The sequence below is a fragment of the Hordeum vulgare genome, chromosome 7H (genome assembly GCF_904849725.1).
Source record: "Hordeum vulgare subsp. vulgare chromosome 7H, MorexV3_pseudomolecules_assembly, whole genome shotgun sequence".
NCBI lineage: Eukaryota > Viridiplantae > Streptophyta > Magnoliopsida > Poales > Poaceae > Hordeum > Hordeum vulgare.
The window spans coordinates 288,265,528-288,409,706 of record NC_058524.1 but is presented as its reverse complement, the minus strand read 5'-3'; positions in this window follow the sequence as shown (position 1 = coordinate 288,409,706).

The window sequence follows — 144,179 nt, the reverse complement described above, 5'->3', positions numbered from 1 at the left end:
GCAGGTTCTGTAAGTGCGCTGATGCAAAAAAGAATGAGGGACAACCCACCTAAAGCCTGAGGCTAGGAGCTCCTGAGCCTTGTGCCCGGGGTATCCGACACCTCAGTAATCGACGCCCGTGACACTCTCACGTAATAATGAGTTTGGGGTTGTACATCCCCCAGAGCCTCCAAAAGTGGAAGCCCAAGACAGGCCATGTCATGGCCTCGTGAGGGGGCTCCTGTCCACGCCCAAGTGGAAGTCCCCATGCTCTGCACCCCATCCCTGTGGTGGCCGACCCTAAGGTCGCCACCCAAGAGCTTGACAGCCATCGCCAGCAGCTGCTCCATGAGGCGGAGGCGTTGGAGGCTACCCAGCGTGAGTTCAAAGCCACTCGACGTGAGTTCAACGCAGCCCACGGCCTCATGCCGGCTGCCCCCAGGCGCAGCCGGCTGGCGGACGTGCGATGCCGTGTCGGAGCCATCGACGAGGACCTGGCCGGCGGCCGCCCCATCTACGACACCCCCGTAAAGAACATGGGAGCTGCGCAGGTGGACCTCAGCGAGCTGGAAGGGCTCGTGGGATCGGCCCGCAACGCGCAACAAGAGCGTATCTGCATCCTCGTGGAGGCTGCCAACGTGCAGCAGGCCCAGCCGGCACAGTTGTACCATGAACCGGTTGGCTCCCGCTCAAGGATCTTCGCCTGCCAATGCCCACCATCGTCGTGCCAACCGAAAGACGGGCAGCCATGGCCGACAGGACCACAACCCGTCTGTTTGCAATAGCCGTGCGAGGGAGCCGGCTGGCCAGGGCGACCGCCAGCCGGCAAGAAGCAGTTGGCACAAGGAGCGTGATCGGTCGGTGGCACCACCGCCACCCCGTGCACCGGCGTCCGAACGTATCGCCACACGTCAGCTTGACGACTAGGACGCCCGTTTCCGCGTGGAGTGCCTCGCAAAATCCCGAGCCGCCGAGGAAGAGAGCACTCTCGGCCCGCTGTGCTTCGGGCCGCGCATCCTCAAAGAGCCTTCCCCCAAGGGCTTCACCTTGGTGGGCAACACCCCCAAGTATAACGGCTCCAACAAGCCCGAGGATTGGTTGACCGACTACACCACCACCGCCGGCATCACCAGTGGCAACAAGCGTGCGACAGTATGCTATGTGCCCCTCAAGCTGCTCGGCTCGGCCTGGACCTAGCTTAACACCCTACCGGCTGGCAGCATCAATGGCTGGCTGGACTTACAGGAGGCCTTTGTGCGAAACTTCACCGGCACGTACAAGCATCCCAGACGGCCCCGACAACTCGCCCTGTGCGTGCTGGGGCCAACCAACCCACTCCGTGACTACCTCACACGGTGGACCGAGCTCCGTAACTCCTGCGAGGGCGTCCATGAAGTACAAGCGATTCAGTACTTCATCGACGACTGCCGAGACGGCACCCTCCTCAATCACAAGCTCATGCGTCGAGAACCATCAACCCTCGCCCAACTGATGGGTGTCGTCGACCAGTACACGGTGGCCGGGTCTTCCATGAAGCTCCCGGTACTCATCGACGCGGTTGGCAAGCCAACTATTGCCAAGACGACTGCTGCCCCGGTAGCCGGACGATCCCAGTCGGATCAAGGCAAGCGCAAGGTCGACCAGTAGGACCCCTGCCAGGACGCCCGGAAGGTCGCGACCGTCGAGGACGGGCGCATGGCCGACGGCCAAGGCTCCAGCCGGCGCCAGCACACCAACGATGGCCAAGCATCCGTGGCAGGCCAAGTACACCTTCTAAGCCCTGCTCAATGGGCCCTGCAAGATTCCACAGCAGGGCCAAGCCAGCAATGCACAAGGCGCACCAGTGTAGCTGGTTCACCAAGATCGCGCGTGGTGATGCTCTACCGCCCGTCTCACCACTGCCACCGTCGCCGCCACCCGCACCGGGAGCCGGCAGTGCCCGCGACAACTACCCCCAACAAGACGCAACCTACGTCATCGTGACCAGTGAGGATGAAGACAAGCATAGCCAACGCAAGCGTGCGTTGGAGGTCAACGCCATGATCCCGCCGATCCAACAGTACATGCACTCTTCAGACAAGCCAATCACGTGGGCACACGAGGATCAATCGGCTGTAATGCCGATGCGAAGATGCTATGCACTAGTCCTCGACCCCACCTTCATCTCTCGGTGGTACACATGCCGCTTCATGAGGGTGCTCGTCAAAGGCGGTAGCAGCATCAACATCCTCTACCGCGGCACCGTGGAGAAGCACGACATTCTGGAGTCCGAGCTACAATTGACTTGGATGGTGTTTCGTGGCATCGTCCTCGGTCACTCCTGCTCTCCGATCGGCAAGGTCCGGCTAGACGTGATGTTCGTATCACCAAAGAACTTCCGTCGCGAGCCGATCTGGTTCGAGGTCGTCAACCTCACCAGCTCCTACCAGGCCATCTTGGGCAAGCCGGCCCTAGACAAGTTCATGGCGGTCCCACACTATGCCTACTAGAAGATGAAGTTGTTGGGCCTGCACGGGATCATAACCATAGTCGCCAATTACAAGGAATCGTCTGAGTGGGCTCTAGCCAGCTCCGAGATGGCTGAGTCACTCGTCATTTCCAAGGAGCAGGGATAGATCGGCCGGCTCGTGGCTCTTGCACGTGAGCGAGTGGCCATGCCCGAGCCCAAGCTGAAGCAGTCGGCTGTGGAGGCCCAGTTCCAGCCGGCCACCAGCAAGGATAACAAGAGGGTCCCCTGGACCAGGCTGACCCCACCGGCAAGTACGTCGTGGTGGGGGGGGGGGGGGGCTCAAGAACAAATAGGAAAGCGAGCTCATCGACTTCCTCCATGACAATCGAGATATCTTTGCATGGACCCCAAAGGACATGCCGGGAGTCCCAAGGAAGTTCATAGAGCACTTCCTTCACATCTGGCAGGACGCAAAGCCGGTCAGGGAACCCCCATGCCGCTTCTCCGAGGAGAAGCGGAAGACCATCGGTGAAGAAATCGCCCGTCTGTTAGCAATCGGTTTCATCATCGAAGTCTTCCACCCAGACTAGTTGGCGAACCCGGTCCTGGTGCTGAGGAGGAACGAGACTTGGCACATGGGTATCGATTACATGAGCATAAACAAGGCATGCCCCAAGGATCCATTCGCTCTGCCCCATATTGATCAAGTGATCGACTCGACAACGGGCTGCGAGCTGTCGTCCTTCTTGGATGCCTATTCAGGCTACCACCGGATTAGGCTAAATCCGGCTGACCAGCACAAGACAGTGTTCAGAACACCCTTCCGGTCATTTTGCTATATCACGATGATGTTCGGGCTTAAAAACACCAGCGCCACGTTCCAGCGCTGCATGCAGCGATGCCTCTACATGCAGCTTGGCCGCAACGTACACATCTATGTAGACGACATTGTGGTCAAGACTAAAGACCCTCCTGAACAATCTCAAAGAGACGTTTGCTACTCTGTGCGAGTTTGAGATACGGTTGGACCCGGAAATGTGCGTGTTCAGCGTACCAGCCACCAGCTCCTCGATTTACTCATTTTTGAGCGGGCCATCGAGGCCAACCTGGAGAAAATTTGGTCCATCGAGTTGATGGCCCAGCCGACTAACCTGGCCGGCATCTAGAAGGTCACTGGCTGCCTCGCATCGCTCAGCCGCTTCATCAGCCGGCTCGGAGAAAAGGCCCTCCCACTCTACCGCCTGCTCTTGAAGGCGGGCGGTTTCATGTGGAGCGACGAAGCCGACGAGGCCATGCGTGACCTCAAGCGTGCGCTAACCACCATGCCGATGATGGCCGCGCCGGTAGGCAAATAGCCAATGTTGCTCTACATCATGGCAACCGGCCACATCATTGGCATCGTCATGTCCATCAAGTGCTCGGAGCCTGGTCGAGCCCTGCCGATCCAATGACCTGACTACTACCTGAGCGAGGTGTTGTCCGCCTCCAAGAAAAACTACCCGCACTACTAGAACATGTGCTGTAGCGTGTTCCAAGCGGCCCGGAAGCTCAAGCCTTACTTCCTGGACACCCGGTCAAGGTGGTAAGCACCGCTCCCCTTGGGGAGATCATGGGAAACTGGGACGCGGCTGGCTACATCGCCAAGTGGGCTCTCCAGCTGGCCGACAACGCACGTACGAGTCCCACACCATCGTCAAGTCACTAGCCTTGGCGGACTTCCTCGTCGACTGAGCAAAAATGGAGTACCTACCGCCGCCTCTTGACTCCACCCATTGGCGCATGCACTTCGATGGCTCGAAGATGTGCACCGGCCTCGGAGCCGGCATCGTTCTCTCCTCCCCCATGGGGAACCGGCTGTAGTATGTCCTTCAGATCCACTTTGCCGCATAGAACAACATGGCGGAGTACGAAGCGCTCACCCATGGCCATCAGTTGGCCATGGAATTTGGCGTCCGATGCATCCTCTCCTTCAGCGACTCCGACCTGGTGGTGCAGCAAGTCACTAACCAATGGGACGCCAGAGATAAAAAACATGGCCAGCTACCGTTTCCTAGTCCAGAACCTGACCGGCGGTTTCGAAGGCTGCGAGTTCCACCACATCATTTGAACCATCAACGAGGCCGCCGACACACTGGCAAAAATTGGCTCCACCCGACAGCCCATCCCAGTCGGCCTATCCTTGGAGCAGCTGCGCAAGCCCTCCATCACACCTTCTCTAAATACCGAGTCCATCTTCATCCCGGCAGACCCGGGGGCTACGCCGCCAGTCCCGAGGGTTGCGCCACCATACCTGGGGAGTACCAACCCCGACTCAGGAACTGCCGCCACCCCATCGGCTGCGGATCCATCCGGCATGCCGACTGCTCCAGACGGCTCGGGGAACTGCCGGCCCTCCCTCGTGGTCCCTCCCACCCGAATCGGGGATTGCGGCAGACGGCCAACCGCCTGCTGCTCCTGCCCCAACAAACCCAACCACGACGGCTATCCTAAGGTGGTCACGGTCCCGTCATGGGCATAACCTTTCCTCGAATACCTCGAGAATGACACCCTGCCTGCCAACGAGATCAAGGCCCAACAAATCCAAAGGCGTTCCACCGCCTACACCATCATCAACAGTGAGCTCTTCAAGCGTAGCATGCATGGAGTATTCCAGAGTTTCGTCGAGGAGGACAAGGGGCGCGAGATCCTCCTCGACATCCACCAGGGCAAGTGCGGTCACCACACCGCCTTGCGCTCCCTAGTGGCCAGGGCATTCCGCCACGGGTTCTACTGGTCGCCTGCCCTGAAAGATGCCAAGGAGCAGGTCACGAGCGCTTCAAGGCGTGCAGCTACCAGCTGGCTGCGGCCCTGCAAACCATCCCCCTCACATGGCCATTTTCCGTGTGGGGCATGGACATGGTGGGTCCATTCAAAACCGCCGAGGCGGCATAGCACATCCCCTCATAGCCGTCGACAAATTCATGAAATGGATCGAGGCCAGATCAATCAAGAAGCTTGACGGCCCGACGGTCGTCACATTCATCAAGGACATCATCGTCCACTTTGTTCTCCCCAACAACATCATCACCAACAATGGCACCAACTTCGCCAAGGGTGCACTCGCCTACTAGTACAACGAGCAAGGAATCCGGTTGGACCTCGCATCCGTGGCCAACCCGCAGTCAAACGGCAGGAGGAGTGAGCATGAATATTTGAGAATATCTTGCACCCAAAACATCACATGGGGCCCTCTAGGTGTCCACTAGATACAAGGGCGCGCCACCCCCTCCAGGCGCGCCCGGTTGGGTAGTGGGCTCCCCGTGGGTCCCCTCACTTATCCCTTCATCTCACTTCATCACCTACCTCCAGAAAAAAAAATTGTATCTCTCTCTCCCGTGGTCTTGTTCTCAAACCCGCGGATTTCGATCTCTTTGCTCGAAACTCTGTTTCTGAAACTATTTTGGGGGGTTTCTCCTTGGCATGTAACTCCCCTACTGTCGTGAAATTTCCGCGACAGATGCCAGGGGGTGGCTTAGATCGTGGTTTGGGGCCGACGGGCGTCGGCGGCGTGTGGGAACGGGTGTAGCCACAAGACACATGACGCCGATCTACCCACGTTCAGGGCCCTCCGATGAGGAAAACCCCTAGTCCTACCAGTGTGACTATAGGCTATCACAGTACAATGGTGCTCCTCGAGCTGTTCGTGAGGGAGGAGACAGAGCTCTCGCTACCGGCCACGCTGCCTTTATGGTGTGCCATGTTGGTGGTTATGTGGATCGAGTGTTCTCTAGCCCCTTTTTCGGGGGCTGGGGCTTGGCTTTATAGTCTAGCCGGAAGGGTATAGTAGTGGGAAAAGGATGGGGGCGGGGCCCGGCTGTCAGCTTCTCCGGCTGGCCAAAGGGCTCCCCGACTGTCGGGTCTTGTCCACCACGGGGACCGTCGGTGGAGTGCGACAGTGGTTGGCACGCCGGCCGTCAGGGAGTAGGTAGGGGTAAGCATGGCTATAGGGCCGCTTCGCCCGGTCAGCCTCGACAGCGGCGGGTGGCCCTGTAGCCTCGCTAACCCTCGCATCATTACACTCATGGCCACACCGAGCCTGTCAGTGCGTACAATGGACATGAGCGCCTCTGCATGAAGCGTCGGGTCTTATCATCGTATGCCGGTACGGTTGGATGGGACGGGGGCTGACCCACCGGCCGCCATCGGGCCAGCTGGACGGGCCGGCTGTCATCGGTCGGCTGGCACCATGATAACCGGACGGGCCGGCTGCTGCCAGCCGGCCCCAAATGGCTTGGAGTCAGGCTTCCTCCGCTTTGGGATACCCAGGGGCCATTACCCCTCATCGATTCCTCCACTTAGTTTTTTCTTTAGTGGTCTATCTCAGAAGTAATTAGCCACTCTAAGTGTTGTTGTTTATGAGCTTGCATGTTGAATTCTTGAAGTTCCAAGTTGTTTGAATGCTTGTTTTAGGCTTTAGGCATACTTATGAGTAGTTCCTATCATTCTTGTTAACTTTTGTTAACTTTGTATTGTGACCCAAAAAAATTCAGAAATTTGTACGTAGGAATAATGAGTTGGTTCAAGAGGAGTTATTCGAGGAAGAAGTCCTCGGAGGAATCATCGAGTGAGGCTCCGATACGACGGTCTTATGCTGAGCCAAGTGAAATCTCGATGCGAGAAGCCCACACCAAAGTGTGCCTTTGGTGAAGTGATGACTTCATGTTGGGTGCAGGCATTAAGGAAGAGTTTGAGAAATACATTCATATTACTGAGCTCGCACCTTTCATCGCACATAAGTGTGCGTAACATTATCATCTTACTGAAACTTTCACTAAGGGGTTTAAATTTTATCCTCGAGAATTTGGAGTCTCCTTTAACCTCTACGATAATGTCTTCACCATGTCTCTAGATGATTTCTCTGATGCATGTAAAATTCCATGTTGAGGTTTGCGAGACAAACCTCCAAAATCTAAATATGAGGCATTTTTAACTAGTCTTTGCTTTGGTGAAGATAGGGGAGTAACTCAAGGTAGAATAAATAGCATACATTCTCCTCAATTCGTTACCTTGCACTCTTTAATGGAAAATGCATTGTGGACAAGCAAGATTGTGGTACCTTATGTGCCCCAGTCTTGAGTCTCCTACATACTATGTTAACTGGAATTAAATGTTATAATCTTGGAGCAATCATAGCACACAGGTTGCAATGCAACTCTGACTGTGGCCATTTTTATGCCGGGATTTATGCCTCCCGTTTAGCTAAGAACTGTACCATGTCACCGCGGTCTAGTGACCCTATTCTTCCTACTCAGTACTAAGATTTTGATGCCATGAAGCACCAAAGTTCATAAAGGCCACAACTAATGATTATAATTACAACCTAATGTTTAAGAAGAAATCTATTATGCGTGTTATTTGGCCTGCACCTTCCATCTTTGATTATCAGGGAAAAGGAAGATATTACGTCTATGAGAGGGAGGCGCATGAGTACAATGTGGCAGTGGAGGCTGCTCGTTAGGTCGGGGAGACTGCACGAAGGGCTTCTATGAGTTATCATACTGACTATTATCCACACCATTACGGGTGGTGATTACCAAGCTAGGCCAAAAGCCTAAGCTTGGGGAGTACGTATTTCCACCGACTTTACAATCATGCTCACATATTGTAGTTGTCGGTGTTCACACTTTTGCATTGTATTATCCATGTTAGATATATTTTTCTTCCCTTCTTCTCGTATGTTTGAAAAACTTGCGGAAAACCCAAAAAGATTTATGTTTTCTTCTTTTGCTTGTTGGGAGCTTTCCCGTGTAAAATATAGTTTTTCCCTTTTTAAGTTTTCCCTTCTTTGATTTCCTTTCTTCTAATAAAAATACTAAAAACTCCAAAAATATTTAGTGTGCTTATCTAAATTTCTTTTCCCTTTATTGAGTTGTACCCAAGGGGGAGACCTTGATGAAATATTTGAGTGACTCTCACATGCATTGTTATTGATATAATAAAGAGCCCATATTACTTTGTATTCTCCTTTTGAATAAAATGTTGCAGATTCAGCTTAGTCCATGAAACTTTTGCAGTCTTTTTATTTCATACCGTTCGTTTCTGCAAGTGAAAGGCAATAATGACGACATTTGATGAAGTAACTGTGGCAGAGAGAAGCGGGTATGAACTCAACTTGTTTTTGTTTTTGTAAATATGTTTAGACCAATATCCATGATTTAGCGTGTTATGGCCAAACATGTTTGCAATGAAAATTAGAGATTATAGTTGCTCATGACATGCTTAAGTAGCTAGGAGTGGATAATAATTTATCTTGGATGTAAACATGCATTAAAATGATTCTGATGTAGTATGATGATATGGTATCATCCTCTAAATGTTCAAGTGGCTTGACTTGGCACATGTTCATGCATGTAGTTGAATCAAAACCAAAATAGCCTCCACGATATTTATGTTCATGGTGTTTATATCCTACTCATGCTAGTATGCAACGATAATTATTCATAAGCATGTTCATGACCGTCTTCGCTCTCTAGCTGGTTGCTTCCCAACCTATTTGCTAGCCTTCGCCTCTACTAAGCGGGAATACTGCTTGTACATCAAAGTCCTTGAAACAATGTTATTCCAGATGAGTCCACTATATCTACCTATATGCGGTATTACCCTACCGTTCCAAGTAAATTTGCATGTGCCACCTCTAATATTTCAAATAAGCTTATGTTTTGTGAGCCTGGACTGCTCATGGAGCAACAAGGGGCGGTCAGTATCTTCCATGCTAAGCGGGTTATTCTCATGATGAGTGTCTAATCATTCGTCCTTGCACGAGATGGTCTTGTAAAAAGGGATTCCCAGTCCTGAAATAATAAATCGCAAATAATTAAACAAAACTCCCCTGGATTGTTTTTGGTATGGACGACACCCGTGGATTCGACTAGCCGTGGAGTGTGTTTTTTGGTGGAGGGGGAGTAAATCTTTACTTTTACTATTTGGGAACCGCCTCTAATTTGTTTAGCATGGAAGATACCAATAACTGTTGGTCGTAACATTGACAGGAAGGGTGTACCTCCCAAAAAAATCTATCTCTGCTTCCCTCTGCGAAGGGACTTTCTATTTACTTTCATGTTGTTTTATTTTTACATTGAGTCATCACCTTCTCAAATAAGTACCAGAACTAAGAGCACTGCTATCATCCTCGTGCTTTATGTCCAGTTAAACATTGTTTGCAGCATGACTCGATCTCCTCTACCATTAATTACAATGTCTAGTCGCTGCTTGAACTTTGGAGGTGCTCTGCATTTATGTTTTGCAGTCTCACAAAGGGCTAGAGAGATACCAGTATTGTCAGAATATATCATGATTGTTTTGATAAAGTGTTAGCATTTGAGTTATTTTATTATTGCTCGCTAGTTGATTATGCCATTTGTCCTGGTTTTGTCATGGCAGATTTCCTTGTGAAAGGACTTAGTGCTGAAGCCATCGCAACTATGTGGCGACTCAAAGGGGTTGATCGGGAAACGGGAGACGAGTTTACCCAGTTTCGGCCCCTCAGATTGAGGTAAAAGCCTAGATCCTGTTGTGTGTATATTGTTGTGGAAATCGATTACAAGGGTGTGGATTCGCCTGACCTAGCTCTCGATTGATGTTAAGTTAGCCCTATCAACCATAGAGACTCGCCTTTATATACAAGTCGAGGCTCTAGGTTTACAAGAGTCTGGGTCATATTACAATTCATGAACCGATACGTCTCTAACTCGCCTTGTCCCCTATGCAAGGAAAGTCCAGGCGACTCTTTTCCCATATGGGTCGTAAGTCGCCTTCTTCGTGTCTTGGGCTGCACCCGGCTCAAACAATATACGCCTTGTGTCTTCCGCTGCATAAGTCATGGCCCATCTTGAACATGGAATACCGAGCCGCCATTATCCTGATCCGCCCCCCTAGGGCAGGTCTCACGAACGGATAATATCCCCAACATTAGGGCCCAAATTGACTTGAGCTTTATTCATGTCAATAAACATTCCTTATATGTTTGGAGGCTCAATCAAAACCTCAACCTGCTCCCAACGGAGGACTTGTCGGATTATAAGCTTCTCTTGATTTCCTACTGCAAAGATTAATGATGTCAACCATTCCGAAATTTCAGGAATTTTCATGACATCATCCCAACGACTCTTTTGGTATATCTTTCTGGCCTGATAATCGAGGCACCATCAATCCCAAAATTTATGGCGTCCCCTAAATTCCCGCGCCCGACGTTTCCATTCCCCCCTTGGTCTTTAAATACCGACAGGGGAATCTCTTTTTACTTTTACCCTAGCTACTCTTCTTCTTCTACCTTGAGTCTTTAGTCCATGACGCGTCGCTGCTGCGCCTTCCTCCGGCAAACACACCGACGCAAGGATTTCGCCGCGGGACGTCTTCTGCACCGTGCCGCAACCTTCTTCCACCTCCGTCGACGCCATCGGGTACATCTTCATCTCGTGTAGTAGATCTATTTAGATCGCTCTCCATGGCTCACATGAGCTCTTAGGGTTCTTCGCGCCGTCATTAACAACACGAGTTCATCTGATTCTTTTAGCAAAATACCCCTCGTCGATAAGTTGCAGAACGGACATGAAATCAATTTCGCACAAACTTCATAGATATTTCTGCGAGAACCTTGTTGTCATTAGCTATTGCCACCACCATTCTTCAATGTTATCTGAGCCATTGATTTTTATTTTTCGTGTTGTTGGCAGATCCATCTTTCTCTGTGCTTTGATAGAAAACCTTTTATCCAACACTTAGTAGAATCCAACATCATAGTTTCCTCGTGATCCAGTATTACCTTCTCATAAGCCGGTATAAATATTTTTGTAACTCGCTAGCTTGGTGAGCCGCCTTGTAGTCAGGTGACTCGGGTATAATGAATTTATTTATTGCCTATTTCTTGAATTCCTCGCTTCTCCCAGAGATTTTTATTTTGTTAGAATAACCCCCCAATCATGCTTATGCAGCTTGCCTCTTTCCGATCCTGAAAATCATGTCGAAACCATCAAAGTGTGATTGGGTACCTTATGACATTGATGTAGCCGCCTTGCAATGATTCGTGTCAGTGGGGACCTTGTCTTCTAAAGAAATAATTGGATGAAGAGCTGCTACTGGAGAAGTGCAACCTCAACCTGCTGAAGGGGAAGTAGTGGTTTCCGCAGACCATCTAGAACGAGGCTTCTCTCCTCCCGGTTCAAAATTCTTTGGGGATGCCCTCAACTTTTTTAACCTTCACCCCAAGATCTAGGTTCCAATTCCATCAGCAACCTACGTCAGTTTCAGGTCTTTTGTGAAGCATATCTAGGAATAGAACCCACTGTTCCCTTATTTAGGGAATTCTTCTACTTAAACCACCAAACGGAATGGGGTGACGGTCCCAACTTAGAACTCGGTGGAGTCACAATCCAGAGGCGATGTGAAATTGGCTTTCCTGCTGCCGCCTTACCCAGCCATCCCGAAGGCTGGGGAAAAACCTGGTTTTATTGCAAGAATATTGGATCGACTCAGGAAAATCCTTTTCCAGGTTACAAAGAAGAGCGTCTTCCAATGGACTTCCAACTCCCCGAGGCTCTGACCCAGGAAGAACGAGCCGCCCACAAATTTGTTTGGCCACAGCTGAGAGCTTTGAATGCTAATGGTTTGGCTGGGATTGATTTAATCCGATGTTGGGTGGAATGGCGCATCATGCCCCGAAGTCACCGAGATGGGCTGATGTGTCATTCTGACGGTGATTTAAACAATGCTTGGCGTTTCACCAACGTAATGCTTGACTCTGAAGAAGTCAACAGTGTTATGAAGAAATTATGTGGTGAACCCAAAGAAGCTTGTTCCAAAATTGGTTTGAAACCATTCTGCATCGCGAACCCGGATCCTAAGGTAAATAAATTCATCCTTTACATGTCTTATTTGGTATTTCCCTTTGCTCTCTTTTAGGACTAACTTCCCCTGTTGTATAAAAACACGCCCTTGTGGAAACTTAGGATAGTAAAGCCACCCGTAAAAAGGGTCAAGACTCTCAGCAAGAAGAAGAAAGCCATGACAGGTGCGAGCGAGTCCTCTGTCATGGGCGAGTCACAAAATGTTGAAGAATTGTCTGAGGTAAATGTCTAGGTTGTCCCTTTGTTGTATCATTGTAATGCCCCAGATGTAACCTTGCCATATTTCAAAACCTTTCATGTTTGGATCCATGTGGTCATGCTATATGAGGGTGTCATTTCATGTGGTCATTCTTGTCTTCACTTTTGCATCATACCATTCTTTGCATTCTTGTCTTTTCCTTTGTGTTGATTGTTGTGGTTGATCCATGATGAGTGCACGTGGTATGTGGTGGGATGATGTGGGGATTGCAAAGCTTGGGTTTCAAACAATGATGTTTTCAAAACAAGGTTTCAACAATTTTGTGTGTTATCTTGTGATTGAGGGGCATTATTTTGGGTTTTTAAAACTATAGATAAGTGGGGTTTATTTTCAAAACTGCAGTGGAAATCTCTGTTTTGGATTTAATTTAAATCCTCCAAAATTCTGTCTTGTATTTTATTTAGATAGGGCCTAATTCCCTTATGCCCTATGTGCCTTAGTTTTATTTTTCCAAGCCCTCTGGAGCACTGGACATTTTGATTTCTGTCTGGTTTAATTTAAATAGGTAAAACCCTTTGTTTTAAGAACAGAGACGCACCTCGGCTGGCTCCCTCCTTCCCCGACCCATCTATGTGGCTTTCCCTCGCGTGAAGCCCATCTCGGCGTCCCTCCCTTCTTCCTGACGGCGTTGTCTTCCTCCCCTGCTTTCCGTCAGGCCCCGAGAGAGAGAGAGAGCGTGCGCGCCGTCCCCTCACGGACGTCGAGGCTTCCCTCCTCCCTCCTATAAAACGGGCCTCGGCGTGCGTGCCTAATAGGTCTCCAACGTATCTACTTTTCCAAACTCTTTTGCCCTTGTTTTGGACTATAATTTGCATGATTTGAATGGAACTAACCTGGACTGACGCTGATTTCAGTAGAATTGCCTTGGTGTTATTTTTGTGCAGAAATCAAAGTTCTCCAAACGTCCTAAAAATTTACGGGGAGCTGTTTTGGAAAATATCAAAAATATATGCGCCAAGTTCCACCTCAGGGGGTGGGCCATTGGGCCACAAGCCCCTGCTCCGCCACCACCCCCTGGTGGCGGTGGGCAGGCTTGTGGGGCCCACAGGCACCTGCCGCCCCCAACTCTAGCTCTATAAGTTGCCTTTCGTCCCAGAAAAAATAAAGAGAGAAGTTTTCGTCGCGTTTTCGATACGGAGGCGGCGCCACCTCTTGTTCTACATCTGGAGGGCAGATCTGTAGTCCGTTTTGGGCTCCGGAGAGGGGAAATAGTCGCCATCGTCATCATCAATCTTCTTCCCTCTCCAATTCCATGAAGCTCTTCGTCGTTTGTGAGTAATCTATTCGTAGGCTTGCTGGGCGGTGATGACTAGGATGAGATCTATCATGTAATCGAGTTAGTTTTGATGGGGATTGATCCCTAGTATCCACTATGTTCTGAGATTTGATGTTGCTACTACTTTGGCATGCTTAATGCTTGTCACTAGGGCCCGAGTGCCATGATTTCAGATCTGAAATTGTTATGTTGTCACCAATATTTGTGTGTTTTAGATCCGATCTTGCAAGTTGTAGTTACCTACTATGTGTTATGATCTGGCAACCCCGGACTGACAATAACCGGAACCACTCCCGGTGATGACTATAGTTTGAGAAGTTCATGTGTTCACCAAGTGCTAATGCGTTGGTCCGGTTCTTTATTAAAAGGAGAACCTTAATATCCCGTAGTTTCCTTTTGGACCCCGCTGCCACGGGAGGGATGGACAATAGATGTCATGCAAGTTCTTTTCCCTAAGCACGTATGACGACACACGGAATGCATGCCTACATCACATTGATGAACGGGAGCTAGCCACATATCTCTCCGTGTTATAGCTGTTGCATGATGAATATCATCCAAACAAATCACCGACCCATTGTTTATGAGTTTGTCCTAGTGTTGCTACTGCTGTTACTTGTTTTGCTCTGCTGCTGTTGCTACTACTGTTGCTACTGTTGTTACTTGTGTTGCTCTGCTGCTACTACTGTTGCTACTGCTGTTACTTGTATTGCTGTGCTACTACTGTTACTACTTGCTACTGATGTCACTACTGTTATTCCTTGCCACTGCTATTGCTCGTTACACTGCCATTACTCGCTACTTTGTTGTTACTGCCGTGCTTGCAGATACTAATCTTTCAGGTGTGGTTGAATCTGACAAATTCAGCTGCTAATACTTGAGAGTATACTCTCACCTCCCGTCGTGCAAACCAACAAATTGGGTCGAATACTCTACCCTCGAAAACTGCTGCGAACCCACGCGTTGGTGGGCCATCAACAACATTCTTCTAGTCTCATTACTGGGGAGTGCTTTCAGCATTCTTCTGGTGCCGTTGCAGGAGAAGGTTTGTTTTCATAAGCATTTGTCTAGCTAACACTAGATATTGCAGGATCAACACTTTTCTGGTACCATTGCGAGGGAAGCACAGCTGACGTCAGTGCCTAGGGTCCCTCCTCGCCCACTGCCAACCCCGTTCCTCTCCCCTCTTTCTCCCCCTCGACAGGTAAGATCTAGAGCGAGGTTGAGAGAGTTCAGTGAGAGTCGTCATCGATCCGCGTCCTCCTCGTCGCCAGCAGCTGGACCCGTGGTGTCCGAGGCGTCCACGAGAATGGGGCTTCTCGCCGCATTCCATTCCCGTAGCTAGGGGGGCTGCTTCCCCTTCCCGGCGCCTCCTCCGTGACGACATCGCCGGAGCGGAGCTTCGGGTCATCGCGGGCGTCTTCCCCTTCTTCCTCTTCTCGGTAGCAAGCCCTTCCCCGAGCATGCCAGGGTGAGCAGCTCCTCCTCCTTCTTCCTCTTCCCCTCGCGTAGATTCTCGAGGTGAGCGTAGCATCTCCGTAGCTCTCTACTGTCGCCGCCGTCGCCGGAAGTAGGTGCTCGTGGAGCCGCACATGTAGTGCGCCTCCCGGTGAGCTCCGGCCAGGAATGGAACCCTGGTGGTTCCCTCTTCCTCCCAACAAGTTCCCTTTGTTCAATTTGGCCCGTAGCAACACCGATGACCTTCTCCTGTTCCGGCGCCGTCGAGCTGCAGTATGAGCAGAGGGGGGTGCTCAAAAGGGCAACGCCCCCCTCTCTGTTAAGTATCGTACGCATACCAGAGTGGTAGTGGATGGTTTTGGCGCATGGGTGGTCGTGGGTTCGAGACCCCGAAGGCCCCCTTTTTATTTTGTGATTTCGTGGTACGGTAGCTCGCCAGGGAGGCTTAACCTGCACACTTCCCCTTATCTGTCGAACGCAAGGCAGTAGCCCGGTGGTGTGGTGTGCTATGTGGCACTAGGGGGTCCTGGTTCGATCCGAGTGGCTCCCCTTTTATTTTTTGCTGTTGTGTATTTTATTTTTTCTTCCTATTCCTCGCTTGGGTAGCAAGTAGGCCTTGGGTTTAGCTAAATGAGTGGCATGTTGTGTATGTGTGTTCCCTAGTGTGTGTATGTGTGCTCCCTTGTTGATGGTGTGTGTAGATGGATATGTGTGTGTATGTGTGTGTGTAACACACACATACTTGTGCAAGTTTGCACAAACACACGAGTGTGTGATTGTGTGTAGGTATGTGGGAACAAGAGTGCATGAGTATGTGTATATATGAGTGTGTGTATGTGTGTAGTGTTGTGTGTGTGTGCACATGAGAAGAGGTGCACATTTGTGAGTGTGTGTGTATGTGCATATCGTTGCACATGCATATGTGTAAGAGGGCAGCCCCTCTTGATGCACCTCTTGATGGTGTGTGTGTGTGAGCACACATATGTAGGTGTAGTTCTGTATGTGTTCATGCATGTCTGTGTGTGTGCATGTGTAGGTGTAGGTGTTGCTACATATGATTCCTACACATGTGATAATGTCTTATATAAGCATATAGGATTCTATGTTGTTTTTCGAGCTAGCTTTGTGCCTATATGTTCCATGCAAGTACCCATGTATTATATATTATTTTGGGGTAGAATCATCCCAGGAATCCACTGGTGGAATCATATTTCACTTTAGAGCAACTTCATAAACTGTCATTTTTCTGTCTTGATGCCATGTTTAGAGCTTAGTACCATGTAGTGCTTTGACCCTATGAGGATGAATCCTTGATGTGGCAGTAGTGGGTGAACCCCTCTAGAGCATGGGGACTTTGTTTTGTTCATAAGAGTTTGTATGTACTTGTTGCGCCTTGTCAAAGTTGACACTTGGCTGAAATTGACAGCTTTGTGAAAATCTGTGATTTTCACTAAGTCTGGGAATGTGCTGTTATTTTCTTCCCTTGTTGATTTGGTTGCACAAGCTCATGTGTTGGGAATCAGCCCATGCAACAAACTAAGGGTTGTGAGCTTTTGTGTTTGTCTAGCTCTCTGTTAAATTTCATGCTCTTTCACTTCCTGTAGATATCATTTTGGAGGATGCCAAAATGCTTCAGAGCATAAGCAACTGGTGAAAATCTAAGATTTTCACCAAGTCCCAGAATCTGTTATTTTGTCCAAGTTTGTGTCCATAGATCTTCTCATGTGTGATGCCTTTGCAGTAGCTTCTTGCTCAGGCTTGTAGAGCTTTTGAATGGCTTTTGTCTCATATCTTGTTTGGCTCATTTGGGTGGTTGTAGGTACTTTGAATGTTGTGGACAAACTGCTATGATGCTGTTTAGAACAGATTGCATGTTTTAGTTGTTTTGAAGCTTGTGTGGGTATTGTTGATGGTGTGGTGTGTTCCCATGCACCACACCACTTATATTTGTTTGTTTGATCATGTGGCAACTTGGGAACACCAGAGGAGTGCCATTGGAGTGTGCTTGTGGATAATTTGACTCGTAGGACTCCATATCTTGTTTCGTAGTTTTCGTTGATCCGTAGCTCCTTTCTCTATGTTCTTTGTATGTTTTTGCATCATTTTCTCGCGATGCACCTGATCATGCCATCCTCATGCATGTCAAGATAGCTTAGTGTGAAGTTATGTCCAGAAGTTTATCAACTCATCTCATGCATAGGAAAGTGACTAGAATAGTGATGCATGCTTCCTTCTCACCTCATGCATCTATTGTTTGTTGCATCATGTTGTGTTGGTGTTGATTGGCTGTTATGTTTATCTTGGGTAGCACCGGGATCGGAGAGCGAGTACGTGGATTCCAGAGAGTGCGTGCAGGAGGATCACGAGCAGTTCCAAGCTGAAGACATCACAGGCAAGATGACCGTTACCTTGATACCGTATCTAGCTTTGTTATTCTTAGAATCACATTTCCTTCAATATATGCTCGATGCCTACCACTTGATAAAAATGCCACATGTCATTACCATGAAACCCAAACACCTTCCCCTCCTAGCTAATGTTGTTTGGCTAAGTAGGCTTGCTCAACTTCTAATGAATAGCTTTGCTAGTTGCAGGTGCCAGCTGTCTCATGTGATAACATGAGTAATTTTGATATCATTACATTTAAACTACTATTTTAATAAATGCACCAATATACTTGGTAAATGACGGAAGGCCTAGCCTTTTGCCGGGTGGTTTGTTCCGTTATTGTCGCCTTAGTTTCGGTTACCGATGTTTGATTCCATAACTGATCGCTCTTAACACATTCGGGGTTGTTATAGGGACCCCCTTGATAAATCGTGTAGTGTTAAGGCTTGTCCGGCAGGACCCAACATTGGTTTTAAATTTGCTAATCAGCTAATAATAATTTGCATAGGGAATAGCTACCCCGAGGATTTAATCAACAACCCGAACCAGTGCTCCTCATGAGTGTTGGTCCCACGTGAGCGATGTCCGGGGCCCCCCTGGTCACCCAGCGGTTTAGCCAACCTGACGTCTAGCTCATCCGTCGTGTCCTGAGACTGAGACACGCGGCTCTTATCAGGGTCGTCGACACGACGGGATGTCCTGCTAGGTTCGTCTTACCTTAGCGATATATCTTGCGTATAGGAATCCCGGTGAAACTTTGGGTCTCCTCAAAGTTGAGGTTTTCCTCTAACGAATCCGATGAGATCACGAGATTCGTGATAGAGGGTTACTTTTCGGCCCGTGGCAGTTTGTGATGGACTAGTTGGAGCACCCCTGCAGGGTTTAATCTTTCGGAAAGCCGTGCCCGCGGTTATGTGGCAAACATGGATAATTTGTTAACATCCGGTTCTAGATAACGTGAATTAACTCTAATAAGACTGCCAATTGTGTGCGTAACTGTGACTGTCCCCTTCGAAGACCTCTCTTCGATCGGGCACACGGTGGGGTTATGTTTGACGGAAGTAGGTGTTCAGGATCACTTAGTGATCATCTAGTCTTCGACCGCTCGCGTAGACCACAATATCAAATACTCTGATCGTCGTAAGTTAGCCACCAAATAAGCTTAGGTTGCTGCAACCTATACACTAAACCTTCCTCACCTAATAACTTGACTAGTTTCGATACCAAGGTCATCCGATTGCTGAGTCCTCGTGGCTCACAGTTTACTACAACCCCCCAACAGGTACAGGTACGCCCGGCGAGGGAGATCCTGAGGGCACCCAGCTGGCGTGGAAGTACGATGAGGAGACTGACCGACTGTACGTGAACTATCCGTAGGACTGAGGCCGTGGTCGTGATCGTGGGCCAGCATGCTGGATATCATAGTCTTTTCCTTGTTTCTTGTTGTCCGTAGCGGGACTAACTTGTCTGAATAATCGTGGATGTAACCTTATGTTATACTATGTCAGATGGCAAGTGTATGCCCTACTTGTCATTCTTCGATTATGTAATGTTATGATTATCTCGCTTGCGAAACGTTTAGATGCGTCTCTTTCCCTTTTGGGGTATCGCCACCAAAATAGGAAAGGGCCGCATCTTAGTCGTTACAAGTTGGTAATCAGAGCCTTAGGACCATAGGAGCCTTTGTGTGGTCGAACTTGGCCGAATCGAGTCTAGTAAAATGTTTTGAGTCTAGTTATATCGGAGAGTAGGTTTCTTTTTTCTCCTCTTCTATGCTCTGGTGAGGTTCTCGACTTAGGAAATCTTAATTCTACTCCTCTTCTCGCTCAAAAAAAATTTAGGATCACGCGGGTATTTTGAAATCTATATGATATCGATGTGACGGAGTTCTGTCTTGGTGCCTCCTGTCTGACTTGATTTCTTCCGGGGAGTTGAGCTCCAGGGGATTCTTGTGCACATCGCCATCATTCAGATTTTTTAGTATCTTAGGACGAAGGATGTTCAAAATTGCTTCAATACTTGTAGTGGCGAGATAACCCCGATGTTCCCAGTACTGGTGCAGGTTGTTCGGGAGTATTGTCATACTTGTATCATTGTGATTACGAGGGTCTATAGTAGATGAAGGTCCGAGATTCTGGTTATGTGTTGAAGGATGTGCTACACTGGACGGGTTAGTATAGGAGTTGTGTGAAATATTACTCCTTGTATCCATATACCAGATTGCATGACCATATATTTCGGGAATTCTTAGGTGTAATATCAAGTAGTGACTTATAGGACAATCTTCCTGCAAATGCATGATGTGAGGTTGGGATTCGACATTCAGTGGGTACATTTGTTCACGATCGTCTTACAGTGGTTCTCGTTGTGTCTTAAAGAGTCCTTGTAGCTTGCTACGACGCGGGGATGCTTCCTAAGTCGTGTGCACTGCCTTGCATAGGATGGCTACTGTAAATTCGAGCCCGTGCGATCATATCCACGAAGATATCAGATGAAATCTCGATCATACGTTTGTTCTGAGCAGTTCTAGCTCATACTTGGTATGCAAATGGTGTTTAATCAGATTTTGTCGACAGTCACTTTGAGGAAGCATTCTTACTATTTTGTTCGAGTGCAATTGCTAATATTCCTTTTCAGATATCTCTGCCTTTTGATTCATCTTTACTTTCAATATTATTCTCTAGGCTAATGTGTTGTCCGTCTTTAGGATGGCTCCACCAACTCGTCAGAATCCGGGTCGTGAGGGTGCTGAGATGCCGCCACCACCCCCTCCACCTCCTCCTCCGCCGCCGCCTCCTTGTGACAACCTGAGACCGACGCTCTAGAAGATTCCCCTTCTATTCCGTTTTCATAGTGTGTTTATTTTTATTTGTCGCATCATCATCACATCATGCGCATCATCAGCATTGCATCGGTATCCCGTCGCCACCAGTTTTCAAAACTTGCATCCGTTGTTAGTTGTCGGTTCTCGTCGTTGTCCGTTCTGAGTCCGATCACACACGCACGCGACCACGACATCGATAATATTTTTTTTAAAAGGTGTCCGTAAAATATTCTCTGATTGGGTTAAGACTTGGCATGCGGTCTTATTTTAATATGCGTAGGCCGCCTGCCAATTTTCGTCGCAATCGAAGTCCGTCTCGTACCCGAACGGTCGACCGTAGCGGCACCGTCTTCGCTTATTCGTCGGACGTGTTTTGGTGTTTAAAAATTCGTTGCCGGGTTGCCTGTTTTCCCTCTCATCCCGCCCAGCCCCTCTGCACAGTGCACTAACCCTACGCACAGCCTGTCCTGAAAACCTCCCGGAACCCAAACCCGGCGATCGTGAGCGTTGGATCCAGATCAACCCCGTTATACCGCAAACCGTCATCGGTTTGTCCATTAGACCCTAACCTATTTAACCACGACCGTTCAATTACGATCGTAGGGTCGAGTTGAGTCTATACCTAGTCCACTAACTATATATATAGATCACTTAACCTAAACCTAGCTAGCCCAACCCTAAATTCTAGGAGAGTTGTCCCATCCGCCGCTAGCCTCTCTCTCGGGATCGCTCCCGATCCAAAATCCACCAAGCCAGCCTCCTCCTGATCCATTCATCCCTCTCCTCGTTTTCACCCACCAGCCAACCGCATCCGTCCTCCCATCCCCTCACCAAGCAGGACAAGCCCCGCAGTCACACCTTCATGAGGAGAGCCTGAGCGCTCCATCCACTCGCGACGGACGCGTCCAGTGCCCGAAGCCAACGTGCGTGGAGGTTCCTCGCATCCAGGCGCCGCAGCCGTGCCCGCTGATAGCTCCTCGCCCGCGCGCCTTTGTCAGCTCTTGCAGGAGCCCGCAAGCAGTAGCAGCTCCGCCTCAGCTCTTGTCCCCGAGCTCCACGACCTCCCTCTCTTTGTCTCTTCTCCCCCTCACCCATCTCTCTTCTCTCCCTCCTACAGGTCATCCTTGCCTTGGATGTGCATGAGAAGCTCGTGCCGCGCCTTGAGCTCGCCGGGAACGAATGGATCCGGGCAGCCCTGCCCCAGATCCGGCGTCCCCGCCTCTGGATCGCCACGCCGGGCGTTTTGCCGACGCCGTTGACCCGCTGCGTCGTCGTACTGCCCGTGGCTTGCATCCCCGCCGGCCCTTTTGCCCGCTGTAAGGAAGTGCCCGATCTAAAGTCTATTTGTTTTTCCAGATCCATTCGGCCTGTCCAAGTTATTCAGTTCAACCACCACTCTTGAGCATGATTACAACGATAGCTGAGCTGGCTAGCGCAACAAGGTTACTAAATTGGAGGTCCCGAGCTCGAGTCCTGGGCAGCCCAATTTACCTTGTGCCTGCTATTTTTATTTTTGCACGCACATACAGTTCTTGGGCCGATTTCAGCCTGGGCCACTGCAGCATGGTGCAATTCGGTCCATTGTTGTTTTTTTAACGTGGTGTGATTTTCCAATTTCCAGGGATTTTGCTAATTTCAGAAAAAGCATCAATTTTCAAACACCCGTAGCTTTTAGACCGTGCACCGGATCGAGACAAGTTATATATGAAACTTGACTAGAATTTCGCGTAGATTAACAATTTCCAACTCTGATGCATGTTTAAGGCAGTTAGCGTGTTGTCTGTGTCAGTTTGCGTGCTGACGTGTTAAAAACGGTTTAGGTTGTAGTTATTTAACCGTAGCTCCATTGGAGATGATCTATATATGTAAATCGAGTAGAATGACGTGTAGAATCTCATGCTCCACTTTGTTTCTTTTTTAACAAACATAAAATGTGATTAGGACAAATCTGGACAGAATTAGAATTTAACGCGTGGGGACATTTCAGAGATGCTATAAGTTGTTTCCGGCCTCATTTAAAATGCCTAGATAAGTAGATTAATTTGTGCTTCACCCCTTGCCATGTTAAAAACATTTAATATTGCCGTCTACCTAATCAAGAGGGAACTAAATAGTTCATATGTGGAGTTTCGTCAATATGCAACTCGTTGTTGCATATTGAGCTTCAATTAATGTGTAGTGGTTGCGTGATGTGATTTGCCATGCCATGCCATGTCTTGCATATATTCATCCATTCATGCATCATATGTGTTGTGCATCGTGTGGTGAATATTGTGTGTTGATTCTTGTTTCCGGTTTGCTTCGTCTCAATAGAGTTCCGCAAGTGTGTCGGATTGTGAGGACCCGTTCGACTACGTCGGTTCGTCTGCTTCACGAAGTCATTCTTCTTCCAAGCGGGATCTCAGGCAAGATGACCATTTCCCCAGATACCATTACTATCATTGCCATGGTAGTTTTATCGCTTCTATCGTTATGTCTTGTTGCCTACCACCTGTTATATATCAGCCTCCCGACATTGTCATGTAAACCTTCAACCTGTTCATAACCAGCAAACCACTGATTGGCTATATGACTGCTTGCTTGACCATGAGTTAGCGTTGCTAGTTGGAGGTGTAGTTTCTTCCATGTGATAACATGGGTTCCTTCTTATATCACCATATCAATGGTATTTAATTTAATGCACCTATATACTTGGTAAAAGGTGGAAGGCTCGGCCTTTCTAGCCTGGTGTTTTGTTCCACCTTTGCCCCCTTAGTTTGGGCTACCGGTGTTATGTTCCGTAATTGGGCGCTCCTAATACGATCGGGGTTGTTATGGGGACCCCCTTGATAATTTGTTTTAGATTAAAGCTGGTCTGGCAAGGCCCAACATTGGTTCTACATTTGCCCAACATAATAATTTTGTTAATACTCAAAGCATAGGGCGTCATGAACCCAAGGAGTAATTTTACATAAGACACGGAGGGCCAGTGCTGATGGTGCTGCTCCAAAACAGAGCACTATGCGGGGCCAGCCAGGGCAACTAGGGATATTTCTATCAGGCCACCATACGCGTCGCTCATCCGTCATGTCCTGAGAACGAGATACGCGGCTCCTATCGGGATTGTCGACACACCGGGAGGCCTTGCTGGATTAGTTTTACCTTTGATGAGCTATCTTGTGCATCGGGATTCCGGTGATGCTTTGGGTAATCTCAGAGTTGAGTTTTTCCACTAAGAAATCCGACGAGATCGCCAGTGTCGTGATTGAGGATTTCTATGTGGCTTGTGGTAATTTGTGATGGACTAGTTGGAGCACCCCTGCAGGGTTAAATCTTTTCGGAAAGTCGTGCCTACGGTTATGTGGAAACGTGGAAACTTTGTTTAACACTGGTTCTAGATAGCTTAAAGTTAACTTAATTAAAACATGCCAACTGAGTGCCTAACCGTGACTATCTCTTTCGTCAGTTCCTTCTCCGATCGAGGACACGGTGGGGTTATGTCTGACGTAAGTAGGTGTTCAGGATCATTCATTTGATCATCAGTAGCTCACATCCGCTATGCATAGATCTTCCCCGTCTTTATTCTTGTACTCGTAAGTTAGCCACCAAATAAATGCTTAGTCACTGCTGTAGCCTCACCACTTAACCATACCTCACCCATTAAGCTTTGCTAGTCTTGATACCTTTGGAAATGAGATTGCTGAGTCCCCTTTGGCTCACATATTACTACAACACCAGTTGCAGGTACATGTAAAGGTTACTTGACGCGAGCGCGTTGATTGTTCATTTGGAGTTGCTTCTTCTTCTTCATCATCGATCTAGGATGGGTTCCAGGCCGGCAACCTGGGATAGCAAGGATGGATGTCGTTTTCTTTTCTCGTTTGTTTTCGTCCGTACTCGGACCCTGCTCTTCTTCCTGTTATTATGTATTGTATTGATGTGACTCTGATGTAGCTTGTGGCGAGTGTAAGCCAACTCTATATATCTCATCTTTTCAGTACATGTACTTGTAACGATATCCATTCTTGCGAAACGATGAGATGCGCTTCTATCCCTGACGAGGCCCTCGTGCCAAATTTAGGATAGGATCGCATCTTGGGCGTTAGACTCCTCATGCAGAGGCTTGGCAAGCGGTGATGGCTGCAACAAATGCTAACACTCAGATGTTAATCCAGCTATTGCAAGAGAGGACTAATCAGCAGCAGGGCAATTTCAACCATGGTGGTAATCAGTTTGCTACTCTGAGTCAATTCCTAGCAAACCAGCCGAAGACCTTCACGTCATGTGATCAGTCGTTTGACGCCGAGGACTAGATTTGGGACATGAACAAACACTTTGAGTGCAACAATGTCTGTCCAGAGGACTTCGTCAAATTTGCAACATTCCAGCTCAAGGGGCAGGAAGCAGTTTGGTGGCAGCAGTTGAAGGACTCCAGGGGTGCCAGAGTGATCACTTGGGATGAGTTCTACAAAGATTTCAGGTCCCACTATATCCCGTCTAGCTTTGTGGAAGAGATGCGTGAGAAGTTCAGGCGCTTGAACCAAGGTGGTTCCTCCGTGTACAAGTACAACGTCGAGTTCCACGAGCTAGCCCGTTATGCCTTACAGGACATTCTATATCAGAAGAGTAAGATCTATCAATTCAAACGTGGTATGAAAGAGGATTTGCAGCCGGCCCTCGCCTTGCATGATCCTGATGAGTTTGAGAAGTTCTATAACTTGGCTCTCACGGCTGAGGCAGCTTTGCTTATGGTGGAGAATTCGAATAAGCGTTTCAGAGATTCCAGCTCGTCGTCCTCTACTCAGGTGGTTCAGAAGCAACAGAAATATTGGGTGGCTCCTCCTCCTCCTCGGCACACTCAGCAGTTCAAGCAAGCAGGTGGTCGTGGTTCTTCCCACCCACCCAACCCAGCGTTCCAGCAGAGGTTTCAGCAGCAGAAGCAAGGGAATCCTCGGACGCAGTTCCGTCAGCCGGCAGATGTTACTTGTCACAAGTGTGGGCAGAAGGGTCACTATGCCAACAAGTGCACCTCTCAGTTGCGTCTTCTGCCTCCTCCTCCAGGCAAGCCTCCAAGCAATGCTATAGTGAAGTTCAACCCCAGGTCTACGAGAGTCAATATGGTGAATGCAGCTGAAGCATAGAACTCCTCAAACGTGATTTTGGGTAATCTCTTGGTTAATGATATTCCTCCAAAGGTTTTGTTTGAATCTGGTGCTTCACATTAGTTCCTCTCCATTCCATTTGCATCCAAGCATAATTTTCATGTAGAGGAGCTTCCTAGACCGTTGTCAGTAGTATCTCCGGGCAAGTTCACGCATGCTAGTACTCGAGCCCCAGATGTCTCTGTCAAGATGGTTAATTATGCTTTTCTGGCTTCTCCTATTGTCCTTGGCAAGTCTGATATTGATTTGATCCTTGGGATGGATTGGTTGGCTATGAACAAGGCATCTATTGATCGTGAAGCTAATGAAGTGAAGCTAACTCATTCTTCGAAGGACGTGATTATCTTCGCAGCGGGTGATGACACGGTCCGTCTGTGTTCCTTGAATTAAAAGGGTGAGATCTCTCCAATTTCGCAAGTCCTAGTGGTCTACGAATATGAAGATGTTTTTCCGGAAGAACTGACAGGAATGGCTCCGCACGGAGCAGTTGAGTTCGTAATTGAGCTTGAACCGGGTACTTAGCGTGTGTGCAAACGTCCGTACAAACTGGGTCGAGAAGAGCTGAAGGAGCTAAAGAAACAACTTGATGAGCAAGAACGTATGGGTCTGATTAGACCAAGCTCATCTCCTTGGGGATGTGGAGTTCTTTTCGTCAAGAAGAAGGATGGTACGGAACGACTCTCTGTCGATTACCGCCCATTGAATAAGAAGACGATTAAAAACAAGTATCCACTTCCTAACATCAATGAGTTGTTCGAGCAATTGAAAGGCCTAAGATCTTCTCGAAGCTTGATCTCAGAATGGGTTATCATCAGATTCGCATTCGCGAAGAGGACATTCCAAAGACTGCTTTTAGAACAAGCTTTGGCTCATATGAGTATACAGTGATGTATTTTGGTCTCGCAAATGCTCCACCGACCTTCTGTCGAATGATGAATTATATCTTCTCCCCATTCAAGAATGAATTTGTCGTGTTGTATCTTGATGATATTCTGAACTTTTTGGAAACTAAGGAAGAGCATGAAGAACATCTCAGACTGGTGCTTGATAATCTAAGAGAGCATAAGTTCTATGCTAAGTTTTCCAAATGTGAGTTCTGGTTGAAAGAAGTTGTCTACCTTGGGCACATCATCTCTGTCGAGGGCATCAAAGTTGATCCATCAAAGGTGCAGACCATTGTTCAGTGGGAGCCTCCGCAAAATGTGAAGCAACTTCGAAGCTTTCTCTGGCTTGCAAGCTATTGTAGAAGATTCGTTGAGAATTTCTCCAGGATTGCTAAGCCTCTCTCAAGTCTTCTTCAGAAGGGTGTGAAGTATGTCTGGTCTCCAGAGTGTAAGTTGGCTTTCGACACACTCAAAGAGAAGCTCACTTCTACTCCAGTCTTGGTTCCTCCTGATGACTCGAAACCTTATCAAGTGTTCTGCGACGCCTCTCTTCAAGGTCTTGGTGCAGTGTTGATGCAAGACAAGAAAGTGGGAGCTTATACCTCGAGTCAGTTGAAGCCAAGTGAGAAGAATTACCCCACTCATGATCTTGAGTTGGCGGCAGTGGCACATGCTTTGTTGACTTGGAGACACCTCTTGTTGGAACGAAAGGTTGAAGTGTTCACCGATCACAAGAGTCTCAAGTACATCTTCACCCAGCCTAACCACAATCTTCGGCAAACTCGTTGGGTGGAAATGCTCCAAGATTTTAATCCGAGCGTTGAGTACACTCCAGGCAAAGCTAATGTCGTGGTAGATGCTTTGAGTAGGAAGGCTTACTGCAACAGCCTCATTCTGAAGCCTCTCCAGCCTGACCTTTGTGAATCTTTCAGAAAGCTTAACCTTCAGTTAGTACCTCAGGGATTTCTTGCAAATCTTCAGATATCTCCTACCTTGGAAGACTAGGTCCCACAAGCTCAAATTCTTGACGCAATGGTGAAGAAAGTTAAGATTGGCTTGACAAAGGGAGTTCCCAAATTTAAGTGCTTCGGTGTTGATGCCAGAGATACATTATTGTTTGAGGATCGTCTTGTCATCCAAAAGGGGATCTCAGAAAGGTTATCATGGAAGAAGCTCATAACTCTCTTCTCTCCATACATCCAGGAAGTTCCAAGATGTATCAGGATTTGAAAGAGACCTTTTGGTGGACTCACACGAAGCGTGAAATTGCTCAGTTCGTAAATAAATTTGATGTATGTCGAAGGGTGAAAGCAGAGCATCAATGTCCAGCAGGTCTTCTGCATCCATTGCCCGAGTGGCAGTTCGACCATATTGAGATGGATTTCGTCATCGGGTTTTCGAAGTCCAAGAAGGGTAACGACGCCATCTTCGTCGTCATCAACAAGTTGAGCAAAGTAGCTCATTTCCTTCCTGTTAAGGAGTCCATCTCGGCAGCTCAGCTTGCAGAGTTGTACACTTCGAGGATAGTCTCTTTGCACGGCGTGCCAATGCTAATTTCTTCAGATCGTGGAAGCATCTTCCCTTCCAAGTTCTGGGACTCATTTCAGTCTGCGATGGGTACTAAGATTCGATTCAGCACAGCCTTTCATCCTCAGACTAGTGGGCAAGTGGAGAGAGTCAATCAGGTCCTCGAGGATATGCTAAGAGCCTGTGTCATTTCCTTTGTCATGAAGTGGGAAGACTGCCTACCTTTTGCTGAGTTCTCTTATAACAACAGCTATCAGGCAAGTTCAGGCAAAGCTCTGTTAGAGATTCTCTATGGCAGGAAGTGTCGTACCCCGCTCAACTGGTCAGAGACTGGCGAGCGTCAGATTCTTAGGAACGACTTGATCGAAGAAGCAGAAGAAATGTGTCGGGTCATTCAGGATAATCTCAGAGCAACGCAATCCCGTCAGAAGAGCTACTATGATAGCAAGTATCGTTACATGTCTTATGAGCTCGATGACTTCGTCTATCTCAAAGTGTCTCCTATGAAGGGCACTCAACGTTTTGGCATCAAAGGCAAGCTTGCTCCTCGTTTTGTTGGGCCTTTTAGAATTGTTGGCAAGAGAGGTGACCTTGCTTATCAACTTGAGCTCCTTTCAAATTTCGCAAATGTGCATGACGTCTTCCATGTCTCTCAGCTCCGGAGATGCTTCAAGACTCCCGAGCGCACAATTGATCTTCAGGATATCGATCTTCAACCCGACCTATCCTATCGTGAGCATCCAGTTGCAGTTCTTGAGACGACGGAGCGCAAGACCCGCAAAAAGTCAATCAAGTTTCTCAAGGTGTAGTGGTCACATCATTCCGATAAAGAGGCCACTTGGGAGCGCGAGGATCACCTCTGTTTGGAATTTCTAGATTTCTTTCAGTCCTAGATCTCGGGACGAGATCTTCTTGTAGTGTGGGAGAGTTTGTAATGCCCCAGATGTAACCTTGCCATATTTGGAAACCTTTCAGGTTTGGATCCATGTGGTCATGCTATATGAGGGTGTCATTTCATGTGGTCATTCTTGTCTTCACTTTTGCATCATACCATTCTTTTCATTCTTGTCTTTTCCTTTGTGTTGATTGTTGTGGTTGATCCATGATGAGTGCATGTGGTATGTGGTGTGATGATGTGGGGATTGCAATGCTTGGGTTTCAAACAATGATGTTTTGAAAAGTAGGTTTCAACAAAACCCCTTCTTCTCTATTTATTTCAGCTCAGGTTTAACTTGCTCAAAACCTGTTTTAAAAATGTTGTTATTTTTGTGTGTTATCTTGTGATTGAGGGGCATGGTTTTGGAGTTTTTAAAACTATAGATAAGTGGGGTTTATTTTCAAAATAGCAGTGGAAATCTTTGTTTTGGATTTAATTTAAATCCTCCAAAATTGTGTTTTGTATTTTATTTAAATAGGGCATAATTCCCTTATGCTCTATGTGCCTTAGTTTTATTTTTCCAAGCCCTGTGGAGCACTGGGCATTTTGATTTCTGTGTGGTTTAATTTAAATAGGCAAAACCCCTTTTTTTAAACAGAGCTGCACCTGGGCTGGCTCTCTCCTTCCCCGGCCCATCTTTGTGGCTTTACAGCCCATCTCGGCGTTCCTCCCTTCTTCCTGACGGTGTTGTCTTCCTCCCCTGCTTTCCGTCAGGCCCGACAGAGAGAGAGCGCGCCGTCCCCTCACGGACGTCGAGGCGTCCCTCCTCCCTCCTATAAAACGGGCCTCGACGTGCATGCCTAGAGTTCCTCCTCGCCCGCCGCCAGCCCCGGCCCTCTCCCCTCTTTCTTCCCCTCGACAAGTAAGATCTAGAGCAAGGTTCAGAGAGTTCAGTGAGCGCCGCCGTCGATCTGCGTCCTCCTCGTCGCCGGCAGCCGTCCCCGTGGTGTCCGAGACGTCCATGAGGATGGGGCTTCTCCCCCCATTCCATTGCCATCGCTAGGGGGGCTGCTTCCCCTTCCCGGCGCCTCCTCCACGATGACATCGCCGGAGCAGAGCTTCGGGTCGTCGCGGGCGTCTTCACCTTCTTCCTCTTCTCGGTAGCAAGTCCTTCCCCGAGCACGCCAGGGTGAGCAACTCCTCACCCTTCTTCCTCTTCCCCTCGCGTAGGGTATCCAGCTGCGCGTAGCATCGCCGTAGCTCTCGGCTGTCGCCGCCGTCGTCGGAAGGAGGTGCTCGTGGAGCCGTAGTTGTAGTGCGCCTGCCGGTGAGCTCCGACCAGGAATGGAACCCTGGTGGTTCCCTCTTCCTCCCAACAAGTTCCCTCCGTTCAATTTGGCCCGTAGCAACTCCGATGACCTTCCCCTGTTCCAGCACCGTCGAGCTGCAGTATGAGCAGAGGGGGATGCCCAAAAGAGCAACGCCCCCCTCTCTATTAAGTATCGTACGCATAGCAGAGTGGTAGTGGATGGTTTTGGCGCATGGGTGGTCGTGGGTTCGAGAACCCGAAGGCCCCCTTTTTATTTGGTGATTTCGTGGTACAGTAGCTCGCCAGGGAGGCTTTACCTGCACACTTCCCCTTATCTATCGAACGCAAGGCAGTAGCCCAGTGGTGTGGTGCGCTGTGTGGCACCAGGGGGTCCTGGGTTCGATCCCAGTGGCTCCCCTTTTATTTTTTGTTGTTGTGTATTTTATATTTTCTTCCTATTCCTTGCTTGGGAAGAAAGTAGGCCTTGGGTTTAGCAAAACTAGTGGCATGTTGTGTATGTATGTTCCCTAGTGTGTGTATGTGTGTTCCCTTGTTGATGGTGTGTGTAGATGGATATATGTGTGTGTATGTTTGTGTGTGTAACACCCACATACTTGTGCAAGTTTGCACAAACACATGAGTGTGTGATTGTGTGTAGGTATGTGGGCACATGAGTGCATGAGTATGTGTATATATGAGTGTGTGTATGTCTGTAGTGTTGCGTGTGTGCACATGAGAAGAGGTGCACATTTGTGAGTGTGTGTGTGTGTGCATATGGTTGCACATGCATATGTGCAAGAGGGCAGCCCCTCTTGATGCACCTCTTCATGGTGTGTGTGTGTGTGAGCACACATATGTAGGTGTAGGTGTGTATGTTTTCATGCATGTGTGTGTGTGTGTGCATGTGTAGGTGTAGGTGTTGCTACATATGATTTCTACACATGTGATAATGTCTTATATAAGCATATAGGATTCTATGTTGTTTTTCGAGCAAGCTTTGTGCCTACATGTTCCATGCAAGTACCCATGTATTATATATGATTTTGGGGTAGACTCATCCTAGGAATCCACTGGTAGAATCAGATTTCACTTTAGAGCAACTTCATAAACTGTCAATTTTCTATCTTGATGCCATGTTTAGAGCTTAGGATCATGTAGTGCTTTGAACCTATGAGGATGAATCCTTGATGTAGCAGTAGTGGGTGAACCCCTCTACAGCATGGGGACTTTGTTTTGTTCATAGGAGTTTGTATGTACTTGTTGTGCCTTGTCAAAGTTGACACTTGGCTGAAATTGACAGCTTTGTGAAAATCTGTGATTTTCACCAAGTCTGGGAATCTGCTGTTATTTTCTTCCCTTGTTGATTTGGTTGCACAAGCTCATGTGTTGGGAATCATCCCATGAAACAAACTAAGGCTTGTGAGATTTTGTGCTTGTCTAGCTCTCTGTTAAATTTCATGCTCTTTCACTTCCTCTAGATATCATTTTGGAGGCTGCCAAAATGCTTCACAGCATAAGCAGCTGGTGAAAATCTGAGGTTTTGACCAAGTCCCAGAATCTGTTGTTTTGTCCAAGTTTGTGTCCATAGATCTTCTCATGTGTGATGCCTTTGCAGTAGCTTCTTGCTTAGGCTTGTAGAGATTTTGAATGGCTTCTGTCTCGTATCTTGTTTGGCTCATTTGGGTGGTTGTAGGTACTTTGAATGTTGTGGACAAACTGCTAGAACAGATTGCATGTTTTAGTTGTTTTGATGCTTGCGTGGGCATTGTTGATGGTGTGGTGTGTTCCCATGCACCCCTCCACTTATATTTGTTTGTTTGACCATGTGGCAACCTGGGAACACCAGAGGAGTGCCAATGGAGTGTGATTGTGGATGATTTGACCCGTAGGACTCCATATCTTGTTTCGTAGTTTCTGGTTGATCCGTAGATCCGTTCTCTACATTCTTTATATGTTGCATCGTTTTCTCGTGATGCACCTGTTCATGCCATCCTCATGCATGTCAAGATAGCTGAGTGTGCAGTTCTGTCCAGAAGTTTATCAACTCATCTCATGCATAGGAAAGTGACTAGAATAGTGATGCATGCTTCCTTCTCACCTCATGCATCCTATTGTTTGCTGCATCATGTTGTGTTGGTGTTCATTGGCTGTTATGTTTATCTTGGGTAGCACCGAGATCGGAGAACGAGTACGTGGATTGGAGAGTACGTGCGGGAGGATCACGAGCAGTTCCAAGCTGAAGACATCACAGGCAAGATGACCATGACCTTGATACTATATATAGCTTTGTTATTCTTAGAATCACGTTTCCTTAGATATATGCTCGCTGCCTACCACTTGATAAAAATGCCACATGGCGTTGCCATGAAACCCAAACACCTTCCCCTCCTAGCTAATGTTGTTTGGCTAAGTAGGCTTGCTCAGCTTCTAATGAATAGCTTTGCTAGTTGCAGGTGCCAGCTGTCTCATGTGATAACATGAGTAATTTTGGTATCATTATGTTTAAACTGTTATTTAATTAATGCACCTATGAACTTGTTAAATGACGGAAGGCCTAGCATTTTGCCGGGTGATTTGTTCCGTTATTGCCGCCTTAGTTTCGATTACCGGTGTTTGGTTCCATAACTGATCGCTCCTAACACGTTCGGGGTTGTTATGGGGACCCCCTTGATAAATCGTGTAGTGTTAAGGCTTGTCCGGCACGATGCAACATTGGTTTTAAATTTGCTAATCACCTAATAATAATTTGCATAGGGAATAGCTACCCCGAGGATTTAATCAACACCCCGGGCCAGTGCTCCTCGTGAGTGTTGGTCCCACCTGAGCGATGTCCGGGGCCCCCCTGGTCACCCAGCGGTGTATCCAACCCGACGTCTAGCTCATCCGTCGTGTCCTGAGACTGAGATACGCGGCTCTTATCGGGGTCATCGACACGACAGGAGGTCCTACTAGGTTCGTCTTACCTTAGCGATATATCTTGCGTATAGGAATCCCGGTGAAACTTTGGGTCTCCTCAAAGTTGACGTTTTCCTCTAGGGAATCCGACGAGATCACGAGATTCGTGATAGAGGATTAATTTGCGGCCCGTGGCAGTTTGTGATGGACTAGTTAGAGCACCCCTGGAGGGTTTAATCTTTTGGAAAGCCGTGCCCGCGGTTATGTGGCAAACATGGATAATTTGTTAACATCCGGTTCTAGATAACATGAATTAACTCTAATAAAACTGCCAACTATGTGTATAACCGTGACTGTCCCCTTCGAATACCTCTCTTCGATCGGGAACACGGTGGGGTTATGTTTGACGTAAGTAGGTGTTCAGGATCACTTAGTGATCATCTAGTCTTCGACTGCTCGCGTTGACCACCATATAAAATACTCTGATCGATGTAAGTTAGCCACCATATAAACTTAGGTTGCTGCAACCTATACACTAAACCTTCCTCACCTAATAAATTGACTAATTTCGGTACCAAGGCCATCCGATTGCTGACTCCCCGTGGCTCACAGTTTACTACAACCCCCCAACAGGTACAGGTACACCCCGCGAGGGAGATCCCGAGGGCACCCAGCTGGCATGGAAGTACGATGAGGAGACTGACCGACTGTACGTGAACTATCCGGAGGACTGAGGCCGTGGTCGTGATCATGGGCCAGCATGCGGGATATCATAGTCTTTTCCTTGTTTCATGTTGTCCGTAGCGGCACTAACTTGTCTGAATAATTGTGGATGTAACCTTATATTATACTATGTCAGATGGCAAGTGTATGCCCTACTTGTCATTCTTCGATCATGTAATGTTATGATTATCTCGCTTGCGAAACGTTTAGATGCGCCTCTTTCCCATTTTGGGCATCGCCCCTAAAATAGGAAAGGGCTGCATCTTAGTCGTTACAATCATATGCTTGTTCTAACCATTTATCTCGTTCTGATGGGGATGACATTGAAAGTGACGCTGAAGATGCTGAGGTAATTTCAATATCTTCTGACTCAAATATTTACTTGGAAAGACCTCAAAGCGGGGTTTGTAGGAAAGTCCCTATGAATCACCCAGATGCTCATTTGGATCCCAATTTCATTTTCGGAAGGCTTTGTATACTCCAAAACGCCACACCCGTAGCTCCTCAGGTGATCTTATGGCGGGTCTGCCTGAAAAAACATCCGGCCGCAAGCACCGCACCGAGGTACCTTCTCTTTCCTTATCAAGTATATTGTCAACTTTATCAAACTCACCAAATTATTCTACTGTAATATGTGTCTCCTCCTTCATCTGGCGACTCAGCATCCAAAAAACTACCACCCCTTGTCCGTCTCGCAGGGTATGTTACTATTTTCTTTACGAACCCTTGTTTCAATACTTCATCTGTCATTCACATGTCATTATATATGTCTTAACCTTTCATTTTTTAGAGCTCAAGCAAAGAAACGGAAAACCGGCAAGTCAGCTCCAAATATTGAAAAGCGTGAAGTGGAAGAAACAGATGCCTCTATCCACGATATTCCATATGAACCAACTAGAACTTATACTGATCCTCTAGAAAGCACTACCATGGATAATATCCCTGATGTTCAAGCTAATCCGCCAAAAACTGATGATATGACCATGGATCCGAGTCAGAAGAAAAATCTCAACCCGCCAAGTCCCCTGAAGTCATCCAGAGACGCCATGCCTGAAGAAGATGTTGTTGTCATTATTCGGACGGGTCATGCGACGCTCGTCCTTAATGTGTTGGCTAAGCATACTGTCGGGGACGTCTCAACTAAGATAGTCAAAGGAAAATCTGCACTTGAACTCCCCAATATCGAGAAGCTGAATTTTGAAGAGCTGCATGAAGGATATCTAACCTGCCTTTCCATGAGCCGAGAGTTTGAAGCTGGCCTGGTGAACATGATGAAGAAAAGATACGAGGTATGGAATAAATTACCCCATATATCCCTCTGTAGCCCCCAAGGGCTGAGTCATCTTCTTGAAGATGAGCGGGGTCTTATTTAATAATCTTGGAAAACTTCAACTTGTAGCCCGAAGGGCCGGGTCATCTTCTTGAAGATGAGTCGGGTCTTCTTTAATAATCTTGAAAAACTTCAACGTGTAGCCCCCAAGGGTCGGGTCATCTTCTTGAAGATGAGTCGGGTCTTGTTTAATAGTCTTGAAAAACTTCAACCTGTAGCCCCCAAAGGTCGGGTCATCTTCTTGAAAATGAGTCGGGTCTTGTTTACTAATCTTGAATAACTACAACCTATAGCCCCCAAGGGTCGGGTCATCTTCTTAAAGATGAGTCGGGTATTGTTTAATAATCTTGAAAAACTTCAACCTGTAGCCCCCAAGGGCCGGGTCATCTTCTTGAAGATGAGTCGGGTCTTGTTTATTAATCCGCCCCCTTTTTTTTAGAGAAGCAAATACATTAGCCCCCAAGTGTCAAGTGTATTGCTTGCAACGTGCTTGAGACTTGATGTCCACCGATCAATGCGACCAAGTAGCGATAAGGTCACTCATCCTTCCTGCTTGATTTTGTAGGAGACTATAAGTCAAACTGCCGCATCCTTTAGTGGGATGAAAAAAGTTTGGGACGTCAGCAATACGCCAGGGCTGCCGTGGAGGAAAAACTTCGAGCCACGTTGACAGAACTTGGAAAGGTCAAGGTTGAGCATCTTTGTTACAAAGAGTCAACTGAAGCTGAGAAAGCCGCCCTGGTGAAACATGCTGAAAACACCGAGGGCCCATTGAAACAAGTCACAAAATAATTGACTGGTCTTCATCGACAAATCTCCAATATGACCAATGCTATATTTGGTAAGTCCTTGATATAGTGCGTGTTATAATTTTTGTAAAGGACACAAGGTGCCACGCGACTTATGTTTCATTTGCTCCTTGGAGGCCCTCGATCCGCCAATCTCCATGATGATTTTGTTTTGAAGCTGAAGGCAATATATACCCTGATAGAGCAACTCTATGCTGGCAGCTTACTGGCCGTCAAGGCTGTATAGGGGGATAAAGACCTAGTGAAATATATCAAGGATATGCTAAGGCGGCTCTCAACCATTCCCCAGCATATAGAGGAAATAAGGAAATCATCTGCATGGAAAGGCCTGGTTGCAGCTATGAGACGATCAATAGCCTATGCTCCAGAGCTCAAGACGGATGAAATGGCCGATAGGTTTACTGAATATAAGGATGACGGCTCAGAGTTTACGCAAGAAGACTACGCAGAGTGCGTAAAGGATGTTTGCCCTGCGGTAAGCCGGCTTGATAAGAGCCTTGATCTGTCAAAGTATCATGCGGCTTATGATGATGAGTGTAAGCGCGTGGTGACTCCAGTTTTGCACTAATGGACTTGACTCCTCAGCGCCGTAAGCATCTTTTTGCCTCTGATGCTGACTCATCAACCATCTTGACAAAAGAAGCTGAATTTCATGCCTTAATCAATTGCACCTGGGATGGGGATAACTTCCAAATCCAAGACCCCGAAAACTCGGCACAGGATGACCAGGAGGCGGCTTAGGCGTGGCGACCTTCGAAACTTCAACCCAAAGAAGGGACTGGACCTGGTGGAAACTTGCCCCTGGGTTAATATAGAAAAACTGTTGGCCTTTACGATCCATGTAATTTGCTTTTGAGAATACTTTAAACTGCTTATGTACTTGCATTAAGAGGGATGCCAAACTTTCCTAGCATTACCTTGTAATATAAGTCGCCTTGTTTGGCTATCGGCGGTTTAGGAAGTATTGTGTTCTTTCTTCCTTGATCATCACCTAATTTGAATGAGTCAACACAGTTGTTGGATCTCTTCCTGAAAGTATAACACCATATAAGGTGGAAAATAAACCGGCTCAGTGAGTCACGGCGGGTAGACGAGCTTGCAAGGCTCTAGTCTTACCCTAAGAGGTTTTTGCAAAAAACTTTATGTGTTTAGACTGGCTGATCAGGCTCAAGTCAAGCTTCAGTGAAGCAGGTTCAGTGAACCCATGGTTTGTCTATTTTCCATATGCTGGCTCTCGAAAGTACATCAATGTTTTAACCTTGGAAGTTCAGGGTCCAATATTGGATTGACTCGCCAAGAGTACACGGGTCTTATTGGCGAGTCGCAAAACATTCAGTCCAGTATAACCATTGTAATGCGTTAATTTTTCGCTAGCCAAGAGGGTAGTAAGTCGGGACTCAATGAGTTAGAAGCCCCCAAATGACCTATGATCAAGGAAAAATGGGAATAGGATAGCAGAAGACAAAGCTATTACTGCTAAACGACCTGGGGACTAGTAGCCCCCAAGTAAGCCGGTTTTTATCGTTCATGATCATACATTGGCGCGTATGTTTGAACCATGCATCATGGCACTTGATCCTCTTTGGCTTTACTAGTATCCATGTTTGAGTGATCACATTAGGGTGACTCACTCTCTTTGATACTAAGAGCATCCATGTTTGGATGGCCTCCTTGGCAGCGACTCATCCTCTTGGGCGGCTTATTTTAATCAATAAAGACTTATGCTCAAATATAGGCTGAAATGGCAAAGACCCTGAATTTCATGGGCATCAGCTTTATTGATGTAATGTAAAGAGTACACAATAACCTAAGTATGTGCATGGATAAGGAGCCAATGGCTATAAGTATAATAGGGCCGCAGATGCACAATGTTCCACGGGCGGGTTGTCTCTTCCTATGTGGTTGGCTTCTGAGGGCGTAGATAAATCAAGTAATACGAGCCGTTGCGGAGGTTTATGCTCACAACGAATGGTCCCTCCCATGGAGGTGAAAGCTTGTGCATACCCGTATGATCTTGAATCAGTCGAAGCACAAAGTCACCCTCCTGGAAGACCCGACTCTTGACTCGTCGACTATGGTAACGACGCAAGTCTTGTTGGTAGATTGTCGATCATGATGCTGCTAAATCACGCTCCTCCTCGAGAGCATCCATTGAATCCTGACGTGCTTGCTCATTATCGGCTTCTATGTATGAGGCGACTCTGGGATAATCATGCCTTATATCACTTGGCAGAACCGCCTCCGCTCAATAGACGAGGAAAAAAAGAGTGTAACCAGTAGATCTGTTTGGTGTTGTTCTGATACTCCAAAGTACAGAAGGAAGTTCTTCGACCCAACAACCCAGAGTGCGCTACAGAGGAACCATGGGACGGGGCTTGATCCCACGCAAGATTTCCTGGTTAGCCCGTTCAGCTTGACCATTAGACTGTGGATGAGCTACTTCGGATACATCAAGCCGGATGTGCTCTCTTTGGTAGAAATCCTTCATTGCCCCTTAGACAAATTAGTACCATTATCAGTAATGATGCTATGGGGATAACCAAAACGGAAAATCAGCTTCTTGAGGAATTTGACCATCGTCTCTTCTTCGCAATTGCTGACCGGCTCTGCTTCAACCCACTTGGTAAACTTATCAACCGCCACCAGCAGATGGGTCTTTTGTCATAAGACTTTTTAAACGGGCCGACCATGTCAAGCTTCCAAACTACGAAAGGCCATGTAATTGGGATCACGCGCAATTCCTGAGCCGGCACATGTGCCTGACGTCCAAACTTCTGACATCCGTCACATCGACGCACTATGTCCTCTGCATCGGCATGAGCTGTCAACCAGTAGAAACCATGGCGAAAAGCTTTTGACACCAAAGATCATGACCCGGCGTGGTGTCCACAATCGCCCGCATGTATCTCATTGAGAATATCTCGCCCTTCTTCCGGCGAGACACAGCGCTGGAAAACCCCACAAGTACTTCATTTGTGCAACTCACCTTTGTGTATAACCATGGACTTGCACCGCCGCATGATTTGCATACCAAAAACTTCATCAGCTGGCAACTCGTCTCGAACTACATAAGCCATGTAGGGTATCGTCCAGTCAGGAGTTGCCCAGAGAACCACCACCAAGTGTGACTCTGGGTCAGGAACTGCTATGTCTTCTTCAGAAAGCAACTTCACAGAAGGATTATGTAAGACATCCACGAACACATTGGGGGGGAAGGGCTTACGTTGTGATCTGAGTCGGGAGAGCATCAACCGCCTTGTTCTATCAACGATCGATATGATTAACCTGATAGCCATGGAAATAACCCGCCACCTCGGTTACCGCACGCCTATAAGCCGCCATCAATGGATCCTTAGAATCCCAGGTTGCTGACACTTGCTGAGCCACCAAATCTGAGTCGCCTAAGCACCTGACTCGGTTTAGGTTTATCTCCTTAGCCATCCTGAGCCCATGAAGCAAAGCTTCGTACTCAGCTGCATTGTTTGTGCAAGGAAACATAAGTCGCAAAACATAGCAAAACGTGTCTCCTCTTGGGGATGATAACACCACTCCTGCTCATGAGCCTTCCAACTTCTCAGAGCCATCAAAATGAATAGTCCAATAGGTGTTATCAGGCCTATCTTCCAGAATCTGCAACTCGGTCCAATCATTGATGAAGTCTACCAAAGCCTGAGACGTGATGGTTGTGCGAGGCATATACTTCACATGATGAGGACCAAGCTCTATCGCCCATTTAGCAATCGTCCTAGTGGCATCTCGGTTCTGTATAATATCCTCTATTGGTGCAGAATTGACCACCTTGATTGGGTGCTTCAAGAACTAGTGCTTCAACTTCCGGCTTGCCATAAAAATCCCAAATACCAACTTCTGCCAATGTGGATACCGCTGTTTGGACAGGGTCAATACCTCACTGATGAAATACACCGGCCTCTGAACAGGATATTCTTTGCCTTCTTCTTTGTGTTCAACAACCACCACCACACTCACCGCCTTAGAATTAGCGGCAATGTACAAGAGCATTGGCTCTTAGTTAGCCAGGGCTGCCAGCACGGGCGGCTCAGCAAGTTGCTTCTTGAGGGCCTTGAAAGCCGCATTAGCAACATCGCTCCAGACGAAGTGATTTGTTTTCTTGAGCAACTGATAAAGAGGAATAACTTTCTCACTGAGGCGACTTATGAAACGACTCAGTGCCGCGATACGACATGCCATACACTGGACCTGATTAATGTTAGTCGGCTCCCCAAGCGAAGTTATCGCCTTGATCTTGTCCGGGTTAGCTTCTATGCCATGCTCGGACACCAGGAAACCCAGCAATTTTCCTACAGGAACCCCAAGCACGCACTTGGTCGGGTTAAGCTTCATCTGATAAACCCAGAGGTTGTCAAACATCTCCTTGAGGTTGCCTAGAAGTGTTTACTTCTTTTGTGACTTTACCACGATGTCATCGACATAACCATGGATGTTATGTCCAATCTGACTATGCAGACAATTCTGAATACAACGCTGATAAGTTGCATGTGCGCTCTTGAGCCCAAAAGGCATTGAGACATAGCAAAAAGCACTAAAGGGGGTGATAAAGGCCGTCTTCTCCTAATCCTCCTTGGCCATCTTGATCTGATGATAACCATAGTACACATCCAGAAAGCAAACCTGCTCACAACCCACCGTAGAGTCAACGATTTGATCGATACAGGGAATGGCGAAAGTATCTTTCGGACAAACTTTGTTGAGGTATGTGTAGTCAATGCACATGCAAAAAGTGTCGTTCTTCTTGAGAACCAAGACCGGGTTAGCCAAGCACTCAGGGTGAAAAAATTCGATGATGAAACCAGCGGCCAGAAGCCGGACGACTTCTTCTCCAAATGCCTTGCGCCTCTCCTCATTAAAACGATGAAGCTACTGATGAATCAGCTTCATCTTGGGATCTACATTGAGATGGTGCTCACCGAATTCTCTCAGTACACCTGGCATATCAGAAGGTTTCCATGCGAAGATGTCCTAATTCTCATGGATGAATTTTATGAGTGTGCTTTCCTATTAGGGATCCAAGCCGGTCCCAATAGTGAACTGCTTGGAAGAGTCGCCAGGGGCGAAATCAACCTGCTTGGTATCATCTGCCGGTTTGAACTTAAGGGGCGGCTCAGAATCAACCGTTAGCTTTTTCAACTAGCTCATGTCACCTGGATCTACATTGTCCTTGTGGAACTTCAACTCCTCAGCAGCACACGCCGACTCGGCATATGCAACATCTCCTTCTTCACACTCTTGAGCTATCTTTCGACTCCCATTGACTGCGATGGTGCCCTTGAGACCCGACATTTTAAGCTTGAGGTACAGATAACAAGGTGGGGCCATGAAACGAGCATAAGTTGGCCGCCCGAACAAAGCATGATAAGGACTTTTAATTTTGACTACCTCAAACGTCAATGACTCGCTCTTCTAATTGGACTCATCATCGAGAGCCACATTCAACTTGACCCACCCAACAGGGTATGCCGACTTGCCCGGAACAATGCTGTGAAAAACCGTGGTTGAGGGAATTAAGTCATTCTCATCAAAGTTCATCCGCTGGAATGTGTCATAGTATAAGATGTTGATACTTCTACCCCCATCCATGAGGACCTTAGAGAGCGTGTATCCACCAACATGAGGCGCCATCACCAATGCCAAGTCGCCAGGGTTATCAATTGGAGATGGGTGGTCAGCTCTACTCCACGTGACACGCTGTTTAGAGCAATTTAAGTAAGTGGGAACCATCAGCTCAGCAATATTGATGGCCCTCCGCTTTACCTTCTTATCTCTTTTACAGGTGCCCGTGGTGAAGACATGGTATTGCCGACCATTCAACTGCTTAGGGTTAGTCTGAAAACTGCCCTAGTTGTTTGGCTGTTGGAAATCGCCCTGGTCATTATATTGCTGACTACCTTGGCCCGATGACTAACCACCATTATGATGTGACCCGCCTCGCCCCTGCGGCCTTGGGTTAGAAAAGTCACTGAATGAAACACCTCGTGACCCGCCCGAGCCAAATTGACCCCGTTGGGCTCCCTCATTGCCTCCTTGGTGATCCCGGGATGCGTGAAGAGGAAACTCCTCCATCACAAAACAGTTTTCCCAAGAGTCAGTAGACGGGGCACCTGGGGTACTATGTTTAGGGCAAGGTCCCTTGGGCAGCTCTTCGTAATTGCGCAGCTTCCTTCCACTAAAGCCCCGGTCCTGAAAGCCGCCCTAATTCAAGTTCCGTCGTTGATTCCGGGATCTAGCATTGGTGTTAGCAACAAAATCAGACACGCCATCATGCTGCCTTCTTTTTCCTTAACCTCTGTGGTTGTTATTGAACTCAGAAGTTTGGAAGTGACCCTTCGCTCCATCTCCCCTTTTAACTTCACTAGCCTTCTCATCATCAGAGCCGGTGTCAATCAACTTGCCCATATCTTGCACCTTCCGCTTGAGGCGGCGAAGCTTCAACACCAGGGGCTGAAAATGACAGTTCTTCTCCAAGATCAACACGTCTTGAGCCACCGTAAGGTCATTCGAAGAGTGGATAATTTTCGCAACCCGCCTTGTCCAATGGTTAGCTGATTCATCCGCCCGCTGAACATAGTGTTGGAGATCTAAGATGGTCATCAGACGCTTGCAGGTTCCTCGAAAGTTTTTGATGAAGCGCTCCTTAAACTCCGCCCAAGTGTTGATGGAGTTAGGTGGTAAGTTCTTCAACCAGCGAGCCGACCCTTCCAACATCATGGCGAAATACTTGGCACACACTGTGTCACTAGCATCAAGCATATCCATAGTCAGTTCATAACTCTCAACCCATGCCCCTGGCTCAAGATCGGGTGTATAGTTGGGTACATTACGGGGGCCTTTGAAGTCTCTGGGCATGCGCTCATTGCGCAGAGCAAAAGATAGGAAGGGGACCCTACATTACTTCCTCCATGCCCACTGTGTCCAGGAGTCGGCTGTGCATAAGGTGGAACTCCCTGACCCACCAATGCCGATATTGCCTCTGCCTCGGTCTGCTGGGCGGCTTGCGCAACATTGACAAGCGCCCGAGCATTCGATGCTGGCGGCTCTGGTGGATTGATCTGAGGTTGGTGTCGACGAACATCGCTGGAAACCGCGAGAGGACCATCTGGGTGACTCTTCGTGTGGCTTGCCTACGGCGTGGAGTGCAAACGATCACGACTGTATGAAAACTGCGCCTGTTGGACCACCGTCGTTTTTAACATCTCGATGGAGTTCCTTGCCTCTACCTCTAGCGCGGTATTCCCACGAATAGGAAGAGACTCCAAGTGGTGGGTTTGTAACGCCCAAGATGCGATCCTATCCTTATTTTGGCACGAGGCCTCGACAGGGATAGAAGCGCATCTCGTTGTTTCGCAAGAATGGATATCGTTACAAGTACATGTACTGAAGAGAAGAGTAAATGGAATTCGCTTACACTCGCCACATGCTACATTAGAGTCACATTAGTACAATACATATATATCACGAAGAAGAGCAGGGTCCGGCTACGGTCGAAAATGACGTCCATCCTTGCTATCCGAGGCTGTCGGCCTGTAACCCATCCTAGATCGACGAAGAAGAAGAAGAAGCAACTCCAAATGAACAATCATCGCGCTCACGTCAAGTAACTTTTACCTCTACGTGCAACTGGTGTTGTAGTAATCTGTGAGCCATAGGGGACTGAGCAATCTCATTTCCAAAGGCAAGACTAGCAAAGCTTAATGGGTGAGGTATGGTTAAGTGGTGAGGTTGCAGCAAGCGACTAAGCATTTATTTGGTGGATAACTTACGAGTACACGAATAAAGAGGGGAAGATATATGCATAGCGGACGTGAACTATTGATGATCAAATGAATGATCTTGAACACTTACTTACGTCAAACATAACCCCACCATGTCCTCGATCGGAAAAGGAACTCGCGAAAGAGACAGTCACGGATACGCACTCAGTTGGCATATTTTAATTAAGTTAACTTCAAGTTGTCTAGAACCAGTGTTAAACAAAGTTTCCACGTTGCCACATAACCGCGAGCAGGGCTTTCCGAAAGATTTAACCCTGCAGGGGTGCTCCAACTAGTCCTTCACAAACTACCACACGCTGCAACGGAATGACCTCAATTAGGGAAAACCCGTGATCTCCTCGGATCCCTATTGGAAAACCTCAACCTCGCGTTTAGCTCAAAGCATCCCCAGAATCCCTCGCACGAGATGCTCGATAAAGGTAAAACAAGTCCAGCAAGGCCGCCCGGCGTGTCGACGATCCCAATAGGAGCCGCGTATCTCGTTCTCAGGACACGACGGATGAGCGATGGTTACCACGCCAAACGTCGAGTTGCCCCGGGTAGCTTTAATAAGCTGCTCTGTTTTGGACCAGCACCATCAGCACTGGCCCTCCCTGTATTATGTAGAATTACTCCTCGAGATCATGACGCCCTATGCTTTTCAGTATTAACAGTATTATTATGTTGGGCAAATATAGTACCAATGTTGGGCCTTGCCAGACAAGATTTATCCTAAAACGAGAATCTAGGGGGTCCCCATAACAACCCCAAGCATGTTAGGAGCTCTCACTTATTGAACATAATACCGGTAACCGAAACTATGGGGGCAAAGGTGGAACGAAACACCAGGCAAGAAAGGCCGAGCCTTCCACCTTTTACCAAGTATATAGGTGCATTAAGTTAAATAGCAATTATATGGTGATATAACAAGAAACCCATGTTATCACATGGAAGCAACTACACCTGCAACTATCAACACTAACACATGGTAAAGCAAGCGGTAACATAGTCAATCAGTTGTTTGCTAGGTGGTGAACAGGTTGAAGGTTTTCATGGCAATGTTGAGAGGTTGATATTTAACAGGTGGTAGGCAGCGAGACATAAGAATAGAAACGGTAAAACTAGCATGGCAATGATATTAATGGTATCTGGGGAAATGGTCATCTTGCCTGAGATCCCGCTTGGAAGAAGAATGACTCCGTGAAGAAGACGAACCGAAGTAGACGAATGGGTCCTCACTTTCCGACACGCTTGCGGAACTCTATCGAGACAAAGCAAACCGGAAACAAGCATCAACACAGATATTCACCACGGCACATGCACGACAAGATGCAATCCACATATGATGCATGAACAGTTGAATATATGCAATACATGGCATGTCAATTCACAACAATCAAACACTACACATTAAGTGAAGTTCAATATGCAACGAGTTGCATATTAACGAAACTCCACATACGAATCATTTAGCTCTATCCCGATTAGGTACACGACAATATTAAATGTGGTTAAACATGGCAAGAGGTGAATCATAATTAAACTACCTATCTAGGCATTTTAAATGAGGTCGGAAACGACATATAGCATCTCCGAGATGACCTCATACGTTGGTTTATAATTTTGACCAGATCTGAACTAACACGTTTAAATGCTTGTTAAACAGCAGAATAAATAGGTTCATGTGATTCTATGTGTCGTTCCAATGAATTTACACATATAGAACATCTCCAACGGAGTTACGGTTCAAAATATACGAACACCGCAAGATATGATGGCATGAATGCAATACGTGTGCAACGACAGTCACAAGCATCCCAAACCAAGAAGGCGGCGACATATTATGAAACTACACAAGATTCTAAGCAAGTTTCATGTACGACATGATCAAAACGGAGCAATGGTTCAACAACTACGAGCTAAACAAGAAATCACGACAAACTGCCCAAAACAACAACATGACATTTTCTACACCCCCGAACAACAAGCTACATAAATCTAAAATTCTCAAACAAGGAATGAGACAGTAGAGGGAAAGATGCACTTCAACATGCTACTAATAACATCTAGCATGGAAGCATGTATCACTAGGAAAAGAACTCACAAAAGGGCATCCCACACACAGTTTCAGACTTAGTGAAAATATCAGTTTTAACAGTGAAGTTTTCGATCTGAATGCATATTGACAGCAACAAAACTATATGCTACAGGACTCCAAATGGCATGAAAACTCATAGCATGCTAGAGAATCTTAAGGACTACAACTAACTCCATTGCATCAACCTCAAAAGAGCGATAGATCACCAGATAAACTTATGGCAAGGCAGCAACAAAATATAACAGATTTCAGACTTAGAAATATTTTAGCATCTCCAAATCAGCACTATTTCTAGCATTTTAAGAGCAAGCAAACAACACCTAAACATTGATTTCTATTGCAACCAAAATTACCAGAGCCTAGCCTACACACCCAAGGGCATACATCTAGTTGACAACTCCTTCATATAATGCACGGATTAAACCCCCCAAAATAAACAAAAGGGCAACATGGAAAAATATCACGCGCACTAACTTGCTCAAAAGCTAAAACTAAATGCACCGGTAATTTCTATGGATTTTTTTCCCTGAAAACATATAAAACATGTGGGGTTGCAAAATAAAAATATCGCCACACGTATATGCGAGAATATGTCCTAAACGCGATATAACAAACTAGCGACGGAACCTACATGCAAAAATGCAAACAACTACTCTTAAATACATGGAAAAAGGTCCCTAATAACATGAGTATTTAAACTACGGGATTTGAGCAATCCAGACACGCACGAATATAGCTACGGAATATTTAACATATTAGGACATCATGCAAATCTACGTAAACTGCGGGTCAAACTACTTCAAACATGCATGCAAGTTGCAAAATCATAATCTATGCGAAATTCTACACGAATTACATATATAATAAATCGCGATCCGATAAACGGTTTAAGAACTACGCGCATTTGAAATGTATAGCATCTTTTCTGAAATAAACAAATTCGAAAAAATCCTAAAAACACTATCGGGCCGAATCATACATGGGCCTAACAGGGCAAGCGCATCTCAGCTTAAAGTTGCCTAGGGTGGGGAATAGGCGGGGCTGGAGGCTAGCTCACCTCGTGGGCTTCGGCCGAGGTTGAGAGGCCCGCTGCTCGAGGCGGTGCTGGGCCTGGGTGACGAGGGAGGGCTCCTGGGGCTGGCCTGGAGAGGAGTCAGGCCGGGGAGGCAGGTCGGCTGGCGCACTGGGCCTGGGGTGCTGGCGCGGGGTCGCGGCCTAGTGCGTAGGATGCTCGAGGTGCGCCTCGTCGTTCTCCTCGTCCCGATCTGGACAGGAGGCGGCGACGCGGAGCAGGGCAGGCGGCCGGTAGGGAGGCTGAGGGGCGGCGGCCGGCGGAGCTGGCGGTGGCACGGGAACTGGGCGGCACGCAGGAAAGGTGGAGGCGGCAAGGCACACGCGGCGGCATGTTACAGGCGGCGGGGCAGCCGACGGGCCGGGAGGCACTGGATCTGGCCGGAGCTCGCCGGTTCCAGGCCGGACGGCGGTGGCGCAACGAAGGGGCAGCTCGGGCTGCTCGGGATGCGGGGCAGGCTGCCATGGGAGGGGAGCTCGAGGCTCTCCCGCGAGCACAGCCCGGGCGGCGGCTTGATCTGGGCCCAGCGGGCCTCGGATGGGCTCGATCGGGCCTGGTGGCTGGGAGGAGGGAGAGGGTGGAGGCTGCGCTAGGGTTTGTTTTGCATGGGAAACGGGGTGGAGAGACAGAGGGGCTAGATTAGGCAGGTTTTGGGGACTATTTATAGCAATAGAGGGCTAGGGTAAGCTATTTTCCGCCCCAGTTTCAACCGCGCGATCGGAATCGAACGTTCTCGCATGCGGGGACGGGCTAAGTGGCCATGTAGAGTAGGTTAGCCGGACATGAGAGGGGAAAACGGCACCCGGCAACGCGATTTAAAATACCGAAAAACGTTCGACGATAGACCGAATACGGTGCTGCTACGATCGACCATTCTGGTACCAGACGGACTCCGATTGTGATGAAAATTGGCAGACGGCCTACCTATATCTAAATAAGACCGCACGTCAAGTTTCAACCCAATCAGAGGAAGTTTTATACACACTTTTCAAAACAAGGATTTTACGATGCCGCGGGCGTGTGCGAGTGTGGTCGGGCTCAGAACGGGCAACAACGAACACGGGGAGAACCGGCAACTAATAACTGATGCAATTTTTGAAAACTGACGGCAATTGGATGCCGATGCAATGCGGATGATGTGCATGATGTGATGATGATGCGACAAATCAAAATAATCACACGACGAAAACGGAATAAAAGGGGAATCTTCTGGAACGCCGGTCTTGGGCTGTCACAACTCTCCTACACTACAAGAGGATCTCGACTCGAGATCCAATAATGAAAGGGGAGAGGATGACAAAGCTAGAGGTAAAACTTAGTTGCTCCTTTGACAAACTAGTGAAACCAATGAATCTTGAAGGTTGCAAAGAGATGAGGAATGATATGAGAAACAAGCAAGAATTCAATCAAAATTTCGACAACACTTCGGTAGGAAAAGGGGAACAATAATTCGATAAGATAGGAGAACTAGACAAGATTCACAACAAACAAACTAAATTGATAAGCAAGGAAACAATATGATCTTGTCAGAACAAGATGATAGATTGAAGAGAGCAACATCACAAAGCCTCCGTTAGAAAGAATAGAAATTAGGTCTTGGCAAGAAAAGAACGAAGAAGAAATTGAGAACTACTACCACTAGAATCTTGAAGAACATCTTGAGACAAAGAATTGATATCATGAGCCACCCCGGAAGAAGAATACAGATCACTATGAACAAGAATAAGAATTATGTTGTGTTTATCCTTCACCAAGTTAAATTGATGACAAGCAACGGATTTAGCATACCACTTATTCTTCTTGAAAAGATTGAAGAGAGGTAGATAGAGCACAAACTGAAGAAGTCTTGAAGGAGACACTGGAATAATTGAGAGACGAACAAAGAGACAAAAATTGAGAAGAATTGAGGACGAAAGCTGAAAGCTGAGAACGAAGAATCTTCTGAAATGATGGCCTTGTGAGGATCAAGAATGAAAACAACTCAGAAAAGCACCGGATAGCAATAAAGGGATTCTCATGATTAGGAACAATCCAAGATAATGCCACAAAGCTGAAATGATGAATCTCCAAGAGAATGGACCAAGATTTGGGAGAAACACTCCTTCGGGCTTGAAGCTGAAAATGATGAGGACAACACCACCAAGAATAACTAAGACACTCCGGAATAATGAAGAATGAAGGTTGAGCCAAATATGAGAATTAATTCAAATTGAACTTGAAGAAGGAATATGACTGATGAAATTCGTACTTACGTCATAGTTGAAAAGAATTAAGGATCTCCGGAAAGATTACAAGAGCCAGATAAGATCCTGGGAAAAACCTGTGGGTTATGGGCCCACTCAAAGAAACCACCGTTGAAAAGATTCCTTAGAAAGAGAGATATTGCACCGGTACAAATGAAAACTAGATGAGGTGAGGCCCTCGAAATAATTGAAGGATTGAAAACAAGAACTTCTGAAATATCTTCAACACTCCGGATAGAAAGAGATAGGAATAAATAAACCAGATAGGCTGATAAGAATTTCCAGCATAGGAAAGAATTTAAAGGATGAAAAGGATATGATGACACGGATAACTGAACTGAATTCACCGGAAAATATGACAAGAATGAATAAATATGAAAACGAAGCTCCTGAGAATCTTCACAATGAATCACCAGATAGGACTCCGAAGAAAAGATAAGGGAAGCAACACTGAAAAGGAAGGTACTATGATGATAATCTAATCACTGAAGATAAAGGGCGGGAGGGTGGGGAAAAACAAAGGTCACTTGGGACAGACGAGAAAAACTTCGGAAAGAAATGAGAGGTTGATCTTGCAAATATTGGAGAGGATTGAATTCACTTGAAGAGAAGCACACTGGTTGAAAAGAATTGACACAACAACTCCGGTTGAGAAAAATTGAAAAGACAACTTGATTGAGCAAAAGAATCAGCATTCGCATGAAATATGAGAACACCTCTTGGAAAGATATGAATTCACCATTTGACATCGAAGCAACTTGAATTACCATACTCGAACAACACAAAAGGGTGAGGCTTATGAAACAAGCCAGAACAAATTCATGAGAGAGATTTCGTCCGATATTTTTGTGGACAGGATCGCACGGGCTCGATCCTTACCGTAGCCATCATGTACAAGGCAGTGCACACGACATACGAAGCATCCCCGAGTCGTAGCAACCTACAAGGACTCTTTAAGACACAATGAGAACCGCTGTAAGTCGACCGTGAACAAATGAATCCACTAGATGTCAAAGCCCAACCTAACATCATGCATTTGTTAGAAGATTGTCCTATAAGCAACTACTTGAATTCCCACCTAAGAACTCCCAAAATTTCTGGTCATGCAATCTGGTCCACGGATACAAGGAGTAATATATCACTCAACTCTTATAATAACTCGTCCAGTGTATCACATCCTTCAGCACATAACTAGAATCTCGGAACCTCATCTATCACACACCCTCGTAATCACAACGATACTAAGTGTGGCGATACACCCGGAACTCTCTGCACTAGTACTGGGGAAGCCGGACTCCTCTCGCCACTACTAGTATTGAAGCAATTTTGAACATCCTTCGTCCTGAGATATTAAGAAATATGAATGATAGCGATGTGCTCGAGAATCCCCTATAGCTCAACTCCCCGGAAGAAATCAAGTTTGACAGGAGGCACCAAGACAGAACTCCGTCACGTCGACATCATATAGATTCCAAAAATATCCGCGTGATCCTAAAAAAAATTGAGTGAGAAGAGGAGTAGAATTAAATTATTACGTCAAGATTCCTCACCAGATCATGGAAGAGGAGAAAAAGGAATCCTACTCTCCGATATATAACTAGACTCAAAGAAGTTTTACACTAGACTCGACTCAGCCAAGTTAGATCAATCAAGGGGGATCCTAGGTCGATACTTTCTGATACCAACTTGTAACACCCAAGATGCGATCCTATCCTTATTTTGGTATGAGGGCCTCGACAGGGATAGAAGCGCATCTCGTCGTTTCGCAAGAATGGATATAGTTACAAGTACATGTACTGAACACAAGAGTATATTGAATTGGCTTACACTCGCCACATGCTACATCAGAGTCACATCAGTACAATACATAAATATCACGAAGAAGAGCAGGGTACAGCTATAGACAAAAACAAATGAGAAAAGAAAACGACGTCCATCCTTGCTATCCCAGGCTGTCGGCCTGGAACCCATCCTAGATCGACGACGAAGAAGAAGAAGCAACTCCAAATGAACAATCATCACGCTCACATCAAGTAACCTTTACCTGTAACTACAACTGGTGTTGTACTAATCTGTGAGCCACTGGGACTCATCAATCTCATTTCCAAAGCTATCAAGACTAGCAAAGCTTAATGGGTGAGGTATGGTTAAGTGGTGAGGCTACAACAAGCGACTAAGCATTTATTTGGTGGCTAACTTACGAGTACAAGAATAAAGAGGGGAAGATCTACGCATAGCGGACGTGAACTATTGATGATCAAATGAATGATCCTTAACACCTACTTACGTCAAACATAACCCCACCATGTCCTCGATTGGAGAAGGAACTCGCGAAAGAGACAGTCATGGTTCCGCACTCAGTTGGCATATTTTAATTAAGTTAACTTTAAGTTGTCTAGAACCAGTGTTAAACAAAGTTTCCACGTTACCACATAACCATGGGCACAGCTTTCTGAAAGATTTAACCCTGCAGGGGTGCTCCAACTAGTCCATCACAAACTACCACACACTACGACCGAATGACCTCGATCAGGGAAAACCCGTGATCTCCTCGGATCCCTATTGGAAAACCTCAACCTCGAGTTTAGCTCAAAGCATCCCCGGAACCCCTCGCACGAGATGCTCGATAAAGGTAAAACAAGTCCAGCAAGGCCACCCGGCGTGTCGACGATCCCGATAGGAACCGCGTATCTCGTTCTCAGGACACGACAGATGAGCGATGGTTACCACGCCAAACGCCGAGTTGCCCTGGGTAGCGTTAATAAGCTGCTCTGTTTTGGACCAACACCATCAACACTGGCCCTCCCTGTATTATGTAGAATTACTCCTCGGGTTCATGACGCCCTATGCTTTTCAGTATTAACACTATTATTATGTTGGGCAAATGTAGTACCAATGTTGGGCCTTGCCAGACGAGATTTATCCTAAAACGAGAATCTAGGGGGTGCCCATAACAACCCCAAGCATGCTAGGAGCGCTCATTTATGGAACATAATACCGGTAGCCAACACTAAGGGGGCAAAGGTGGAACAAAACACTAGGCTAGAAAGGCCGAGCCTTCCACCTTTTACCAAGTATATAGGTGCATTAAGTTAAATAGCAATTATATGGTGATATAACAAGAAACCCATGTTATCACATGGAAGCAACCACACTTGCAACTAGCAACACTAACACATGGTAAAGCAAGCGGTAACATAGCCAATCAGTGGTTTGCTAGGTGGTGAACAGGTTGAAGGTTTTGATGGCAATGTTGAGACGTTGATATTTCACAGGTGGTAGGCAGCGAGACATAACGATAGAAATGGTAAAATTAGCATGGGAATGAAAGTAATGGTATCTGGGGAAATGGTCATCTTGCCTGAGATCCCGCTTGGAAGAAAAACGACTCCGTGAAGCAGACGAACCGAAGTAGACGAACGGGTCCTTAATTTCCGACACACTTGCGGAACTCTACCGAGACGAAGCAAACCAAAAACAAGCATTGACACATATATTCACCACGGCACATGCACGACAAGATGAAATCCACATATGATGCATGAACAATTGAATATATGCAAGACATGGCATGGCAATTCACAACAATCAAACACTACACATTAAGTAAAGTTCAATATTTAACGAGTTGCATATTGACGAAACTCCACATACGAATTATTTAGTTCTATCCCGATTAGGTACACGGCAATATTAAATGTGGTTAAACATGGCAAGAGGTGAAGCGTAATTAAACTACCTATCTAGGCATTTTAAATGAGGTCAGAAACGACATATAGCATCTCCGAGATGACCTCATACGTTGGTTTATAATTCTGACCAGATCTGAACTAAAATGTTTAAATGTTTGTTAAACAACAAAATAAATAGGTTCATGTGATTCTATGCATCGTTCCAATCAATTTACACATAGAGAACATCTCCAACGGAGCTACGGTTCAAAAGATACGAACACCGCAACATATGATGGCATGAATGCAATACGTGTGCAACGACAGTCACAAGCATCCCAAACCAAGAAGGCAGCGACACAATTTGAAATACACAAGATTCTAAGCAAGTTTCATGTAGGACACGATGAAAATGGAGAAACTGTTCAACAACTACGAGCTAAACAAGAAATCACTACAAACTGCCCAAAACAGCAACATGGCATTTTCTACACCCCGAACAACAAGCTACATAAATCTAAAATGCTCAAACAAGGCATGAGACAGTAGAGGGAAAGATTAACTTCAACATGCTACTAATAACATCTAGCATGTAAGCATGGATCACTAGGAAAAGAACTCACAAAAGGGCATCCCACACACAATTTCAGACTTAGTGAAAATATCAGTTTTAACAGTGCAGCTTTCGATCTTAAGTCATATTTACAGCAACAAAACTATATGCTACAGGACTCCAAATGGCATGAAAATTCACAGCATGCTAGAGTATCTGAAGGACTACAACTAACTCCATTGCACCAACATCAAAAGAGCTATAGATCACCAGATAAACTCATGGCAAGACAGCAACAAAATGTAACAGATTTCGGACTTAGAAATATTTCAGCATCTCCAAATCAGCACTATTTTCTAGCATGTTGAGAGCAAGCAAACAACACCTAAACATGGATTTCTATTGCAACCAAAATTACCAGAGCCCAGCCTACACATCCAAGGGCATATCTCTAGTTGACAACTCCTTCATATCATGCACGGATTAAATCCCCCAAAATAAACAAAAGGGCAACATGGCAAAATATTACGCGCACTAACTTGCTCAAAAGCTAAAATTAAATGCACCGTTAATTTCTATGGATTTTTCCACCCCGAAAACATATACAACATGTGGGGTTGCAAAATAAAAATATCGCCACACGTTAATGCGAGAATATGTCCTAAACGCGATATAACAAACTAGCGACGCAACCTACATGCAAAAATGCAAACAACTACTCTAAAATACATGGAAAAAGGCCCCTAATAACATGAGCATTTAAACTCCGGGATTTGAGCAATCCGGACACGCACGATATAGCTACGGAATATTTAACATATTAGGACAGCACGCAAATCTAGGTAAACAGCAGGTCAAACCACTTCAAACAAGCATGCAAGTTGCAAAATAATAATATACGTGAAATTCTACATGAATTACATATATAATACGCCGCGATCCGATACATGGTTTGAAAACTACGGGCATTTGAAATATATAGCATCTTTTCTGAAATAAATAAATCCAAAAAAATTCTAAAAACACTATCGGGCCGAATCATACATGGGCCTAACAGGGCAAGCACATCTCAGCTAAAAGTCGCCTAGGTCGGGGAATAGGCAGGGCTGGAGGCTAGCTCACCTTGTGGGCATCGGCTCAGGAGGAGAGGCCGGCTGCTCGACGCGGTGCTGGGCCTGGGCGACGAAGGAGGGCTCCTGGCACTGGCCTCGATAGGAGTCGGGCCGGGGAGGCAGGCCGACTTGTGCACTAGGCGTGGGGTGCTGGCGCGAGGTCGTGGCCCAAGGCGCAGGACGCTCGAGGTGCACCTCATTGTTGTCCTCGTCCCGATCTGGCCAGGAGGTGGCGACGGCGGGGAGCAGGGACAGGCGGCCGGCAGGGAGGCCGAGGGGCGGCGGCCGGCGAAGCTCGCGGCGGATGGGGAACTGGGCGGCGCACAGGGGAGATGGAGGCGGCGGCAAGGCCCTGGCGGCGGCGAGCTACAGGCGGCGAGGTGCCGGCGCCAGAGAGGCGGCGGGGCAGCCGACGGGTCGGAAGGCGCTGGATCCGACCGGACCTCTCCGGTTCCGGGCCGAACGACAGCCGCGCGACGTAGCGGCAGCTTGGGCTGCTCAGGAGACGGGAGCAGGCTGCCATGGGAGGGGAGCTTGAGGCTCTCCCGCGAGCACAGCCCGGGCGACGGCTGGATCTGGGCCCGGCGGGCCTCGGATGGGCTCGGGCGGGCCTGGCGGTTGGGAGGAGGGAGAGGGTGGAGGCTGCCCTAGGGTTTGTTTTGCACGGGAAACGAGGTGGAGAGAGAGAGAGGGGCTAGATTATGCAGGTTTTGGGGACTATCTATAGAAAAAGAGGGCTAGGGTTAGCTATTTTTTGCCCCGGTTTCACCCGCGCGATCGAATCGAACGGTCTCACACGCGGGGACAGGCTAAGTGGTTGTGTAGAGTAGGCTAACCGAAGATGAGAGGGGAAAACGGCACCCGACAATGCGATTTAAAATACCAAAAAAGTTTGATGATAGACCGAATATGGTGCCGCTACGGTCGACCGTTCGGGTACCACACGGACTCCGATTGCGACGAAAATTGGCAGGCGGCCTATCTATATCTAAATAAGACCGCACATCAAGTTTCAACCCAATCAGAGGAGGTTTTATACACACATTTAATAACAAGGATATGACGATGTCGTGGGTGCGTGCGAGTGTGGTCAGGCTTAGAACGGGCAACGACGAACACGGGGAGAACCGGCAACTAATAACGGATGCAACTTTTAAAAACTGATGGCAACGGGATGCCGATGCAATGTGGATGATGCGCATGATGCAATGATTATGCGATAAATAAAAATAATCACACGACAAAAACGGAATAAAAGGGGAATCTTCTGGAACGTCGGTCTCGGGCTGTCACAGGGTCGCAGCTAGCACATTATCCACCGGGTTGGAGAAGTGACCCTGTGGTGTTTGGAAGTGCTGAGCCGCCTACGGGTTCAACGGGGGCTGCATTGGCTGCTGGACAATCTCACCATGTGGATTCCTCTAGCGTGGCGGGTTATTGTCGGCACCGGGCGTTTGCGGGCTGCTGAACAAGCGAGTAGGATTAAGGTTGGGTGGGACACGACTCTGACGTTTTCTCTGATAGACAGTGTCCAACGCGACTCGCTGGCTGTCGAGTCGCCATGCTTCCAATTTCAAATGCTCCACCTCTTCATCAATTTGAACCTGCTGATCTGCCATCCGGGTTTTCTCCACATCAATCTGGCATTGTATTTGAGCCATCCCTTCACGAAGTTTAGCTAATTCAGCTTTAACTTCCTCTTCGTTATCAGCCGTTACGGCTACTGCCATGAGTTTTGACATCTCACCCATCAGATCTGACATGGCGTGAGCGGGGGTCTTCCCAGATCCACTGGCCCCATTGTCGGTTCTCGCGTTCGACTGGTCCTAATCTGCCGTAGCCCCTGCCATATAGATGGCGACTTGGCGGGGTGGTTCCTGTGGCCCTTCAGAGATCGCCGCCTCAGGGAACCCGCCCAGCCTTCCCTCATAGAGAGGGCAGATCAAGTCAGTATCTCTGATCGACGACTCGCCATTAGAATTGACAGGGATATCTCCACCAGCCTCCGGCTTATCCAGGAGGCTAGCCCCTTGCATGAAGCCGACGAAGACACGACGTCATCCAATCCGAGAAGTGGCGGTTTGGGTGAGCCGAGCTGGCTCGACGATGTCACTGGAGATGTCTGGCTCGGGAACCGGCATTTCGATCTTGCCGATGAAGACGTGGATCTTGCCGAAGGGGACCTGGTATCCTGATTCGATTGAAACGGCCTCCAGACCCCATCTCGAATTGTCGACGTAGTACTTTCCACGGCGACTCTTAGTCATGAGGCCGATCGCGTAGCTCTCGAACCCTGGAAGGACTCCCTTCGAGAACTCAACTCCACCGTGCGTAGGCCCCACGATGGGCGCCAACTGTCGTGGTTTGGTCACGACAGATGTCCTTGTGAAAGGACTTCGTGGTGAAGCTATCGCAACTATGTGGCAACTCAAAGGGGTTGATCGGGAAACGGGAGATGAGTTTACCCAGGTTCGGCCCCTCATATTGAGGTAAAAGCCTACATCCTGCTATGTGTATATTGCTGTGGAAATCGATTACAAGGGTGCATATTTGCCTGACCTAGCTCTCGATTGATGTAAACTTAGCCCTATCAATCCTAGAGACTCACCTTTATATACAGGTTGAGGCTCTAGGTTTAAAAGAGTCCGGGTCATATTACAATTTATGAACCGGTACATCTCTAACTCACCTTGTCCCCTATGCAAGGAAACTCCAGGCGACTCTTTTCCCATATGGGTCGTAAGTTGCCTTCTTCGTGTCTTGGGCTGCAGCCGACACTCACAGTATACGCCTTGTGTCTTTCGCTTCATAAGTCATGACCCATCTTGAACATGGAATACTGAGCCACCATTATCCTGACTTGGCCTCCTAGGGCGGGTCTCACGATGGGATAATATCCCCAACACCATTAATATGAGTTAATATAAGGGTTATTGGCGATATGATTAGTAATGATTTATGTTAAAAACTTGGGTGATCTCCAAACGTGTATATGTAAACAAGAACAAAAGAGTTCGTAAAATTTTTTCTTTATGACTTTCAATTTTTCAATTGAATTACTTGAGGACAAGCAATGGGTTAAGCTTGGGGGATTTAATACGTTTCCATCGTATCTACTTTTCCTAACGCTTTTGCTCTTGCTTTGGACTCTAATTTGCAAGATTTGAATGAAACTCCCGGACTAATGTTGTTTTCAGCAAAACTACCATGGTATTGGCTTTATGTAGAAATAAAAGTTCTCGGAATTGAACGGAACTTTGTGGAGATTTTTTATGGAATAAATGAAAAATACTGGAACCAAGACCCACTGGAGGGGGTGCCCTAGGCGCCCACTAGGCACCAGGGCACACCACCCCCTCCTGGCATGCCCTGGTGGGTAGTGGGGCCCTCGGGGCTCCGCTGACCCTAATCTTGGCACTATAAAATCCTATTTTTGGAGAAAAAATAGGAGAGGAACTTTCATCGCGTGTCACGATACGAAGCCGCCGCCACGTCCTATTCTTCATCACGAGGCCAGATCTGGAGTCCGTTTGGGGCTCCAGAGAGGGGAATCTTCGGTCTTCGTCATCATCAACCCTCCTTCATCGCCAATTCCATGATGCTCCCCAACAGGAGTGATTAATACCTTCGTAGGCTTGCTGGTCGGTGAGGAGTTGGATGAGATTCATCATGTAATCGAGTTATTTTTGTTAGGGCTTGATCCTTAGTATCCACTATGTTCGGAGATTGATGTTGCTATCACTTTGCCATGCTACATGCTTGTCACTAGGGCCCAAGTGCCATGATTTCAGATGTGAACCGTTTATGTTTTCATAATTATATCTAGGTTCTTTATCCAATCTAGCAAGTTATATGCACCTACTACGTGTTAGGATCCGCATACCCCAAAGTGAAAATAATTGGGATTCTTTCCGGTGATTACCGTAGTATGAGGAGTTCATGTATTCACTATGTGTTAATCCGTTGTTTTGGTTCTCTATTAAATGGAGGCTTTAATATCCCTTACTTTCCTTATGGACCCCGTTTCCACGGGAGGGTAGGAGAAAAGATTTCATACAAGTTCTTTTCCATAAGCACGTATGACTATTTACGGAATATATGCCTATAGTATAGCGATGAACGGGAGCTAGTTATGTATCGCCCTATGTTATGACTTATACATGATGAATATCATCCAGCAATATCACTGATCCAGTGCCTACGAGTTTTCCACATATTGTTCTTGCTAAGTTACTATTGTTGCTACTCCTGTTACAACTGCTACAGAACTGCTATCACCATTACCGTTATTGTTGCTACTGTTACCACTACTATCAAAACTATCATATTACTATGCTACTAATCACTATGCTGTAGATACTAAATCTCCAAGTGTGGTTGAATTGACAACTCAGCTAATAATACCTGCAAATATTCATTGGCTCCCCTCGTGTCAAATCTATAAATTTGGGTTGAATACTCTACCCTCGAAAACAACTGCGATTCGATATACTTGTGGGTTATCACCGACAACAACCCTAAGTTTCAAGTTGGATGTAGATGGACATCACTCTATCTGTCTAGGAATCGGGTTTCAATATGTTCATGTGCATCGATGATGAGTGTCATCTCAATGTTTGTTTGGAACAATCTATTGCATCACAACATAAACGACGGGAGAGTGTGAAGAGGAAGCGGATATGGAAGAACTTAGATGCCAATGCAGCGGGAAAAAAGAGGCGGGATCTGGACCAAAAGGTGCTGGAGCAGGCCAGCACATGCCTCTCGACTGCGTTGGAGGCTGATGTAGGCCTTGCAGCTGCGGTGGCAGCCCTAGCAACAAGGGTCGTCTCGGCGGCCACGGCGACCAGGGATGCAACTCTTGAGAGAGCGGTGCCCGTGTGTGTCTCGATGGCCAATGCGGATGCCATGACAGCTTCGTCGACAGCGATAGACCTAGCAAGAGGCCCCATGGTTCCTCGGGCCAAGGTAGCCCTGTAGGTCGTTGTCATGGAACTAGTGGAGCTCATTGAGAAGTCTTTTGAGCCAAGGAAGGTCATGAAGATGGTGGCGGCGTGGTGTTTGTATGCATTCATGGTGTTGTGAATATTTTGTGTACTTCATCTAGATGTAAATAGATGAATTGTTTAAAAATTTGCGAGCGTATGAATAATTTCAACTAATCTGCTGCAAAATAAGGCATTTTGTGGTGAAATTTAGCCCAATGGTTGTGTCATATGTTTGTGGGCATGAGGAAATTTAGGATGAATTTCACGTTTGCATCTGAAAATGAGGATGAACCGTGTGAGATGAACCCGCCTTGAGAAATCTCAAAAAAGCTACCCGCCTTGAGTGATGCCAAAATTCATGGTTTCGCGGCATTTCGTTACAGCCTCCACACTTTATTATTTTTGGACCGTGTGCGATCGCTCCCGCCGCGCTTCAGTCACTTTACCCTAATTACTGATAGCTTCAGTCCCTCGTCCTCCGCCGACCCTATAGTAAATATTTTAGTTGTCGATGCATTTGAACTATCGAATACCACGTCCACCACCATCTCCACCCACCATTATTAACATTTTTAGTAGCACCCCAAACACCCAGTCCACATACACACCTATCCCCCCTTCCTCCCATGTTCGAACCCTAGCTCGCCGTGGCCCACTGACTCCCTCCACCAGAAACCTCATCCAGTCTGCCCGTGCCTCCTAGCTACCCAACTTCAGGTTACCCACTTGTCCACATACACCACCGATGCACTGAGTTTTTAGATGAGGCTAACGGTGTCCCTTTCCCCGAGATCCCATCCCGTACTCCAGAGAGTCACAACCAAATTTTCCCGACCACATATCATGTGGAGCTCAAGGTGCGTATGAGAATAAAATGGTCTATCAAGGCCTCTCCACCATTCGCTTGAAAGGTGGGTGCCGCTCGTACCGACCCGTCGATCCCATAGGAACACCTCGTCGTGGAAGCTTGTGAGGATGTTGACTACGTTGCCATGACGAAGGCTTCAAGGCTGCGGCTCATGTATGCATGTATCTCAGGAGATCTGGCTATGACATCAAGCTCGTCAACATTGGCGGCTTTATTTGGGCCATGTCACAAGTTAAGTGGTCCACCAGAAATGCCTCTTGTTCAACCATTGTCAATTTCTTCAAAGGCTCCGCCGCTAATCTTGTCTGCCTCGCTGTCATGGACTTGCGATCCTGGTATGCCATCAAACCCCTTTTGTCATTTCTGCAGGTAACTTTATATGGTGGTGGGTTGGGATCCTTACCTCCAAAGTTAGATCTCATCGACCAAGAGAAGGGCACACACTACAACTATTACAAGGGGAAACATTCCATCTGCGACATCAGGGAGCCTACCCTGGGCACCACGAATTCCAAGTGGAAGGAGGCCATCGATGAAAAGTGAGGCAACATACTATGAGCAAATCGTGCTTTTTCTAGCTAGCCCTCTCGTACCATTGTTGCATTAACTTTTTCCATACGACAACCATGCAGTGTTTATTTGAGCATTAATCGAGTTTTCAAGCAGATGCCTTGTTTTTCTGTATCTAGTTGTTATGTAGGTTGCATTTAGCATTTGTCTACTTTTCAATGGGTATATATATATATATACATATATATATATATATATAGGAAAAATACATCCTACCACCCAGGGATAGTTACCCCACATGTTCCATATACTATCATGCGGTGGTATATATATTAATTTATCATTTCTATTATGTTTATATATTATATATAAGATGTTTCAAAGTGAGTTACATAAAAAATTACAAGTTAGCCCATAGTTTTTATTATATTTGTGAAATACACATATTTTTGTACATAAAAATAACATACACAAAATATGATACATACTACCAAAAAATAGTATATATACTACCTAAATATTATTATATAATACATAGTACGCGTACATACTCTCTGATTTGATAGATACTACATACAACATACAAAACGCAAGTGCTGGTAACTACCACCGGTGGTAGATAAAATATATATATGTATATATATATGTAAATATATATGTATATATATATGTTTATATATATAGAAAGCCTATTAGTAACCCAGGGTGAAGAATAAGTAATTCTTCACCCTAGTGACAACTCGTAACAAACATGATTTGTTTTGCATGTAGTAGTTTTACGTCACACACGTCATAATCTTACCTTGTCATCATGTTGTAATCTTACCTCGTATACATTGAGTTCTCATCCGTTATGTTATAAACTTACCTCACCTCACACATGCATGTTATAATCTTACCTCACATGCATGACATATTTTTTTCTCACGATGGATGTTTAGAGCCCTTAACTACACACCGTAATATTACCTCACATCCATTTTGATTCTTACGGTGACTATTTGATGGATGAGGAGGTGGGATAAGGAATAATAATTTCTCACCCAGGGTGACGAATAGTCGATCCCTATATATATCTTGTAGATAAGGTTCTCTCTCGCATGCACACAGAGATGCGCATATCCCAACATATAACGTGCGACACACATTTCTTACGCTCCAGTGTAACTTTATATCTTTGCTTTTCTCTCTCTCTCTCTCTCTCTCTCTCTCTCTATATATATATATATATATATATATATATATATATATATATAGATATATATATATAAAGTCTATTCATCACCCAGGATGTAGAATAAGTTATTCTTCACCCTAGGTAATCTTATGATCGTTTCAAAAATAAATTACATTTTAAATGCAAATATTTACATTTATGTTGATTCACTCTGTAAAGTTTGACATAAAAATCAAAAATATTGATCACAAGACTACAAATATTTTATTTTACGTATATTTTACACTAGGTTTTTGTGTTTATAATTTTACATGACAAAATATTTTTTACGGTGACTATATATTTTCTTACGGTCTCTTTTTACGTATGAAATAAGATAAAATTTACGAAACCTAAAATTACGATGCATTTATATAAAAATAAAGGTGGTGAAGAATAACTATTCCTCATCCAGGGTGACGAATAGTCAATCCCTATATATATATATATATTTGTTTGTTACAATGAGGATATATGCCTTGTTTCTTTCAGTTATTCATAATGTGATGTTCATTATGTGCAAGTATGAACTGTGCAGTTCAATTTCATCAATACCACATGTTATGCCTCTTGTTGTTAACCAATGACCTTAACTCCCATTTTAAACATTTATGCCTTGTTCCTGTGTAGATGGTTGTTAGGTTGGTTGTAGTGATAATTTGTCTAGTTTTCAAGAAGATGTCTTGCTTTTCTGTATCTGGTTGTTAGGTTGTTTGTAGTGAACATTTGTCTAATTTACAAGAAGATGCCTTGCTTTTCTGTATCTGGTTATAAGGTTGGTTGCATTCATCATTTGTCCAGTTTTTAATGTCTATATTTGGTTGTTATAGTGAGCATATATGCCTTGTTTTTTCAAGCAGATACCTTGTATATTTGGTTGATGTTGAGACTGTTGCACTTATAATGACTTTCCATGTAATTGCACATGACAACAATGGGAGTGGCCGACGTTTTCCACCAAGGTTTTTTTCATCCGCGCCTTATACTCCATTTGTTCCATAATGTAGTGCATACTGATTTTTTGAATAGTCAACCTTTGCAAACTGTGAATGAATCTATAGATAATACTATTTATATATACCACACCACAATGTATACAATATGAAAGTAAATTTTGTGATGTATCTAGTGAAATGGATTTGGAATTCTAGATGTATATGTTTATCTCCGCAAACTTGGTCGAAGTTAGTAAATGTTGACTTCTAAAAATGTTTATACGCAATACGTTGTGGAACCGATGGAGTAATATATTACACCATTCTGCAACAACATTTTAGCTTCTAATATTGACTTGTTGCTTTTAGGTACATATATCCTTGGTAAAAATCCATGCCTGGACCCTTTTTGTGTGTGGGTCAATGAAATATTCAGGAACGAACATCAAGTGACGAAACTGATAAGGATTGTTTAGGAAAAGAGTGGAACAATGCCAATTAGACTATTTGTTTACGCTCTATCCAACACAAGAGTGAGATTTAGGATGGTAACTACAAAGGGTAGCCTTCTATTAGTATTGCCCATAATGAGTTGTCACACAACAATGTCTAGATCATTTTCTTTTGCAGTGGTTCCCAAAGCAGTTTACTCAAGATTACCTCACAAAGTACATGATTGGTGTACATGCAATGAAGGTTAAAGTATATCATTGGTACTACAATTAGTATCAAGAAGTCGTAATGAAGACAATGAAGGATGGGCGGGCAACTATCACTAGGGGCTTGCCTACAGTCGTGCATGCGTTAGGCATGGACGAGGGCACAATATGGGCATTCTGCTTCACCTTCTCCGGCAACCAGAATGTCTTTAGGTTCTCTCTTTACCATCTGTAGTACAACCATGGTTACATCATTCTTTATTTTTTCCTTCTGTAGTTTTCCTTTTTTTGTGAATTGATTCTTTTGTAGTTCTTGAGTATATGTACATGTGAATCGAATTATGCATTCACTCTTCAACCAATATTTGAAAATAATTTGATATGATATAAATAATTTCCTACTTCCAAATTTAAATTATCAGAATTATGAATGCAAGTGTTAAATTAGGGATAGATTATGCTCTACGAGCCATTACAATGCACACAGTTTGTGGAAGCAGAACATCTGCGATCAACTTCATGATTAGACACATTTCTCCACTCATAATGTGTGCGATGAATCTTTGTTGTGCACATGATCTAGTGAGAGATAACGTGTGAGATTAACAACATCAGTGCAAACAGTTATTTCTCATCAACTGCTTGTGATAGTCTCCTTATCACACACGATTTGGTCTTGTGAACTGTTTATGATGTCGTGCCCATCATAAACGTTGGTCAAAAAAGAACGCATGCGACAGGACTTCATCCGACATAGGTAGTATGGATGACACGTTTTAGAAGTATGGATTACATGTTTGGGACATTCTATAAATGACAAATGTATATGAATAGTGCAACATGTGGAATAGATTGAACATTCGCATACAGTTTTATAAGGATAAACATATGCACTCTCATACCCTATCATAGACGGTCATAATGGAACTAAATGTGTGTAATAGTCGGCTTATCACAAATGGTTTACAATCTTGACCTGTTTGTGATTTGGTGCACGTCGCAAATGGTGCGCCAGCGGATAGCACGTGCAATGTTAGTGTGACCTCACACGATTTACAAGGATCGGTCGTATGGAAGTATACCATATCTCAAAAGGTCTTAGTTTTGCCAAATGTTTGCGTTCATTGGTCACCATCACCGATGGGTTTTCCGTGTCATGTTGGATGGACTCCCCCTATCGCCCACACAGGCTAGGCGACAGTTTAAAAGTGCATCATGAAACAGGATTAAAACACATTTGTATAGCACATCGATGCATCAATGAAATGGAGGACTCTAGAAGAACGTACCGCTAAAAGTAAACTCAGGTGCCGACAGTTGCTGTGGAGGATGGCGGTTGCTGCGATTGAAGGCACCTTCCATGGGCGTCGTAAGTTGTTACGGACGATGCTGGATGAGAGAGGAGAGTATTTTTTTTCTTCGGGTGGTGCAAGGGGGATACATGGGGGGCCGTGGGTAGAGCTGGCCAAACGGTCCGAACGGATAGTGCCCTACCCGATTAGACATTGTCGTACCCAACCCATCACATTCCGAGTGAGCATACACGAGAACCGACATGTCAGGGCAGGCCAAATCCATTGAAGCTCATTTATAGAGAATGAGGAGTGCACAGAGAAAACAATTACAATTCACTTTTATAATCCTACGCAGTGCTGCAATAAAAACAAAGAAGGCGATTGATATGTCCATTTCGCATCATGTTTTACTGCAGTTATTTATAGTGTTTTTACGCATTATAGCTCTTTATGGAGTAATTCTAATGCCATTTCTATCATAATATGGAAGTTTTACACCAAGAGGGAGAATGCGAGCAGATGAAATTCTGGACCTAAAAAAGCTACGTCGGAGATATATATTCTACACACCTCCAACTGGGCTGAAACTTTATGTGGATTTCTATGGAATAAATAAGAAATATTGGAGGAAATAAGCACCATGGGGGAGCTGCCACATGGCCACTAGGCACCAGGGCGCTCCAGCCCCCCTAGCGCGGCGTGGTGGGTAGTGGGCCAGCCAGCCCACTTCTCGCGACCATCTTCTGGTATGTATTCTCTTTTTACCTGGAAAAATAAGGAGAGAACTTTCAAGATGAAGCGCCGCCGCATCAAGGAGGAACCTGGGCAGGAGCACTTTTGCCTGCGGTGGAGTGATTCCGCCGGAGGAACTTCCCTCCCGGAAGGGGAAACCGCGGCCCTCGTCATCACCAACAACCCTCTCATCGAGGAAGTGAGCCTAGCTCACTTGGCTAGTAGAGTGGATGTACAACCCAGCTACCCAGGTTCAAGTCCCCAAGGGTACGAATTTGGGTTCTTATTATTTTAAAAAAACTCGTTGTGGGGTGTTTCCCTTACAGTTTTTCTTCAAAAATAAAATAACCCTCTCATCTTGGGTAGGCCAATATTCATCAACATCTTCAACAACTCCATATCCTCTCAAAACCCTAGTTCATCTCTTGTGCTCAATCTTGTACGAGAACCTCATATTGGTACCTGGGGTGTGACTAGTAGTGTTGATTACATCTTGTAGTTGATGCTTTATGGTTTATTTGGTGAAAGATCATATGTTCAGATCAAATATGCTATTTAATGCCTCTCTGATCATGAACATGTTTATTACTTGTGAGTAGGTACTTTTGTTCTTGAGGCCATGGGAGAAGTCATGTTGCAACTAGTCATGTGAAGTTGATATTTGTTCAATATTTTGATGATATGAATGTTGTGATTCCCTTAGTGGTGTTGTGTGAACGTCGACTACGTAACACTTCACAATATTTGGGCCTAAGGGAATGCATTATGGAGTAGTAATTTGATGGTGGGTTCGGGAGTAACAGAAACTTAAGCCCCAGTTTATGCGTTATTCCATAAGGGCCTGATTTGGATCCCTATGTTTAATGCTATGGTTACAATTTATTCTTAATACTTTTCTCGTAGTTGTGTGGATGCTTGAAGGGGGGTTTAATCATATGTGGTAGGCTTTCTTGAGTAAGAACAACACCCAAGCACCGGTCCACCCACATATCAAATTATCAAAGTATCGAACATGAATTAACCCGACATAACGAAAGTGACTAGATGAAATTCCCGTGCGCCGTCAAGAACACTTTGCCTATTATAAGAAACTATTTCGGATTGTCCTTTGCCACAAAAGGATTGAGCTACCTTTCTGCACCTATTATTACTATTGCTACTCATTACTTGCTACCATTATCTTTCTATCAAGCAACTTGTCACCGCTATTTTAGTGCTTGCAGAAATTACCTTGTTGAAAACCACTTGTCATTTCCTTCTGCTCCTCGTTGGGTTCGACACTCTTACCTATTGAAAGGACCACGGTTGATCCCCTACACTTATGGGTCATCAAGACTCTTTTCTGGCACCGTTGCCGGGGAGTGAAGGGCCTTTGGTAAGCAGAATTATATAAGGAAAAAATTATATTATGTGCTGAAATTTATTGTTTCTTGTCACTATGGAAAGTAATCCTTTGAGGGGTTTGTTCAAGGTATCTTCACCTCGACCAGAAACACCAAGAGTTGTCCCTCAACCTGCTGAACGTATGGAAAATGTTTATTATAAAATTCCTTCAGGTATGATAGAGAAACTGCTAGATAATCCTTATGCAGGAGTTGGGACAAAGCTTCTCGATATGCACCTAATTTATGTGGATGAAGTTTGTGGATTATTTAAGCTTGCAGGTTTATCCGGAGATGTGATACGTCTCCAACGTATCTATAATTTTTGTTGGTTCCATGCTTTTATCTTGTCAACTTTGGATGTTTTATATGCATGAATATGCTATTTTATATCTTTTTGGGACTAACCTATTAACTCAGTGCCAAGTGCCAGTTTCTGTTTTTTCCATGTTTTTGACCCTTTTTCAGACGGAGCCCAAATGGAATGAAACTTTACGATGATTTTTATTGTACCAAAAGAGACCCCCGAAGCTTTGGAAGAAGGCCAGAAGAGCCACGAGGGAGTCACAAGCCCTGACGCCGCCACCACCCCCTAGGTGGCATAGGGCAGGCTTGTGACCTCCTCGTGGGCCCAACCGACGTAATTCCACCGCCATAAATTCCTATAAGTTCAGAAACCCCCAGAAAGAAACCTAGATCGGGAGTTCCGCCGCTGCAAGCTTCTGTAGCCACCAAAAACCAATCCGGAGCCCGTTCCAGCACCTCGCCGGAGGGTAATCCATCTCCGGTGGCCATCTTCATCATCCCGGCGATCTCCATGATGAGGAGGGAGTAGTTCTCCCTCGGGGCTGAGGGTATGTATCAGTAGCTATGTGTTTGATCTCTCTATGTCGTGTTCTTGAGATGTCTTGATCTCGATGTACCATGGGCTTTGCTACTATAGTTGGATCTTACGATGTTCTTCCCCCTCTACCTCTTGTAATGAATTGAGTTTCCCCTTTGGAGTTATCTTATCGGAATGAGTCTTTGAGGACACTTGATGTATGTCTTGCACGTGTCTATCTGCTGTGATCAACTTGCGGGTTTGTGACATTGGGAACCTATGCATATGGGTTGGCACACGCTTGATTCATGTGAGTACTCTATGTATGTTTTGGTGATCAACTTGCGGGTTCGTGACATTGGGAACCTATGCATAGGGGTTGGCACACGTTTTGACTCTCCGGTAGAAACTTTAGGGCACTCTTTGAAGTTCTATGTGTTGGTTGAATAGATGATTCTGAGATTATGTGATGCATATCGTATAATCATACCCACAGATACTTGAGGTGATAATGGAGTATCTAGGTGACATTAGGGTCTTGGTTGATAAGTATCTTAAGGTGTTATTCTAGTACGAACTCTATGAAACATTGAACGGAAAGAATAGCTTCGTGCTATTTTACTACGGACTCTTGAATAGATTGATCAGAAAGAATAACTTTGTGGTGGTTTCGTACCCGACAATGATCGCTTCATTTGTTCCCCGCTATTGGTGACTTTGGAGTGACTCTTTGTTGCATGTTGAGGGCTAGTTATATGATCCAATTATGTTATCATTGTTGAGAGAACTTCACTAGTGAAAGTATGAACCCTAGGCCTTGTTTCCACGCATTGCAATACCGTTCGTGCTCACTTTTACCATTTGTTGCCTTGCTTTTTTTGTAATTTCAGATTACAAAAACCTATATCTACCATCCATATTGCACTTGTATCACCATCTCTTCGCCGAACTAGTGCACCTATACAACTTACCATTGTATTAGGTGTGTTGGGGACACAAGATACTCTTTGTTATTTGGTTGCAGGGTTGCTTGAGAGAGACCATCTTCATCCTACGCCTCCCACGGATTGATAAAGCTTAGGTCACTCACTTGAGGGAAAATTGCTACTGTCCTACAACCCTCTGTACTTGGAGGCCCAACAACGTCTACAAGGAGAAGGTTGCATAGTAGACATCAAGCTCTTTTTTGGTGCCGTTGCCGGGGAGGTTAGTGCTTGAAGGTATATCTTTAGATCTTGCAATCGAATCTTTTTGTTTCTTGTTCTTTCGCTAGAAAACTACAAAAAAATGGAATTGAGGATGCCTCATATGCTCCATCTTTTCAATGTCTTTCGTGAGCATGATGGGAAGGAAAATTGTGCTCAAGTGCTGAAAGAAGAATTACATAGAATGCTTGGAATAGAATATGTGAATGATGAGCAGGATTGCAATGTTCTTAGCATGAATTCTTTGAATACCCATGATGCTAATGATATGCAAAGCTACAAGCTTGGGGATGCTATATTTGATGAAGATGATCTTTTTAGTTCTTCCACTTTGAATGATCAAAATTATTTTGATGAAAGCATGCCACCTATCTATGATGATTATTGTGAGGATACTTATGCTTTGAAGAAGAGGGATGATAAAACTTGTCATACTCTCGAGAACCCTTTTTCTAAACCTTGCTTTTTCATTGTGGATACAATTTGTAGTGCTCAAGTCTTTTACGATACTCCCACTACTATTCTTGAGAATAGATTTCCTTATGTGGAGAGTAGTAAAATTTCTATGCTTGTAGATCATGAAAACAATGCCTTAGGTGCTGGTTATATTGTTGAATTCATTCATGATGCTACTGAAAATTACTATGAGAGAGGATCATATGCTTCTACTTATTGCAATAGTATCAAGCTTCCTCTCCATATGTTGAAATTTTTGAAGCTATGCTTGTTTTGCCTTCCTATGCTAGTTGATTCTTGCTCCAATAAATTGTTTGATCACAAAATCCCTATGCATAGGAAGTGGGTTAGACTTAAATGTCCTAGCCATTTGCTCCATGATGCTCTTGTTGTGTTTCAATCCTTACCTTTTATGTGAGCATCATTGAAATCAATGCCTAGCTAAGGGCGTTAAATGATAGCGCTTGTTGGGAGGCAACCCAATGAATAAATTTTTCGTTGCTTTTTGCTTCCTGTTTTGTTTTCTGCACACCATCATAATTCTGTTATTATTGTGTATTTTGTGTTTCTTTTTGTGTTTGTGCCAAGCAAAACCGTTATGATTAGTCTTGGTGATGATTGTTTGATCATGCTAGAAAAAGACAGAAACTTTGTGCTCACAAAAAGTATTTTCATTTTTATTCTGTAAGATCTTTTGAGTTTATTCTTTTTTCTGATGATTTCTATGCAATTTCTTCAGAATGTCGTAATGTTTCAGGATTTTTGAAGTACCATAAGTATACGAAATATACAGATTGCTACAGACTGGTTTGCTGTTAACAGATTCTGTTTTTGTTGAGTTGGTTGCTTATTTTGATGAAACTATGGATATTATCGGAGGGTATTAGCCATGGAAGATTGAAAATACAGTAACCCAACATCAGCATAAGTAGAATTTAAGTTTTCTACAGTACCTAAGGAAGTGGTGGTTTGCTTTCTCATACTAATGTTATCACGAGTTTCTGTTTAAGTTTCGTGTTGTGAAGTTTTCAAGTTTTGGGTGAAGTTCTTATGGACAAAGAGATAAAGAGTGGCAAGAGATCAAGCTTGGGGATGCCCAAGGAACCCCAAGAGATTAAAGGATGCCGTAAAAGCTTAAGCTTGGGGATGCCCTGGGAAGGCATCCCCTCTCTCGTCTTCCATCCATCGGTAACGTTACTTGGGGCTATATTTTTATTCACCACATGTTATGTGTTTTTGCTTGGAGCGTCTTGTTTCGTAGAAGTCTTTTATTTTTGTTGTGTCACAATCATCCTTTCTGCACACCTAGAGAGAGAGACATGCACTCACCGTGATTTTGTCGAGCTTCACTTATATCGTTTGGTTAGACAATTCAGCTCACATGTGCTTCACTTATATCTTTTGAGCTAGTTGCTTTTACTCTATGTGCTTCACTTATATCTTTTAGAGCACAGCGGTGCGTGACTTGGTAGTTGGCTTATGCTATGAAAGTAGTCCCAAAAGTGGTAGTTATCCAAAGGGATACGAAAACTTCCACCTTCATGTGCATTGAATAGTTAGAGAAGTTTGATTCATCTCAATTAGTTTTGAGTTGTGGTTTTGGTAATATTGAAGTCATGCTAGTAAGGTGTTGTGGATCTAGAAATACTTGTGTTGAAGTTAGTGATTCCCGTAGCATGCACGTATGGTGAACTGCTATGTGATGAAGTCTGAGCATGATTAGTCTTTTGATTGTCATCCTTTGCGTGGCGGTCGGGATCGCGTGATGGTTTATACCTACCAACCCTTCCCCTAGGAGTATGCGTTGAATGCTTTGTTTCGATTGCTAATAAAACTTTTGCAACAAGTATATGAGTTTTTCATGACTAATGTTGAGTCCATGGTTTTGATGCACTTTCACCTTCCACCATCACTATCTTCTTAGTGCCGTGCAACTTTCGCCGGTGCACAAAACCTACCATTAGCCTCCCTCAAAACAGCCACCATACCTACCTACTATGGCTTTTTCAAAGTCATTCCAAGATATATTCCCATGCAACTACCACCATGACATGTGCCACCAAGTCTACATTGCCATTGCATGATCGTAAGCTAGCTAGCATGATGTTTCCATTAATGTCTATACCATGCTAGATCATTATCACGGTACGTTACCGAAGGCATTCCATATAGAGTCATCGTTGCTCTAAGTTTTGAGTTGAAAGTGTGATGATCATCATTGATGGAGCATTGTCCCATGTGAGGAAATAAAAGAGGCCAAATATGCCCACCAAAAAAAAGAGGCCAAAGAGCCCACCAAAAAAAATATAAAAAAATGAGAGAAAAAGAGAGAAGGGACAATGCTACCACTTTTCCACACTTGTGCATATTAAGCACCATGATCTTCATGATTGAGAGTCTCTCGTTTTGTCACCACCATATAGCTAGTGGGAAATTTTCATTATATAACTTGGCTTGTATATTCCAATGATAGGCTTCCTCAAAATTTCCTTAGGTCTTCGTGAGCAAGCAAGTTGGATGCACACCCACTAGTTTTCTTTAAGAGCTTTCACATACTCTTAGCTCTAGTGCCTCATTTGTATGGCAATCCCTACTCATTCACATTGATATCTATTGATGAGAATCTCCACAGCTTATTGATATGCCTAGTTAATGTGATCATCTTCTCCTTTTTTGTCTTGCAACCTCCACCACACTCCACACCACTTATAGTGCTAAAACCATGGCTCACGCTCATGTATTGCGTGAGAGTTGAAAAGGTTTGAGAAAGTAAAGGTGTGAAATAATTACTTGGCCAATACCGGGGTTGTGCATGATTTAAATTCGTTGTGCAATGATGATAGAGCATAGTCAGACTATATGCTTTTGTAGGGATAACTTTCTTTTGGCCTTGTAATTTTGAAAGTTCATGATTACCTTGCTAGTTTGCTTGAATTATTATTGTCTCCACGTCAATAGCAAACTATTGTTTTGAATCTAACAGATCTGAACATTCATATCACGTGAGAGAAGTTACAAAGGACAACTATGCTAGGTCGAGCAGGAGTTAAGCTTGGGCATGCAACATCAAAACTTCATTCTTTATCACTTCCCTACTCGAGGACGAGCAGGAGTTAAGCTTGGGGATGCTTGATACGTCTCCAACGTATCTATAATTTTTGTTGGTTCCATGCTTTTATCTTGTCAACTTTGGATGTTTTATATGCATGAATATGCTATTTTATATCTTTTTGGGACTAACCTATTAACTCAGTGCCAAGTTCCAGTTTCTGTTTTTTCCGTGTTTTAGACCCTTTTTCAGACGGAGCCCAAATGGAATGAAACTTTACGATGATTTTTTTGGACCAAAAGAGACCCCCGAAGCTTTGGAAGAAGGCCAGAAGAGCCACGAGGGAGTCACAAGCCCTGACGCTGCCACCACCCCCCTAGGTGGCGCAGGGCAGGCTTGTGACCTCCTCGTGGACCCAACCGACGTAATTCCACCGCCATAAATTCCTATAAATTCAGAAACCCCCAGAAAGAAACCTAGATCGGGAGTTCCGCCCCCACAAGCCTCTGTAGCCACCAAAGACCAATTTGGAGCCCGTTCCAGCACCCTGCCGGAGGGGGAATCCATCTCCGGTTGACATCTTCATCATCCCGGCGATCTCCATGATGAGGAGGGAGTAGTTCTCCCTCGAGGCTGAGGGTATGTATCAGTAGCTATGTGTTTGATCTCTCTCTCTCTCGTGTTCTTGAGATGTCTTGGTCTCGATGTACCATGGGCTTTGCTACTATACTTGGATCTTACGTGGTTCTTCCCCCTCTCCCTCTTGTAATGAATTGAGTTTCCCCTTTGGAGTTATCTTATCGGATTGAGTCTTTCAGAACACTTGATGTATGTCTTGCACGTGTCTATCTGCTGTGATCAACTTGCGGGTTTGTGACATTGGGAACCTATGCATATGAGTTGGCACACGCTTGATTCATGTGAGTACTCGATGTATGTTTTGGTGATCAACTTGTGGGTTCGTGACATTGGGAACCTATGCATAGGGGTTGGCACACGTTTTGACTCTCCGGTAGAAACTTTGGGGCACTCTTTGAAGTTCTATGTGTTGGTTGAATAGATGATTCTGAGATTATGTGATGCATATCGTATAATCATACCCACGGATACTTGAGGTGATAATGGAGTATCTAGGTGACATTAGGGTCTTGGTTGATAAGTACCTTAAGGTGTTATTCTAGTACGAACTCTATGAAAGATTGAACGAAAATAATAGCTTCGTGCTATTTTACTACGGACTCTTGAATAGATCGATCAGAAAGAATAACTTTGTGGTTGTTTCGTACCCGACAATAATCTCTTTGTTTGTTCCCCGCTATTAGTGACTTTGGAGTGACTCTTTGTTGCATGTTGAGGGCTAGTTATATGATCCAATTATGTTATCATTGTTGAGAGAACTTCACTAGTGAAAGTATGAACCCTAGGCCTTGTTTCCACACATTGAAATATCGTTCGTGCTCACTTTTACCATTTGTTACCTTGCTGTTTTTGTAATTTCAGATTACAAAAACCTATATCTACCATCCATATTGCACTTGTATCACCATCTCTTCGCCGAACTAGTGCACCTATACAACTTACCATTGTATTAGGTGTGTTGGGGACACAAGAGACTCTTTGTTATTTGGTTGCAGGGTTGCTTGAGAGAGACCATCTTCATCCTACGCCTCCCGTGGATTGCTAAACCTTAGGTCACCTACTTGAGGGAAAATTGCTACTGTCCTACAACCCTCTGCACTTGGAGGCCCAACAACGTCTACAAGGCGAAGGTTGCGTAGTAGACATCAAGATGAAGCCAAGAAGAAGGTTTTCCCTTTATCTTTGGGGGGGAAGCATTGACATGGTATAGTCTATGTGATGATACATGATCTTGGAACGGGAATCGATTGCAATTGGAGTTTCACCAAAAACTTTATCCTATGCATCTGGTTCATCGTGATCAGGATTTAATCTATATTTTTTGGCCTCGTGAAGGAGAAAGTATCGCTCTAGCCTGGGGGAGGCTGAAGTCAATGTTATATTCATGCACCAATCATGAGCTCCTGAGGGAAACTATCATTCAAAAATTGTATGCTCGGCTTTCTCGTAATGATAAAACCATACTCGATACTTCTTGTTCTGGTTCTTTTATGTAGAAGACTATTGAATTCAGGTAGGATCTTTCAAAAAGAATTACTGCAACTCTGAAGATTGGGAACTAGACAAAGGTAAAGAGTCAGGTATAAAACTTAAGTTTATTGTGTTAAATCTTTTGTGAATACCGATGCTTAGAATGATTTTAGCACTAAATATGGACTTGACTCTAAGATAGTAGCCTCATTTTGTGAAACCTTTACTACTCATTTTGATCTCCACAAAGAGAAATGGTTTAAATATCATCCACCTATTAAAGAAAAAGTTGAAGAACCAATTAAAGCTCAGGACGAAACTATCATTTACAATGTTGACCTAGTTGTGCCTACTCCTTATATTGAAAAACACCTTTCCCTGTTAGGATAAAGGTACATGATAAAGCTTCAACCATGGTTAACAAAACTTACTTAAGAGCAACCAAACCCTACAAGAAAAATTGCCAAACCTGACACTAAAGATAAAAATAGACCTGTTGTTGGCATGCCTATCGTCTCAGTAAAAATAGGAGATCATTGTTATCATGGTTTATGTGATATGGTTGCTAGTGTTAGTGATATTCCTTTTACCCTATATCAAAAAATTATGCATGAGATAGCACCAGTTGAAATAGAAGACCTACATGTTACTATTATACTTGCTAATAGAGACACCATCACATCACTTGGGATTGTTAGAGATATTGAAGTCTTGTGTGGAAAATTAAAACTAATTTTCTAGTACTTGGCTCATCACAAGATAACTTTTGTCCCATAATATTTGGTAGACCTTTCTTGAACACTTTCAATGCTCAAATAGTTTGCCAAAGGGAAACTGTCAGTGATAATTTTGGTGGTATATCTCATGAGTTCCATTTCTCCAAGTTCAGTAAGCAACCCCATGATCAATAAAGAATTGCCTAGTAAACATGAAGTAATTGGTCTTGCTTCTATTTCCATTCCTCCCACTAATCCATTAGAACAATATTTGCTAGACCATGAAAATTATATGCATATGAGTGAAAGAAATAAACTAGACAAATTGTTCTTTGCGCAAAACCCTATCCTTAAACACAACTTGCATGTTGAAACTCTAGGAGGTCCTCCTCCAACCAAAGGTGGTCCTATGTTTGAATTATAGCAATTACCTGACACTTTAAAATATGGTTATCTTGATGAAAAGAAGATATATCCTGTTATTATCAGTGATAACCTTATAGAGCATGAAGAAGAAAGATTCTTAAAAACATTAAGGAAGCACTGAGCTGCTATTGGGTATAATCTTGATGATCTTAAGGACATTAATCCCACTCTCTAGCAGCACAAGATTAATATGGAACCAGATGCTAAACACGTTGTTGATCACCAACGGAGACTAAATCCCAAAATGAAAAAAGTGGTAAGAAATGAAATAGTGAAGCTTCTAGGAGCAAGTATAATTTATCCCATAGCTGATAGTAGATGGGTAAGTTTCATTCATTGTGTTCCTAAGAAAGGAGGTGTTAGGGTTGTCCCTAATGATAAAAATGAACTCATTCCATAAAGAATTATGACTTGCGATAGAATGGTAATTGATTTTAGAAAACTAAACAAAACTACTAGAAAAGATCATTATCCTTTACCTTTCATAGATCAAATGCTAGAAAGATTGTCGAAGCGCACACATTTTTTTGCTTTCTAGATGGTTATTCTGTTTTTTCTCAAATACCCGTGTCACAACCTAATAAAGAGAAAACCACCTTTACCTGCCCTTTTGGAACCTATGCTTATAGATGTATGCCTTTTGGATTATGCAATGCACCTGCTACCTTTCAAAGATGTATGACTTCTATATTCTCTGATTTTTGTGAAAACATTGTTGAGGTTTTCATGGATGATTTTCCGTTTATGGAACTTCTTTTGATGATTGCTTAAGCAACCTTGATCGAGTTTTGCAGAGATGTGAGCAAACTAACCTTGTCTTGAATTAGGAGAAGTGCCACTTTACTGTAAATGAAGGTATTGTCTTGGGTCATAAAATTTATGAAGGACTTATTGAGGTGGATAAGGCTAAAGTTGCTGCAATTGAGAAGATGTCATGTCCTAAACATATTAAAGGTATCAGTAGTTTCTTTGGTCATGTTGGTTCCTATTGGAGGTTTATTAAAGACCTCTCTAAAATCTCTAGACCTCTTAATAATTTATTAAAAAGGATGTTCCTTTCATTTTTTATGATGATTGTGTAGAAGCCTTTGAAACACTTCAAAAAGCCTTAACTTCTGCACCTATTATTCAACCACCTGATTGGAACTTGCCTTTTGAAATTATGTGTGATGCTAGTGGTTATGATACTGGTGTTTTTTAGGACAAAGAGTTAATAAGAAATTAAATGGTATCCATTATTCTAGTAAACTCTAGATAGTGCCCAGTGAAATTATGCTACCACTAGAAAAGAATTCTTAGTAATTGTACTTGCTTGTAATAAATTGAGATCTTACATTGTTGATTCTAAAGTAATTCTTCACACTGATCATGTTACTATTAAATATCTTATGGAAAAGATAGATACTAAGCCTAGACTTATTAGGTGGGTTCTTTTGCTACAAGAATTTGATTTGCATACCATCGATAGGAAAGGAGCTCAGAACCCCATAGCTAATAACTTGTCGAGGTTAGAAAATGTTCTTGACGACCCACTACCCATTGATGATAGCTTCCTGAGGGATCGATACAAGATGTGTCTAGAGGGGGGGGTGAATAGACTACTTGTCAAGATAAAATTTCTAGCCTAACACAATTTCTAGGAGAGTAGAAATCTAGCAGTTCTAACAAGTCTAGAGCACCCTGTTACGTCCATTTTGCATCATGTTTTCATATTGATATTTATCGCTTCTTGGGCTGTTATTTCACTTCACGGTACAATTCTTATGCCTTTTCTCTCTTATTTTGCAAGGTTTACATGAAGAGGGAGAATGCCGGCAGCTGGAATTCTGGCCTGAAAAGGGAGCAAAGTTGAGATACCTATTTTGCGCAACTCCAAACGCCGTAAAAATCAACGAGGGTTTTTTCGGATTTATAAAAAATACTGGGCCGAAGAAGCGCCAGAGGAGCGCCAGGGGTTGGCCACAAGCCTGCACGGCGCGGCCACCCCCCAGGCCGTGCCATGAGGGCTTGTGGGCAACCTGCTGGCCCACTTGCCCCCTCTTCTGCTATATGAATGGTTTCGTTTGGAAAAAAATCAGGGAGGATCTTTTTCGTGGTTTCGCCGCCGCCACGAGGCGGAACTTAAGCAGAACCAATCTAGAGCTCCGACAGGACGATCCTGCCGGGGAAACTTCCCTTTCGGAGGGGGAAATCGTCGCCATCGTCATCACCAACACTCCTCACATCGGAGGGGACTCGTCACCATCAACATCTTCATCAGCAACATCTCATCTCCAAACCCTAGTTCATCACTTGTAACCAATCTCCGTCTTGCGACTCCGATTGGTACTTGTAAGGTTGCTAGTAGTGTTGATTACTCTTTGTAGTTGATGCTAGTTGGATTACTTGGTGGAAGAGTTTATGTTCAAATCCTTGATGCTACTCATTACCTCTCTGGTCATGAATATGATTATGCTTTGTGAGTAGTTACTTTTTTTCCTGAGGACATGGGATAAGTCATGCTAATAGTAGTCATGTGAATTTGGTATTCGTTCGGTAATTTGATATGTTGTATGTTGTTTTTCCTCTAGTGGTGTTATGTGAACGTCGACTACATAACACTTCACCATTATTTGGGCCTAGAGTAAAGCATTGGGAAGTAGTAAGTAGATGATTGGTTGCTAGAGTGACAGAAGCTTAAACCCTAGTTTCTGCGTTGCTTCGTAAGGTGCTGATTTGGATCCACTAGTTTAATGCTATGGTTAGACTTTGTCTTAATTCTTATTTCGTAGCTGCGGATGCTTGCGAGAGGGGTTAACCATAAGTGGGATACTTGTCCAAGTAAGGGCAGTACCCAAGCGCCGGTCCACCCACATGTCAAACTATCAAAGTAACGAACGCGAATCATATGAACATGATGAAAACTAGCATGACAGAAATTCCCGTGTGTCCTCGGGAGTGTTTTTCCTCCTATAAGTCTTTTCCAGGCTTGTCCTTGCTACAAAAGGGATTGGGACACTTTGCTGCACCATTGCTACTTTTGTTACTTGTTGCTTGCTACGAATCATCTCACCACACAATCACTTGTTACCGACAATTTCAGTGCCTGCAGATTTTACCTTGCTGAAAACCACTTGTCAGATCCTTCTGCTCCTCGTTGGGTTCGACACTCTTACTTATCGAAAGGACTACGATTGATCCCCTATACTTGTGGGTCATCACACCCTACAAATGCTAGTCAATATATATGGCAGCGGAAAAGTAAAGACTTTGCACATATAAAGGAGTAGAGTTTAGGAGATCAAACACAAGGGGTTGACACAGTGATTTTTGGCATGGTTCCGATAGGTGGCGCTATCGTATGTCCATGTTAGTGGAGACTTCAACCCACAGAGGGTAATGGTTGCGAGAGTCCACGGAGGGCTCCACCCACGGAGGGTCCACAAAGAAGCGGCCTTGTATATCCCACCATGGCTTCCGTCCATGGCGGACTAGCCTTACTCACAGTAGATCTTCACGAAGTAGGCGATCTTTTTGCCCTTACAAACATCTTGGTTCAACTCCACAACACGAAGTAGGAGGCTCCCAAGCGACACCTAGCCAATCTAGGAGGCACCACCCTCCGAAAGGTAATAGATGGGCTAGATCAATGAACTCCTTGCTCTTGTGCTTCTAAAGATAGTCTCCTCAACACAAATCTCTCTCACACAGAATATGCATGGGTAGGAGAGGTTGATTTGGTGGAAAGCGGTTTGGGGAGGCTAGAGATCAAGATTCAAATGATTGGATTGGAATATCTTGGTATCAACACACGAGTAGGTGGTTCTATCTCAGAAAATGGATCTGGAAATGAAGTGTGTGTTCTGAGTGCTTCTCCCATGAATGAGAGGTGGGTGAAGGGCTATATATAGGCAGCAACCAAAATCCAACTGTTACACACAAAAGTGCAATCTCGGTGACAGCGAAATGGACAACTCGGTGGTACCGACTAGTACTAAAAGTGTGAACTTTGAATCTCGGTGAGACCGATATATAGAACTCGGTGACACCGAAAAGGTGACTACCGGTCAGATGGCCAAACTCGTTGGCACTGATACTCAAACTCAGAAATTCTGATTTTGTGTATCTTGCAATAGAATGTTGTTCACACTGAACTCGGTAGCACCAATGCAGTTTCGGTTGCACCGATTATGTGGGAATGGCTAGGGTTCTGTCTTAGGTTCAAACTCGGTGGGTCTGATGTGGCAATGTTCGTGACACTGAATTTGTGTATGTGGAACTTGACAGAGTGGATATGTGGGGAAAATGACTGAGTGTTTTGGTGGCTAACTTTGAGCATTTGAGCAATCAGTTCATTTTACTACCTAACCCCCTTTTAATAGTATTGGCTTTCCTATGGACTCAAAAGGGATTTCTCACAAATATAAAATGAAAAGTCTTCTAGCTTGAAGCTTGAGCCAATATTATTCCTTTGTTGCATCCAGGGGCATCTTCACATAAGCCTTAAGCCATAGCTCTTCATAGACTAAACTTGAAATATCTAGGTAAAAGTGTTAGTCCAAGAGGCAATGTATGTTGTCATGAATTATCAAAATCACCAAGGGAGCATATGTGCTTTCACTTCCCTAATGAACAACTAGTTTTGGTCAATGTTTCTCATAACACACCGTGGTTTGTTGATTATGCTAATTACATTGTTGCTAAATACATACTACCTCGTTTCACTTGCCAACAACAGAAAAAAAATTCTTTTTTATTGAAGTCATTACTTTGGGGATGACCCACATCTTTAGAAAGAGGGAGTAGATGGTATTATTAGATGTTGTACACCTGAGTATGAACAGGAACAAATCCTTTGGAAGTGTCACTCCTAGGCTTATGGAGGACACCATGCGCGAGATAGAACTGCACACAATTTATTACAGTCTGGATTTTATTGTCCTACTCTTTTCAAAGATGCTCGTAACTTTGTTCTTTCTTGTGATGAATGTCAAAGAATTGGTAATATTAGTAGACGTAAAGAAATGCCTATGAATTATTCACTTGTTATTGAACCATTTGATGTTTAGGGATTTGATTATATGGGGCATTTTCCTTCCTCCAATGGATATACACCTATTTTGGTTATTGTTGATAATGTCACTAAATGGGTAGAAGATATTCCAACCAATAGTGCCGATCATAACACCTGTATTAAAATGCTTAAGGAAGTTATTTTCCCGTGTTTTGGAGTCCCTAGATACTAAATGACTCATGGTGGTTCACATTTTATCCATGGTGCTTTTCATAAGTTGCTTGCTAGATATGATGTTAACCATAGAATTGCATCTCCCTATCATCCTCAATCTAGTGGTCAGGTAGAATTAACCAATAGAGAAATAAAATTAATATTGCAAAATACTGTCAGTAGGTCGGGAAAGAATTATTCTAAGAAATTAGACAATGCATTGTGGGGCCTACAGAACAACTTATAAAAATCCTATGGGTATGTTTCTTTATAAAATGGTTTATGGAAAAGCATGTTATTTACCTCTTGAGTTAGAACATAAAGCTTATTGCGCAACTAAATAACTCAACTATGATTTAAAACTTGCTAGTGAGAAGAGGTTATTTGACATTAGCTCATTAGATGAATGGTGAACCCAAGCTTATGAAAATGCCAAACTATTCAAAGAAAAAGTTAAAAGATGGCATGCCAAAAGAATCCAAAAGCAAGCATTCAAAGTCGGTGAATATGTTCTATTTTACAATTCTCTTCTTAGATTTTTTGGAGTAAAACTTCTCTCCAAATGGGAAGGACCATATATCATCGAAGAACTTTATCAGTCTGGATCCATTAAGATCAATAATCCCGAAGGCACTAACCCAAAGGTGGACAATGGACAAAGAGTAAACAACTATATTTCAGGTACACCTATTAATGTTGAAACAAATATTATTCAAACCATGACACCGACGGAACACATAAAGGAGACCTTCCAGAACACTCGAGAACTCTTAAAAGGAAGAGGCATGTGATATGGTAAGGAAACGGGTTTCGAAAAATCCGCAAAAATATTTCTATTACTTTATAATATTAGAAAAATAAGGAAACTGATAAACGCACGAGAAGGCAACCCAGGTGCCCAATAGGAACCAGAGCATGCAAGACCCCCTGGCGCGACCTGGTGGTACACTACTGGAATCAGAGAATTTGCCATATGCTGCTTCTTTGCCGTCTGCTGGCTGATGGAAAAGACCCTCTTTGGCATCAGCTACCAGAAACCAGATGGCAAAGAGCAGACTGATGGCAAAGATACCCTTTGCCATTAGTCTGCTCTTTGCCGTGTGCCAGCTCACGGCAAAGAGCATTCAGGCAGACGGCAAAGAGCACGGGGTGGACCAGCCCGCACCCCCTCTCTCCCCCTAACGACCTCTTTATTTGTCGTCTTCCTTGTACCTCTTTGCCATTGGGGGGTGGACGGCAAAGAGGTACATGCCCTAATGGTCGTCGCCCCCACCCCCACACCCCTCTCTCCCCTAACGGTCGTCGCCCCAACCCCCACTCTCACTCCCCTCTCTCCCCTAAAGGTCGTCGCCCTAACCCCCACTCTCACTCCCCTCTCTCCCCGATGCCCATCGCCCCCAATGCCCCATCGTCCCCGCCACCAGCCGCCCCAGCCAGTGAGCCCCCCCCCCCCCCGCCCCCGCTGGCCGGCCGCCCCTATTTTTATTTTGTTTTTCCTTTTATTATTTATCTTAAATTAGATAGGTTAGTTCTTTAGCTTATTAGGTTAGTTAGCTATGTTTAGCTATGGATTGACAGATGAGTGCGGCTTCGGTTTAGCTAATGTTTCAAACCAAAAATGGATTGACAAATGAGTGCGGCTTTGGTTTAGTTTATTAGGTTAGTTAGCTATGTTTATCTATGGATTGACAAATGAGTGCGGCTCCTTTTTTCACCTCACATACACATCAATAGAAGGGAGTTCAATGACAGCCAAAAACAAGATCACAGTTCACTTAATTTCTTCTTCTTCGGAGTCATTTTATTCTTCTTCCCTTTTGCTGGAGACTTCGGGGTTGGAGTAGCAGCTTGAGTTGTAGCTTGGCTCCTAGTGACAGGTCCAGGGCTGCTACGTGTGGAAGCAATGTAGCCTAAAGCCCTCACGTTTTTCAGTATCTTCAGAGCACCAATGGTTGGATCTTTCTTCAACATAGCCGCTGCCCTATCAGTCACCCAAGATTGAGTTGTCATACTTGTCACTTTTCCACTCCTTGAACTAAAAATGTGCTCGGTTTGATGCTTCACAAACTGCAGCAAAAAAAGGCACAAAATCTGAAGTTTATTATCATGACAAACAATATGAAGGAATAAGAGTAGAAATCACAAAAAAATTATTAGCATCACACAATTTTCGTCCCTCTTCCAACTAGCACTTAAGGAACATTTACAAGGGTCACCTTTTATGGATTCACCTTTGCAAAAAGCCTGAAACCTTTCCGTCTCATTTTTTAGGTCATATATTTATCAATTTTATTGGTGAACACAAAATATTTGTGTTGATCGGGTGGATTTACATGTGACAGTTGTCTGGTCGCTATGAGGTCTGTTGTGCAAAGACCTCCCCGTGTGTTCTACGAGCTCCGCCCCTGCATTCGTGGGTGAGTACAAATGGCATCTCCTCCTCGCCCCTTCATTTTCTCTGTGTCGGTGTTCGGATGAAACTTGCTAGATATAGGTAAATTAATTTATCAGTATGGGTGACCATTATGTGTCTCCCATTCGAAAGGGTTACAATTATAAATATGCATGCATTTGCATATATTTATAACCGTGATTCTTCTGAATTATCCAACGTTATCCATGGACAGCCCGATTATGTATAGATTGGGTTCGTTTTCCCATATGCTTAGTTCCGGATCCGATGCATAAATTCGTCAATGCCTCCCTGTTTTCTCCGGATACACATCCTCTCTGTTTATTGCGGAGGCGTGTATCAGGAGAACAGCGGGGAGGTGCTGTCGAAATTTTGTGTTGGATCCGGAGCAGAGCATGGGAAAACGAACCCAATGTACACATACTCGGGTGGGATTAGGACCTATCTTTACCTATTAGCATGTCGGTTGCATGGACGTAATAAAACTAGCGAACTTGATTAACTGATGAATATATATGATGAATTATAAATAAATATATTTCTTGTGTGTTTAGTAACTAGGCAAGATGAGTGATCGTGCATGGATGTACACCGGTCACCCTAGTCAGAAAGAGATGATGAAAGAATGGTTTCTAAAAACCAAGGAGATTGTGAAAGCCGCATTTGCAAATGGCCAGGAAACAAACTGGTGCCCTTGTCCTGAATGCGACAACTATAAAAAGAGGACAGAGGCTATAATGATTAAACACCTGGAGAGGAGGGGTTTTAAGCCTAATTATACGGTTTGGACATTTCATGGTGAGTCTATACAACGCACCAGAGCTGAGGTGGTTCGTCGTCGCACCGACGAGCATGGTACCGGGATCTAATACATGGTGCAAGACTTTGATGATGCTCGGGATTCGGAAGATGATATGGAGGAATCTGCAAAGGCCTTCTATGAAATGTTGGAGTCTTCAAAACGTCCTCTCCACGAGCACACTAAGCTTTGTCAGCCGGATGCCATTGCACAAGTATTGGCTCTGAAGGATCAGTTCAACTTGCGAAGAGAATGCTACAACGTGATGATGACACTATTTGGACACTTTCTACCCAAAGGCCATGCCATGCCTGCAAACCTGTACCAGTCGGACAAAATACTTCGTGTACTTAAGATGCCCTATGAGAAGATAGATGCATGTGATAAAGGATGTGTCTTATTTAGGAAGGAGTATGCACACTTGGACTGTTGTCCCAATTGCGAGTCTTGCAGGTATCTTGTGGTAGACAACTCTATGGGTGAGAAGAGGCAGACCAAAATCGCAGTTAGTGTTCTTCGGTATATGCCAATCATACCAAGGCTTCAACGTCTTTTCATGGTCGAAGAGACAGCCAGACAGATGACATGGCACAAAATGGGAAAAAGAACCGAACTAGATGCGGATGGGAATAAGATGGTGGTAAACACATCGGATGGGGAAGTGTGGAAACATTTCGATAAATTGCATCAGGATAAAGTGGCAGATCCAAGGAATCCTCGAGTCTGCATCACCACGGATGGTTTTAATCCCTTCGGCATGATGGCAACCCAATACAGTAGTTGGCTTGTATTTGTCATTCCACTCAATCTCCCCCCCCCCCGGGGGGGGCAGATTATGCAAAGAAACAACATATTTCTGACATTGATAGTTCTAGGGCCCAATTATCCGGGGAAGAATACGAATGTGTACATGCAGCCTCTTAAGGATGAGTTGCAAGAAGCTTGGGATAATGGGGTCAAGACATACGATGCCACTAGAAAATAAAACTTCAAAATGCATGTGTGGTACATGTACTCTATGCATGACTTGCCGGCGTATGCGCTATTCTCTGTATGGTGTGTGCATGGAAGGTTCCCGTGCCCCACATGCAAGGCAGCACTTCAGTTTCATTGGTTGTAGGAGGGTCAGAAGTATTCTTGCTTTGACTTGCATAGACAGTTCCTGGATCCTGACCATCAGTTCAGAAAAGACAAGAAGAACTTTACCAAAGGTAAAGTTGTCAAAAACTTGGCACCACCTGCGTTGACAGACCAACAGATCCTGGATCATTTAAATGCCCTCGAGCCTGATCCAGAGCGTCCAGGGTATTTCAAGGGGTATCATTCAAAACATGCCTGGACTCACAAGCCATGCTTGTGGGATCTGCCTTACTTCAAAGACCTCCTTCTTCCACACAATATCGACATGATGCACACTGAAAAGAATATCGGAGAGGCTATTTTTGGTACATTGTTCGACATAGATGGGAAGACAAAGTATAATACTAAGGCTAGAGTCGATCAAGAGACACTATGTCACAGACCATTACAAAACATGCCAGAAGGCAAAGGAAAGCAGAAGTGGTTGAAGCCAAAGGCCTGGTTCAATCTTGGAAGGCCAACTATGAGGGAAATTATCTTGTGGGTCAAAATGCACTTGATGTTCCCCGATGGGTATGCAGCGAATCTAAAGAGGGGAGCGAGTCTTGAAAAAATAAAAATCTTTGGTCTGAAGAGTCATGATTGGCACATATTGCTTGAGCGGGTAATGCTAGTGATGTTACGTGGCTTTATTCCCGAGGATGAATGGCTAGTACTGGCAGAGCTGAGCTATTTTTTCCATGTTCTTTGTGCAAAAGAATTGTCGTCTGGCGTGGTAGATGACATGGAGGAGTTTGCACCGGAGTTGTTGTGCAAGTTAGAGAAGATCTTTCCGACGGGCTTCTCTAATCCAATGCAGCATTCGATTTTACATCTACCGACCCAGGCAAGATTGGGTGGGCCCATGCAAAATCTTTGGTGCTATGCAACTGAGAGGATGCACAAGACGCTTCGAGCTAAATGTAAATATAAGCATATGAATTGAAGCATCGATGGTTGAGGTGTTCATTACTGAGGAGGTGGCAAACTTTGTGACAGCACACTACGAAGCCAAAAATCATCATTTGCATAATCCGAAGCCTCGGTACAATGATGCAAACCCTAAAAAAGGTGGATCCAACCTTAGCCTATTCAAAGGGAAGCTCGCACCAGCTGGTGCTTCAAAACCAATAACGTTGGATGTCAAAGAATGGCGAAACATTTCGTTGTATATCTTCAACAACCTAACAGAAGTGCGGCCGTACATTGATACGTCTCCAACGTATCTATAATTTTTTATGGTTTCATTCTATTATCTTGTGAAACTTTGGATGTTTTGCATGCCTTTTATATATTTTTTGGGACTAACTTATTAACTCAGTGCCAAGTGCCAGTTCCTGTTTTCCCATGTTTTTGACCCCTTTCAGAGGAGGATTTTGAACGGAGTCCAAACAGAATGAAACTGGCAAAAAGATTTTTTCCGCAACAGAAAAGGATCGGAGAGCCAGAGAATCAGGGCAGGGGGGCACCAGGGACCCCACAAGCCCTCACGGCGCGGCCAGGGGGGCGCGACCACCAGGCTTGTGGGCTCCCTGAGGCCCCTTTTCCCTAGGTTTTGCGCCTATATATCCCCAAAAAATCCACAAAAAATCAGGAGATAATCGAAAGTACTTTTCCGCCGCCGCAAGCTTCTATCTCCGCAAGATCCAATGTGGGGCACGTTTTGGTGCCCTGCCAGACGGGGGATTCGGATACGGAGGGCTTCTTCATCAACACCATGACTTCTACGATGATGCGTGAGTAGTTCACCATGGACCTACGGGTCCATAGCTAGTAGCTAGATGGCTTCTTCTCTCTCTTGGATCTTCAATACAAAGTTCTCCATGATCTTCATGGAGATCTATCTGATGTAATCTTCTTTTGCAGTGTGTTTGTCGAGATCCGATGAATTGTGGATTTATGATAAGATTATCTATGAATCTTATTTGACTTACTTCTGATCTCTCATATGCATGATTTCACATCCTTGTAATTCTCTTCGAGTTGTGGGTTTTGTTTGGCCAACTAGATCTATGATTCTTGCAATGGGAGAAGTGCTTGGTTTTGGGTTCATACCGTGCGGTGACCTCACCCAGTGACAGAAGGGGTAGCGAGGCACGCATCGTGTTGTTGCCGTCAAGGGTAAAAATATGGGGTTTTCATCATTGGTTTGAGTTTATCCCTCTACATCATGTCATCTTGCTTAAGGCGTTAGTTTGTTCGTCATGAACTCAATACACTAGATGCATGCTGGATAGCGGTCGATGTGTGGAGTAATAGTAGTAGATGCAAAAAGTATCGGTCTACTTGTCTCGGACGTGATGCATATATGTATGATCATTGCCTTAGATATCGTCATGACTTTGCGCGGTTCTATCAATTGCTCGACAGTAATTTGTTCACCCACCGTGATATTTGCTATTTTGAGAGAAGCCTCTAGTGAACACTATGGCCCCCGGGTCTACTTCACACCATATTTTCAGCCTTACACTTTTTACTTCGTTGCACTTCCGCCTTCAGATCTCAGTTTGCAAACAATCTTGAAGGGATTGGCAACCCCTTTATAGCGTTGGGTGCAAGCTCATTTGTGTTTGCGCAGGTACTCTGGACTTGACGAGACTCTCCTACTGGATCGATACCTTGGTTCTCAAACTGAGGGAAATACTTACTGCTCGTTTGCTGCATCACCCTTTCCTCTTCAAGGGAAAAACCAATGCAAGCAAGTCTCCATCAACGTGTCAATTTCTGGCGCTGTTGTTTGAGAAGTATCAACAAGAATCCCTGGCGCCGTTGCCGGGGAAGGACTTTTGTTGCCGTAGCAGAAGAATTTCTGGCACCGTTGCCGGGGTGGAAGATTAAGTCAAGAACTCATCCAAGTAGGTGTCGCAAACTCATCTCTTGCATTTACTTTGTTTGCCAGTTGCCTCTCGTTTTCCTCTCCCCCACTTCACAATTTGCCTTTTTCGTTTGCCTTTTTCATTCGCCTTTTCGTTCGCCCTTTTTCTCTCTTGCTCTTTGTTCGCTTGTGTGCTTGCTTGCTTGCCGAAGTCACCATGAATGAAAACACCAAACTTTGTGACTTCTCGAATACTAATAATAATGATTTTATTAGTACCCCGATTGCTCCCGCCACTAGTGCGGAGTCATACAATATCAATGCCGCTTTGCTGAATCTTGTTATGAAAGAGCAATTCTCCGGCCTTCCTAGTGAAGATGTCGCATGCCATCTCAATACCTTCATTGAGCTTTGCGATATGCAAAAGAAGAAAGATGTGGATAATGACGTGATTAAATTGAAGCTTTTTCCTTTCTCGTTGCGAGATCGCGCAAAAACTTGGTTTTCTTCTTTGCCCAAAAATAGTATCGATTCTTGGGATAAGTGCAAAGATGCTTATATATCCAAGTATTTTCCGACGGCTAAGATTATCTCTCTCCGTAATGATATCATGAATTTCAAGCAACTTGATCATGAACATGTTGCACAATATTGGGAGAGAATGAAATTGATGATTAGAAATTGTCCCGCTCATGGCTTGAGTCTTTGGATGATTATACAAATCTTCTACGCTGGTTTGAATTTCGCTTTTAGAAATATCTTGGACTCCGCCTCAGGTGGAACATTCATGTAAATCATGTTAGGGGAAGCCACAAAGCTCCTAGACAATATCATGACGAATTACTCTTAGTGGCACACTGAAAGGTCACCTACTAGTAAGAAGGTACACGCTATAGAAGAAATTAACTCGTTAAGTGCTAAGATGGATGAGTTAATGAATTTGGTTGCTAGTAGAAGTGATCCTTTAGATCCTAATGATATGCCCTTGTCTTCTTTGATTGACAGTAGCAACGCTATCTTGGACGTTAGTTTTGTTGGTAGGAATAATTTTGGCAACAACAATGCTTTTATAGGAAACTATGTTCCTAGGCCTTTTCCTAGTAACTCCTCTAATAACTTTGGCAACTCCTACAACAATACTCATGGAAATTACAATAGATTACCCTCTGATCTAGAGAGTAATATCAAAGAGTTTATCAACTCGCAAAAGATTTCCAATGCGTCCATAGAGGAAAAACTACTCAAAATTGACGATTTGGCTAAGAGCGTTGATAGAATGTCTAGGGATGTTGATGCTTTGAAAGTTAGATGTGCTCCTCCCAAGATCAATATGGATGAAACTTTGAAAGCTATGTGTGTTTCCATGATTGAGAGCCAAGAAAGAGCCGCCCAAATTCGTGCTAGACATGAATGGCTTAAAAAGGCGTGTTCTCGTGATAAGAATCAAGAAGATCTTAAAGTGTTTGGTGTGACTCCCATTGAATCTTTGTTTTCTTGTGTCAAACCTAATGATTATGGGGCTGGATATGAATCCACTTTTGTTGAAAAGTGCCCCAATGATTCGGAGTCCATCTATCTTGATGCTAAAAGCATTGGAAGTGGAGTAGAAGAGGTTAAAACTTTGAGTAGTAATGAAATTACTACCATGGATTTCAAGGAATTCAATTATGATAGTTTCTCCTTGATTGAATGCATTTCCTTGATGCAATCCATGTTAAACTCTCCACACGCTTATAGCCAAAACAAGGCCTTTACCGATCATATCGTCGAAGCTATGATAAAATCTCTTGAAGAGAAACTTGAATTGGAATTCTCTATCCCTAGAAAGCTTCGTGATGACTGGGAACCTACTATAAAAATCAAAATCAAAAACTATGAATGCAATGATTTGTGTGATTTGGGTGCTAGTGTTTCTGCGATTCCAATGTCTTTATGTGATGTTCTGGGTTTTAATGAGATTGAAGAGTGTTCTCTTGATTTGCATCTTGCTAATTCTACTATCAAGAAACCCATGGGAAGGATCAATGATGTTCTTATTATTTCAAATAGGAACTATGTACCCGTGGATTTCATTGTGCTTGACATTGATTGCAATCCTACATGCCCTATTATTCTTGGTAGACCTTTCCTAAGGACTATCGGTGCTATCATCGATATGAAGGAAGGGAATATTATATTTCAATTTCCTTTAAGGAAGGGCATGGAACACTTTCCTAGAAAGAAAATAAGATTGCCTTATGAATCCATGATGAGGGCCACTTATGGTTTGAGCACCAAAGACGACGATACGTGATTTTATCGCTTTTATGCCTAGCTAAGGGCGTTAAACAATAGCGCTTTTTGGGAGGCAACCCAATGAATTTATCTTTTTCTTTATGTTTTATTGCGTCCACACCATCATAATTCTATTTTTGAGAGATTCTGTTTTTCTTGAGTTGGTTGCTTGTTTTGATGAAACTATGGTTAGTATCGGGGGGTACTAGCCATGGAATAGAGAGAATACAGTATCTCAACACCAATATAGATAGAATTCAAGTTTGCTGCAGTACCAAAAGAGGTGGTAGTTTGTTTTCTTGTGCTAATGTTATCACGAGTTTCTGTTTAAGTTTTGTGTTGTGAAGTTTTCAAGTTTTGGGTGATGTTCTCATGGACAAAGAGATAAGGAGTGGAAAGAGCTCAAGCTTGGGGATGCCAAGGGCATCCCAAGCCAAATTCAAGGACACCAAAAAGACTAAGCTTGGGGATGCCCCGGGAAGGCATCTCCTCTTTCGTCTTCAATCCATCGGTAACATTACTTGGAGCTATATTTTTATTCACCATATGATATGTGGTTTGCTTGGAGAGTCTTGTATCGTAGGAGTCTTTTCTTTTTGTTGTGTCACAATCATCTTTTCTGCACACCTTTTTGAGAGAGAGGGACATGCACACATCGTGATTTTGCTAGAATTCTCATAGTGCTTCACTTATATCTTTTGAGCTAGATACTTTTGCTCTATGTGCTTCACTTATATCTTTTAGAGCACGGCGGTGCGTGACTTGGTAGTTGGATTATGCTATGAAAGTAGTCCCAAAGGTGATAGGTACTCAAAGAGGATACAAAAACCTCCATCTTCATGTGCATTGAGTAGAAAGAGAAGTCTTGATTCCTCTCAATTAGTTTTGAGACGTGGATTTGGTAATATTAAGAGCTATGTTAGTAGGGTGTTGTGAATCTAGAAATACTTGTGTTGAAGTTAGTGATTCCCGTAGCATGCACGTATGGTGAACCGCTATCTTAGGAAATCGGAGCATAATTGATCTATTGGTTGTCATCCTTTGTGTTGAGGTCGGGATCGCGCGATGGTTAACACCTAACAACCCTTCCCCCCGGAGTATGCATTTAGCACTTTGTTTCGATTATTAATAAAAACTTTCGCAACAAGTATGTGAGTTCTTCATGACTAATGTGAGTCCATGGTATAGATGCACTTTCACCTTCCACCTTTGCTAGCCTATTTAGTGCCGCACAATTCTCGCCGGTGCACAAACCCACCATATGCCATCCTCAAAACAGCCACCATACCTACCTACTATGGCATTTTCATAGCCATTCCGAGATATATTTCCATGCAACTCCCACCGTTCCGTCTCATGACTTGTGTCGTCACTCTCATATTGCCATTGCTTGATCGTAAGATAGCTAGAGAGATGTTTTCGACGTCATACGCCATGCTACATCGTTGCACATCCCGGTACACTGTTGGAGGCATTTTCTATAGAGTCATCATCGTTCTAAGCTTTGAGCTGTGAGTAAATAAAAGTGTGATGATCATCATTATTAGAGCATTGTCCCATGTGAGGAAATAAAAAAAGAGAAGAGAAGAGGCCAAAGAGCCAAAATAAAAAAAGGCCAAGTGCCCAAACAAAAAAAGAGAGAAAAAGAGAGAAGGGACAATGCTACTATCTTTTTCCACACTTGTGCTTCATAATAGCACCATGTTCTTCATGATTGAGAGCTTCTTGCTTTGTCACTACCATATGCTAGTGGGAATCTTCATTATATAACTTGGCTTGTATATTCCAATGATGGGCTTCCTCAAATTGCCCTAGGTCTTCGTGAGCAAGCAAGTTGGATGCACACCCACTAGTTCTCCTTTCGATCTTTCACATACTTATAGCTCTAGTGCATCTCTTGTATGCTAATCCCTACTCATTCACATTGATATCTATTAATGGGCATCTCCATAGCACTTTGATACGCCGAGTCAATGTGACCATCTCCTCCTTTTTGCCTCACAACCACCACCACACTCTATTCCACCAATAGTGCTATATCCATGGCTCGCGCTCATGTATTGCGTGATAGTTGTAAAAAGTTTGAGAAAGTAAGACTGCAAAAACAATTACATGGCCAATACCGGGGTTGTGCATGATTTACATTAGTTGTGTGAGGATGATGGAGCATAGCCAGACTATATGATTTTGTAGGGATAACTTTCTTTGGCCTTGTTATTTTGAAAGTTCATGATTACTTTGCTAGTTTGCTTGAAGTATTATTGTTTTCATGTCAATAGCAAACTATTGTTTTGAATCTTACGGATCTGAGCATTCATGTCATGTGAAATAAGTTGCAAAGGACAACTATGCTAGGTAGCATTCCACATCAAAAATTCATTCTTTATCACTTCCCTACTGGAGGACGAGCACGAGTTAAGCTTGGGGATGCTTGATACGTCTCCATCGTATCTATAATTTTTGATGGTTTCATGCTATTATCTTGTCAAACTTTGGATGTTTTGCATGCCTTTTATATATTTTTTGGGACTAACTTATTAACTCAGTGCCAAGTGCCAGTTCCTGCTTTTTCCATGTTTTTGACCCCTTTCAGAGGAGGATTTTGAACGGAGTCCAAACGGAATGAAACTGTCAAAAAGATTTTTTTCGAAACAGAAAAAGATCGGAGAGCCGGACAATCAGGGCAGGGGGCCACCAGGGACCGCACAAGCCCTCACGTCGCGGCCAGGGGGGCGCGGCCATCAGTCTTGTGGGCTCCCTGAGGCCCCTCTGCCCTAGGTTTAGCACCTATATATGCCCAAAAATTCCACAAAAAATCAGGAGATCATCGAAAGTACTTTTCCGCCGCCGCAAGCTTCTGTCTCCGCAAGATCCCATCTGGGGCACGTTCTGGTGCCCTACCGGAGGGGGATTTGGATACGGAGGGTTTCTTCATCAACACCATGACCTCTCCGATGATGCGTGAGTAGTTCACCACAGACTTACGGGTCCATATCTAGTAGCTAGATGGCTTCTTCTCTCTCTTGGATCTTCAATACAAAGTTCTCCATGATCTTCATGGAGATCTATCCGATGTAATCTTCTTTTGCGGTGTGTTTGTCGAGATCCGATGAATTGTGGATTTATGATCAGATTATCTACGAATCTTATTTGAGTTTTTTCTGATCTCTCTTATGCATGATTTCATATCCTTGTAATTCTCTTCGAGTTATGGCTTTTGTTGGCCAACTAGATCTATGATTCTTGCAATGGGAGAAGTGCTCGGTTTTGGGTTCATACCGTGCGGTGACCTCACCCAGTGACAGAAGGGGTAGCAAGGCACGCATCGTGTTGTTGCCATCAAGGGTAAAAAGATGGGGTTTTCATCATTGGTTTGAGTTTATCCCTATACATCATGTCATCTTGCTTAAGGCGTTAGTCTGTTCATCATGAACTCAATACACTAGACGCATGCTGGATAGCGGTCAATGTGTGGAGTAATAGTAGTAGATGCAGAAAGTATCGGTCTACTTGTATCGGACGTGATGCCTATATGTATGATAATTGCCTTAGATATCGTCATGACTTTGCGCGGTTCTATCAATTGCTCGACAGTAATTTGTTCACACACCGTCATATTTGCTATTTTGAGAGAAGCCTCTAGTGAACACTATGGCCCCCGGGTCTACTCCACACCATATTTTCAGCCTTACACTTTTTACTTCGTTGCACTTTCCGCCTTCGGATCTCACTTTGCAAACAATCTTGAAGGGATTGACAACCCCTTTATAGCGTTGGGTGCAAGCTCGTTTGTGTTTGCGCAGGTACTCTAGACTTGACGAGACTCTCCTACTGGATCGATACCTTGGTTCTCAAACTGAGGGAAATACTTACTGCTCCTTTGCTGCATCACCCTTTCCTTTTCAAGGGAAAAACCAACGCAAGCAAGTCGCCGTCAACGTGTCAATTTCTGGCGCTGTTGTTTGAGAAGTAGCAAGAAGAACTTCTGGCGTCGTTGCCGGGGAAGGACTTTTGTTGCCGTAGCATACATCGAGTAAGTTCTCAGCACATTTTTCCATAACTTCTAATTCCTTTGAACTGCTCTTATTCCCGGAAATTTCATAAAGTTGATACGTCGCCAAATTCTCGGATGGAGCGGTGATCCAAAATGATTTCATCGAAGAGTATGAGCTTATGGCAAAGCATGGAGGCGGCTATCCCGGTTTCATCTCTTGGTTCAAACAAACGGTAATTATCAATAATGGACCATTTCATTTATTGGTCTAACTTTCGGCTAATGCAACAATCGTTTTGTATTAAACTTGTTGGCTAATTCAGAGTATATGGACGCCGAATTGGGACAAGCCGCTAATGGTTTTGACTATAAGTTCCGTTCATTTGAGAAATACAACATCAACGGGTATCTCTTTTGTACCTTTGGCAAAGATCTATCTATGCCCGACCGGAAATCTACAAATTGTGGTGTCTCGACTATCGGCGAAGGTGGTATCGAGTATTATGGAAGAGTTGAAGCAATTTATGAAATTCAATTCTATGGTGAAAACCCACCGAACGTCGTAGTCTTCAAATGTTATTGGTTCCAGCCGAAGGAGACTAGAAGGACTCATGAACATATAGGACTAGTCGAAATCAATCCAAACACCCATTTAGATGTTCCCGATGTCTATATTACGGCTCAACATGTGACCCAAGTTTACTATCTACCATGGGCATGCCAAACTGATAAGAATCTGGAAGGTTGGTATGTTGTTTATGAAGTGCCGCCACGTGTTAGACCACCTCCCCCAAATGAACAGGATTATGAACCTCACATTAACCCAGACACATATGATGGAGAATTCTTCCAAGAATCACGTCTTTCCAAGAAACATTTCAAGAACCGCCATGCTTCACCGCAGAACATGGAAGTAGACAGCGACAATGAATCCGACTTCACCCCTGAGCCGGAATGAGCAGAGCTGGAACTAGAAGAGGTTACTGATGCAGATGACCTATCAATGATTTACCGATTACAGAAAGGCCTTCCACAACTTCATGCCGTTGAACCCGATGAGCACGTCATTCATGAAGACATGCGTGATACTGATGATGATGATGCATTTATTGATGATGATTATTAGTTTGTAAGATTCCCAACTTAAATTATATATGTACGTATTACTATTCATGTCAGTTATTCAATTTTTTTTATGTTGTACTAATTTCTTTTCATCTTTATCATGGCAGGTCAGCAGGTGTTGAAAGATGGTGGGCGCGGGTCCAGATCGCTCGACGGGTTCTTCTTCGGCGGCCCGCACGAGGGGTGGTATTTCCATTCCACCCCTATCTCTTCGTAGAGCCTTCGCAGACAATCTGACGACACCACCCGTGTGTGCTTCTTCGTCGGCGGCATTGCCCACTGGGAGAGGTGTTGGTCGGGTAGGGAAGAAGGGGAAGGGCACAAGGAGACGTGGTGGCCGCAGAAGAGGTAGGCGGACTGTTGACGTCCTCGCTACCACCACCAGCTCATTCACCCGAGCACAGGACTACTATGGTGGACCCGTTTGCGGAGGAGGCTACGGGGACTCCGGTCCAGGAGCCTCGGGTGGATGGGCATTCAGCCCATGAGACTCCGGTCCAGGATCAGCCTTGGGTCGAGGTGCCTTCGGCCCACAAGACTCCGGTTCCTGAGGCTACGTCCCAGGAGACTCCTGCCACACACGCTTGAGCCGAAGTGGAGAGGTCCGGATGGGGTGCCTGGCCGGATCGGACCGAGGTGCCGGATTGGATCGAGGGTCTGGGTGGTTGTTCTGTTGATGGCGGGGATGAGTCTATGGATAGTGAGGGCGACGTGCAGCTGGACAGGGCCACCGTGTACAAGCGTGGTAGTACACATCTCCCGGTCGCGCCGGCTACCCGCGAGCAGAGGTCGGTGATTAAGCCTAAAGGGGATAGGTAAGTACATTTACTCTTTTTTAGCTTCTGCCTTCAAGTTTCTTCAAATATCTAATGTGTTGACCTTATCATACTACAGGGGATGGAAACACCCTGGTGGAGTCCGCAAGCCGAACAACGTCCTTGGTGTGATTTGCCGGACAAATTTCCCGGGGTTTGTCACGTTGCCTGGTGAGGGTCAGGTTTCTACACTAGGATTTACCTGGGAGCACTACCAGGCTACGTAGGCCCCACTGAAGGAGATTATAGATGGTGTCTTGTGCCACACGAGGGCCGAGATGGTGACTAATAGCTTTTGGGTAAATTATCCTTTTACACAATCTAAAATTAACAATATAGCTAATTATTGTACTAATCGGTGTTGTCTCGTTTGATTGCAGACCTTCTGTAGGTGTGAGGAGGGATATGAGGAGGAGGCGGCCAAGGTTATCGAGGCCGAGTGTAGGCGGTTATTAGAGAAATTATGCCATAGGGACACGGGGAAGGCTTGGAAAGGGGAGGACTTTAACCCGAGCGAGGAACCTTTGGATCCAGAGCTGGTGATGATATCTGGTGGCGGGAGGCCCCATGGCTCGATAGCCATTGGAGATGGGATAATACGTTGTCCACGCACTCTCCCGGAGATCAAGGCGCGCCAGTCGAGATCCTGTCCTTAGATAACGCCTCGTCCACGGCTAGTCGATCTTGCCATCGAGGTTAGTTGTAAGGACTCAGAAAACTTTCATCCATTTCATTATGTGTGTGGCCATCGATCATTACTGTGGTAATGAGGAATGGTGTTGCAGGTTGCTCTTAAGAAAGAGAGAGCGGCAAACGAGGCTATTCTTGAGAAAGAGAGAGCGGCAACCGAGGCTGCTCTTGAGAAAGAGAGAGTGGCAAGCCAGGCTGCTCTTGAGTAGAGGGACCGGACCACGGCTTGGTTGATTCAGGAGGAGAGGGCCCGAAATGAGGCGGCTCACCTGGCCATATACGAGCTTATTGTGGTAAGTTTCTTTTTCACATTAGCCAAATCATGTGTGTAATGTCTGTTTCATTACTAACTAATACGACTGACTCTTCAAAACCGAACGTGTAGTCTATGTACGAGAAGACCGGTCAAGCCCCTCCGTCGATGCCCGTCTTCTCTGCGATTGGCACGGTGAGTTTCATTTCAATGGTCATTATAAACTAGTATTAACAATTGAGTGTCATCATGCTAACTGAGACATTGTAAAATATCTTTTCTGCAGAATAACTCCCGAACGGCATCGCACGACCCTTCTCCAGGGCAACCGTCTCCAAACGAAGCCGACGCGAGCAACCCTGGTGTTTCTCCTCCGTGATGACCACTATGGTAAGTTTTCTCCAAAATGACATAATAAGCTCCTACTTGATTTCAACTAGGAAAAATAGTTAGTGAAACCACTAGTTTCATAACTCTCCAAAATGGTTAGTGAAACCACTAGTTTCATAAATTAGCTAATCTAGCTCCAAAATGACATGATAAGCTCAATTGAAATAGTAAAAGTGAAAAGAAGGAATAAGAAGAAGAAGAGAAGAAGAAGAAGAAGAGAAGAAGGAGAAGAAGAAGGAGAAGGAGGAGAAGAAGGAGAAGGAGCCCTCCTTGTTCTCCTTCTTCTTCTTCTCTCCTCCTTCTTCTCCTTCTTCTTCTCCTTCTTCTCTTCTTCTTTTTCTTCTTCTATCCTTCTTGTTCTCCTTCTTGTTCTCTTCTTTCTTCTTCTCTTTCTTCTTCAATTTAGCTTATTTTCCCCAACAAAACATACTTAGCTAATTATCCTCCAAAATGACATAATTAGCCTAGTTAGGTAAAAACATCATAAGAACCTTGGTTAGCTCATTAAAATGACTAATTAAGCTCCTAAAAGACATAATAAGCTCAAAATGGCATAAGAACTTGGTTAGCTCATTAATATTATATACTTAGCATGTTTTACTCCACTACTAGGAAAAACCATATAGGCAGGACCTTAGCAGTAGCGCTGGAAAAAAGCAAACGATGTTGCTAATTAACAGGAGCGTTGATCCAGTCAAGGTCGCATAAAGCAGTTCTAACGTAGTTTCCTTTAATGGAGCAAGGTATAGTGGGCACTCCGGGATCACCTAGTTTCTTAGGAGTTCCACCCTTGAAGGTATAATTAGAGAGCATGATGGAAATCTCAACCTCAGGTACCCTCCTCTTATTAGTCACAATATATTTCATGTACTTGGCATAGGGAGACATTTTGTGCATATCTGTCAAACGCATTTGCAGAAAGACAGGTCTAATCATTTCAACAAATAGCTCAAAATCCTCATCATCCTTTTTCTAGGATGGTTTGGGAGGAAAGGGCATGGGTTTCTAAACCCATGGTTCCCTTTCTTTACCATGCTTCCTAGCAATGAAATCATTCTTATCGTATCTCCTATTCTTAGGTTGTGGGTTATCAAGATCCACACTAGGTTCAATCTCCACATCCTTATCATTGCTAGGTTGAGCATCTTCATGAGCATCACTATCAATATTATCATTAGGCTCATGTTCATCACCAGATTGTGTTTCGGCATCACAAACAGAGACATCGTTTAGATTCTCGGGTGTAACAGCAACAGGGCTGCTAACGTGCAAATTCCTATCATCTTTCTTTTATATCTGGGATGACTAGGTGCCTCGATGCTAACTCCTTGAGAATCATGTTCAATTCTCTTAGGATGACCCTCAGGATACAAAGGTTCCTGGGTCATTCTAACGCCTCTAGTGACGACTCTGACAGAATTGTCATTCAACTCATTGAGCAAGTCATTTTGAGCCTTAAGTACTTGTTCTACTTGAGTAGTAACCATAGAGGCATGTTTACTCAAAAGCTTAAGATCATTGACATTTCTATCCACACAAGCACTTAAATGACTAAGCATACGAGCATTCTGTCCCAATTGCCTGCTAACATAATCATTGAAACTTTGTTGTTTGGCAACAAAGTTATCAAATTCATCCAGGCATAAGCTAGCAGGTTTATCAAAAGGAATATCACTCTCATTGAATCTACGAAGAGAATTTACCTCTACTACCTGTGTTAGGTTATCAAGACCATGAATCTTTTCGATAGGTGGTAGATTTTTGACATCTTCAGATTTAATGCCTTTCTCTTTCATAGATTTCTTAGCTTCTTGCATATCTTTAGGACTGAGGAATATAATACCTCTTTTCTTCGGAGTTGGCTTCGGAGGTGGTTCGGGAATAGTCCAAGCATTCTCATTGCACAAGATATTATTCAATAGGATCTGAGCTTGTTCTTTAGTTCCTTCCCTAAAAACACAACCAACACAACTATCTAGGTGGTCCTTAGAAGTATAAGTTAGTCCATTGTAGAAGATATCAAGTATTTCATTCTTCTCAAGAGGGTGATCGGGCAAAGCATTCAGTAGTTGGACAAGCCTCCCCCAAGCTTGTGGGAGACACTCTTCTTCAACTTGTGCAAAGTATATATTTCCTGCAAGGCAGCTTGTTTCTTATGGGCAGGGAAATATTTCTCAGAGAAGTAGTAGATCATATACTGGGGACTACGCACACAACCAGGAGCAAGAGAAGTGAACCAAGTCTTAGCATCATCCTTTAGCGAGAAAGGAAATAGCTTAAGGATATAGTAGTGGTGGATCTTTTCCTCACTCGTGAATAGGGTGGCTATATCGTGCAGCTTAGTAAGATGTGCTACAACCGTTTCGGACTCATAACCGTGAAAAGGATCAGATTCGACCAAAGTGATTAACTCAGGGTCGACAGAGAATTCATAATCCTTATTGGTCACAAAGATAGGCGAAGTAGCAAACTTCGGGTCGTATTTCATCCTAGCGTTCAAAGATTTTTATTTCCACTTGCGCAGTAATTTCTGAACATCATAGCTATCTCTCCCTCCATAACATAACCCTCAGGCATATCAGGAAATTCATATCTAGGAGAGCTAGTTCTAACAGGTGAAATAGCAGGTTGTACTTCAATAATCTCAGCAGTTTCAGAAGTATCATCACATCTAGCAGCAACTCAGGAAATTTGTGCATCTAGGAATGCACCTAGTGGCAAAGCAGTATCAAGCAAAGGATCATCACAAGCATCATGGACACCAGAAGTAGCATCATCAAGCACAGGCGACACATCAAAATTTCTAGCAGGAGGTGGTGTCGCGAACTTACTCATAACTGAAGGTGAATCAAGTGTAGAGCTAGATGACAGTTCCTTACATGTCCTCGTAGTTGAGGGCAAGACTTTAGATTTTGGATCTCTCGGATTCCTCATAGTGATCAGCAGACGTAAATACCAAGTGACTCAGAGAATAGAGCTATGCCTCCCCGGCAACGGCACCAGAAAAAAGTCTTGATAGCCCACAAGTATAGGGGATCGCAACAGTTTTCGAGGGTAGAGTATTCAAACCAAATTTGTTGATTCGACACAAGGGGAAGCCAAAGAATATTCCCGAGTATTAGCAATTGAGTTGTCAATTCAACCACACCTGAAAGACTTAGTATCTGCAGCAAAGTATAAGTAGCAAAGTGGTGTGATAGCAACAGTAGCAACGGTAACAGTAGCAGCAGTGACAGCAGTAGCGGTAACAGTAGCAGCAGTGACAGCAGTAGCGAGAGAGTAACAGTAGCAGCAGCGACAGAAATAGCGGCAAAGTAACGTAGCAAGGACCAGTAGGAAAAACTCGTAGGCATTGGATCGGTGATGGATAATTATGCCGGATGACATTCATCATGCAACAGTTATAACATGGAGAGATATGTAACTAGCTCCAGTTTGTCAATGTAATGTAGGCATGTATTCTGTATGTAGTCATACGTGCTTAGGGAAAAGAACTTGCATGACATCTATTGTCCATCCCTCCCGTGGCAGCGGGGTCCTAATGGAAACTACGGGATATTAAGGTTCTCCTTTTAAAAGAGAACCGGAACAAAGCATTACCACTTAGTGAATACTTGAACTCCTCATACTATGGTCATCTCCGGGAGTGGTTTCGGTTATTGTCACTCCGGGGTTTCCGGGTCATAACACATAGTAGGTGACTACAACTTGCAAGATAGGATCAAGAACACACATATATTGACGAGAACATAATAGGTTCAGATCTGAAATCATGGCACTCGGGCCCTAGTGACAAGCATTAAGCATCACAAAGTAGTAGCAACATCAATCTCAGAACATAGTGGATACTAGGGATCAAACCCCATCAAAACTAACTCGATTACATGATAGATCTCATCCAACCCATCACCGTCCAGCAAGCCTACGATGAGATTACTCACGAACGGTGAAGAGCATCAAGGAATTGGCGATGAAGGAAGGTTGGTGATGACGATGGCGACGATCTCCCCTCTTCGGAGCCCAGAACAGACACCAGATCTGCCCTCGAGAGGAAGAACAGGTGGTCGCGGCGCCTCCGTATCGTAAAACACGATGAACTCTTCTCCTTCATTTTTTCCGGACGAAAGGGACTAAATAGAGCTGGAGTTGGAGGCGGCGGAGCTCCGAGGGCCCCACAAGCCTGCTAGGCGTGGCCAGGGGAGCCGCGCCTGGTGGGCTTGTGGGCTCCTTGCTCCACTCCTCCGGTTGATTCTTGCGCCAGTATTTTTTATATATTCCACAAAAAATCCTCGTAAATTTCTAGGTCATTCTGAGAACTTTTATTTCTGCGCAAAAACAACACCATAGCAATTCTACTGAAAACAGCGTTAGTCCGGGTTAGTTCCATTCAAATTGTGCAAATTAGAGTCCAAAACAAGGCGAAAAGAGTTTGGAAAAGTAAATACGACGGAGACATATCAGACCCTCATAGGTGGTAGGATCAAGCTCAATGCATGTGCTCCGGAGGAGCCATCGGTAACACCACTTTAATGATTTACCGGCACTTATGATCATATGCAACAGAAATATTTGCTACTCTATCATGCATCATAACATATGCTCAATCATGGTCAAAGGGTTGCTTGCCTTGCTGAGCTAGGTATCCGGGGTCTTCGAGGTCTTCCGCTCTGATTCCTTCGTCACACGGGTTTTCTATCATCGTATAAAGATAAAATAATAAGTAGCTCACTCTCAAACAAATCACAAAGTCATTTTAAAAATGTTGGTTATTTCTGATAAATCTAGGTTGTTATTTTCAAAATATTTTCCTCTGATTCTAATGAAGAAATGTTTTTAAAATCAACTAAACAGAAGCAAAACTATTCCAAATTAATCCATTTTATTATTATAAAACAGAATAGGTGCTGCAAAAATTCAAACAATGGTTCTATTAAATACTACACATTTTTAGAAGAATAACAGTGGAAAAATCATATTTTAACACTAGTTAAATCTTTTTATAAAAATCTTTGAAAATCAAGTTTTTAAATAAAAGAAACAGGGCTACAGCCCCTGGCCTGGCTTGTCCTGGGACTCGGCCGGCCCAAAGACCAGCCAGCTAGCTAGCCCAGGCGCGCGCGCCGTCAGGTCTGAACCTGACGCACGGGCCCCTGCGGTCAGCGGCTGCGGGCAGTGAGGGAGAGAGAGATGGGCCACCGACAGGTGGGGCAGACATGTCGGGGTCGTCTCCTACCTCTGGCCAGAGAGGAGGAGGAGCATGCCGGCGTGGATACCGACGTCCTCGGCCCCAACGAAGACGGAAATAGGTTTGTCTCGTCGTCGCCCACCTGTTGGTGGTCGAGACAACGACGGAGGGGCTCAGGTTCATCGGCGACGAGGAAGCCGCGGCGGAGGATTTTTGGGCGAAGGTGGAGGGGGTAGCTAGGGGCACGGATTAGCTTGGGAAAGTTGGGGGGAAAGATCCCTGGGGTCAAGGGGAGTGGTTTGGTGGGCAGAGGGACGCAGGAGCCGTCGTGTAGCCGGAGATCGATCGGAGCTCCGAGGCGGAGGGGCATCGGTCGATCTCGAGCATCGGGGCTATACTGGCTTGCTGGGGAGGTGCTAGAGGTTGTTGCGATGTTGTCTGAGGGGTGCAAGAGCGAGGGGGAGAGCTATTTATAGATCCGCAACGGTGAGCTGATTCGGGAGCGCCGGTGACTCACCTCGCGCACATGGGGGTGCAGAGATGAGCTGGGGTCAAAACCACAGTCCCAGGACGTGGTTTTGGACTACCAGAACCTACTGCGGGGAAGGGAGAGAGAGGGGAGATGGGCATCCGTGGCCGCGCCTCCCTGGTCGGTACTGGTGCGCATGGGGCACGCGTCGCACTAGCTCTAGCACAGGAGAGGAGGGGCCCTGATGGTTGTATGATGCAGAGGGGCTGTCGGGGAAGAAGTTGGACACCTCGGGGGAGGCTGGAACTGGCCGAGGGCGTCGTCCCCACCTTGGAATTCTTTGTAGCGTGCCCAGAGCGTAGTTTTGGCATGACAGGGCATGCTGGCGTGCTCTGGGGTGCTTTGGACTTGTCTAGCATGTCCTGAGCACTGGCTGGGATGAGGCTAGCCGTTGGAGACCCGTGGGAGCTTCGGCTGGTCAACGAAGACAAGAGAAACAGGTGCTGTCAGCTTTGAGCTGAAGCTTAGAATGGAAATTTTGGCATTTCTACTTCGAACCAGAGAGGGGCTAGTTGACTGGGGTTGTGCATTGATACTGTCCACCTAATGTGAGAGTTTGGGGCAAAGGGATTGGGTTTAGCTAAGGTTTGAGGGGCTTTTACCCATCCCTCATAAGGTGCTCGACAGTGGTTTGGGGTGGTTGCACCCCACCACTGGTTCTGCAACTTAACAGGATTGAGTTTGGTGCTAAGACATGGGGTTTCACCAAGTTTGAGCTCCATTGGACAAGTTTAGCTTTGTAAACTTGAAAACTTCACCATTTGACCATATTTGTTCCTTCCAAAGAGAGTGTGGGAAAATTAAGTCCCACAAATCTCATTTTTGGTGTGGAACCCTCATTTGAGGTATTAGGCACTCCTGCAAAGTTTCAACTCCATTGGACAAACTTTGCAATGTACAGTTTCTCTAACTTCAATTTGGACAGAAGGGTTTTGCAGTTATTTAGTGTCCTTAATCACCTTGGATCAAGGTGAAACTTTATGTGGACACCAAATATGGCTTAGGGATACCACTCGAATTTTCTAGGATTTTATTGAGAATATTTCCTTTCGAAATATTTCAGAAGGTCAAAATAGACATAAATGGTTTTCAAGGTTTTACTCAAATAATAATAATATAAATAGGAGCTAAAAATCTTATGTACGGAAAATATATGTCCTTGTGATCATCTCCAAATTTAATCAGATTTTTCGAAGGCGGAAAAGTATTTTTCCATATAGGAATACCATTTCTGGCCTCAGGAATGGACATGCAATTAAATTAGAAAAATAATTCATAAAATAATTATTTTGTGGTTTTGGTGCACTAAAATAGTGCTGGAATCAAATCACCAACTTTGGGTGGGAACACTCCTTGCCATTAAGGGCATGTAGTGCAACTCAGAGCAGGATTTTTACTTTAACCAGAAATAAGAAAAGGGTTTCGAAAATAATTTGATCTTGAGAAAGGTGGTTTTTATCATCACATGACCAAGCATACAAGCATACAATGACAATCATGGCACTCACAACATTAGTTTGAAAAGGTTTAAATAAACTCAGATTTTTGAATTACAGAAAAAGTGGTAGTGAAAACAGGGTGTGACAGACCTATCCCCCTTACGAGAATCTTGTCCCCGAGATTCCTAAGCTAGGTGCTAAAAAGGTACGGAAACTCAGATCGGAGATAGTCTTCACGCTCCCATGTTGCTTCTGCTTCGGTGTGGTTGCTCCACTGAAACATGAAATACTTGATGGTGCGGCTTCTGGTGCAACACTCTGCTTCATCGAGCATGCGGATCGGCTTCTCGTGGTAGGTGAGATCTGGCTGAAGGTCGATGGCTTGATGGTCAATGTCCTTGTAAAGATCGGAACGGTTCGGTGCTTGAAGACACTTCCGATGTTGTGACACGTGGAAGACGTTGTGCACACCCAAAAGTTCCGGAGGTAGCTCCAACTAGTAAGCAACCTCTCCACGCCTTGTTGTGATCTTAAAAGGTCCAATGAACCTTGGAGCAAGTTTCTCTTTAACGTGGAAATGCTTGGTTCCCTTAAGAGGTGTGACACGGAGGTACACCTCGTCTCCGGGAATGAACTACACATCTGTGCGGTGAGAATCCGCATAGCTCTTTTGTCGCGACTTGGCTGCTTTTAGGTTTTCTCGGACAAGCTGCACCTTCTCTTGTGCCTTGTGTAAAACCTTTGGCGCAGAAATCAACCCTTCACTGGTTTCGGACCAGTTGAGCGGGGTGTGGCACTTTTGTCCGTAAAACACTTCAAATGGGGCCATCTGGAGACTGACTGGTAGTTGTTGTTGTATGAGAACTCAGCGAATGGCAGACAGTCTTCCCATTTGGCACCGTGTGCCAAGACACAAGCGCGGAGCATATCTTCGAGTATCTGGTTTACTCTCTCCATTTGTCCGCCCGTTTGCGGGTGGAAAGCGGTGCTGAAAGAGAGCTTGGTTCCGAGGGCTTCTTGGAACTTCTTCCAGAATCTTGAGGTGAATTCTGTGCCTCGGTCAGATACAATCTCCTTGGGAACTCCGTGAAGGCTCACAATACGATGGATGTACATACTAGCCAATTGGCTTCGATCATAAGTGGTGTTGACTGGAATGAAATGGGCCACCTTGGTCAGATGGTCCACAATGACCCATATGGAGTTATGCCCTATGCTTGACCTGGGCAATCTAGTGATAAAGTTCATGCCAACTTTGTCCCACTTCCATTCTGGCACTTGAAGTGGTTGTAGCAGTCGAGCAGGTCGCTGATGCTCAGCCTTGACTCGCTGGCACACGTTGCACTTGGCAACATAAGACGCTATTTCCCTCTTCATGCCATGCCACGAGAATTTTTCTCGAAGATCTTGATACATTTTGGTACCATCGGGGTGAATAGAGTAGGGTGTATCATGTGCTTCGTGCAGGATCAAATCCTTGAGTTTTCCCTTGTTGGGTACGCATAAACGTTTCCCAAACCACACTACTCCTTGTTCATCCACTGAGAATTATGGGGCCTTGCCTTCTTGAATCTTCTTCTTGATGCCTTCTATGCTCTTGTGCCCCTTCTGGGCCTCCTTGATATCATCAGCCAACGCTGGTTTGACTTTGAGGTTAGCTAGGAATCCTGATTCCACTAGCTCCAACCCGAAGTTCTCCAATTCTTTATATAAGGCGGGTAGCCTTTCCTTGGGCATGACGTTCAAGGTGTTGGTCTTCCGGCTTAAGGCATCAGCCACCACATTGGCCTTACCGGGGTGATACTGAATGCTGAGGTCGTAATCTTTGATTAGCTCCAACCATCTTCGTTGCCTCAAATTCAATTCCCGTTGAGTGAAGATATACTTCAGACTTTCGTGGTCGGTGTATATTTCACATCGCTTTCCCAGAAGGTAATGTCGCCATGTCTTTAGAGCATGCACTACGGCTGCTAACTCGAGATCATGGGTGGCATAATTCTCCTCATGCGGACGCAGTTGTCATGACAGATACGCCACGACTCTGCCGTCTTGCATTAGAACTCCACCGAGCCTGGTCATGGAGGCATCACAATATATCACGAACTCCTTGTTGATATCTGGAGTGGCCAATACCGGGGCGTTAGTTAACCTCTTCCTCAACTCCTGGAAGCTTGCTTCACACTCCGACGTCCATTCGAACTTCTTGCCTTTCTTCAAGAGCTGAGTGATGGGTCGAGCGATGCGGGAGAACCCTTCTACAAACTTGTGGTAGTATCCTGCGAGCCCGAGGAAGCTCCTGAATTCCTTCACATCAATTGGCGACTCCCAGTTAGTTACCATAGTAATCTTGGAGGGACCGACTGCCAATCCACTTGTTGTCATGGTATGACCCAAAAATCCAACTTCGTTCAGCCAGAATTGGCATTTGCTGAACTTGGCATAAACTTGGTGCTCTCGAAGCTTTTCCAACACTAACCTCAAGTGTTGCTCATGCTCTTCTTCGGACTTGGAGAAGATTAATATGTCATCAATAAATACGACAACAAACTTGTCCAGGTATTCCATGAAGACCTTGTTCATGAGGTACATGAAGTAAGTTGGGGCATTAGTCAACCCGAAAGACATGACAGTGCATTCGTATAGACCGTACCGGGTCACGAACGCAGTCTTGGGTATGTCCTCAGGTCGGATCTTCAGTTGGTAATATCCAGATCGGAGATCGATCTTGGAGAATACCTTATCTCCACTCAACTGATCAAACAAGTCTTCAATCTTGGGGAGTGGATACTTGTTCTTGATAGTGACCTCATTAAGAGAACGGTAATCGACGTAGAGTCTGATAGTCCTATCCTTCTTGTACACGAACAGAACAGGTGATCCCCAAGGTGACGCACTCGGATGAATGAACCCTTTCCTGAGTTGCTCATCCAGCTGCTTCTTCAGCTCCGCTAGCTCTTCGGATCCCATCCTGTAAGGCTTCTTATAGATAGGCCTTGATCCGGGCATGAGCTCAATGATGAACTCGATGTCTCGGTCGGGAGGAAGCCCTGGTAGCTCATCAGGAAAGACGTCCGGGTACTCACAGACTATTGGCACTCGATCGATCTCTACCTCTAACAGGTTGTTAACCTGCGGTACTCGAGTGGCTACTGGCTCAGAGACATACTTGACTATGACCCCATGGACGCTTGTCATGGTAATAGCCCTGTTGGCACAGTCCAAGATGCTTTTCCCACCAATCCATGCCGAGAATTACTTCTAGGCCTTGCGACTTAATGACAATGAGGTCTGCTGAGAAGCTTATCCCATTGATAACAATCCCGACCTTCCTACATCCTAGGTTGGTCCTGAACACTGCTTCCGGGGTTTCAATTGCCATCTGCCTGTTAAGCAGAGTAGGCTTTAAACCACATTTTTTCGCAAATCGTTGTGTACAAAAGAATGCGAAGCACCACAATCAAACAATACTATTGCTGGGGTGGAGTTGATGAGGAACGTACCCAGAATGCAGTCCGGGTCTTCCTATGCCTCTTCTACGGAGATATGATTGATCCGCCCCCTGCTGTGATACTGCTAATTGCGGGGAGCTTGGTTCCTGCCTGGTGCTCCATGGCCTTGGTTTGGCGCATTGGGGCGCGGTGCGTCGGGCTTCTTGTTGGGACACTGCATGGAATAGTGCCCAGTCTGTCCACATCCAAAACAGGTAACTTCTGTTGGAAGGTTGGTCTTGACTCCACTGTTGTTCGGTGGGTTGAATGCTGGCTTGATGTTGACTTGTTGCTGAGGCTGGTGGTTCTGGCGAAATGTTGGATACTTGTACTACTGTTGTTGATAATTGGGTCTTGCTGCAGTTGACTACCATGGGTGTGGCTTCAGGTTACTAGGTCCTCCACTACCCATCAGCTTACAGTTACGGGTGTCGTCCATTGCACGACGCTAATCCTCCAACATGAGGGCCTTATTAACCAGATTGCTGAAGGTCCGGCATTCACATACAACCAGCTGATACTGGAGTGACTGCTGTAGTCCTTCCATAAAGCGTTCCACTTTGGCGGCCTTTGTGTTGACATCCTCTGGTGCATATCTTGACAGGAGGTTGGACTTCTGCAAATACTCCTTGACGGATCCACTGCCTTGCCTTAAGGCTCGGAATTCCCGCTTCTTAATGGTCATCATTCGAGGAGGAATGTGAGCGGTGCGGAATCCTTGTTTGAACATAGCCCAAGTGATGACTTGACATGCTCGCATGATCTGAAATCCATCCCACCAAGCTCTGGTTGTGCCTCCGAGACAGTGAGAAGCATAGAGGACTTTCTCACGATCATCAGTGCATTTGACCAGCGCGAGGACGTCTTCGATAGTACGGATCCAGTCATCGGCATCCAATGGTTCAGTCGTCTCCGTGAATATGGGTGGTTTAGTTTGCATAAACTCACATAGAGTAGAGCGACCATTGCCATTCCCGTTCTGCGGCTGGTTGTTCACCAAGACTTGAGCTAGCTGCTGAATAGCGGCATCATTGGCTTGACGTTCCTCTCGGAGAGCTTGAAGGAGCTGAGCCATAGTCAAGCTTTCAGGAGGAGGTGGTGGCGGTGGAACATCGTCTTGCTGCTCGTGGTGATCTCCAGCTTGAGCTTCCCCTCCGGTTCCCTGCTGCTGACCTGAAGAGGCAGAGTCGGGGTTGCCGAAGGTGCTGGTGCGAGTTGCAATCACCATCCTGTCAGGGGAGTAGACTGGTCAATTTGCTGAACTAGCCGAAATCATAAGAGATGATGTTCTAGTAAAAAGGGGGTCTGTTGCTGTGCTAGTGTGAAATTTTTAAGCCAAAGGATTTTTGGAAAAGATAATACATTAGATTAAAACAAGTGATGTAGTCGCTCACTTCTACTTCTGAAACAACAGCGCCAAAAATTTGACACGTTGACGGAGACTGAGCTTGCGTTGGTTTTTCCCTTGAAGAGGAAAGGGTGATGCAGCATAGGAGCAGTAAGTATTTCCCTCAGTTTGAAAACCAAGGTATCGATCCAGAAGGAGGGTATCGTCAAGTCCAGAGTACCTACGCAAACACAAAAGAGCTTGCACCCAACGCTTCAAAGGGCTTGTCAATCCCTTCAAGATTGTTTGCAAAGTGAGATCTGAAGGCGGAAAGTGCAACGAAGTAAAAAGTGTAATGCTGAAAAAATGGTGTGGAGTAGACCCGGGGGCCATAGTGTTCACTAGAGGCTTCTCTCAAAATAGCAAATATCATGGTGGGTAAACAAATTACTGTCGAGCAATTGATAGAACCGCGCAAAGTCATGACGATATCTAAGGCAATGATCATACATATAGGCATCACGTCCGAGACAAGTAGACCGATACTTTCTGCATCTACTACTATTTCCCCACACATCGACCGCTATCGAGCATGCATCTAGTGTATTGAGTTCATGACGAACAGACTAACGCCTTAAGCAAGATGACATGATGTAGAGGGATTATCGCAAACCAATGATGAAAACCCCATCTTTTTACCCTTGATGGAAACAACACGATGTGTGCCTCGCTACCCATACTGTCGCTGGGTGAGGACACCGCACAGTATGAACCCAAAACCAAGCACTTCTCCCATTGCAAGAGTCATAGATCTAGTTGGCCAAACAGAACCCACAACTCGAAGAGAATTACAAGGATATGAAATCATGCATAAGAGAGATCAGAAGAAACTCAAATAAGATTCATAGATAATATAATCATAAATCCACAATTCATCGGATCTCGACAAACACACCGCAAAATAAGATTACATCAGATAGATCTCCATGAAGATCATGGAGAACTTCGTATTGAAGATCCAAGCGAGAGAAGAAGCCATCTAGATACTAACTATGGACCCGTAGGTCTATGGTGAACTACTCACGCATCATCGGAGAGGTCATGGTGTTGATGAAGAAGCCCTCCGTGTCCGAATCCCCCTTCTGACAGGGCACCAGAACGTGCCCCAGATGAGATCTTGCGGAGACAGAAGCTTGCCGCGGCGGAAAAGTGATTTCGATGATCTCCTCATTTTTTTGGGATTTTTAGGGAATATATAGGCGCAACCCCTAGGGTAGAGGGCGTCCAGGGGGCCCACAAGCCTGTGGGCCGCGGCCTACCTCATGGCCGCGGGGTGGGGGCTTGTGGGGATCCTGAGGCTCCCCTGCCTTGGCTCCCAAGCTTCCCGATCTTCTTCCGTTACGAAAAAAATCTTTTCGGGATTTTCTTCCGTTTGGACTCCGTTTCAAAATCTCCTCTGAAAGGGGTCAAAAACATGGAAAAAACAGGAAGTGGCACTTGGCACTGAGTCAATAAGTTAGTCCCAAAAATATATAAAAGGCATGCAAAACATCCAAAGTTTGACAAAATAATAGCATGAAACCATCAAAAATTATAGATACGTTGGAGACGTATCAAGCATCCCCAAGCTTAACTCCTGCTCGTCCTCGAGTAGGGAAGTGATAAAGAATGAATTTTTGATGTGGAATGCTACCTAGCATAGTTTTCCTTTGCAACTTCTTTCACGTGACATGAATTTTCAGATCCGTAAGATTCAAAATAATAGTTTGCTATTGACATGAAGAAAATAATACATCAAGCAAACTAGCAAGGTAATCATGAACTTTCAAAATAACAAGGCCAAGGAAAGTTATCCCTACAAAATCATATAGTCTGGCTATGCAACATCATCCTCACACAACTAATGTTAGTCATGCACAACCTCGGTATTGGCCAAGAAATTGTTTTCGCACTCTTACTTTCTCAAACTTTTTATAACTATCACGCAATACATGAGCGCGAGCCATGGATATAACATTATAAGTGGAATAGAGTGTGGTGGTGGTTGTGAGACAAAAAGGAGGAGATAGTCACATTGACTTGACATATCAAAGGGCTATGGAGATGCCCATTAATAGATATCAATGTGAATGAGTAGGGATTACCATACAAGAGATGCACTAGAGCTATAAGTATGTGAAAAGCTCAAAAGGAAAACTAGTGGGTGTGCATCCAACTTGCTTGCTCACGAAGACCTAGGGCAATTTTGAGGAAGCCCATCATTGGAATATACAAGCCAAGTTATATAATGAAGATTCCCACTAGCATATGGTGGTGACGAAGCAAGGAGCTCTCAATCATGAAGAACATGGTGCTATTATGAAGCACAAGTGTGGAAAAAGATAGTAGCATTGTCCCTTCTCTCTTTTTCTCTCTTTTCTTTTTTTCATTTGGGCTCTTAGGCCTCTCTTTTTTCTCTTCTCTTTTTTTTGGGGCTCTTTGGCCTCTTTTTTCTCACATGGGACAATGCTCTAGTAATGATGATCATCACACTTTTATTTACTCACAGCTTCAAAGCAAAAAATGATGATGACTCTATAGGAAATGCCTCCGGCAGTATACCGGGAAGTGCAACGATCTAGCATGGTGTATGACGTTGAAACCATCTCGCTAGCTATCTTATGATCATGCAATGGCAATATGAGAGTGACGGCACAAGTCATGAGACGGAACGGTGGGAGTTGCATGGCAATATATCTTGGAATGTCTATGAAAATGCCATAGTAGGTAGGTATGGTGGCTATTTTGAGGAAGCCATAACGTGGGTTTGTGTACCGGCGAGAATTGTGCGGCACTAAAGAGGCTAGCAATGGTGGAAGGTGAAAGTGCATCTATACCATGGACTCACATTAGTCATGAAGAACTCACATACTTGTTGTGAAAGTTTTTATTAGTAATCGAAACAAAGTGCTAAACACATACTCCTAGGGGAAGGGTTGGTAGGTCTTCACCATCGCGCAATCCCAACCTCAACACAAAGGATGACAATCAATAGATCAATTATCCTCCGACTTCCTAACATAGCAGTTCACCATACGTGCATGCTACGGAAATCACTAACTTCAACACAAGTATTTCTAGATTCACAACACCCTACTAACATAACTCTTAATATTACTGAATCCACGTCTCAAAACTAATTAAGAGGAATCAAGACCTCTCTTTCTACTCAATGCACATGAAGATGGAGGTTTTTGTATCCTCTTTGGGTACCTATCACATTTGGAACTACTTTTCATAGCATAAGCCAACTACCAAATCACGCACCACCGTGTTCTAAAAGATATAAGTGAAGCACTAGAGCAAAAGTATCTAGCTCAAAAGATATAAGTGAAGCACTATAAGCATTCTAGCAAAATCACGATGAGTGCATTTCTCTCTCTCTCAAAAAGGTGTGCAGCAAGGATGATTGTGACACAACAAAAACTAAAAGACTCCTACGATACAAGACGCTCCAAGCAAAACACATATCATGTGGTGAATAAAAATATAGCTCCAAGTAATGTTACCGATGGATTGAAGACGAAAGAGGGGATGCCTTCCCGGGGCATCCCCAAGCTTAGGCTTTTTGGTGTCCTTGAATTTGGCTTGGGATGCCTTGGGCATCCCCAAGCTTGAGCTCCTTACACTCCTTATCTCATCATACATGAGAACATCACCCAAAACTTGAAAACTTCACAACACAAAACTTAAACAGAAACTTGTGATAACATTAGCACAAGAAAACAAACTACCACTTCTTTTGGTACTATAGCAAACTTGAATTCCATCTATATTGGTGTTCGGCTACTGTATTCTCACTTTTCCATGACTAGTACCCCCCCAATACTAACCATAGTTTCATCAAAACAAGCAACCAACTCAACAAAAACAGAATCTATCAAAAACAGACCAGTCTGTAGCAATCTGTATACTTCGTATACTTCTGGTACCTCAAAAAATCTAAAAACTTAGAATGGTCTGGGCAAAAAGCATATAAACAGCAGCAAAAATAAATCAACTCAAAAGCTCTTTCTAAATAAAAATTAAAAATCATCTCGTGAGCCAAAAGTTTCTGTCTTTTTCCAGCAGGATCAAACAACCATTACCAAGACTAGTCATAAAGGTTTTGCTTGGCTCAAACACAAAAAGAAACACAAAAAACACAATCACAACAGAATTGTGATGGTGTGGATGCAACAAAATAGAAAGAAAAGGATAAATTCATTGGGTTGCCTCCCAACAAGCGCTATTGTTTAACGCCCTTAGCTAGGCATAAAAGCGATAGAATCATGTAGTGGCCCTCATCATGGATTCATAAGGCAATCTTATTTTCTTTCTAGGAAAGTGTTCCATGCCCTTCCTTAAAGGAAACTGAAATCTAATATTCCCTTCCTTCATATCGATGATAGCACCGATAGTCCTTAGGAAAGGTCTATCAAGAATAATAGGGAATGTAGGATTGCAATCAATGTCAAGCACAATGAAATCCACGGGTACATAGTTCCTATTTGCAATAATAAGAACATCATTGATCCTCCCCATGGGTTTCTTGACAGTAGAATCAGCAAGATGCAAATTAAGAGAACACTCTTCAATCTCATTAAAACCCAGAACATCACATAAAGACATTGGAATCGCAGAAACACCAGCACCCAAATAACACAAAGCATTGCACTCATAGTTTTTGATTTTGATTTTGATGGTAGGTTCCCACTCGTCATGAAGCTTTCTAGGGATAGAGACTTCCAATTCAAGTTTCTCTTCAAGAGATTTTATCATAGCTTCGACGATATGATCGGTAAAGGCCTTGTTTTGGCTATAAGCGTGTGGAGAGTTTAACATGGATTGCATCAAAGAAATGCACTCAATCAAGGAGCAACTATCATAATTGAATTCCTTGAAATCGACGGTAGTAATTTCATTACTACTCAAAGTTTTAACATCTTCTACTCCACTTTCAATGCTTTTAGCATCAAGATAGATGGACTCTGAATCATTGGGGCACTTTTCAAGCAAAGTGGATTCATATCCAGCCCCATAATCATTAGGTTTGACACAAGAAAACAAAGATTCAATGGGAGTCACACCAAGCACTTTAGGATCTTCGTGATTCTCATCACGAGAACACGCCTTTTTAAGCCAGTCATGTCTAGCACGAATTTTGGCAGTTCTTTCTTGGATCTCAATCATGGAAACACGCATAGCTCTCAAAGTTTCATCCATGTTGATTTTGGGAGGAGCACATCTAACTTTCAAAGCATCAACATCACTAGACATTCTATCAACACTCTTAGCCAAATCGTCAATTTTGAGTAGCTTTTCCTCTATGGACGCATTGAAAATCTTTTGAGAGTTGATGAACTCTTTGATATTACTCTCTAGATCAGAGGGTAATCTATTGTAATTTCCATGGGCATTGTTGTAGGAGTTGCCAAAGTTATTAGAGGAGTTACCAGGAAAAGGCCTAGGAACATAGTTTCCTAAAAAAGCATTGTTGTTGCCAAAGTTATTCCTACCAACAAAATTAACGTCCAAGCTAGCGTTTCTACTCTCAATCAAAGAAGACAAAGGCATATCATTAGGATCCAAAGGAGCACTTCTACTAGCAATCAAATTCATTAACTCTCCCATCTTAGCACTCAACGAGTTAATTTCCTCTATAGCGTGTACCTTCTTACTAGTAGGTGACATTTCATTGTGCCACTGAGAGTAGTTCATCATGATGTTGTCTAAGAGCTTTGTGGCTTCTCCTAACGTGATTTCCATGAACGTTCCACCTGAGGCGGAGTCCAAGATATTTCTAGAAGCGAAATTCAAGCGAGCATAAAAGATTTGAATAATCATCCAATGGCTCAAGCCATGAGTGGGACAATTTCTAATCATTAATTTCATTCTCTCCCAAGCTTGTGCAACATGTTCATGATCAAGTTGCTTGAAATTCATGATATCATTCCGGAGAGAGATGATCTTAGCCGGCGGAAAATACTTGGATATATAAGCATCTTTGCACTTAACCCATGAATCGATACTATTTTTGGGCAAAGAAGAAAACCAAATTTTTGCGCGATCTCGCAACAAGAAAGGAAAAAGCTTCAATTTAATCACGTCATTATCCACATCTTTCTTCTTTTGCATATCGCAAAGCTTAATGAAGGTATTGAGATGGGATGCGGCATCTTCACTAGGAAGGCTAGAGAATTGCTCTTTCATAACAAGATTCAACAAAGCGGCATTGATTTCGTATGACTCTGCACTAGTGGCGGGAGCAATCGGAGTACTAATAATATCAGTATTATTAGTATTTGAGAAGTCACAAATTTTGGTGTTTTCATTCATGGTGACTTCGGCAAGCAAGCAAGCACACGAGCAAACAAAGAGCAGGCGAGAAAAAAGGGCGAATGAAAAGGCGAACGAAAAAGGCAAATTGGTGAAGTGGGGGAGAGGAAAAGGAGAGGCAACTAGAAAACAAAGTAAATGTTGGAGATGAGTTTGTGACACCTACTTGGATGAGTTCTTGACTTGATCTTCCTCCCTGGCAACGGCGCCAGAATCCTTCTGCTACTTCTCAAACAACAACGCCAAAAATTTGACACGTTGACGGAGACTGGGCTTGCGTTGGTTTTTCCCTTGAAGAGGAAAGGGTGATGCAGCACAGGAGCAGTAAGTATTTCCCTCAGTTTGCAAACCACGGTATCGATCCAGAAGGAGGGTCTCGTCAAGTCCAGAGTACTTGCGCAAACAGAAAAGAGCTTGCACCCAATGCTTCAAAGGGGTTGTCAATCCCTTCAAGATTGTTTGCAAAGTGAGATCTGAAGGCGGAAAGTGCAACGAAGTAAAAAGTGTAAGGCTGAAAATATGGTGTGGAGTAGACCCGGGGGCCATAGTGTACACTAGAGGCTTCTCTCAAAATAGCAAATATCACGGTGTGTAAACAAATTACTGTCGAGCAATTGATAGAACCGCGCAAAGTCATGACGATATCTAAGGCAGTGATCATACATATAGGCATCACGTCCGAGACAAGTAGACCGATACTTTCTGCATCTACTACTATTACTCCACACATCGACCGCTATCCAGCATGCATCTAGTGTATTGAGTTCATGACGGACAGAGTAACGCCTTAAGCAAGATGACATGATGTAGAGGGATAATCTCAAACCAATGATAAAAACCCCATCTTTTTACCCTTGATGGCAACTGCTTGATGTGTGCCTTGCTGCCCCTACTGTCACTCGGAAAGGTCACCACATGGCAGAACCCAAAACCAAGCACTTCTCCCATTGCAAGAATCATAGATCTAGTTGGCCAAACAAAACCCAAGACTCGGAGAGACTTACAAGGATATCAAATCATGCATATAAGAAATCAGCAAAGACTCAAATATATATCATAGATAATCTGATCACAAGTCCACAATTCATCGGATCTCGACAAACACACCGCCAAAGAAGATTACATCGGATAGATCACCATGAAGATCATGGAGAACTTTGTATTGAAGATCCCAGAGAGAGAAGAAGCCATCTAGCTACTAACTACGGACCCGTAGGTCTGAAGTGAACTACTCACGAGTCATTGGAGGGGCGATGATGATGATGAAGAAGCCCTCCAACTCCAAAGTCCCCTCCGGCAGGGTGCCGGGAAGGGTCTCCAAATGAGATCTCGCGGAAATGGAAGCTTGCGGCGGCGGAAAAGTATTTTCGAGGCTCCCCTGATTTTTTGCGGAATATTTGGGAATATATAGGCGCAAGACCTAGGTCAGGTGGCGGCCAGGGAGGCCACAAGCCTGCCGACCGCCGCCTCCCCCTGGTGGCGGAGTGGGGGCTTGTGGGCTCCCTGGAGCCCACCTGGCTTGGCCGAAAAGCCCCTGGACTTCTTCCGTTCGGAAAAAAATCATTTCAAGGTTTTTCTTCCGTTTGGACTCAGTTCCAAAATCAGATCTGAAAAGAGTCAAAAACACGAAAAAAAGGAACTGGCACTTGGCACTGAATTAATAAGTTAGTCCCAAAAAGATATAAAAAGATACATAAAACAACCAAAGAAGACAAGATAACAGTGTGAAACCATCAAAAATTATAGATACGTTTGAGATGTATCACAAGACAATGAGTACTTTTGAATGTGCTCGCAAACAGCCCATGATATGAACAATGCAAGTGAAGGATAACAACAACATGCTTCTTTGGTGGATATATTCTTGATGGTAAATAAACATGATCATAGGTATGCATCATAAGTAAACTACTTTTGAAGAACAGGTTACATATATCAATATATATGTCAAGGGTTGAACCATCCGGGTTAACCCTATATGCCAAGTGACCAAACTTGGTCATATAATAATACCATTTAACACATACGCACACACACTTGATTTATGCGGAAACGATTGGACGTAGTTTAAGCAGGACCACCCAACTATCCTTGGCTGTGGACACGGCTATTCGAATAGTTTTACACTCTGCAGAGGTAGTACGTTGGACCCACGAGATCCGGGAAACTTCAGTGGCATCCACGACTCGCGGTATATAACATACCCGAGTTAAGTACCCGATCAATGCCTTTCCCCCGACGATACTAGACAAAGAGGTCCACTCGATTGGTACCCAGCCCACATGTTGTACGTCTTACGAGCACCGACTCTGGACATTATCAACCATGCAGGGACCAACGGTGTGCCTGGAACACGTAAAAACGGCATAGTCGCCCTACCTGGCACGACCCCATCACGAGAGTGACCACACATCACTCCCGCCACTTGTAATGTGGCTCTTTGCTAGTACCGACCAGAGTATTCAACATAGCCCCGTCCCATAAGGGGTAACATGGTCGTACATGTAAGGTTGGGATGGTCGACACATCATAAATCTAATCCCATTTCCGGAACCATACTCACACAAATACCCGGTGCACCACTTCACCAAAAGTGGCCACGTAACTCATCATCACCCTCGGGCATTAGTGGCACCCGACGGGGTTTTCGTAAACCTTTGATTAATACCAACAACATGCTCATGCTACTGCTATTCTAGCTTTACTTGTCAACATGATATTAGCATGACCCTCATAGGTGGTAGGATCAAGCTCAATGCATGTGCTCCGGAGGAGCCATCGGTAACATCACTTCAATGATTTACCGGCACTTATCATCATATGCAACAGAAATATTTGCTACTCTATCATGCATCATAAATATGCTCAGTCATGATCAAAGTGCCGCTTGCCTTGGTCAGCTAGGTATCCGGGGGCTTCGAGGTCTTCTGCTCTGATTCCTTCGTCACATGGGTTTTCTATCGTCGTATAAAGATAAAATAATAAGTAGCTCACTCGCAAACAAATCACAAAGTCACTTTAAAAATGTTGGCTATTTCTGATAAATCTAGGTTGTTATTTTATAAATATTTTCCTCTCATTCTAAAGAAGAAATATTTTTAAAATCAACTAAACAGAAGCAAAACTATTCCAAATTAATCCTTTTTATTTTCATAAAACAGAATAGGTGCTGCCAAAATTCAAACAATGGTTCTATTAAATACTACACATTTTTAGAAGAATAACACTCGAAAAATCATATTTTTACACTGGTTAAATCTTTTTATAAAAATCTTTGAAAATCAAGTTTAAAAAAAAAAGAAACAGGGCTACAGCCCCTGGCCTGGCTTGGCCTGGGACTCGGCCGGCCCAAAGGCCAGCCACCTAGCCTGCCCAGGCGCGCGCGCCGTGAGATTTGAACCTGACGCGCGGGCCCATGCGGTCAGCGGCTGCGGGCAGCGCGGGAGAGAGAGATGGGCCACCGACAGGTGGGGCACATCTGTCGAGGTCGTCTCCTACCTCTAGCCAGAGAGGAGGAGGAGCACGCCGGCGTGGCTACCGACGTCCTCGGGCCCCAACGAAGACGAAAATGGGTCCGACTCGTTATCGCCTACCTGTTGGTGGTCGAGACATCGACGAAGGAAGCCGCGGAGGAGGAGTTACGGGCGAAGGTGGAGGGGGGAGATAGGGGCATGGATTAGCTTGGGGAAGTTGAGGGAAAGATCCCTGGGGTCAAGGGGAGTGGTTTGGTGGGCAGAGGGACGCAGGAGCCATCGTGTAGCCGGAGATCGACCGAAGCTCCGAGGCAGAGGGCCTCGGTCGATCTCGAGCATCGGGGCTCTGCTGGCTTGCTGGGGTTGCTAGGGAGGTGCTAGAGGTTGCTGCGATGCTCTATGAGGGGTGCAGGAGCGAGGGGGGAGCTATTTATAGGCCTGTCACGGTGAGCTGATTCGGGAGCACCAGTGACTCACCGTGGCGCGCATGGGGTGCAGAGAGGAGCTGGGGTCAAAACCACGGTCTCAGGACGTGGTTTTGGACTGCAGAACCTACTGCGGGGAAGGGAGAGAGAGGGGAGATGAGCATCCGTGGTCGCGCATCCCTGGCCGGTACTGGTGCGTGCGATGGAGAGGGGCTGTCGGGGAAGAAGTTAGACACCTCGGGGGCCCTGATGGTCGTATGATGGAGAGGGGCTGTCGGGGAAGAAGTTGGACACCTCGGGGGAGGCTGGAACTGGACGAGGGCGTCGCCCCACCTTGGAGTTCTTTGTAGCGCGCCCGGAGGCACTTTTGGCATGCCACGGCATGGTGGCGCGCTCTGGGGTGCTTTGCACGTGTCTAGCATGTCATGGGCATTGGTTGGGCTGAGGCTAGCCACTGGAGACCCGTGGGAGCTTCGGCTGGTCAAGGGAGACAAGAGAAACATGTGCTGTCAGCTTTGAGCTGAAGCTTAGAATGGATATTTTGGCATTTCAACTTTGAACCAGAGAGGGGCGAGTTGACTGGGGTTGTGCATTGATAATGGCCACCTAATCTGAGAGTTTGGGGCAAAGGGATTGGATTTAGCTAAGGTTAGAGGGGCTTTTACCCATCTGTCAGAAGGCGCTGGACAGTGGTTTGGGGTGGTTGCACCCCACCACTGGTTCTGCAACTTAACAGGATTGGGTTTGGTGCTAAGACATGGGGTTTCACCAAGTTTGAGCTCCATTGGACAAGTTTAGCTTTGTAAACTTGAAAACTTCACCATTTGACCAGATCTGTTCCTTCCAAATCGAGTGTGGGCAAATTAAGTCCCACAAATCTCATTTTGGGTGTGGAACCCTCATTTGAGGTATTAGGCACTCCTGGAAAGTTTCAACTCCATTGGACAAACTTTGCAATGTAGAGTTGCTCTAACTTCAATCTGGACAGAAGGGGTTTTGCAGTTATTTGGTGTCCTTAATCACCTTGGATCAAGGTGCAACTTTATGTGGACACCAAATATGGCTTAGGGATACCACTCGAATTTTCTAGGATTTTATTGAGAATATCTCCTTTGGAAATATTTCAAAAGGTCAAAACAGACAGAAATGGTTTTCAGGGTTTTACTCAAATAATAATAATATAAATAGGGGCTAAAAATCTTATGTATGGAAAATATATGTCCTTCCGATCATCTCCAAATTTAATCAGATTTTTCTAAGGCAGAAAAGTATTTTTCCATATAGGAATACTATTTCTAGCCTCGTGAATGGACATGCAATTAAATTAGAAAAATAATTCACAAAATAATTATTTTGTGGTTTTGGTGCACTAAAATAGTGCTGGAATCAAATCACCAACTTTGGGTGAGAACACTCCTTGCCATCAAGGGCATGTAGTGCAACTCAAAGCAGGGTTTTTACTTTAACCAGAAATAAGAAAAGGGTTTTGAAAATAATTTGATCTTGAGAAAGGCGGTTTTTATCATCACATGACCAAGCATACAAGCATACAATGACAATCATGGCACTCACAACATTAGTTTGATTTTTTTTTCATAAACTCAGATTTTTTAATTACAGAAAAAGTGGTAGCGAAAACAGGGTGTGACAAAAATAATGAAAAATATCGTATGCTAATCATATAGTAAGTACTGACATCACATAAGGAAAAGTGTAAGTGGTAAAATTTGTTGAAGGTTGACAAACAGAACATTGGTCGGTGATGCAACGCATAAAAGAATTAATAAGGGAAGAGAAGATTTACATGCAAATACACAATCCTTAACATCTTTTATGATTGTGAGCCCCATTTATTATAATATGCCAAAAGTGTTGATGTTGGACAAGGAAGATAACATAATGGTTTATATTTGTTCACATACACATAGAAGTTATATAGTTATAGATCCCTAACATGTGGTGCTTTCCCAATATCTTTGCTAGCCAAAACTCCGCACTAAGTAGGGATACTACTTGTGCATTGAAAACCTTAAACCCAAATGCATGTTTTAAGTGTCCACCTGTGACAGCCCGAGACCGTCGCTCCAGAAGATTCCCCTTTTGTCCCGTTGTCGTCGTCCGATTTATTTGGTAGTTGCACTCATCATCGCATCATTCGCATCATCTGCATTGCATTGGTACTCCGTTACAGCCAGTTTTCAAAACTGCATCCATTATTAGTTGTCGGTTCTCTCCGCTTTTGTCGTTGACCGTTTGGGACCAACCGCACACGCACGCGCCCGCGACATCGTTTTCCCTCTCTGCATAGTGCACCGACCCTACGCGCAGCCTAGTCCGAAAACCTCCCGGTACCCAAACACATAGTCGTAACCGTTGGGTCCGGATCAACCCCATAATACCCCAAACCATCATCGATTTTTGAACTAGACTTCCTAACCAAGTTACTCTGAACCGTCTGATTTAATCGGATGGTCCAGATGCCCCTAAAGTGAACCCTACGTCAAACCTTACCTATTTAAAGACCCAATGCCCTAGGTTAGGAGGCATGTCCCATCATGATACGTCTCCAACGTATCTATAATTTTGATGGTTTCATGCTATTGTCTTGTCAAACTTTGGATGTTTTGTATGCCAAGTGCCAGTTCCTGTTTTTTCTGTGTTTTTGACCCTTTTCACAGGAGGATTTTTAACGGAGTCCAAACGGAATAAAACTTCCGAAAAGATTTTTACCGGAACAGAAGACGATCGGGAGACTTGAGAACCAAGGCAGAGGGTCGCCAGGGACCCCACAAGCCCAAATGGCGCGGCCAGGGGGCCTGCGCCTCCCAGGCTTGTGGGCTCGCTGGGCCTCCTCTGCCCTAGCTCTTTCTCCTATATATTCCCAAAAATCCCAGAAAAAATCAGGAGACCCACGAAAATACTTTTCCGCCGCCGCAAGCTTCTGTCTCCGCAAGATCCCATCTGGGACACGTTCTGGGTGCCCCGCCGAAGGGGGGATTCGGATACTGAGGGCTTCTTCATCAACACCATGACCTCTCCGATGATGCGTTAGTAGCTCACCATAGACCTACAGGTCCATAGCTAGTAGCTAGATGGCTTCTTCTCTCTCTTGGATCTTCAATACAAAGTTCTCCATGATCTTCGTGGAGATCTATCTGATGTAATCTTCTTTTGCGGTGTGTTTGTCGAGATCCGATGAATTGTGGATTTATGAGCAGATTATCTATGAATCTTATTTGAGTTTCCTCTGATCTCTTATATGCATGATTTCATATCCTTGTAATTCTCTTTGAGTTGTGGGGTTTATTTGGCCAACTTGATCTATGATTCTTGCAATGGGAGAAGTGCTTGGTTTTGGGTTCATACCGTGCGGTGACCTCACCCAGTGATAGAAGGGGTAGCGAGGCACGCATCGTGTTGTTGCGATCAAGGGTAAAAAGATGGGGTTTTCATCATTGGTTTGAGTTTATCACTATACATCGTGTCATCTTGCTTAAGGAGTTACTCTGTTCGTCATGACTCAATACACTAGATGCATGTTGGATAGCGGTCGATGTGTGGAGTAATAGTAGTAGATGCAGAAAGTATCGGTCTACTTGTCTCGGACGTGATGCCTATATGTATGATCGTTGCCTTAGATATCGTCATGACTTTGCGCGGTTCTATCAATTGCTCGACAGTAATTTGTTCACCCACCGTATTATTTGCTATTTTGAGAGAAGCCTCTAGTGAACACTATGGCCCCCGGGTCTACTTCACACCATATTTTCAGCCTTACACTTTTATTTCGTTGCACTTTCTGCCTTCAGATCTCACTTTGCAATCAATCTTGAAGGGATTGACAACCCCTTTATAGCGTTGGGTGCAAGCTCTTTTGTGTTTGTGCAGGTACCCAGGACTTGACGCGATTCTCCTACTGGATTGATACCTTGGTTCTCAAACTGAGGGAAATACTTACTGCTGATGTGCTGCATCGCCCTTTCCTCTTCAAGGGAAAAACCAACGCAAGCTCAAGAGACGACAGAAGATCTCTGTCACCATAGCACATCCCACCGATTCAGCCGCCGCCACCCACTCCCGGTCTCTCTTCTACCTCGGGATCTTCCCTGATCCACCTGCCCAAATCAGCCAGCCATCCCCTAACTAGACGGAATCCATCCATCCAACCTCGAGTCGTTGTAGTAGACTGCAGCCGCCGCAGCCATTCAGCGTCGTGGACGTGTCCACCACCGTCATACCGCGCATCTGCAGCAACTCCATGACGCCCAGGCCCTGCCGCCATCGCCTGCAGCAAGCGCACGCTGGAGCCAGCATCCGCCGCGCAGCCTCGTCCCGTGCTCCTCCATGCCCGTCGTGGCCCTGCTCCGGCCGGCTACCGGCGACCTCCAGAATTGTCCCCTCGCGCCTGCTTGCCCTCTCCTTCCTCCTCTAATCCCCTCGTCTCTACTTCATTTCTCTGTGTCAGGAACAAAACGGAATCCCGCTCCGCCCATGGAGCTCCCTCGTTGGGACAGCCCCGAGCCCCGCTGCCGCCGGGAATGGAGGAGATGCCCCCGGTTCCACCCATCCTGTCGGCGCCCCGTTGGAGCCATAAGCCATCCCGCAACCGCCCTGACCTTAATCCCCGACCTCACAACAGAGATATCTTTGTTTCGTGTTTTAGTTTCATCAGATTCGCCACAGGGTATGGTTCATTTCAGTTGAAATTCAGTTTATATCACAATTCGTTTGTAGCCCAACTGGTGAGCCGCGCTAGCACAAATAGAGAGGTTTGGGGTTCGAATCCCAGCCGCCCCATGTTTCTTTTGCCATCTCTTTTCTGTTTTTAGTTGTGTGAGTTAGCGATAGTTGTTGTCCATGTAGTTATAATGCCACTGCTTATGAAACTCCCCTTGTAGCCCAGCTGGTCAACTCGTAGGTTTGCAACCAGTAGGTCCTGGGTTCAAGTACTAGTGCCCTCAAATTATGTTCTGGTTTTTTTGCACATCCACACATCCAAGCACGTGGGCCGGAAGCTTCCACTGGTTGCAGCCTAGTGCATAGATTCAGCTCGATTGTGTTTTTTCCATCTAGCGAATTTGCCTAATTTTTAAAAAATAGCATTATTTTAAAAACGTCATAGCTTTTAATCTGCGCTTCGGTTCGTAGTGAGTTAGATATGTAACTTGGCTAAAAAAATTTAGATTAATAATTTCCAACTTTCATGCATGATAAAAATACTTAAATGTGTTGTTTGCATCAGTTTGCGTGTCAGCGTGTTAGAAACGGTTTAGGTCGTAGTTATTTAACGGTAGCTCCGTTGGAGACGTGGCATATATGTAAATGGACTGAACGACGAGTAGAATCACGTGAAGCGCTTTGTTTTCCCGTTTAACAAACATAAAATGTGATTAGCACAAATCTGGACAGATTTAGAATTTAACAAGTGGGGTCCGTTCGGAGACACTATATGTCGTTTCCGGCCTCATTTAAAATGCCTACATAGGTAGACTAATTTGTGCTTCACCACTTGCCATGTTAACAACATTTTAATATTGCCGTGTTTATAAACAGGAGTGAACTAAATATTTAAAGATGGAATTTCGTCAATATGCAACTCGTTGCATATTGAGCTTCACTTAATGTGTAGCGTTTGACTATGTGAATTGTCATACCATGCCGTGAATATTTGAAATGGAGATGCATCATATTAGGAGTGCATCATGTCGTGCATGTGATGTGGTGAATATCGTGTGTTGATTCTTGTTTCCATTTTGCTTCATCTCGATAGAGTCTGAACCGCTTCGGAGTGTGAGGATCCGTTCGACTATGTCGGTTCGTCTGCCTCACGGAGTTCGTTCTTTTCCAAGCAGGATTTCAAGCAAGATGATCATTTCCCTAGATATCATTACTATCATTGCCATGCTAGTTGTCTCGTTTCTTTCGATATGTCTCGCTGCCTACAACTTAAATGTTAGCCTCTCAACATTGCCATGAAACCTTCAACCTGTTCACAACCTAGCAAAGCATTGATTGGCTATGTTACCGCTTTCTTGACCATGTGTTAGCGTTGCTAGTTGCAGGTGCAGTTGCTTCCATGTGATAACATGGGTTCCTTGTTATATCACCTTATTAAATGCTATTTAATTTAATGCACCTATATACTTGGTAAAAGGTAGAAGGCTCGGCCTTTCTAGCCTGGTGTTTTGTTCCACCTTTGTCATCTTAGTTTCGGCTACCGGTGTTATATTCCATAATTGAGCACTCCTAACACGATCGGGGTTGTTATGGGGACCCCTTGATAATTCATTTTAGATTAAACTAGTCTGGCAAGGCCCAACTTTGGTACTACATTTGCCTAATAATCTAATAAAAATGCATAGGGACGCGTCGGCACCTGCGGAGTAATTAATCAATCCCCGGGACAGAGCTCCGCATGATTGTTGGTCCAAACCGAGCGATGTCCGGTGCCACCTGGTCACCCAGGGTTTAGCCAACCCGGCATCTTGTCCATCCGTCGTGTCCTAAGAACGAATTACGCGGCTCCTATTGGGATCGTCGACACGTCGGGCGGCCTTGCTGGATTAGTTTTACCTTTGACGAATGTCTTGTGCATTGGGATTTCGGTGATGCTTTGGGTAATCTGAGAGTTGAGGTTTTCCACTAAGGAGTCCGACGAGATTGCGAGTTTCGTGATCGAGGATTTCTATGCGGCTTGTGGTAATTTGTGATGGACCAGTTGGAGCACCCCTGGAGGGTTAAATCTTTCGGAAAGCCGTTCTCGCGGTTATGTGGCAACCTGGAAACTTTGTTTAATATCCGGTTCTAGATAACTTGAAGTAAGCTTAATTAAAATATGCCAACTGAGTTCGTAACCGTGACTGTCTCTTTTGTGAGCTCCTTCACCATTCAAGGACACGGTGGGGTTATGTCTCACGTAAGTAGGTGTTCAGGATTATTCATTCGATCATTATTAGTTCACGCCCGTTAAGCGTAGATCATCCCCCTCTTTATTCTTGTACTCGTAAGTTAGCCACCTCAAATAAATGCTTAGTCGCTTGCTGCAGCCTCACCACGTAACCATACCTCACCCATTAAGTTTTGCTAGTCTTTATACCTTTGGAAATGAGATTTTTGAGTCCCCTGTGGCTCACAATTTACTACCACACCAGTTGCAGGTACAAGTAAAGGGTTACTTTGACGCGAGTGCGTTGATTGTTCATTAGGAGTTTCTTCTTATTCATCATCGATCTAGGATGGGTTCCAGGCTCGCAGCTTGGGATAGCAAGGATGGACGGCGTTCTTTTGTCGTTTGTTTTCATCCGTAGCCGGACCCTACTCTTCTTCATGATGATTGAATGTATTGTACTCATGTGACTCTGGTGTATCTTGTGGCGAGTGTAAGCCAACTCTTTATACTCATCTTTTCAGTACATGTACTTGTAACGATATCCATTCTTGCAAAACGACGAGATGCGTTTCTATCCCTGCCGAGGCCCTCGCGCCAATATAAGGATAGGACCGCATCTTGGGTGTTACAGGTTGGTATAAGAGCAGTACCGACCTAGGAGCCCCCTTGATTGATCGAACTTGGCCAAGTCGAGTCTAGTGAAAAACTGCTTTAAGTCTAGTTATATATCGGAGAGTAGGATTGTTTTTTCTCCTCTTCTATGCCCTGGTGAGGAACCTTGACGTAATGATTTTAATTCTACTACTCTTCTCAGTCAAAAAAAATTAGGATCACTCGGATATTTTTGGAATCTATATGATGTCGATGTGACGGAGTTCTGTCTTGGTGCCTCCTGTCTGACTTGATTTCTTCCGGGGAGTTGAGCTCCATGGGATTCTTGAGCACATCGTTATCATTCAACTTTCTTAGTATCTCAGGACGAATGATGTTCGAAATTGCTTCAATACTAGTAGTGGCGAGAGGAGTCTGGCTTCCCCAGTACTGGTGCAGATAGGTCTGAATGTATCACCATACTTAGTATCGTTGTGATTATGAAGATCTGAGCTAGATGAGTTTCCAAGATCTCTGGTTATATGTTGACGGATGTGATGCGCTGGACGGGTAGTGTTATTGCTAGGAGTTGAGTGATGGATTTTACTCCGTGTATCCGTGGACCCGATTGCATGACCAAAAATTTCGGGAGTTCTTAGGTGGGAATTCAAGTAGTCACTTATAGGACAATCTTCCAACAGATGCATGAATTGAGGTTGGGGTTCGACATCTAGTGGATTTGTTTGTTCACGGTCGTCTTACAGTGGTTCTCATTGTGTCTTAAAGAGTCCTTGTAGCTTCCTATGACTCGAGGATGCTTCGTATGTCGTGTGCACTTCCTTGTACATGATGGCTATTGTAGGATCGAGCCCGTATGATCCTGTCCATGAAAATATCATACGAAATCTCTCTCATGAATTTGTTCCGACTTGTGTTGTAAGCCTCATCCTTTGTTTTGTTAGAATATGGTAATTCGAGTTCCTTTGATGTAGAGTGGTGATTTCTTATCTTTTCCTAGCTGGTGTTCTCATATTTTTGTGAGAATGCAAATTCTTTTGCTCAATCAAGTTGTGTTGTTAATTCTTGTCAACCGGAGTCATCATGTCAATACTTTTTCATCCGGAGTGCTTCTCCTCAAGTTAATTCAATCCTCTCCAACGTTGTAAGATCAATCTCTCATTTCTTTCCGGAGCTTGTCTCATCTGTCCCAAGTTGTCTTTGTTTTCCTGCCCTCCCACCCCTTTTTTCCAATGATTTAATTATCATCCTAGTGTCTTCCTTTTCAGTGTTACTTTCGCTATCTTATCTTCTGTGTTGTTTTCGGTGATTCGCTGCGAAGATTCTCAGGAGATTCGTGTTCATCTTTGTTCATTCTTGTTATCTTTTCCGGTGAATTCAGTTCAGTTACTCGTGTTCATCATATCTTTCTCATCCTTTAAATTCTGTGCCATGTTGGAAATTCCTATTCAAGCCTCTCTTGTTATTCATCCATCTGTGTTCTAGCCGGAGTGTTGAAGATGTCTCACAAGTTCTTGTTCTCAATCCTTTCTTTTATTTCGATGGTATCACCTCATCTAGTTTTCATTTGTACCGGTGCAATATCTCTCTTTCTAAGCAATATTTTCAATGGTGTTTCTTTTGAGTGGGCCCATAACTCACAAGTTCTTCCGAGGATCGGATCTAATCTGGATGTTCTAATCTTTCCCGGAGATCTCTAATTCTTTTGAACTATGACGTAATGTCGCACCCTATTTTCACTATCACTTCTTCCGTAATTCAAAATCTGAGTTTATTAAAACTTTTTCAAAACTAATGTTGTGAGTGCCATGATATCCATTGTAGGCTTAAATGATTGAGTGTGTGATATCAAAAACCACAATTCTCATGACCCAATCATTTTCAAAACCCTTTTTCTTATTTATGGTCAATTCAAAACCCTGCTTTGGGTTGCACTACAAGTCCTTGATGGCAAGGAGTGTTCTTACCCAAAGTTTGTGATCTGGTTCTAGCACCATTTTAGTTCACCAAAACCATAAAATAATTATTTTATGAATTATTTTCCTATTTTATTTGCATGTCCATTTCTGAGGCCACAAATGATATTCGTATATGGAAAAATACTTTTCTGCCTTAGAAAATCTGAGAAAATTCGGAGATGATCAGAAAGACAAATATTTTCCATACATAAGATTTTCAACCCCTATTTATATTATTATTATTTGATTAAAACCCTGAAAACCCTTTCTGTCTGTTTTGACCTTTTGAAATATTTCCAAAGGAAATATTCTCAATAAATTCCTAGAAAATTCGAGTGGTATCCCTAAGCCATATTTGGTGCCCATATAAAATTTCACCTTGATCCAAGGTGATTAAGATCACCAAATAATTGCAAAACCCCTTTTGTCCAGTATGAAGTAAGAGCAACTCTACATAGCAAATTTTATCCATTGGAGCTGAAACTTTGCCGGAGTGCCTAATACCTCAAATGAGGACTCCATGCCAAAAATGGGATTTGTGGGACTTGTTTTGACAACACTCTTTTTGGAAGGAACAGATCTGGTCATTTGGTGATGTTTTCAAGTTTACAAAGCTAAACTTGTCCAATGGAGCTCAAACTTGGTGAAACCCCTTGTTTTAGCACCAAACCCAATCATGTTAAGTTGCATAGCCGGTGGTGGGGTGCAGCCACCCCAAACCACTATCGAGCACCTTCTGGCAGTTGGTAATACCCCTCCTAACCTTAGATAAACCCAATCCCTTCCTCCCAAACTCATAGATTAGGTGCCTGACATCAATGCCTAACTCCAGTCAAGTGGCCCCTCTCTGGTTCAAAGTAGATAAGCCAAAATCCACAATTTGAGCTTTAGCCCAAGGCTGACAGCACATGTTTCTTGTCTCTCTTTGACCAGCTGAGACTTCCACGGGATTCAAAAGGCTAGGCATCTTCAAACCAGTGCCCATGACATGCTAGACACGTCCAAGGCACCCCAGAGCGCACCAGCGTGCCATGGCATGCTAAAACTGCGCTCTGGGCACCCTATAAAGAGCAACCGAGGTGGGGGCGACTCCCTCGACCAGTTCCAGCCTCCCCGCGGTGTCTCTCCTCTCCCCCGACAACCCCTGTGCAGCACGCAGCCCTCAGGGCCCTCGTTTCCGCGCTAAGAGCCAGTCCAACGCGTGTCCGCGCGCACCAGAAGCGCCAGAGGAGCGCGGCCATGATAGCTCGCTTCTCATCCCTCCCTCTCTCTCGCAGTGAGTCCTAGTGGTCCAAAACCACGTCTTGGGACCGTGGTTTCGACCCCAGCCTCTCCCTGCACCCCCATGCACGCCACGGTGGATCATCGGCGCTCCCGAGTCGGCTCACTGTCGCGGGCCTATATATAGCCCCTCCCCTCGCTCCAGAACCCATCTCTCCACCTCACCAAGACCCCAATCACTTCCCTAGCCACCCCAGTAAGCAAGCAGAGCCCCGGTGCTCGAGAAAGACCGAGGCCCCTCCGCCTCGAAGCTCCGGTCGATCTCCGGCGACACGTCGGCTCACGCATCCCTCTGTCCACCAAAGCACTCCCCGCGACCTCGAGAAGCTTTCCCCCCTATTCCCTAAGAAAATCCGTGCACGTAGCTACCACCTCCACCTTCATCCGAAACCCCTCCGTCGTGGCTACCTCGTCGCTGGTGAACCTGAGCCCCTCCGCCGTCAACTCAACCACCAGCAGGTAGGCGACGATGAGTCAGACCCATTCGTGTCGTCGTTAGGGCCCGAGGACGTCGATAGCCACGCCGGCGTGCTCCTCCTCTCTGGCCAGAGGTAGGAGACGACCCCGACAGGTGTGCCCCACCTGTCGATGGCCCATCTCTCTCCCTCACTGCCCGCAGCCACTGACTGCAGGGGCCCGCGCGTCAGGTTCAAACCTGATAGCGCGCACGCCTAGGCATGCTCGTTGGCTGGCCAGTGGGCCGGCCCAGTCCTAGGCCAAGCCAGGCCAGGGGCTGTAGCCCTTTTCTTTTTATTTTAAACTAGATTTTCAATGATTTTTGTAAAAAGATTTAACCAGTGAAAAAATATGATTTTTCCACTGTTATTTTTCTAAAAACAAGTAGTATTTAACATAACCATTGAAGTAATTTTTGCAACAACTATTCTATTTTATAATAATGAAAAGGGTTAAAATGGAATAGTTTTGCTTTTTGTTATATGGATTTTAAAATATTCTCTCACTAAAACATGAGAAAAATATTTTTAAAATACTAATAGAGATTTATCATAATTAAACAACATTTTGAAAGTGATTTTGTGATCTGTTTTGGAGTGAGCTACTTATTGCATTTACTTATTACGGCGATAGAAAACCCGTGTGACTAAGGAGTTAGAGTTGAAGACCTCGAAGAGCCCGGATAGCTAGCAGACCAAGGCAAGCAGCCCTTTGACCATGACTGAGCATATGTTATATTGCATGCTAGTGTAGCAAGTATTTCCATTGCATGTGATCTTAAGTATTTGGTAAATCATTGAAGTGATGTTACGGAAGGCTCCATCGGAGCACTTGCATTCTCAGCATGATCCTACCACCTATGAGGGTCATGCTAATATCATGTTGACAAGTAAAGCTAGAATAGAAGTAGCATGAGCATGTTGTTGGTATAAATCAAAGGTTTATGAAAACCCCGTCGGGTGTCACTAATGCCCGAGGGTGACGATGAGTTAGGTGGCCACTTTTGGTGAAGTGGTGTACAGGGTATTTTGAGTGGGTATGGTTTCGGAAATGGGATTAGATTTATGATGTGTCAACCATCCCAAGCTTACATGTACGACCACATTACCCCTTTTACGGGACGGGGCTTTGTTAATTACTCTGGTCGGTGCTAGCAAAGAGCCACATTACTAGTGGCGGGAGTGATGTGTGGTCACTCTCGTGATGGGGTCGTGTCAGGTAGGGCGACTATGCCGCTTTTACGTGTTCCAGGCACACCGTTGGTCCCCGCATGGTTGATACTGTCCAGTGTCGATGCTTGTAAGACGTACAACATGTGGGCTGGGTACCAATCGAGTGGACCTCTTTGTCTAGTATCGTCAGGGGAAAGGCATAGATCGAGTACTTACCTTGGGTATGTTATATATAGCGAGTCATGGATGACACGGAAGTTTCCCGGATCTCGTGGGTCCAGCGTACTACCTCTGTAGAGTGTTGTCGGGGGGATAACCCCGGGGTAGGCTCAATGAGCCTGCTCCTTTATCTTCAACCCAGAAGGAATGACCAAAACAATTCTACGAGGCCCATGTCCCCTGGCCGGCTGGGCATCACCTACCGGCTGGGAGCGAGGCGGCCAACCCTCTAGCCGGCCAGGCAACACGTGTGGGCTAGAGGCGAGACGGCTACCTCTCCCTGGCCGCCTTGGCCAAGCCAGCCGGCTAGGGACGAGGCGGTCGTGCCCAGGCCGGCTAGTCGAGCAGGCTAGCCGGCTGGGGATCTCAAGTCACATCCGATCGTAGGTCATGACGAGACCCTACGATTAAAGGTGGCTACGCGTCAGCAAAGGTACTCGATCGGAGTGCACGGCGGGTACCAGCGTTGGCGGCCACGCCGCTGACCTCCCCCGGCTCTGATCCATCACCCTGCACAGTGTCGGCCCGCCAAACTCCCACTCCATTACTGCACTCGGCATGGGAACAGTGGAGGCGGCCAGGTTTTCAGCAGACCTCCGCCCTGGGAACATGGTGAAACTCACAACCCTCGAAAGGGCCGCTGAGCTGCTGGATGAGGTGGGAGCCTCCACTGCTCTAGAGTTTTCACTTGCTCTGTGAGCCTCCTGACCGTCTCTAATGTGCTTGAGGGCTTGCTAGCCGCCCGGACGGCTTCCTTATGTTGTAGAAAAGCACATAGTGTACACCGAATCGATCCCTGGTCGCCTCGTAACAGCTATAGACCGGCTCTCGGCTGTCCGTCTAGCGAGGCGACGCCAGGTAAGGCCAGATACATGAAAAGTTTGACTACAAAAAGGTTGTCGGCTCGGGTTGGTTTGATCTTTTATGATCCCATTCTAGCCGGCCTCTGCTGGTTTATGTCTGAGTCTTTAAGTCTTGATGGCTTCGAAAAATCTAAGTCCTATATTCCCAAAGACAGAATCCTCGACCCAGTCACAGACCGGCTCCCGGCTGTCGGGCTGGCGGGGTGGAAACTAGGGGGAGTAGAGGGGTTGGAGAAAAAGAAGTCAAGCAGGAATCAACAGATGAAGATATAAAACAGCACACATGGCATTACTAATATAATGCAGAATTCATACATTCAAAAGCATTGGCCCACGGCCGAAGTTCATTACACACACCCCAGTGGGTGGAACTGTTGGACTGACAATTAATTGCAGATAACAAAAAAAACAACACCGTCTAGGCGGCGGCCTCGTCCGTTGCCCCAGCTGCGGCTCTTGAAGTGGTGGCTTCACCATCGCTGGCTGCTCCCGAGGCGGTGGCGCCGTCTCCTCCATGAGGGCTTTTGGCTCCGTCCTCGGCGGAGTCGGCATATGCCTCGCCGCTGGAGGTGGCATCTTCTACCTCACAGGCCGCCTCATCGGAGGTGCCATCGGTATCATAGGGCTGAAGGCCATGCAGATCCTCAGGGATCACGTTGTCGTCTTCACCCCGCTCCAAGTTGAGCTCATCCCAGGCGGCGTACGAGGCGATGTCGCTGGCCCTCACGCGCAGCTGCTCCTCCACGGCCTACAGCTCCCCTCCAAGCCGTCACGATGAGCGACGAGCTTGCCCAAGTCCAGGTTTCGGCACCAGGACTTGGCCAAGCGCAGGGCCGTGTAGGCTCCAGCACGCATGGCCGAAGCACGCCAGGCGTCAAGGCGATCATCGCCCGCTGCAAGCCAGTGGGAGAGCCGGCTCATCGACACCGTCTCCATGGCCTCAGGCCACAGAGCCTTCACCATCGACGAGCCTGTGACTTGGAGACGCGCCATGGACTCGCCTAGGGCACGCAGGCGGGATCTAAGGCCCACGCCGATCTCCTCCATGCTCCAGCCAGAAGCGACGTCTACCTCCTGCCCGGCCACGCGATGCTCCTCGCGTCTCACCTCGACGGTTGTCTCGGCCGCGTCCCGTGTCTTAGGGAAGAGACCTGAGATAGGGGAAAGAGCGCAAAGAAGAGTAAGAAGAGGAGGCGGCAAAGAAGAAAATTCAAGACAAAACAAAGAGGACTCATAGTCAAAGTGGCCGTCAGTCTCGTGAGCACTCTCCAGGGCCTCGAGCTCCCGCACCTTGCTCGCTTGGGTGATGCGGGAGACTTCTTCCTGGAGGGCTGCGGCTGTGTCCAGCGCCTTGGCCAGCTGCGCCTGCCTCTGCATCAGGGCTTCCTCCTTCTCCTTCAAGGCAGCGTCCTTGAGCTTCATCTCCTCGAGATGAACCGACTCAAGACGCTCCATGTTGGCAGCATGGGAGTTGTCTTCTCCTGTAGGGAGGCGTGCACCTGCTCCTGCTCACCCTGGCGGGCCGCCTCGAGCTCCTTCTCCATCTGGAGAAGAGCCACTGCTGTTGGAGCCGGCCGTCCGCCTCGCGCAAGGCGTCCCGCTCCACGACGGCTTCGCCCAGCCGGGCCTGAAGTTCGGCGACCTGGCCATCAGCTGCCTAGTTCTGAGCCCACAACATGTTGTATGCCTGCACCTGGGCATCATAAAGATCCTACAAGCAAAGCAAAGCAAAGTAAGATTCCGCCTAGTTAATTCATAACCAGCCTGATTCTCGGGGGCTACACCCAGTGGGTGCGCTAGCGCGCCCCCACTAAAAAAGCAAAACAAGAAGACAAGCTTGAAGAGATTTGGCCCGGCCAACGCTTGGCCGGCCCGATTCTCGAGGGCTACACCTAGTGGGTGCGATGGCGCGCCCACACTGATTCAAGAAGAAGAAGAAGAAGAAATCAAAATCCAAGACAAAGAGGAGGCAAAAGACGAAGCACTTACGCTGGTGCGCTCCTCCAGACGCTCCAGATCGCTGACCGCCACGCAGGCTGCCTGCTCCACCTTGTATCGGGTGTTGGCGAACGGTGATACCAGCTCCGAGACACCTTGGAGTATGGTGACCGCAGGCAGTGTCTGGCGCTCAAGGTTGGCCGCTCGCCAAGCCTTCATGGGCCGGCTCCCGGCTCTGGGGTCGGCTCCTGGAGTAGCCAGGCCACGATTGGAGACGACGATTGTGCCATCTCCAGGTGTCGGTGTGGCGGTCGGCTCCGCCGACATCCCAGCTAGCATTGTCTCCACAGCAGGAGGTGGATTGGTCGCGTCCGGCGCGTCCATGACCACCTCTGGCACGTCCACGGCCACATCTGACACGTCCAGGTTTAGCTCTGGAGCGTTGACCGCCACCTCGGCCTCCGGTGACTCAGGGATCTCTTCGAGGTCCACTAGTGCAGAGGGGTCCGGCTCAGACGGCCGGGCTACCTCGGCCCTCAGGATACGCCTCGGGGCCGCCTCGCAAGCTGGCTCCTCCACGCGAGCACGCGTGGAGGGGTCATGTATAGCCTTCGTATGCCTCTTTGCACGCTTCTCGGCCCGGCTAGGCCGAGATTGGCCTTCGGCCATCTTCTGTGCCGCCACATCCCAGCGGCGAGCGGATTGTTCCTCGAGTTCCTTCTGGGCAGCGTTAGCCACTGCCCAGCCGGCTCGCTCGACGGCGGAGGTGGTGTCTTCCTCTACATCCTTCGCCTCCCTGCCAAGTAGCGCTTTGAGGAACAAGTCTTCACGCAAGACAAAGCAAAAAGAATGAAAGGGAACCCTTACCCCAGATAATGGGCACCTGCCTCCTGCCGGCACTAGCACGACGCTTCTTAGCGCCGCTTGCTCGTACTCCGGTTGGAGGACCCGTCGTGGCTCGCTTGGGAGCCGGCCTGGAAGCTATGGGACCCTTGCCTTTCCTCCGGGCCGCCTCGCCAAGTTCGGCCACCTCGACCTTATGGCACCGTCCGCGCGTCAGAGGCGGGCTGGTGACCTCCTCCACCCCGTCGGAGTCTTCCTCGAAGGCTACATCAGATAGGGAGGGTGGAGTCTCATCATCATCCGTCCAATCAACAATGGAGGGCTTCAGATGCTCACAAGACGGCTCTGTGCCCTTCGACTCCAGCGCGTCCTCCAAACTTTCGGAGGCGGCAGAGCGAGACTCGATCATGCCCTCGTCCTCGATCTCCGAGGCGTCAGACGTCACAACGTCGGGGGCAGGCGGGTTGAGTGCCTGCAGCTTCTCGAACATCTGCGCAATGGAGTCGACGGCCGGCTCAAAAAGATGATCGACTACAAGAAAAACAACGAGAGCAGACTCAACGAGAGTACTTACCATCGGAGGCGGACAGGTCCTGTCGAAAGGGGCCAGCCCCCACTCCCAGTTCCCACCATCGTCCATGTGGGCGGTGGAAATCTGGTTCACACCCCGCGCCACCGCGCTGGCTGTGAAGCTCTTGGTGGAGGTCCGGCAGGGATCATACCGGCCGCTCATCTGGCAAACCAGATGGGGCCGCCTCTGCAGAGGCAAGATCCTGCAGGAGACCATGGTGGTAAGCAGGTCACGGCCCAGGAGGCCGCGACCCTTCAAGATGTCGAGGTAGGCGCCGATCTGCGCCACCTCGCGAATCAGCTTCGGATACTTCGCCCCCGAGTTCAACTTCTCCAAAGGAGGATCGATGTTGAATGGGGGCATGTTGAGGGCGTCGTGTGTGGGGCTGGCGTTCTTCACATAGAAGAAGACTTTCTACCACTGCTTGATGGATTCTTGCAGTGGCATCTGGGGGAAGACGGACTTCGACCGATGGTGCACCAGTGCGGCTCCACACGGCGTCATCGGGCGAGGGCCGTCGAGTTTCTCCAGCTCGGCCTTGTCCATCTTCTTGGATTGCTGCTTGAGGAAGAATAGGCTCTGCCAGAGGTCGAGGCTAGGCTCGATCCCTAAAAAGCCCTCGCACAGGACGACAAAGGAAGACAACTGGAGAATGGCGTTCGGCGCTAGGTGGTGCGGCTGCAGGCCGAAGAAGATGAGCTAGTTGGAGAAGAATGTGCTCGCCGAAAGCCTGAAGCCCTTGTAGAAGTGCTCATCGAATACGATGATCTCTCCTTCCTGCGGTGTCGGGGCGGTCTAGGCGTCGGGGCTCCGCACCGTCACGAGAGAGGCCGGAGGCAACATCCGGCGGTGGCGGAGCGCCTCGATGTGGCCCTCGCAAATCTCGCTGCCAAGCCAAGCTCCGTGGGACGAGGTATTCTTTGAAGAGGAGCCGCTCACAATGACCACGAGCAACGGATGCTTGGGAAGACCGGTGACGACAGGTGGCGCGACGGTGACGAAGAGGACGAAGGCTAAGACAGACGGACTCTTTCTATCTGGGCTCAGGGAGGAAGAGGGCGTCGATGCAGGGCGAGAAGGGGGCGAATGGTCTCCTCGGTACCCCCCGCACCCCATTTAAACCGCGCGAAGGATCGTGGGGAGGGAGTCCGGTGCACACGAAGCCCCACTAATCCCGTTTATTATGGGCGGTCCGTCTCGGAGTAAATCCGTAGAGGATCCTCCGCACGGCGGCTGAGGGGGCGTCGTGGCCGGATCAAGGGCCCAGGCCTGGTCCCGTCACCTGCACAAAACCATCATCACGTCAGGCCAGGCCTGGCACGTGGCGCGACTTGCGCAGCCTACGACGAAGCCGAGGCGTCACTTGGAAGCCAGGCGGCTTTCGAGCCGGCGTCCCCTGCCGCAAGCGGTGGCAGGAACACAACGACAAATAATCAAGCCAGTGAGGCCTCCCGCTCCCGAGCGGCGGGCCTCTCCAGCTTCGTGGACTACTGTCAGGGGGGATAACCCCGGGGTAGGCTCAACGAGCCTGCTCCTTTATCTTTAGCCTGGAAGGAATGACCAAAACAATTCTACAAGGCCCAAGTCTCCTGGCCGGCTGGGCATCACCTACCGGCTGGGGGGCGAGGCGGCCAACCCTTTGGCCGGCCAGGCAACACCTGTTGGCTAGAGGCGAGACGGCTACCTCTCCCTGGCTGCCTAGGCCAAGCCAGTCGGCTAGGGACGAGGAGGCCGTGCCCAGGTCGGCTAGTCGAGCAGGCTAGCCGGCTGGGGATCTCAAGTCACATCAGATCATAGGTCACGACGAGACCCTACGATTAAAGGTGGCTAGGCGTCAGCAAAAGTACTGGATTGGAGTGCACGGTGGGTACCAGCATCGGTGGCCATGCCGCTGACCTCCCCCGGCTCTGATCCATCACCCTCCACAGTGTCGGCCGTCAAACTCCCACTCCATTACTGCACTCTATGTGGGAACAGTGGAGGCGGCCATACTGTATGCCCATGAGGAATCTCGCTGGACGACGCCAGACGTACCATACGTGTCTGATGACCCTCAAGTGTAAGGGATCGCAACAGTTTTTGAGGGTAGAGTATTCGACCCAAATTTATTGATTCGCCAAAGGGGAAGCAAAAGAATATTCTCAAGTATTAGCAGCTGAGTTTGTCAGATTCAACCACACCTGAAAGATTAGTGTGTGCAAGGAAAGTATCAGTAGCAAAGTAGTATGATAGGAACGGTGTCAGAAACAGAACTGTTGACGGCAGACTATTCCACTGTTGTATCAATGGCACCAGTGTTGCACGTGGACGGGGAACTATTCTTCTCCGGCAACGGTGCCGAAAAAGTCTTGCAACAAGTAACAGCAAAGTAGCAAGGAACAGCAGTAGCAGCAGAGTAACAGCAGTAGCAACAGTAGTAGCAAAGTGGCCCAATCCCTTTTGTAGCAAGGGACAAGCCTGGACAAAGTAACGTAGCAAGGACCAGTAGTAAAAGACTCGTAGGCAGTGGATCAGTGATGGATGAGTATGACGGATGTGATTCATCATGTAACAGCTATAACTCGGAGAGATATGTAACTAGCTCCCGTTCGTCAATCTAATTTAGGCATGTATTCCGTATGTAGTCATACATGCTTAGGGAAAAGAACTTGCATGACATCTATTGTCCATCCCTCCCGTGGCAGCGGGGTCCTAATGGAAACTATGGGATATTAAGGTTCTCCTTTTAATAAATTACCGGACCAACGCATTAACACGTGGTGAATACATGAACTCCTCATAGTATGGTCATCTCCGGGAGTGGTTCCGGCTATTGTCACTCCGGGGTTGCCGGGTCATAACACATAGTAGGTGACTACAACTTGCAAGATAGGATCTAAAACACACATATATTGGCGACAACATAATAGGTTCAGATCTGAAATCATGGCACTCGGGCCCTAGTGACAAGCATTAAGCATGGCAAAGTAGTAGCAACATCAATCTATAACATAGTGGATAGTAGGGATCCATCCCCATTAAAACTAACTCGATTATATGATAGATCTCATCCAACTCATCACCATCCAGCAAGCCTACGATGAGATTACTCATGAACGGTGAAGAGCATCATGGAATTGTCGATGGAGGAAGGTTGATGATGACGATGGCGACAATTTCCCCTCTCCGGAGCCCGGAACGAACTCTAGATCTGGCCTCCACATGAAGAACAGGAGGTGGCGGCGCCTCCGTATCGTAAAACGCGATGAATCCTTCTCTCTAATATTTTCCGGGCGAAACAGAATATATAGAGCTGAGTTTGGAGGCGGTGGAGCTCTGTGGGCCCCACAAGCCTGGTTGGTGCGGCCTGGGGGGTGGTCGCGCCACCTGGGCTTGTGGCCCACTGGCTTACCCACTCCGGTGGATCTTTGCGCAGGTATTTTTCATTAATTCCAGAAAAATTCTACGTAAATTTTCAGGTCATTCCGAGAACTTTTATTTCTGCACAAAAACAACACCATGGCAATTCTGCTGAAAACAGCGTTAGTCCGGGTTAGTTCCATTCAAATCATGCAAGTTAGAGTCCAAAACAATTTCAAAAGAGTTCGGAAAAGTAGATACGACGGAGACGTATCAACTCCCCCAAGCTTAAAGCCTTGCTTGTCCTCAAGCAATTCAGTTGAAAAACTGAAAGAGACAAAAGAAAAACTTTGACGAACTCTGTTTGATCTTGTTGTTGCAACTATGTCTAACTCATAACCATAATTTCAGCAAGATCACAAGCAAACCACATAAGAAAATGACATCTAGATCTCACGGTAAACTCATATCAATGGCATAATCAACTAGCGAGCAAATCACATAAGCCTCAAACGTCAACACTTCAATCAAAACAACATGAAGCAGTACGAATAGATGGTATCTCTCTAGCTCTTTCTGAGACCGCAAAACATAAATGCAAAGTACCTTCAAAGAACAAGGGCTGACTAAACATTGTAATTCATGGCAAAGAAGATCCACTCACGGTCATACTCAACACAGTTAAAAGCAAAGAATAAAAACGACACAGGTGCTATCTAATTGGTGCTTTTATAAGAGGAGGATGACTCAACAGGAACATGAGTAGACAGGCCCTTCTCAGAGGGAAGCATTGATTTGGAGAGGTGCCAAAGCTCAAGCTTTGAAAACACGGATAATAATTTTGGGTGGCATGCTTTCATTGTCAATGCAATGACTAAGAGTTCTCAACATCTTCCACGCTACACATGCTATAGGCGGTTCCCAAACAGAAAAGTAAAGTTTTGACTCCCCCACCACCAATCAATCACACTCCACGGCTAGCCGAATCCTCGGGTACCGTCCATACCAACATCAATCCTAGGGGAGTTTTGTTTGCAATTATCTTTTCGATTTGAGCATGGAACTGGGAATTCCAATTACCGACCCCTTTCTCGTGAATGATAGTGAATAAACACATATCGAGGATAACACGCCTAGCATGGAAGATACCAATAGCCCCCTGTCATCACATGAGTGGTTCGGGCATGCAAAACAGAATATTTCTTGAAGGTTTAGAGAGTGGCACATGCAAATTTACTTGGAACGGCAGGTAGATACCGCACATAGGTAGGTATGGTGGACTCACATGGAACAACTTTTAGGTTTATGGAGGTGGATGCACAAGCAGTATTCCCGCTTAGTACAAGTGAAGGCTAGCAAAAGACTGGGAAGCGACCAACTAGAGAGCGACAACAATCATCAAAATGCATTGAGATTAACTAACATTGAGTGCAAGCATGAGTAGGACATAAATCACCATGAACATGAACATCATAGAGGCTATGTTGATTTTGTTTCAACTACATGCGTGAACATGCGCCAAGTCAAGCCACTTGAATCATTCAAAGGAGGATACCATCCTATCATACTACAACACAGTCATCTCAAAATTCATGTGGGCATTCAAGACAAACCATTATAAGCTCCTAGCTAAGTAAGCACGGCATAAGAAACTATGATCTCTAAGTTGTCATTGCAAACATGTTTCTCTCACAACAAAGCTGAATCAAGCATGATGAGCTAGTCATATTTATAGAAACAAAATAGATCGAGTTCATACCAGCTTTTCCAGGCTCAGTCACTTCATCATATATCGTCATTATTGCCTTTCACTTGCAGGACCGAACGATGTCAACAATTATAACCGTGCTCGTGCATTGGACAAAAGCTGGAATCTACAGGCAAACACAAAGGAGAAGACAAAGCAATATGGCTCTTTGAAAGCTAAACAGGTATGCATGCAAGAGCCACTAAACATTGTAACCAATATCTTCTACCTTGACCCAAAGAAAAAGAAAAATATTTAGACTGGAAAGCTCCCAACAAACAAAAGAAGAAAAAGAAAATATTTTTGGTTTTTTCAAACTAGACAGACACACGAAAAGAAAACGAGAAAAAGAAAATAAACTAACATGGATGGTACACTGGCAAAGTGTGAACACCGGCTAACAAAGTGAAAGCATAAGCAAGAATGTAAAGTCGGTGAGAACACGTACTCCCCCAAGCTTAGGCTTTTGGCCTAAGTTGGTATACTCCCAAGGAGGGAAATAACCAGCTCCGGGGTACTCCGGAGTGGACTGGGGATGCCACTACTGTGTGAGCTCCTCTGGCTCCCACTGATAAACCGGCGTCTGGTACTCGACTGGCGGCTCGAGCACGGGCACCTGTGGTTGGGCTAAGCCCCAATATGCGTAGATGTCCGAGGGCATAATAATGTACTTGCCTGCATGAAGATTGAACAAAGAAGGAGCAGGCAAAGTAATAGTCTCATGAGTACCCTGACTAAACACCAGGTTATAAATCATCCTTCTACTTATATCTCTATCAAGAAAGTCATGGCGAACCATGCTATCATAATCTAGATATCTCTCGGGAAAAAGAACCTCTTCTTCTTCCTCCAGTCTAATGGGTATCTCAAAGTGTCTAGCAAGACGGGTAGCATAGATACCTCCATAGACAACACCTTTAGAACGGTTCAGGTTCAACCGTTGAGCTACTATAGCGCCCAAACTATAAGTTTTATCGTTATAAAGGGCTTCGTACAAGACCGCAAGATCTGGGGAACTAAGTGACCCAGCTTTCCCACGGCCAATCAAACATTTTCCCACAAATAGTGAGAAGTACCGAAGCATGGGAAAAAGAATGCTAGCAGCCCTAGCGCAAGACACTCCTCTCTCCTCTCCTACAACAGTTGTACCGATGAAAGCTTCCAAGTCCCGTGGACGGGGTTCATGAATATCCCCAACGTAAGGTAATTTGTAAACATTGCAAAAATATTGGAGTGGCATGCGCTGGGGGATATCATAAAGTTTGAACTCAACCATAGGAGGATTCTTCCTCGGATAGAAGTTAAAGCTTTGTACGAAGATATTAGTGAGGAGGAGGTATTGTGGACACTTATCTTCAACGAAGACGGTGAGGCCTGCGTTTTCCACCAAGTGATAAAAGTCCTCATAAATTCCAGCGGCGCGTAAGATTACGTCGCTTGGCCACTCGCAAGCTCGAACTTCTGCGACACGAGGAACCAGATACTTGGGCTTCTCATTTCCATCATCCTTGGGGTCACGGCTTGAAGAGCCTCTCAAGAACCTCCTCATCTTTTCCCTTTTCTATCTCTAAAAATTTCAGAAATTTTAGTGATTCTAAGGAAAAGTGAATAAGGCTCAACGAAACTCGTAGCAACTACTCCCACAAGTGCCTAGAGGCCATATTACGCATCAAAACTACTTGGGACCAGCTAAAATCAGCATGCAAAGCTCAAGAACATGGTCACCAAGGCAGCAAAAATACGTGGAGTATAAGGCACTCACTACTGGAATCCAGAAATTTGCCGTCAGCCAGTTCTTTACCGTCTGCTGGCTGACGGCAAAGAACCTCTTTGCCATCAGTTGACACAATACAGACGGCAAAGAACTGACACATGGCAAAAATACTATTTGCCATGTGTGGGTCCTTTGCCGTCTGCCAGCAGACGGCAAAGAGCCCCAGGGCAGACGGCAAAGGGGACGCGTGGGCCCCATGCCTGCCGTGTCCGAAATCCGGGGGCCTTTGCCATCCGCGGGCCTTTGCCGTCTGCCATACGGCCCTTTGTCGTCTGCCTTACGTCCCTTTGCCGTCGGGGGGCGGACGGCAAAGGGGCCTCCCTATAACGGCCGTTACCCCCCCACCTCGCTCACTTTCTCTCTCTCTCTCACCCCGACCACTCTCTCTCTCCACGGCGGCGACGCCCTGCCGGCGAGATCCCCTCCCCGCGGCGAGCCTACCCCCCCCCCCCCCCGGCGAGCCCACCCCCCCCCCCCCGACGACCCCCTC